At 40.3% G+C, this 105,065-nt stretch overlaps 9 protein-coding genes and 3 long non-coding RNA genes across 24 annotated transcripts in view; 5 read left to right on the top strand and 7 right to left on the bottom strand.

The window, feature by feature from the left end:
* The window catches only part of LOC111273652 (peroxisomal targeting signal 2 receptor), a 12,236-nt gene extending 5,147 nt beyond the window's left edge, over positions 1-7,089 (bottom strand). For 2 of the 4 annotated variants that reach the window (XM_022855427.2, XM_022855428.2), the window contains exons 1-2: positions 6,921-7,089; positions 601-726 (exon numbers count right to left, since the gene is read on the bottom strand). In XM_022855427.2, the coding sequence (XP_022711162.1) occupies positions 601-726; positions 6,921-7,083 (289 nt within the window). In that variant the 5' untranslated portion in view covers positions 7,084-7,089. Of the gene's footprint in view, positions 1-600; positions 727-954; positions 1,056-3,233; positions 3,331-6,920 lie in introns of those variants that run through there. The other 2 variants (XM_022855429.2, XM_022855431.2) reach the window with 2 other exon arrangements.
* LOC147753817 (U6 snRNA phosphodiesterase 1) lies at positions 3,743-17,004 on the top strand. Of its 4 annotated transcripts, XM_086973560.1 has the most exons (3): positions 3,743-6,228; positions 6,598-6,694; positions 12,078-17,004. In XM_086973560.1, exon 3 carries the CDS (start codon positions 12,078-12,080, stop codon positions 12,951-12,953), a length of 876 nt encoding a protein of 291 aa, XP_086829686.1. In that variant the 5' UTR covers positions 3,743-6,228; positions 6,598-6,694; the 3' UTR covers positions 12,954-17,004. The 4 variants fall into 4 exon arrangements, with proteins under 4 accessions (XP_086829686.1, XP_022711172.1, XP_022711173.1 ...); XM_022855437.2 differs by lacking the exon at positions 6,598-6,694; XM_022855438.2 differs by lacking the exons at positions 3,743-6,228; positions 6,598-6,694 and adding an exon at positions 7,350-7,442.
* Positions 17,005-18,899: 1,895 nt separating this feature from the next.
* Positions 18,900-24,808, bottom strand: Art1 (arginine methyltransferase 1). Its single transcript, XM_022855462.2, has 3 exons — positions 23,746-24,808; positions 22,155-22,358; positions 18,900-21,474 (listed from the first exon to the last, which is right to left on the bottom strand). The coding sequence occupies exons 1-3, from the start codon at positions 24,079-24,081 to the stop codon at positions 20,824-20,826; spliced, it is 1,191 nt and encodes a 396-aa protein (XP_022711197.2). The 5' UTR covers positions 24,082-24,808; the 3' UTR covers positions 18,900-20,823.
* Positions 24,809-25,104: 296 nt separating this feature from the next.
* On the top strand, positions 25,105-31,356 carry Vta1 (vesicle trafficking 1). Of its 3 annotated transcripts, none has more exons than XM_022855433.2 (7): positions 25,105-25,198; positions 27,385-27,528; positions 27,724-27,893; positions 28,306-28,449; positions 28,886-28,991; positions 29,545-29,743; positions 29,954-31,356. In XM_022855433.2, exons 2-7 carry the CDS (start codon positions 27,385-27,387, stop codon positions 30,157-30,159), a joined length of 969 nt encoding a protein of 322 aa, XP_022711168.1. In that variant the 5' UTR covers positions 25,105-25,198; the 3' UTR covers positions 30,160-31,356. The 3 variants fall into 3 exon arrangements, with proteins under 3 accessions (XP_022711168.1, XP_022711169.1, XP_022711167.1); XM_022855434.2 differs by lacking the exon at positions 25,105-25,198 and adding an exon at positions 26,100-26,228; XM_022855432.2 differs by lacking the exon at positions 25,105-25,198 and adding an exon at positions 26,313-26,572.
* A 787-nt stretch (positions 31,357-32,143) lies between these two features.
* LOC147753816 (ubiquitin carboxyl-terminal hydrolase 47-like) lies at positions 32,144-35,698 on the bottom strand. The gene has a single exon (XM_086973559.1). The coding sequence runs from the start codon at positions 35,399-35,401 to the stop codon at positions 32,642-32,644; it is 2,760 nt and encodes a 919-aa protein (XP_086829685.1). The 5' UTR covers positions 35,402-35,698; the 3' UTR covers positions 32,144-32,641.
* Positions 35,699-42,155: 6,457 nt separating this feature from the next.
* On the bottom strand, positions 42,156-43,849 carry LOC111273658 (dolichyl-diphosphooligosaccharide--protein glycosyltransferase subunit TMEM258). Its single transcript, XM_022855458.2, has 3 exons — positions 43,658-43,849; positions 42,734-42,868; positions 42,156-42,464 (listed from the first exon to the last, which is right to left on the bottom strand). The coding sequence occupies exons 1-3, from the start codon at positions 43,673-43,675 to the stop codon at positions 42,357-42,359; spliced, it is 261 nt and encodes an 86-aa protein (XP_022711193.1). The 5' UTR covers positions 43,676-43,849; the 3' UTR covers positions 42,156-42,356.
* Positions 43,850-47,189: 3,340 nt separating this feature from the next.
* On the top strand, positions 47,190-77,949 carry LanA (laminin subunit alpha). Its single transcript, XM_022855421.2, has 35 exons — positions 47,190-47,500; positions 47,690-47,851; positions 52,073-52,301; positions 52,854-53,031; positions 53,329-53,534; positions 54,102-54,249; positions 55,118-55,249; positions 55,611-55,706; positions 56,215-56,336; positions 56,610-56,750; positions 57,127-57,405; positions 57,715-57,927; positions 58,244-58,427; positions 58,736-58,934; positions 59,600-60,118; positions 60,279-60,393; positions 60,840-61,030; positions 61,352-61,632; positions 61,813-62,113; positions 62,267-62,731; positions 63,005-63,329; positions 63,555-64,857; positions 65,757-66,107; positions 66,273-66,488; positions 66,903-67,209; positions 67,394-67,501; positions 67,796-67,897; positions 68,893-69,084; positions 69,403-69,578; positions 70,945-71,296; positions 71,500-71,708; positions 72,459-75,048; positions 75,628-75,756; positions 76,381-76,562; positions 77,129-77,949. The coding sequence occupies exons 1-35, from the start codon at positions 47,279-47,281 to the stop codon at positions 77,316-77,318; spliced, it is 11,115 nt and encodes a 3,704-aa protein (XP_022711156.1). The 5' UTR covers positions 47,190-47,278; the 3' UTR covers positions 77,319-77,949.
* LOC147753815 (uncharacterized) lies at positions 54,553-55,256 on the bottom strand. Its single transcript, XR_015316026.1, has 2 exons — positions 55,170-55,256; positions 54,553-54,777 (listed from the first exon to the last, which is right to left on the bottom strand). It is a non-coding gene; the product is annotated as an uncharacterized LOC147753815 (long non-coding RNA).
* Positions 62,440-84,407, bottom strand: LOC111273650 (uncharacterized). The gene is made up of 3 exons (XR_015316025.1): positions 83,854-84,407; positions 83,566-83,651; positions 62,440-62,565 (listed from the first exon to the last, which is right to left on the bottom strand). It is a non-coding gene; the product is annotated as an uncharacterized LOC111273650 (long non-coding RNA).
* LOC111273651 (uncharacterized) lies at positions 78,699-83,559 on the bottom strand. The gene is made up of 2 exons (XR_002687973.2): positions 83,446-83,559; positions 78,699-79,483 (listed from the first exon to the last, which is right to left on the bottom strand). It is a non-coding gene; the product is annotated as an uncharacterized LOC111273651 (long non-coding RNA).
* On the top strand, positions 83,760-89,698 carry LOC111273649 (uncharacterized). Of its 4 annotated transcripts, XM_022855424.2 has the most exons (6): positions 83,760-83,844; positions 85,457-85,720; positions 86,938-87,123; positions 87,474-87,613; positions 88,079-88,208; positions 88,497-89,698. In XM_022855424.2, exons 3-6 carry the CDS (start codon positions 86,965-86,967, stop codon positions 88,602-88,604), a joined length of 537 nt encoding a protein of 178 aa, XP_022711159.1. In that variant the 5' UTR covers positions 83,760-83,844; positions 85,457-85,720; positions 86,938-86,964; the 3' UTR covers positions 88,605-89,698. The 4 variants fall into 4 exon arrangements, with proteins under 4 accessions (XP_022711159.1, XP_022711161.1, XP_022711160.1 ...); XM_022855426.2 differs by lacking the exon at positions 85,457-85,720 and having other exon boundaries at positions 83,766-83,844; XM_022855425.2 differs by lacking the exon at positions 83,760-83,844 and having other exon boundaries at positions 84,701-85,720.
* Positions 89,699-90,831: 1,133 nt separating this feature from the next.
* Positions 90,832-104,658, top strand: LOC111273659 (uncharacterized). 2 transcript variants are annotated; one of them, XM_086973557.1, is made up of 6 exons: positions 93,145-93,162; positions 97,038-97,144; positions 97,597-98,052; positions 99,355-99,741; positions 100,860-101,300; positions 101,443-104,658. In XM_086973557.1, exons 4-6 carry the CDS (start codon positions 99,355-99,357, stop codon positions 102,685-102,687), a joined length of 2,073 nt encoding a protein of 690 aa, XP_086829683.1. In that variant the 5' UTR covers positions 93,145-93,162; positions 97,038-97,144; positions 97,597-98,052; the 3' UTR covers positions 102,688-104,658. The 2 variants fall into 2 exon arrangements, with proteins under 2 accessions (XP_022711194.1, XP_086829683.1); XM_022855459.2 differs by lacking the exon at positions 97,597-98,052 and having other exon boundaries at positions 90,832-93,162.
* The last annotated feature ends 407 nt before the right edge of the window (positions 104,659-105,065 follow it).

Genomic DNA, 105,065 nt, shown 5'->3' with positions numbered 1-105,065 from the left:
TAGTACGAATTGGGTCCAGTTAGCGTTCAAAAGCTGAGATTTAGTAGCAGCAGATATGCTTGAATTAATCGAATGCCTTTAATCAAACATAAAATAGAGCGCGTTGAAGATGAGTTTTTCAAAAATTCGGTGTATTCATGGTGTTTTATTACATCATCTATTGCGCGGTTTGATTAAGATACGCATGCATGTGATGAAAAATAGATAACATACAACAAAAATGTGCCATTAAAAAAAACAATAATAAATTGTATTCCAAAATTTACTATGTGTTTGAAGGAAATTTTAATGCACTTACTGTATAGCATCGATTTTGCGTCATCAAATTTTTATCTATTTCGCTCTCTGCAGAACACCCTAATTCAGTTTTAACGGAGGTATACAAAAAACACTTGTTACGATTTTTCATCTAAGAACCACAGCAGTTTTACAACCCTTGGATTATAGTGTTATCTAAAAAGCCGCAAAAGATCAACTCAAAATAGCGCATACGCAGTTTAATAATATTATTTTAAAGTATAAAAAAATATCCGCTTTGAATATTTCGCGCACTCGATATATATATATAATGCCCGCAGAAGTGTGTCGATAAAATATTACCATAGTTTTGACTAGCGGCGCAAATCGCAAAATCCGGATCAAAAGGTGACCATTTGACAGAGTATCCGTGCCAACCGGGAGTTGGCAAGGCGGAGGCGTTCACCCCAGGAGCACTGCGCATTGGGCCTGTGAAAGAGCGGAAAACTAGTATTACTTGTTTTTATATTGCTATAAACATGAGGAAATACAAAATTTTCTAGAAACTCTGTATTTTCAGCAGATTCGAAAAAACTGTACAACCAAAAGTAACCATTTTTAGTACCATCATTATAATTCATCATCACATTATAACCATCCGACTCATTCACGCTGTCCACCCTATCAATGTGTCAATCACATCATTTATACTCTTACTTTTCGTTAGTTCCATCTCAGTTTTTCGTTCCCCATTTTTTCCAGCCATGTTTGATCTCACAGATTCCATGAATTGTACATCCTTGGCGGGGTTCGAATGGCTGTGAATATTCTCATTTCAATTTTTATTTTGTTTTATTTATTACTATTCAAAGCGTTACTAGAATGCTACGATGAAGAGCTCTTTAGATAGGTCCTTTTATAACTTGTACTTACACTTGTTCCGGAATTTGCTATTATCAATCAATAGGCTTCTAAGCTTGTAATAACCTACAACAAAATCTTCAAGATATAAGCTGAATCAATACTTGGTCTACACATAAACAGCTCTGGCCAACTTAGGACAAGGCGCGTACTTTGGACATTTTCGCTCCTTTTGCCTCATAGCAGCAGAAGTAAACATGACTTTAACTAAATGCCGTCGTTTGGTATTACATCAGACGGCTGGCTCCCAGAACGAAACGCTGCTTGTCTTTAACTCAGATTCGAACCTAGACGACGGCATGTCCCTAAAATTCGCACCCACATACGTTAGCCACTAAGCTATCACGAAAACTGGCGTTATAACAGACCCTCAACGACAATTTCTTCTATGATTTTCTCAACGATGTAAATTACTATTTTGAATTTCGCGGCTAACCTTATCTTCCTTCCATTACTATTCACTTGAGTGTTTACTATAGCACGGTTACGGTGACTGTACTATATCTTGCTGGCTAAATGAAAATTCGTTTTGTGCAGCCCTGGCAATTTTTGCATGAGCTGATCGTTGCAGAGCCGTAGAAGTATATAATTGGCTTGTCCTATATTGAACAGGGTGCACAAAAGAAAATGATATAATCAATATTGGAGTTAGTACAAGATACGCGAATTGAAAAGAAACCATGTTATGCAATCAGTTCGGTACCGAACTTACGAAAGCTAACTGTGCGTTGCCTAACTAACTGCATTTAACTGATACTAACACACAATTTAGAAAAACGAAACACGTAGCGTTTTGACAGTACGGGGCTATTTTAGAGACCTGTTTCAGTTACGCGTCGACAAAGCTCAGAATTTCGATTCATGTCTGACTGATCACGAATCACATTTCACTGGGACTTCGAAATTGATTTTGCTAAACTGCGCCTACTTGACAATATGTATTTGCGGACACTAAAATAGTTAAAAACACGAAAGATAATCTACGTCATATCGTCTTAGTGACGAATTGCTTACGAATATCAAACTGAAGCTTCAATACGTTGCTGTTTTGTTGTTTCACTATAAGACACGAATCGCATGTATGAAGCTCAACGCATACAGTTGAATGTATTTACTTCGTTCGAAAGAAATACGAGGTGATTTCAACGACAGAAAAATCTACAGCTCCTTTTTTCAACTAACAAAGTTACATTAATGCAGTCTATAATTTTCCTTATCGTACACCTTGCATTCGAAATTGATCGGTATAGAACTCTTAGGTTAGGTTTTTCGAACACGGATATAGGAAAGTCACTTTTACTTGGCCCTGATGCTGCGTAAGATATATGCTGGTTTAATCGTTCTTATGTTTGGCAGGTTATAAAAATATCACCTGCCAATCTATTTATTCGTTCTGTACTTTTTAGAAAAGGGAGTAGATATTTTGGATATATAGATTATCTAAACTCACTTGTTCACGTATGCTATTAACTTCGAAGAATAATGCGTACACTATATTCGTCTCAAAGCACGGATCATCTTAACGACAAAATATAGTTCTTTTTGATGAAGATTTACATAATTTAACTATGGAAGAAAATGATTAGACCTTCAATAGGCAGGCGACCATCCATAGTGCACAACTCTATGGACATAATAAATAAAAATAGTAGGTCATAGAAGTTAACCTTCCGTAAAGTTATTATCCTTTGATGATTTCACCAATAAGTTTTGAAAAAAGGCTCGTTTGCTAGTTTAGTTTGAATATCTCCACATTGGTAATGGCCCAAACGTTCAGCTCAATTAGCTATCATATAAAATGGCTGAACCTTTGAGACCACATGCAACTTCATAGAAGAAGAGTTTCGGTAGTCTGATTTAACTTCTCTGCTTGCACTAGTATAAGTTATTAAGTCACGTACTCCTTGAAACATCTTAACAATTTTGAAAATCAATTGAAGCATCATCTTTTTTTTGTAGTAGATACGTCCAAATCATCAAATCCCTAATTAAATCTCACTTGAACGCCACAAAAACCAATGCAGTTGCTGGTATACCGATAAATATAATTAGCTAAGCTCCGCTTCGAAGCGTACCTGTCATTCCAGAGCTGTCACTATTTCCCAAGATGAACAACTGTCAATTGCTTAATTACGATAGCCCCACTCTTGGCTGATCATATGGGCTCACACAATGACTTCACAGATCTTTTTCTTTTAATAGTCCCGAAACAAATGCACAATCTTACAGGTGCGTATCTTGAAGAACATTTTACAAATCTGTGCCTTTTACTGCCGAACAGCTGTTTAGAGGAATTATAATATGTCTCAAGCAGGCTCTCCCTGTTTCAGTAGTTCCGGCATATGTTCAGTGTTACTGGGTCGGTTGTTAAGACTGTTGTTTGGGCACAGCTGCTTCGTTCATGATGTTGTTGTCAATGCCGTGACGCTGAACTGCGGTGCAGACAGCAGGCTCTCCCCCGGCGCGCTTTCTTCGTTCGTCCCAAAGAGGGAACTGCGCGGGTATTACCATAATATTAAAGTAGCGTCTTCCGTCACGAACTATATCGTCTTTGTTTATGACTACGATTTTTATACTTGGACAGCTCTCTGTTTAAAAAAAGAAACATTCTAATATAAATGAAACTTCTTTACTACTCCACCATACAAAGACTTAAACTCCATCAAACTGTCATTCCTTCAGTTACTAACCAATAGCATAGACTAGCACTAATTATAACTTTCAACTTGATTCCAGGTACTCTGGACGTTGGATGCACTGGTATATCAAACAGAAATACAAGCTAAATCCACTCTATTTTACTGGACAGGCCAGTTTTTCACGTACGAGCTCCTGCTTTAAGTGCTTCGGCAAAGCAAAGGCTCCATAATACAAACGACAGTGCATCACGATGCCATCCATGTTAGTAGCAGACGACAATCTGGCGCCTTGCGTGGCCTGGGCTGATTGCGTCTACAACTGTCTGGAAACGCGCTATTTCTTTACCCGCTACTCGCCTTGCGTATGCGTATCTTTGTCTATATGCGTGTGTACTGTGTTTTGCGTAGTTATTCGCTGGTGTCGCTACTGTTGATGTTTTTATGTGGTGTTCTAATGGGTTTTTGAAGTGTCTTTTTTTGTTATTGCTGTTATCGTGACCGCCGGTGCTGCTGCTGCTACCGCTACCACTATCATCGTTCTCGCAGACACCACAGAGAACAGGAGTCATAGAGGGTGCTGTTGTTGCTTGTATTGGTGATGCTGGCGCCTGCGGTGGTGAGTTGGGTCGAGTCGGATCAGCAGTGTTAGTCAAATAGTAAGTTGACTGGCAGCGATCGCGGTGATTCGTCGCCGTGGTTCTTTTCGGTCACAACGTGTGGGGTACAAAGTGCGCTCGGTGTTTATGCTAATGTTGTGCCCGTTTGTAACGCGGGGGTGTTGACCATGCTGCTCCTGCTGTTGTTGTTGGTTAGCTTGTTTGCGCCGTAGCAACAGCCGTCGTTGCTGTATTAGCAGGACGAACACGCCAGCATTTCACCGCACCAATCAGCCTGCGACTGGCTTACACAAGAAGCAGAAGCAGCCAGCTGTACCTACAGGATTGTGGTGGCGCGGAGTTGTGCGGATATTTGCTGAGTTTTTTGCTCGCACTCATGAACGCCGGTAGCAGCCCTCATTTATCGAAGCCACTGGTTACAGATCCGGAAGAAGTTAAGCCGCCGCTGCTAAGACCGTCCGTTTCGAAACGATAATCGCCGAAAAAGAAAGGTCGAGTTGTGTGTGTTTGGAGTGTCGTCGTGTCTGAGCATGCGTGCGTATGTGTGTGCTTCTACGAGAGACCGGCATACTGCTCTTTCTGGTTGCGTACTCATTAGCCCATTCAACCAATAGTGCTCACTAGACCCTTCCGCTAGTTTGTGTTAACGTCCCCCTGTTGACATTCTAGTAATACTGGTGTAGCAAGGCAGATTCATTTGTCAATCTGAGTGACGAGAGAGGCGGTAGCAGAAAGGAACGATACCTGGTGAAGACTCACAACGGAGCAAACCGAGAGTCGTTGTGCGTAAAAGGCGCCTGCCACCGAGGTACACCATATGATACGGCTGGTTGTGGCAAGCTAGGCGGTTATCTCGCACCTTAGACCCTCTCCTATACTGAAGTCCGTTTTCTCTGGCAGTGGAACTGCAGCGACTGAGTGCACCAACTGCAGGTAGCTACCCTCGCCTTGAATACCACTGAGTATTGGTGTGGCGGTCGGTGCCGTTGATTGCGTAATATCTATCTGTCTATCGTCACTACGCTGCGATTGCTCTTCATTGTGCTGCCCCTTCTCTTACTAGTCCTGTGGGAAAAGGAGTAAAGAAGTGGGACAGCAGGACATCATAGCCCACTAACCTAATACCCTAACATATGTAGACGATGTTACAGACCGTCAATACACTCGCACAGTCACCGGTCAAGGTTTTTGCAACTTCGCAGTTCGGGTCGCCCATTCAGTTACTCAGCCACAACACGGCAGCGTGTTGCCTTGCTGTACTCTTACACATCCACCTGAAACGCGTGGGTGTCTGTGCTTGTGCTCAAATCGAAGCTGCCCTGTTGTTATTGGAGGACGCACGTTGCCTGACTCTGTCTCCTCTACGACTCACTGGAAATCGTTTCTGGGAGAGTCTGTAGGTTTCCTTTCAAACTTCCGCAGACCCCTGTGCCTCCATCATTATAATAGTAATAAGAATATGAAGAAGAACTAAACAAGAAGGCGTGTTCGCTTTACTGCTGCTGCATTATTTGTGCTAGACCAAGGCGTTTATCTTAGCAAGTGCCTGCAGTGTGTCCTAATATTGCTTAAGTTGTTTCGCAAGACCGCCGTTACTGCAACTTCTGCAAACGCCACCGGAGTTACACCGTCTGTCATCACAGCAGTGTCGTTACTAGGTTTTTGTCCTGCGTTTGACCTTTTACTGCGCATGCTTTTGTAGCCATCGTATGAATGTTTATTGTGTGAAGCTGTGCGGCGAGGTTCGTACACGTTGAATACGTGAACACTGCACCAGTTCAGCGAAATTCTAGATTGATCTTAGACAGTGCAAGGTAAGACAATATTCCTTTTGGACTGCATGTAATTTCGCCGAGTGTACGTTCTTATACGCGATGGATTAGTGTCAAGCTGATTCTTTACAACGCGTTTGTTTCGAAGGTCTTTGCTAAAATATACATATTTGTGCAAAAGTGTAACGTAGTTCTAACAATAGTCCACCAAAAACAGGCCTATATTTCCCTTATATGTTGTTTCCAATTGACGTCTGGGAAGACATATCTGATCAGCGTAAATGGCGGAGCATTTTCTCGAGAAGTGATACACACGCACATAGAGACACGTAAAAAAAATCCGGTAGTGGTAATAACGGTAGAAGGCGATAAGGCATCATAATTTATTCATTCGGTTTGTTCATTCAATAGTGTAGGTTCTCCTCCCCGTCCGCCACATTTGCTGCGTCGCACGGATCCTTCAGAAAATCATCAGCCACAGCCTACTACCTTCGTCATCATCATCAGAGTATGTGGTATTATATTTTCTTTCAACTTTTTCTCCTTTGAAATGCCCTACTGGTACAACAATAACGATAACAATACCTAGATTGCTACCGCTAACTTAAATGGTGTTTTTCTGTGGAGACAAGGTTGTTTCACTCGAAGTGCTAAAGCCATCAGCAGCAGCAGTAGTTCAATATGCGCACTCGCAACATGTACGCAAAGAAAAACAGACCGGCAAACGGACATACAGACAAGCAGGAGACACGATGGTACGGGATGACACGGTCGCGAGGCGACCGCCAGTTGGTATTGGTAGTTGTAACAGTAGCAATGCTGGTAGTCGTAACAGATGCGACGGTTGACGGCGGCGGCCCCGTCCCTGCTGCTACTCCGTCCCCGCATTAGGGGCATATTGGCAGACAAACGCACACAGCAGAGGGCTACGATGAATATGAACGGAGGGAACAACGCACTTTCTGCAGCGTTGATGCGGTGCGTTGCGATGGGATGCCATTTGTCGGTGTCATCGTGAGAGCATCGCTGTCGTTGTCGTGCCTACTGAGCGTAGCTGGGCCGGATAATCTTCCTCCGTGCTTCCAGTTCACTTTAGAGAAGTCACAATCAAGGTGGAGGCGCCAACTAAAGTTCGTAGTTGAGTAATTGGTACAGTACTACGATTATGTTACGCACTAGTCTCCAATGATGGTTGGGTCTTTTCCACTGAGCTGATCCAGACTAATGTGACGTGCTACGTTGAAGAGGACTGTAATGTAAGCAACTGGGTGTGAATTTGTCCGGGTGCTTTATAATGATAGGGTATTTATGAGACGAAAGCAACTTGTCTAATTGCTTCTTCTGTAATATGTATGTAGGTATCGAATACTGTATCTATGTATGCGCTTTTAGGGCTCTCTCTCTTTTATTAGAGCTCTTATGCCGAGAACATTTCATATGTCACGCGGTTATGAGAATGCTCTGCCGAAAAGACGTAACTGAACTTGGCCAACTCACATGTATCTTTTTTGCTTCGGCGCACAACACCAACCATATATCTGTTCAGGGTATCACTCTCAGCCTTAAAGGTTAACGCAACACATTGGGCACAACTGGGGAAGTGCTTTCAGTGATTTGAAGCCATGAAACATAAGTATTAGATTTGGATGGCGTGTGTTATATGTACACCGCTGGTCGAATGTTTGAGTGCACTAGCCGATATATACCGAGGTCAATATGCACAGAAGTCGCAGAACAGTAAATATTTCCAGCCAAATCGAAGCAAACTGAGTAAATGACCTGTTTGATAAAAACAGAAATTACAGTAGATAAACGTTATCAGTAACGTCGACATGGAGTCTATTCTGTCTAGTGTGTATTTCTTCAGAAACAACAGCAGTAACAAGGAAATAACAATTCAAGAATATGCTTACTATAACATTAACTTGGAAACATATCTAGTGTAATACCTGGTTTGTTTTTTCTCGTCTCTTCTACACCTGCCATTAGTACAGATGATTCTGAATTGTGCATCTGGTAGTATATTAAACATACACTGTTTTACGAACCTGTGCGTCAACTAATGACTCAGTAGTTGAGACAAGGTAGACAGCGGCGCGGAGAGTTCTATCATTCCGTCGCTTACATTAATGCGCGCACTTCGCGTACACATATTTCTATTGTACGTCTAGATTCGTTGTATCATGTTCCAATGTCGATTATTATAGCGGTGATTGTATCGTTGTCAGGTCCATGTTGGTAACGGCCATTGTGCCGGCAGTAGGCTCTGGCCGTGGCCGATGCTGGTGGCCGTGACGTTCACCCGGACGATACTGATAGTGGTGACCAGTTTCATCCAGCTGCGATCTCCCACGATCAAACAGATCTTAAGCATATCGCTACACAAAATGCGAACAGACGCTAGACGATACGCTATCTATTTGCACACGTTGGTCATATACGACCTGTATGCTGTGATAATATGCTGACTAGCTGTTTTATGTAAGCTGCTTCGTTGCTAGATACTTTCTTAACGTTGACAGCAGCAGAAATAGTAACGATCCAGACGCTGGCCTACGCTCGTTGGCTGGCTAGCTAGCTGGCTGCCTGCTTGCCTGGCTGGCCGCCCGCCCGCCCGGCCGCTTAAGCGGTCTGTGGATGCCTTTTACAGCATTGCGCGGTTTCCTTGTCGTGTGAGACTTGTTGCAGTCGTCCCAGCGTCACTCTCTTGCCACGTTCTGTTGTTGGCGACCAGCGTTAACGCCGGCCAAATGACAGCGCAACATGACGCAGTGGTGGCACTGGACAAAAAGGTCGAAGAAAGCAGTCATTTACACAGATGGTCTTAGGCACTGTCCGCCATACAGACGAACAGAGTGACACATACACACATAGAGATCGACTGCAGCACAATGAGTGTCGCACTGTTAAAGCCAAACGTACTGAAAAGCATCACTTTAAGAATATATTGGAATTAAATAGTATACATGTACATCAAAATAAGACGACAAATATGTACGACGCGCGTAGATTTACCAATTAGATAAAAGCAGACAAAATGGTGGGTGAGGAAAAAATGCTTAGCTGTAATGAGTACCGGAGATAAGAATCGACGAATTTACGACGGATGATGGAAGGAAAGTGGTTCCAAATGAATTAATTCAGTGGTAACAGAATAGGTAGACAGATAGAACAGAAGTTGTCAGTAGTATACCTTCAAATTGCTGTCGAACATTTTTGTTGTCGGAGTTGCTATTCTGATATTTCTCGAAACTCATGCCGTGCCAACTCTGTTTATTCACTGAGTCCGCGATTAATTAGTTAGCACGAGTCATTGCCTAGCTAAAACAAGTAGCGGAAACATTAGCTACAGTAAGCCCCATAAACAAAAGGGCAAAAAGAGAAATCGAGTTGAACAAATAGAACCCACAATCGTCACGAATCGCGACACAGGACGACCAATCGCTTGCGACAAAACTCATACTATTTCGACCACTTTTACTGATTAAAAAGGATATATACTTTTAACACTTCTACATATAAGTTATCGCCACATGCCAGCCACCCAAAAGGCGCCAATTTTGCGTTGGGCAGAGAATAAGTACGGAAAAACAAGGTCGACATCGGCACGTGCCATCGATGCATCATTATCATCATCGTGCAGCCTTTGTTCTTCGATGCGTGTGGCTGCCGTGACAACAACAGTAACTCCACCAACGATTTCGGTGGTCCCGTCCGTTTTCTTAGTAGTGATGTTGTTTAGTTATGGAGAAAAGCTACGTTGAATAGGGCATTGCTATAGCGGTGTTACTGGCATCAGCATATGGCAGAAGCTTTTCCACCAGGTTATACAGTAAACGTGCTGGTCAGCCCTATGAACCTGTTCAAACAGTGTGTTACCGGATAGACCTATATTTTGTTATCTGTTAGTCTTCTAATGATATTAAAAGGTAAATGCCTCGAGTTTTATGTCCTCCATGTTAGTGTGAAACATTGTTTCAGATAGCTGGTTTATTCCAGCACTTAACGAACTGCATCTACGCATGGTTTTGAACCCGAACTACCTCACGCGTCTCTACTTTTAATAAGGTGGCGTGGTCTGGGTAGGTAATGCGCGAGTGCGTTACCATGATTATCATAATTGACAAGCATGTTGTGACGGTGGTTTTTTCCTTAGCGTTGAAAAAAATTACGAGCAGTTATTATTATTAAGGAAAGCTTGAAATAACGGAAAAATAAGAATCTGGAGAAGACATTGAATAAGGTATAATTGTAAAAAGTACGAATTGCTTGTTTGGCTTGAAAAACCGTAGATAAATCCAACATGATTTACTGTGTTGATCTCTTAAAAGGTAAGTACCTGAGGGTATACTTAAGTATAGGTGACTACAAAGACTGCTTTACGTGTACAAATGAAGTGCTTAAAAAAAGTAAGCAAAGATGTTACCACCACAGCATTATATGGATCCTGCGACGACTATGCATTACCGGGAACAGCGGTCAGCGAATCTGTTACCGTTTATTACAGAAATAAGTAATAGAGTTTATTGAGGGAGATATGTTTATAATCTGATAAATATGTTACACAATGGAAAATACAAATTAAGTTCATACTGATTATTAAGGTCTGATGTCTTTGCCTCAGTATATTTCGGGGTTTCGTGCTTTGCATAAGGGGAGTTAATAATGTCTATTAGCAATTAAATGTAAGGTTTTGAAGTTATAGAGTTCTAATAGCTGCTGACCATGGAAAGCCACGATTTCTCAGTCTTGATCGGATTTGAGAAGCAGCAGCTTATGCTAATAAAAACATCTAATTCAATACAGTACGAATATGTCTATGTTCTACTGCCTTGTTTATTTAAATGGTAATAATATACAAAAATCGGGCACACAATTGATCTAGTGATACGCTTGGCGATTACTTTCATAAACTCTCGGCTTAAGTAATCCATATTGAATCGTACTCTTTTTATAGCCGCGATGCACCCAAGCATGTGTGTGACATCGAGGGTGTCGATGAAGCGTCTTACTCTGTAAAATCAATCATGTTGACTTGAATATTACGTGATGGTCTTTAGCCAAAAAGCGAAACTTGGAATGTGTAATTATGAATCAAATACTTAAAATGTGCTTCTGCAGCCCCCGTTTGGTTTCAATAAGCGTAGGTAATTCATTCTGGAGGTGATTTGACTAAGCCACAATTCTGGTGGTCGTGGTGATGTGTTTACAGGGTGCATATTATGCATTTATACAAGAACGTGATGGCAGCGATGCGTAGAATTTATAAGTAGCCTCCTCAATTAATCTTTTTTGCACTGAGCTGGGCTCAGAAATCAGAAAAGTGAACCTTATTTTCACAGCCGTTAATTTTTTCTGTCTCAGGTGTTAATAAATAATCTAGTGGCGGTTGCCTAAATGTGCAGAAGATATAAAGGGTTTTCAACCAGACAGTAAATTACCTTGACTTGTAAAGACACTTTCCAATTTGAATTATTATGTGTGATCTCGCAAGTATATTTTTTCAAATTACTTCTCCACGCACTAAGTGTTTGCGATGTAACTTCCTATAATAACTATTATTATCATCACATATGCATCAATTATTGCAATACCATCCGTTTTTTCATATACATAGTCAAACATTTTTCTTTCAGCGTGCTACGTGAGAGTGTATCAAATTGTTTAAAAACACAATACACGGTTTATTTTGATTTATTTCAATGCTATATATATAGTCGTATTGTATGTTAGGCAAGTTCGTAGATCTACTCAAGTCATAAGTTGAACCTTACCAGACGCGAACTTTTCGAAGACAGTGTGTGCCTCAGTATATTGTTTACACAATCACTAACTCATACTTAGCTCTGTTTCGCTTTGTCTTGTGTTACTCTATTCACTTTCTATGACAGATGAGTCTCAAACATTTAGCATCGGCATACGACAGCAGTGGCCACTCCTCATCGGAAGGTTCCAATTCGTCAAATTCAGCCCACGCCTCAATGGAGCTAGCGCCAGTCCGCTTACCTCCGTCGCCACCGGCGGCGAAACGCGCCAAACTTGAAGTTCCAGCTGAAATCGCCGACATGTTCGCCACGTCTGGCACCGGCTCGAAGTGGATGGACGACCCGGCGATGCATGGCGGTCGGCAACGTTCATTCGATCACGAACAGGGCATCTGGGCGTCGCTGTTCTACGTTTACGCATGCGACGAAGAGTGCATTAAAGATCTCCAGCAAATAGCCGAGGCCGGGGCACCGTTCCTCTTGCCTATCGGCAAGTCCCAACCACATATCTCATTGTCGCGAACTCTCAAATGCCGTTTCCAATGGATCAAGCCGTTGTACACTCACATACGACAGGGTGTGTACGCACATAAGCCCTTCCTCGTATCGTTTAATCGTTTCGCAATTTACGAAAACGATGAGCGGACAACGGTATTTCTGGCTGTCGATGTTGATCTTGGCCAAAATGAACTGGTTGAACTCACCAAACGGGTGAACCTTTCACTCGATCTGTTCCGCTTGCCGAATTACTACACAAATCCTAAGTTCCATATCAGTTTAGCGTGGGCGCCGATTAGCCGGAAGACAGATCTTCAAAATGTGCTACCAACTTTACAACGTGAACTCGATGAGTATTGTACATCCGTTGAGCTGGCAGGCGTTGTAGACAGGTTGTGTTTTCGTGCGGGACATAAACTGTTCGAAGTACCACTAGGCTTTGAAATACCGAATATGGTATACAATACCACTGGCGTCACCCCACCTGTGACCCTAGCTAAGTAATATATGGCAATGTGTATCCATTACCATTGCATAACATATGTATATTAGAACAAGATGTGCAGCATATACGATACTGCTATAGACATCTATAAGTTTAATAATACAGCCACATATTTGAAAGTCAAAATAAGAAAAAGCAGCAATTTAAGTACATAAAAATGTACATTCTATGTTGGCTTTGTAGTTGAGCTTAACCGAATTCGCATGCATGGATGCCATATGTTGGCGAACTAATATTATTATATTCCATATTATTATGAGCGAAGTCCGATAATATACGCCAACATCATATACACACACACACACATTTTGAATGATATCAGCACGAGCAGCCATAACTCAAGATCCTTGCAGGTAGTGACGACGGAGGCAGTCTTTAAAGGTAAAGAAAGCGAGATCAGTTGTCTGATCGATAATAGATCGAACGACTGCCTTCCAATTGAAGGATTGTAAAAATACAAACCAGCATAAAATACAGTAGATACGTTAATAATAACATTATTCCTGATAGGTGGAAATTAAATGAGACGTGCGTTGGTCACTCAGATCCATCGCGTCATCTAGGGCATGAGTTCAGATGGCCGAGTCCTACTAAGATCTGATCATCGAAACCAATGCTAGATGTCTCCGATTAACAGTAGATTCATGTCTAGCTTTTAGGGGCTTATCACTGTCACCCTTGCTACTTAACTTCATGTTACACTACAGCTAATAGTCCTCTATAAGAAAACTATGATAACAAAAAAATAACTATAGTGTGAATATATATATATATATATACACATAATTTTTTTGTGGTGCATGCTAAAATCATTGTACGAGCTGACTCTAAGGTGTGCGATAGGTGACGATTAGAGACTGATTCATGATGTTAGACATGTGTATTTACATTTTTATAGGTCCTCGTAACGCTGCCCTGAGATGAATACTTTATAACAGTAACAGGTGTGGTCTACTATATAACAGTAGCGATAAGAATATCGTACTAAATAATGCGAATGTTGTAGAGAGAAGTGTAACTTAAGAATCTGAACCGATGCCGACTACGACGGAAAAATGCTGTGGTCGATAGCAACGATCGACGATCAAGTCACATCGATAGTTCTGTGCGCGTATTTCCTTACATCATCATTTTCGTCTATCATCAAGATCATCATCTCGTATTTGTGCGTAACCTTATTGTAACGTTATTCGTCATAGATATGCGTTATTACGTTTCTCTAATAACTAATAACCTATGTCGAAAATAAACGTCCAATACATTGTGTAAAGGACGATAACTAGAGAGCTAATAAGGCGTAACAAGCAAGGAAAGAAAGGAACAGAGATAGAGGAAGAGAGAAGAAAAAGAATAAAGCCGTGGCATTTCACATGTGCTTGTATGCGTGGAGGGTGTTATATCACAAGCAAGTTTTGTCGATATTGCTTTCATTTTGAACACATCATCGTGCGCTGCTAGTTCGAGACCGTTCGTCCTGAGAATAATATAAACCAGTGGAAACAATGACGGCAGGGTCGTCTCGACTGCAGGATAATATCACTACTGATACGATACGTGCTCAAAGCTGGGCAACACTGTCCTACAGCTCGCAAAATTGACGCACAGAAAAAAGGTTCTCCATTTTCAAAAGTCGAAGGGTTGAAAGGGTTCCCCGTTGAGCGTCCGTTTCGATCGTCCGGTACAGTAGCGCGGCCAGTCGATATGGAGAAACTGTGATGACAGTAAAAGGACTAATGTAGCTGAATGTGACATAGGGAACTGGACTACATGAGCATAGGTTGGATTTACGGAAGATAATAGGGACGTAGATATCAGTATTGCTGTCCTTATCATCGGCACGGTACATATAGAGATATATACTATTTCAAGTATAATACGAAGGAATGAATCAAGCGGTGCATGTCCCGGGAAGTGCGTGATATGGATAATAATTGAGAATGCATACAGTGTTAACGAATTCAAGCTGATCAACGGGAGGTAGAAGATCCGAGACGGAAAGTGTATTGGTTCGCATGCAGATGTATTTTTCTGTCAACGTTAGAACGAACGATTCTGGCGAATTATAATATCTGTACATAGGTGCAACTCCTCGGTTGAGGCTATGGCTCCGTTTTTTTTATAGTATTTTGACGTCATTGGCGTAATTGACTGATTAGAAGGAATTGTTTATTAGCTAGTGACGTCGACAATAAGCTTCTGCGATTATGTCTGATGTATAACACTGTGAGACTACCGGATGATGAACAACCATAACGCATGTATCTTTGTAATGTTTCTACTAAAACTGAAGAGAGATTTGAAACGATTGAATTATGTCAGCTCTAGTTGATTAATTGGCTCATTGCTTAAATGGTAGTTTGTGTGCATGTGTATAAAATGAATAAATGGAAGACCACTACGTCTCAGAGCGGTTGTCAAAACACGAATAACGATTGTGGATAACAAATAAGCTGACCGATGATATATTGATTGTGTCTTTAAACTAAGTACATTTCGAAATGGTATACTTTGAGAGGGTATTAGCAAAGCCAACACGACGAGAAGCCAAACATTGAGGTGCTAAAATGAAAATAGAGGCAGTGAAACGGATACGTTATACGCATCGAAAAGAAACCCGACGCAGAAAGCCCTTATATTATAAAAAATAGACAAATTTGTGTTAGTTTCTTGGCTAAATATGGATCCTGATGGCTGCAGAGGTGATGTTCTATCCCCTGTTTCTGTTTAATAATAGGCATTACTTGAACAAAGAAAAACGTGGCATGTAATGTTTTATTATCAAAGTATTTGATTTGGAATGCTTGCCGCAAAGACTCTGCTTGATGTGGGTCACAAGAAGGTCCACCTTCCACCATAAAAAGAACCGTAATCAAGTTTTAACTCATTAGAGACACTGCCCTATCAACCCACAGCATATCTCAACCGAAAAAACTTGACATTTTTGTCCAGGTTATACCCTGGGCAACTAGACAGCAGAGCTTACCACTACTTCTTCACCTTGACAATTGTTATTGATCGTTCCGACAAAGAAGCGTCTATTTGCGGACACAGATATTGATGAAAGAATGTGCAAAAGTACGTGCAAATGTGGAGGCGTCATTTCGCTTGCATCGGGGCGAGGTGCTGTTTTGGCAGAGCCGAGCTTGGAATAGTGAGAGTTTGGGAAAATGCGGAAAGCCCACAACGGGGACTTGCCGGGGCTAAATGATGGCTAGGTTATCGCTAGAGTTGTGTGAATAGAAAAAGCTGTGTACGTTAAATATGATCTCAATAGAAGTCAATATGAAGGCGGTTGGGACGGCTTCGAAATAAACGAAAAAATAAATTTGTTTCAACGACTACTCATTAGGTCATTGAGTTGATGCTATGGCATCCAAGAAAGCTGTCATTGCCATTTTGCATTCTGAATAAAAGGGTTGAAGTTGTCTATGTAAGGTTTTTAACTTTATTGATTAGAATCTGCCACATTACAGTACACAGAATAAAAAATGTAATTAAAATTCAATTCGTATTTCCCAAACAGAACACGTCTAGCTTTACATCTCGTTAGATTACGAAACTTATTTTTAAATGCAGCATCTATACCAATATGTTGAGCCGGTGAAGATAGTTTTGTTTGCAACAAGTTAATCGGTATCACACTGGCAAATACATTCAAATACATTACTAGATGCAAATATATGTATAATGTGTATACATAGTATCCATGTAATTTTATTAGCAGCAAAAACGCAGTTACAAAGATCATAAATGATCTAAATGCGCTGAGCATCGTTGTATTAGCTAGTTTTTTGAAGCCGCTCCCAATCCACTAAACTGATATTACAACAACTACTAAGTACTAAAAGATGAACACAAAATATAAAGCTACAATTTAACAAGAAACAACGAAGTAATACTATAGTATTTACATATGAGGTTATTTTTTACTAAAATCAAATTGTACGTCATTGTTACTCCTCAGTGAATGGTAAAGGTGTCGGCTATTTATGTACAAAAGATAATTTAATAGCAACGAAATAAATAAATGCCATATTACCATGATCGTAATCAGGTAGTTAAATTATTTTAATTAGTCTCATAAACGCAGCCTCCGGGTGGAAATATCACATATATGACTGATTAGATTAAGAGACATAAATACATTTAAAGTTGAATAGAACGATTATGTATGTATATATTCTATATATGAGAAATCATACAAATTCAAATCTTCATTTGGATAAAAAAGCAACATCTGCATAAAAAGTAGCAACTTCATCAAAGAGACTTCACCGTGATGGTGGATGTTGAGAACGGATATTGATTAACTGAAACGGGAAGAAAAATGAAATCCATAAGGATAATAAAATCTAAAATAAAATTGAAAACATGAACAAAAACGATAAAAGAATAATGAGAAAAGGAGAAACCAAAAGTTAATATGAAAATAAAAAATGTTTGAGTTAATAAGATAAATAGTATCTTACTCAATATTTTAAATACTAGTAGGTTTAGTTACTTCTTTGTATAAGAAACAAACCGAGATATTTGGTTGTTTGAGCCGTTGCGACTTGGCTGATAGTGAAACATGTAGCAAATATAAATAATTAATTACGCATTGGACTTAATAATGGCCCATTATATGAAGATATTTTTAGGACGTTATCTGAAGAAAAAAAATTAGTAAGAATATAGGAACTATAAGACATCTGTACAACATATTTTTACCGAAAAGTGATATCTAGAATCTGCACGGATATTTTCTTCACAAATAAGCTTTATTTACAGTAATACTGCTTCTTTATTTATTAAGTTAGAGAGTAAACTTAAAGAAGCGACCCATAGCTCGGCTCTATCCATGAGCTGTATGCAGTCACGCTACAGTTTGCTACCGGGGCCGGATTCAAACAGAATTACTTCATTAACTAATACATAATATGATTCAAAATTATAATGATTTAATATCAATATATAGACAAATGCCGCTTGTAAACTAGCCTGGGCGCTTTTCGCTCTACCAGAAACTGGTAGTAACTGACGTTATTATATTGGCTCACTGGCCGAAACTCGTGTCGATCATCTACAACAGATTTATTTTAAAAGTATTAACTCACGAGTGTCTAACACATCTAGACGTGTAAAAAACCTCAAGAACGTTCTTGTTAACAATAATATGTATGCTACTGTTGAGTGTCGTACGATACGTTTCTGAGAGGCTATTGTATTAATTAGCGCGCAGTTCCTTGAATCTCGAGTAGTTTAACGGTTTAAGAAAGTATATCACTTTCACTAGAGCTATGTTTTCGCTCAACAACTGATATTTACTTTTGTTTAAATTGACTTTTTTGCAGAGAACAAATAATAAACTTTTTTTTTTATATATATTCTAGAATTAATAGTCGGCAAGAAAAGCAGTTTTAAGGTGAGTTCGGCTAATCTTGTGTTCGTTGTTTTGTGTGCCAACAGTATGTTTTGAACTAGACCTTCGCGTCTCTTTTCAATGGTAAATTCTACTTTTGCCTAGTAAGCTTTCGCAGTAGTTATATTATGAATTTTCTCGAGATATGGTCAGAATCTCAAAAGCATCAAAAGGACTTAGAAAGTGTATAAAACAGAAAATCGACAAACGATTTTTCATTTTCATGGGAATTCTTCGTATACATATAGGAGGACTATTGCCCACAAATTTGAGATCACGTAACAGATGTTTTTATGCTTAATGTAAGAACGAGTAAAAGTTAGGCACACTTCATACCTCCGTTGTGAAACTACATAATTTTTAGGTAACAACACGACTTACCTAAGCGTTCAGCACTGTCAGGTTTACCACAAGATTTTTTAGCTGCTATCCGTAATTAGAAAAAATTAAACCAAAACTGTTTTCGCTGTGACAAGAAACGCTGTCAGTTCGAGTTGTGGTGTATAGAAAATGCTTACTTAAAAAATTTGTGAATACATTCAAGTAAAGCAATTTATGGCAAATTAGTATGTTTCGCCTTCTTTTATTCCTACGCGTTCTCATAGGCCTATGTTTTCTTGTTATTGACTCTGATTTTGTGCAGTGCCTATGTATTGGCAAAAACGCGGTCTTTAGGCTTATAAATTGATTATAAATGAAAACTTCATATATTATTTTCATTTTTACTCTTTTACAGATATCTTTATAAGATGGGGTGGTATGTCTAACTTTGCGCACCCTAAGAAATTATCATTCCATAGTTCATTTAAAATTTTTTTCCGTGTAGCCTGTGTTAGGTGTTACAATTATTATTAACTATATTTCTGTGGTACAATATATCATGCGATTTACATCGGTTTTTCGGCTATCCCAGAGAGTATACATGGCTATTCTGATACATAAGCTAGCGATTTCTCAAGATCCTACAAAGCAGGCCATCTAGTATTGAAGAAAATTCCTATATCAGTTGTTGAGATACTTCAGTGTATCACCGGTCGCCACGTATACCTTATACACACTTGCTGCTGCTGTTGTCTAAATGCTTGTGTTCTATGTAGTACATAAATGACGTTTACTTTTATCATTGTCGCATCATTTTGATGCAAAGCAGAAACAAAGCATATAATTTTTCGAGGCATTGTCCAAGCGGATTTATACATTTATTTATACACACACTTAATTTTTTAATATTTCCATATAAAAGAACAATAAAGATTATGTTTTAATAAAAATAACAAATAGAATAGTATTACTAGGAAGACAAGTCATAACGTGTGATAAACAAAAATGTATACATTGTTTGCCAAACTTACAGACCACTATACCTAGAAGGAAATCTAGTAAGCATCATTTCCAATTTTAACATCTTTTGCTTTATCTATCATTGATGTTTTTTTACTTCTTTCTGTCCTATTTAAACTAATGGCTCAACCGGTAATTTACAAAATAAACTTGTCTCCAAATATACCCTCTTCTACTGTACGTAGCAAAAAAAGGCAAACAAAAAATGTGATATACTGAATCTTGATAATCCTTATTTTCTTTAGAATGTTTGTCTTGATTGTGATTTCACATTCGTCAAATCATGAGTTGCGAACAGGACTGTTGAACACTGTTGGTGCCGCAAGCTACATGACGCCGCGGAAGTTTTCCATCACCGCTATCACCACATAATCCGTACCCATCACCACTGCAGTAGATACGTAATTTTCACGTTGTTTATATGCATGCATTTGCACGTACCCAAATCGAGGCAAGTGCCTTGTTGATCCATTCATTAAATATTGAGGTGTCTCCCCTATGCATCATATGAAAATTTGTTAATTCTCCTACTGCGCTTAAAAGTGGTGCTATACTGAGATTACGACTAGTAGTGGCTCGATGCGGATGGATGGCGCTGGTGGCCATCTGATCACAATTTAATACGATAGTAGTTGCAAATGTAGGTGTAGCCTGAATTTCGGACGGCGCCCCCGGACACACCGATACCCTAATATTTGCGGCTTCCTGAGAGAGAAAAAACCGTAACACATCTTTGTTCCCTTATTTTATCCGCGCCTCATACGATTAGTTCTACATCATTATCATTATTATTGTTGCCATTTCATTATTATGATTATTTTTACCGTCACGTTACCCATTCTCAGTTTTTTCTCCTTTCGCTTTTCCCTTTCTCTCTACATATACGCCCATTGTTTGGAACATTCACAGCATTTGATACCAACCAACAGAACTTGCTTCATCTCGGCCGTTGGCAAGTGGTAGCAGTAATAGCAGCTCATTAGATAGTGCAAACGTTTGCAATCATTACAATCAATCAGACGCATTCACTCGAGTGACTACGGGAAGAACGCTTGCTGACTTGCGCAAGAGAAAAGGTAGGGGCACGCGATCAAATGACAATTGCATTTCATCTCCTAGCAGAGCTGCTAGCGCATACGATAGTCATAGGTTGCCTTCATTTTCGACAGTTCACCATTGAAATCCACCGAAATCTTCATGTCGAGGTCACGGTTGTTGCGAGCGTTTGGCTTCATGCTAAATGTTCCCTCGATCACGTCGCCATGCTTCACGACCATGTAGTCCTCAAGGTAGAACACTGTCTGCTTCCAGTGCGTGTACGTCGAATCGGGACTGGTCGAGAAGCCAATTCGAGTGTGACTCCGCGAGAATTCGACGTTGAAGAACGCCACCATCGCATGAATGTAGTCGTCTCGGAAAGCTCGCACGGTCCACGGCGACTCGAAGTCGAGATCAGCCTTTTGTACTGTATAGAGGTCAATCTCTTTAATGAGTGACGACGTTGTGCAGACCTGCTTTTTGTCAACGACATCGACGAGCGGTTCAGAGATAGCCACTTGTCGCATACAACTCATATCAAAGCCATAGACATCTTCCCACCAGTTGATTTTCTCATCTTTGTACTGGCGATCTTCGATGCCGCACAAAAACAGCTGTGCTTTGTCAGGGAAAAGCGCGCCGCCAGGTGCTAGCCAGCGGTCACGAGCATGGAGTACCGTATCAAGCATCGATTCGTAGAAAAGACAATAACCCATCCATTCGGAAATAATGATATCCACCTGGAAAACAGAAGAAAAATTGGAAGTGCTGGCGGCGGCTAATATTTATGGTCGATCAAGGACACCATGGTTCTACGGAGCGTCTATCGCAGATTACTGTTAGAGCCAATGACCTGTTCAAGTAAACAGCATTATCTACTCAATCCACTAAATGGCACGATATGGGCATTCTGAAAGCCGAAAATGTAGGGATGGGCTTTGCCAACGAAAGGCTTGTATCACTAACCATAAACAAGAAAAATAGCAGCAAATATTTGTAAAAGTTGCTCTGACATGCTAAAAAGCCTCATAAATCGACGAACAAAGGTGTTCATGCTCGCCTAATAACCGAGACTAATAAAAGTAGTCCAGGCTTACGGAAGACTAAAAGCAATCGAAGGCGATTTGATTAGACAAAACAAGTAATCAACAATCAAAATACTTCCGTTTGACTACTTGTTACTCGGTGGCAGCGCATGTGTTATGATATTGTTCCACTCATACAAAACCGTAAGGTTACGTCTACTACAAGCTATATCTATGAAGTGGTCATTATACCTAAAATAATATATTCATAATAACGGTCGTTAGCCTTAATGGTGCGAAATAAATAAAAAAAAATCAGTAGGACCCACAAAGGACTATATTCACATGTATGCTGACATCTAAAACGCGCGTATAACAACTCAACTGACACGAACCTTTTCAATTCCGTCGGGCAATTCGTCGATTTCTTCTACCTTGCCTTTTACCAGTGTTATAATACTATCCAATCGATTCAATTTGACGATTTCGCGTGCGTGCTGAATGATGCCGGAGCACTCTATTCCAATGACCTTTCGAGCACCGGCTTTAGCTGCAAACATGCACAGTATTCCCGTACCACATCCGATGTCAAGAACCACCTGACCAAATAGAAAACCTGTTTACATTCGGTTGTCGCACTAGAAGGCTAACTTTTCTTCATGATATACCTATGGTGATTTCGGTTAATAAAAACAAAGTCTGCACTGTTCATTATATTTGAAGTACACGCACAGTGCTCGGCTGCAAAACTATGTGTAATGTATTACAGCGGCGTAGGTTTTAAAAGGTCTGTTCACAAGTGTCTTTGGAAATTGCATGTTGTAAAGTGCCTAAAGCTACTTCTGATGAAAATAGCACAATTACGAGAAGCGCCCCCAGGGGAAGGGGAACTACTAGAAGGATAGTCTAAATAGAGTTGTTCTACGACTATCACTAGTCTATTCTTGTGGTATTTAAAGAAGAATAATCTAATTAGAAATGTACAGTGAGTAAATAATATTTTTAATTTGTGATGTATACGTACAATCGTCAAATCGGAAGTGTACTCTTGTTTTCAGAACTGCAGACGGGACTGTTCGATGTAATTTGAAAAACACCTATTCCACAAAAAAAAATTCGATTTCAGCCTGATTTGGGGCCTTCAAATTAGAATAGCGCACCTTACCTGTCAATAAATTTAATACTTTGAGAATGGCAAGGATTGCCACTACGATGTACAAATATCCAATATAGGTCCAATATAAACTCCAAGTTGGGAAAATTACAGTAGTCAATTAAAATACTTTACTAACTCACTAGTGGCTACCACATTTTAGCTTTCAGTAATAAGGCAGGGGATCTGGCAGTCACGTCAATCAAATCGGAACTCGAATTCGATGGCGAAATATCTGTCTGCATATGTCTCTGTAGGGCCAATGCCTAATATTAAAAAGGCGTAATATTAAAAAAAGTAGCTTCACTGGAGAATTCGTCAATCCTTGACTGTAAAAACTAGTTGAGTGGGTGAGACTCAAGCTCTCTTAGATAAAAACGCGTCCTTCGAGCTTGTGCTCACGTTGCTTTTAAACAGGTGAATAAAAATCGTTTGTGCTTGAGATGACGTCGCTAAATTTGCCCACCTGGTACAACCTACAACGATATTTGCAACGCGGTAATGACTTAAACTAGCAGATAACCTAAGAACAAAGCTGTTTGCTTTTTGGACAAGCATGTGCAGTACATAAACGCTCATCAGTCGCTTCGACACGAAATGCACGCGTTCATACAAATTTTGGCGCGGTGAAAACTGACTCACTACTTACTGTTGCTAACAAGCTATTCTAGGACGTACACAAAATAGTTGTAACAGTCCGAAATCGATATCAATAACAAACTTTCTTCTATTGCCCAATGGTATTTGTCGCAAGCTCATATAAATCCAAAAAAACTAAAATCCTCCTTTGTCATACCCAACTCCCACCTGAACAATAACTAATAGTAACCAACCTTGTTTTTGAAGAGATGCATATTCTGGTACATCGAGTCCCGGTAGGTGCACGTACGCACTTCGTCTTTGAGCATCTCCTCGTGGATGCCGAAGTGCGCGTATGAGTCGAAATAGTAATCGGCCGACGTCATTTCCTCAGGTTTATCTGGTAGCTTGCCATCTTTTAAACCGACGTGAGACGGGCTTTCGTCGTTATTGATTCCCGGTGTAACCACTGGCTCGGAACGGCATTTAGCGCACAGTTGTGGAGAAGATGTGTTAGTCGCCCCACCATTAAGACTTTTTGATGGCGAGGACATCTCTGAATCGATGCTCGCAGTGGCGGCTGTAGACATGTTTCGCCTATTTGGCTTCACGATTTTTACTTTTCCCTTTCCTTGCTTTTTCTGTTAGTAAATCCTTCGAGTACGTTGGCTGTTAACTCTGTCGCTGGGGTACGGTGTGCGTGTCAGTGCCTTTCGTGTTGACCGATACCCCTGCCGAGGTGTTACTGTGGTCTGCACCTTAGTAAATCGCAAATAGAGCGTCGTCGCGATGGTGTTAGGAGCTAATTGCTGTTATATCTCCTGGTCGAGTGGTTGCAATTGCTTTTTTTCTTTCATTAAAGAAAACCTGCGAGAGTACAAACGCAGCTAAGTTTCGGCCAAACAAGGACACGATGAGAAAGAGACATAAACAAACGAGACTGAGCTAAAGCCGGCGAAGGCGACACACAGCGTCCTCTGAACACTGGCCTCGGACAGCGGTATCACACGAAGTTGCAGTGAAACAGGCAGTCGTATATTTGCGTGTTTTTGCTATCTCACTCTTTAGCAGCGTTCGATAGCTGTTTTTCATGCGAGACAGCACGGCATACGAACCACGCACGCACTACTGCCACTGATACGTACACAGAGTCGGTCGGTCTGTCTGTCTGTTAGCTAATAGGCAATAGTAGTCCAATTGGTGGTCTCACTCGTTGCAGCGATCCGTCGTACGTCAACAACTAGGACGAACGAACTAACCACGCGCTAACGGCTCGCTATTTTGCTACCCTGCACGCTCTCGTCGTCAGTGAATCGGCTGCCGCAATAAAGCAGGCGGCCAAACAGCCAGCGCAAAGGAGAGAACGACGAAGACAGAGTTTGGCCCAGTACGAGAGAGAGAGAGCGTGGGTTTGAGTCGAACACAACAAAAGCAGACGACATATACTGATGATAATAAACCAAAAATTGCGTCGAGTTAAAAAATAGTTGGACTGTTGTTTTGAGAACAAGGAGCAGTGGAGAATAAGATGCCGAACCCCATTAATTTGCATAAGGATAAAGCAATATTGGGATGAAGTGAGTGAGGGAATGGGAAGACAGTCGGTGGCTAAAGACACAGACGACGATGGGTAAAACAACAATAACACAGTAAATAATCTGGCTAAACTTGCGACGGCTGAATGAATGAATTGCTCAAGGACAGTAGGTAAGTTATATTTCGAGGTATGGTGCATTCGTCTGCCGCTGGGAGCGTATGTTAAGTGGTGTAGATTCAAATCTCACGCCACTATATTTTCAGTCGCTCAAAGAAGCTCAATGTAACTTTTAATACGGTTGTGACTTTAAATTCGAGAACAGACTCAGCAGTGTTTGAATAAAATAGATAAGCAATAAATAAATGACGACCACAGCGAGAAATATTCTATTTACGTGTAATGCTCCAGACAGAGTGTGTTGATATATTTTACGAAATACATTATTCGCTTAGCCACAATACAGATGTTTACTTAGGATGTACTCAACTTTTTTAAGCGAATACCTACCATTTCTATCGCTAGTTATCACCATCCAATTGAACGACGAATTTGCTCTGCATAAGCTGACTCCACGGTAGATGCTAGATTTTAAATAAGATCCTGGACGTTTAAATTCAAAATAATAGAAGCAATGTGTGTATGCATTTATATATACTCCAACACAAAAATGATGAAACACGTGCTTGGTTTTATGAATTTACCATCAAGTATCTTATTTTGGGCATAAAGCTGTCGCCTGCAATCATCGGTTTTTGAATATAGGTCCGAAGTTTCACGCAGCTGAGGGAACTGTTTATTTGGCAGCGGGGCCTTTCTTCGCACATTGTGTATATTCGCGGTGCCAGCAATTACACGCTAACCCACTCCAATGAGTTGCTTAATCTGCGCTTGTCTTCGTTTAAATTCTCTGATCCTAGCGAATTTCTAGTTTCCATTTTTTAACAAAAACTTATGATTTTTTTTTCCTTTTTTTTCGATACTTTTCTTAACGATAGATATTGTTGAGAAAAATTCAGTGTTTATTAACTTCATTTAACTTTAAATACAGCGCAATGGATTCAGGAAGGATAAATTATAATGAACAATAACACTTATGATGAGTGAGCTCGTAAGTTTTTAGTTATGAAGTACCATGCTTCAGTTTACGTAATTCGACACAATACGAAAATACTCCGACATCACGGGTAGCTCCACTACGAGGTAAGATTTAAAAGTGGCGCCTTTTCGACCATTTGTAGTGTGTCCTTACTGTATGAACACAGTGTTAATGATAGATTTGTAGGTAAAATCAGTCAGTTGGTCGATTCAAATAAGTGTCAAAAGTTTTTGCCTTTTCCAACGAACTGTCAGTAACAAAAACTTATTACGGCTAATCGTAATAGTGACTTGTCAGTGCATATTTTGTTTACAGTTCGAAAATGAGAATGCTGTCGATTTTTCTCGAAATTATATCATAAAGACGCAACGTTGTAAAAATCTTATAAGTTAACGACGTGAATCACATTTTTTATTTAGATTCTTCGAAAATCCACATAGACTCAAATGTGAGTGATAGTGAAGTGTCGCCATGAAAGTGACAGCTATTATTATTGCAATTTTCAATAGCACAAAATTAGCTGCCGCACTCTGAAGTAGATTGTGGGGAATTCTGCCATCAGTGGCTTGCATTTGATTGAAGTGGTGCAATGAACGGCTAGACTTCATATTTCCTATTTTTTGCCAGTGCGTTTACGCAATCCGACTGAAACACAACGATTTTAGAGTGCAGAGTTAAAAACGACTTAGCAAAAGCATTCCCGTACTCAAAAATATTCCTGCTTAAATTGAATCGGTAATTTACTGTGTCCCCAACACAGAAATTATGCAAAATGTTTAACCACTATCCGTTTAATGGGCAATCAATAAGAAAAAAGAACATTTTGTTCAAAATTATATGCGTTTCGGCAGTACAATATAGTGAATCATTGGCGTATCCATTAATACAAGTGTACTTAACTGAATGGTGTATCTATAGATTATAAACTATGGGAGGTAATCGATGCCATTGGGAACTTTGTGGAAGCCTGAACAATTATGACAAGCAAACATTATTGATATACTATGTTCAATTGCAAACGATTGGTTTTTTGTAAATAAAAAAAATCTTGATTTTAAGATTTAGTGTACATAGTCTATCGTAGACACTGAGATCGGCTTACAGTTGCTCGTGTGTGCTATATATTAACACAAATTATTTCGCAGATTATTCACGAATATTTCGTGACAAGAATATCAAAAATATCATCTTATTTCGATAAATGCTGACTTCTCTATATATATATAAATATATTCTGACTTGTGATTGCTTGCTTGTTAGATGGCCTCCAGAGGAGCGGCCTTACAGGTGCCAGAGTCCCTCAAGCCTATTGCTCCCTACATTCGAATCGCTGCTGAGCATGATTCTAGAAATCCTGTCATCGCATACTGGTGTCGGTTCTACGCACTTGCCACTGGGTTAAAGGTACTCTATCTTATTCATTTCTTTTATGATAAGGTTTTATCCAAAAATATTCACTGCACCTGAATATCTACGCGTTAATCTTTTTGACAAATAGATATGTAAGAAGGGCTATACGTGTCCCTCGATCCATTTTGTAACACAAATATATACGGCACATCATAACTATTGTGACCATTATTACGATTATTATTTAAGATGAACAAATCTTTGGAAGCACGGGCCTACTTGGCTGACCTTATGAGTTTTCTCGAAGAAATGAAGGCGGCAAACCGACAGAATGAAGCATTCACCAACGATATTATTGCACAGAGTCATATCGAAGGGCATGCGTTAAAACTGTTCGCATGGGCTGATCAACAAGACAGGTAAAAGCTACCTTCGTTAATTCCACGTTTATTTTTTCTTACCATCCCGTAATACTCGTAGTAGTAATAAATGTGCTATTGTGTAAGTGTTTTCAGTAATAGATGGGTTTAATCTGTAGTTCAATCTATAAATGTTCGGTAGTCTATGTTTCTTTAATTCGATTAATTTTATCACTAAATTGGTAAAACGTATCTGTCTAGAAAAACCTTATTAAGTTTTTGTCTTGAAACGTGTGCTTGGATAATCTTAAACCGTTTTTCGTAAACATCTAATTTAGATTTTTAAAACGAATTTTAGAACATACTGAATTCTAGTATTTTATCGAGGAAAAAGTATCACCTTGATTTTTTTTATATTGCTTGGTCATTTTGTTGTCGTTATTGTTGTTGCAATCGAAATCTCGTTTTTCAGGAATTCAAATTTTGACAAGAGCGTAGTCCGGGCATTTCATGCGGCCGGCTATATATTCGAAGTGCTGAACAATTTTGGCGAGCTTGGAGAAGAAACCCTTCGTATGAGCAAGTATGCCAAGTGGAAGGCCGCCTACATACACAAGTGGGTGAATTGGGTCATTGTAAATCTATTAAATAATTTCACGGTGTCAAATGTTAATGATTAGCCTGTAGCGAATAGTACGAAAATCTGTAAACGTCTGATTAATATATTAATAGGAAAATATGATCCAATTGGAGGATAGATAAAAAGATTTATTAAATAAACTTTTAAATAAAAACAGGTCATTCTTCGTTAAATATGTCATAATTGATTTACAGTTACAAGCGGTGAGATCACGGAAATTAATAAAAATGTAGCATTTTACAATTCAGTCTATGTTTATACTAGCAGAAAGAAAGACGTGTTCATGAACAGCAGCGTTTCTTGGTTTATCGCCAAATGGTTTTTATTATGCATATAAAAGTTTATTCAACTCTAAAGTAGGCTGTAAGTCGTTTTTTAAACTGCTGGTTGTGAAATGCAACAATAATTACAGGTGCCTCAAGGAAGGTACGCAGCCAATACCAGGTCCATTGAGAGGCGATGATGAAGGATTTGAAGAAGATGGTACTGGACTTTCAAACTCGTTATTTCAGCAGCCGGTACGCACTTAGGGAACACTAGGGGTGACTGAGCCAATAATACTTTTTTATATAGTTTTAAAAGACTAGATAATTTACGTTAACTTGGCACGTACAGCATTAAGCTTCAGCTTCTTGCCTTCACATATAAATCTGATACTTTATAAGATATATAGGTATAATTGACATAAAATAATTCACCTATATCCGGTATCTATAGATCCTATGTTTTTATCTCTAAGAAATAGGGCAATGGTATCGTCCTTTACTAATAAATCACCAACTGTATTTTGTAAAATTATGAAAACACTCATTAGATTCACGAAGGTCCTAATGTTTTCGTCTTAAAATGCGTTCGCATCCATATTGGCGTGCGAGACATATGGCAATGAAAACCGTAAGCCAACAAAAAGTACACTTCATTATACTAAATTGGAGAAACATATAACAATGGATAACGGAAGTCCTCTTAGCAATAGAAGGCTACAGACACCCCTTTTTTAACTTTAACGAGATATGAAAGATATGCGCAGATTAGAGATTGTTCTGAAGCAATTTTCATTACGGTTCACAGGACTCGAATGCAGAGACTCTTAATGCAGGAGTAGCCCCGACGCCGATGCCTCGTGGACAGGCTGGAAATATAGGATCATCTGGGGCCTATAACGTTGATATGGGTCTTTCTAATACCCCGCAGAGTCCAAGGCCGATGACAGATGAAAGCACGGGTGCCTTTCCAAAGTTTCCACCTGCTCAACAACCGCCAGCTCTAGGTAAAACTATATTTGTGAATTTTGGGCGATTCTAGTTATTACATAAGGATTATTAACGATGAATTCAGAAAAATGCGCGAGGTGATACCGAATCATACCAACGTGAGCTTTAAAGCGTTGGTTGAAAGCAGTAAGTACACTTTCGTAGAAAAGTGACGAACAAAATCCTGCTACCACGTTGTTTTTGTATTTCAATATATCACATTGCAGCTCCTCCTGAAGCTACACCTACATTCTCATGTCCGGTGGTTTTGCCGTCTGGCCAACTTCCCACCCTTGATTTGAGTCAGAGAATAAAGGCGCAAAAATACTGCAAGTTCGCCACAAGTGCCCTCACCTACGAAGATATACCTACGGCGGTGTTGAATCTGCACAAAGCTCTCGCACTCCTCACAACCGGGGTCGATCCAGAGTAAACATAGCATCGTGCATATTTTTTTTGTCTTTTCTGTAATTATAATATAATGTAAGAAAAAATGGACGTTTATCTGAATCCACTATGCGAGTCTAAAAGGAAAAAATGGACAGTGTGACGTTTCTGTGAGTCGCTCGAAGTGTCACCTTACGCATACATATAGACAGTCACAAGCTTGAATCTGTGAGCACTCTAAGGAGCGTAGATAAGACACGTTAAAAAAGAACTATACGAAGCGACGGATATGAGTAATAAACCCGTTATATAAAATAACGTATATTATTAGCTCATGATATAGTACTTTTCAGGTCACCCCGGAATAACCTATTTTACTGTGCTCATAAATGGGTAAAGTAGCTATATAAAATATATATGTGGCTATAACAACTGCGAGGTACACTGTATTGCGGTCAGCTGATTGCTAAAAAAAATAGTGATGTCTTTAATCAATTAAATAACAGTTTAGTCAATTGGCTAAAAAAATGTGCATTATTGCAATTTTAAATTGCAATAATAAATTGACTATTACGAAATTGAACAAAAATTTGAAATTTTTTAATACACTGTAAAACGCGTATGCAAAACGCTGTAAAGGATTGTTTTTTCGACTATGCTTACCTGATGCCATCATAGTTAACCCTTTTTTTATCGACCGTATAAATAATTTGTTTCTCGATATGTTAAACCGCTACGACAATCGGTAGGATTGAACTTACTCTTCGGTATGCTATATATAAGTGCTCTGTTTGTTTTGTCTATTGTGTAATATAAAAATTTCAAATATTCGCTATTTGTTTTTTATACCTCTATTTTCGAAATTTAATATGGCCATATTTACGTTAAAAATAGCGAGTTTTTCATTAAAAAAAAAAGGTAAATCCGTAGTAGAAACAATAGTGAACTGAAAACATTCTTTCCCTCATGACACATCTGTCTTACAATTAATTTGTGCCGAAAACGTGTATGTCCGCGTAAGTGTACATAATTCGACAAGGTCATATTTATTTTATAGGTGAGTAGATTCTATTCTTCTATCATCCAAAATCAGAAGTTGGATGCGTGTGTTTATCGCTGCTTTTACTCGCGGGTGGATACGACAAGGTTTTTTTTTATCAGGTGTAACCTGTTTGAGGTGACTGTACTATTTTTATATAAATCAGCTTTAATAAAAAATGAAGCTAGACGAGCAATAAAAAAACCCCATTAAGTGCCTTAAAGAAAAATTCCTTAGGTACAATCAGTTAAATTACCTAGTAGTTATGGGGTCAAGACTGGGTGGTTCTGAACGACGACGCACGATAACGTATCGGTTTATAAGTCATCCGTTTTAGCTCTGAATTACACAGATAACTTTTCTCAATGAAGCAACAGATATGACTTCGCATTCACAGGCTTTGGGATGCAACGGATGGAACGATTTTAATGTCGTTGATACAGGCGACTGTGGAAACCTGCGCTACACGTTCGACGAGCGTGTGAAATCAACTCAAATCTTATATGGAATGAATCATAGCTCCGCTGCTCCATCACACGTCGTCACCACGATTGGTCATAACTGGTTTAACTTTTGCAGGATTCAAGAAATAATTGAGTTCTCTTAAGACGTTTAGGCTTATCGCAATGCTTAGATGATCTAGGCTTTTAAGAAAGACATTATTAGATCGTGCCATTTATAAATTTTGAAAATAAATACGTAGTCAGAGTTTCGATGGGTGCGCAATTACTATTACATAGTTCAAGGTAGGTTTCTTAGCTCTGTGGATAATAATCTATGTGGTATTATTAATGGGTGTACAATTGCAGACGAATCGCATAAAGCAATTGCTGTTCAAGTGAATACCCTAGTTATAATAGGGTTCATATTTCAACCCAGTTTTGATATTACTAAATATCGTATATCCGTCTAGACAAATATAGTATGCGACTAGCAAATCGATTTATTCGAAGGTAATATTACTATCTGGAACTAATAAACAAATGTTCGATAAGGGTTTTTAACATAAGCAAAACATTTATTTTGTCCGATAAATTTTATCATGATAAAAGCATATATAAACGACGAAACCTGGCATTAGCCTTTCATATTTTAATTAATGCCTTGTATATCTAAACACCCGTACGCTGGCTGCACGGGGCCTGATGCAATTTTAATACATTACTCTATCTTATAAAGATATTCGCTGAGTAAGTGCTAAGAAGCGGTACCATAATATGTGAATAACTTTAGGCTTACGTAATATATCAACAAAAGGTGTTTGACCTCCTCAGTTTTTTCCCAAATTGGCTTCAAAACGCTTAACGTGGGAATATTTTGTTAAAGGGAAGAGTTATGGGACTACTTATTCTGGCTAGTTTTACCTTTGACAAGAAAGTCTTCCAGGTCAAGTTACATACGTAAACTTGCCTTTAGCTAATACGTTGGTATCATACGCTACAATTTAGAGCATTATACTTTTAAGTAACTCTGCCTTGTTCCCCTCAGTCTAGCTGAGGACGTCAATCTTGAGCGCGCGTTCTTTCCTAGATGATATCCAGCGACGACTTCGGATAGAGTTTTCTTCTTCTTCGGTCATCTTTATGCCGGGACGCGGGGGTAAAAACATCTGCTTCGATTCCCATTTCGCCTTGTCTACATAATAAAGAAGTATCTCTTTCTCATTTAATTCCTGTATGCCTTCAGCCCACTTGAGTTCTTCATCGCCGTTTTCTACGCAGCTAAGGACTTCAATGGTGCCGGAAATCCTCTTAATCGCCTCTTTCACGTCAGCTGAGGTGCATGTGAGGCTAACAAGAATCTCAGCAGCTGTGTTCCATGTTCGAGTGAGTGTGCGGAACTCTTGGAGGTAAACAATTCGATTATGACCTCGACTGAAACGTTCTTTTTCCGAAAGGACCTCAACGTACACTTCTTTGGCATCAAATGGATCTCCGTCAAGAATGATCTCAGCCGATGGCATTTTATCGTTTACTTTTCGCATACGTATTTTCTCCGCTTCCGGTGCATCATTCGGATAGAGGAAAGCTAACTTCTTTGCAATTATTTCGCGGATATCGGCACCTTTAGCTATCTTCGGGTACATTAATTCGGCTACATAACCGACGAGCGAGCCAGCTTCAGCCTCTAGACTTAGTCGGTAGACCTTAAGACGGCGCTGATTTTTAGAGATATTTTGGGATGGGTCGGTGACAATTTCAAGACGTTGGTCATCGAGCAACATTGAGGGAGCTTCTAGTTCGACCATTGATGGGCTTTTAAGGAAAGTCTGAATCTCTATGCCGAGGAATGGTTGCAGATGAGTTTTGAACTGTTCCATGGATATGCGTTTATCAACGTAAATACGCAGACTTTGCTCACCCGTCTCGTAGTCTTTATATGGCCATACGCGAAGGAATCTTCGGCACCATCCTGTAATCTCCTCATTTTGATTGAATGTACAATCTTTTGGGATGTTGGAATTTACGCATACCGTATTCCTAAGAGTATCAATGATTCCGTACATATTACTCTGGCTAAAGTTTTCCAGCTTGGCATCATTGTTGTCTTCAATGTCGAAATATACGACAATGCTTCGGCCTATTTTTAGTTCAGCGAATTTCGTATGTTTGGTATGATCGATTAACCGGATTTCTCCACTACTTACTTCCTCGTAGGCGATTCGCAGTTTTTCTATATCTTCCCTAAAATCTTCGGGCTCTCTTCGAAGTCGTTTCTCAATGCGGTCAGCGAGGTCTCTGAATGTGTGCTGAGAGTGTAGATAAATCCGGAACGGTCTCTTAACCTCTTCGTAGTTCAGATTAACTTGACGACAATTAAACGTATGCCCACCAGGAGTGTACTCCTCAAATGTTTCATCTGGATTACGAATCTCCAACAAAATGTCGCTCCTGTAGTATGGTTGCGCGTTGCCGAAGATTTCCTTTATTGTTTTATCCATTGAGCCTTCAAGTGATTTTTCTATGGCTTCTGAAGCCTCGTCGTAGAGCACTAGGCGGCAACAGTCATTCTCTACGGTAACTCCAAGTAGCGCTTTGATTGTGTCCATACTGTCACCAAGATTGGCATCTTTATCTACAACAAACTGTCTTTCGACCCATCGCCGTTTTTCAAGATGGTCGTGAAAAAGCTTGATGGTAATCATTTTCGAATCCTTCGCAGCTTTTTCCCTCATGATCTCATCCTCTTCATTAAGGCTTTTCCGAAGCAGCTTGAGATGTTCTGCAAACTCAGCATCAGTAACTGCCTGTACTCCAGTCTCACTCTTTTGCCTATAAATAAGCATGTAGGCATTAGTGGAACTCGAAAATGGACTACGGGTTTCCGTGTACCCACCCCCGCCGTAAGTTCTCCATACATCTTCGGAGCCCACTTTATGCACCTGGTTGTCGTTGAAACAAAACCAGTCGTTTTTGTGTCGAATATAGGCATAATAATGACCGCCGTTGGCACTACCCGAGTGCACTAGAACGGCGAAAAGATTATACACGTACTCTGATTTAGGTGGCTTCGACTCAATAAACGCGTTCAAATCGAGCTCCTCTGGGAATTCGACGCGGTCGTTTAGCTTAATTCTTCGCATTGTTAAATAGTCAAAGTCAAATCTCTTTAGCTGAAGGGTAAGAATTTTCGGAAAAGTGAGGAATTTCAATCCTTTTAGGGCATCACACTTTTTGTTGCATTTTTCGCAAAAATACTGGTTATTGCCGTTCAAAGTTTCAGGCTCAACGAATGCGTTGAGAGCTTCGTTGAGACTCGTGTAAACTTTATCTGAACCAAATGGTCGAACGACCAAGGCAATATCCTGGTAGAAATCCTGACGAGCACTCTCGTTACTACATTCTTGACACTTCACGTAGTCTTTCAGCGTACCTTGATAAAGACGTTCGATAAGGTCAGCCTGTTGACCACTTTTTTTTAAAGCACCTTCGAGTGCATCGAACATAACACGGCAAAGCTCCTGCACATCATGCTGTTGCCAGGCCTCGTGACTGTCCCAACCAAAACTACGAGTAAGGCTAATCGTCTGAGCAGCCGTACCTGGATAGCATTGCAGACGGAGAAACAATCTTTGTAGTTGACAGGGAATACTTTTAGTTGGATTTTCCTCTGCACTAAAATCACATGCGTACAGCGCATTTCGGAACTCTGGCGTATAGAACAGCGTCTGCAAAACCGAATTCAGATAACACGTCATGGCCTGATTAACTAGGCCCGCCGGTAAAGCCTCCTCGTCGGAAACCGTCATCGTGACGTGCGAAACCCACTCTGTACACGTCTCTATAGGTTGGGTGATACTCCGTAAGCAGCGACAGATAGCTCCTTATTGGTGTAAGTCGTTTCTTCTGAGTTTCCTTTGGGATGTTTAGGTGCAGGCCGTAACGTCTGTGGCTATGGTGGCGATAGTGGGGACAGTGTCCGGCTTAGAAGGCGCACTGTTTGCGATCCTATCAGCCAAATCGACTTGTAGCTCATGCAAGAACGGCAAGCAGGGTCTGCAGGCTAGATGGCCTGCTGCTAGTCGGTCGGCCAGGCAAGGCGTCCTTCGCCGCTAATAATGTCGTCCGTTCTCCCATTTCCTTTATAGCCCAACCTTATAAGCCATATAAACGCAGTCAACTAAACCACCGGTTGGGGAGTTGCGCTTTCCAGAAGGCAGTAGCTAGCCCTCCCTTTGATGAATCTATAATGCTACTATGCGCCGTGCTTTACCAAGCTATTATCCAGCTATTACCCGAAAGCAAAAAGGAAAAGATGAAGCATCCGAAGCTAGCCCAGAGCTATACCATTGTGACCGAAACCGCTACCTAGTTTTCTCCACCCGCACTTGGCTTCCCGAGAAGACTCAAAATGACTAGATAGGCCTAAAGAAGAGAGACCGGGTAGCCCTCCGCTCGTTTCTGGATAAGAGCTACGAGTCTGATAGCTCGTAGGCCTGACACTATCTATACTCACACATTGTGAGCAATGGCGGGCAACTCTACATGCGATTGACAGTGACTGGGCACTACCAATGGGCTGGCCCAGTCGTCACACGACTCAAGGCGTAGGCCTTTTAACCACAGCACGTTACAACTATTTCGTGCTTACATCTATATATACTTTTTTTTTAGGTAAACACTAATCATAGTAACTATCTTAGGATAATTTTCATATAGAATAAATACCATGAAGTAGGGTAACTTAAATCATGCGGAGTTACTTTATACAGGACATGAATTTTTCGGAAAGCAATACTTGAAGTAGCTGTAACGCAGCCGGGAACAAGAACTACAATAATAGCTTTGCTATGTTTACGGATAACTCCTCTCAATGGCTCCCGGAAGCTAAAAAGTCTGGTATCTCGTGTTTGGCTTACGCATGCGTTAATATCATACGCACCAATCTTGTTGTCAATGTTTACTTTTCAGTGGGGTTATTATCTCCGAAATTATAGAGCTTATGAGTCGGTACTGCGCTACAACTAAGATTATGTATTATTATACATCGTACACTTACGCAGTGCAAAACACTTACAGAGCACGTCTTTTTGTGGTCGCAGCAGGGCACCTGTTCGGAATAGATAATCTATTTTAAAATAATCTAATTCCTATATAATCTATATACCATGCCGATATGTTACCTCCGATAATCGCAAATTCAGTTGTTTATATTGTAAACAGCTGCTGACTATTGTCCATTGATATAACGGTCTTATGTGCCAAGCGGAATATATCGCTTTGTGCGACTAATCGTGAAAAGTACACATTATAATATTTGTGGCACAATATAAACAGGCGCCATCTAAGGCGAAGGGTCAATGTCTTGCACTTCAACTGAACTCGGCTTCGCTTAGAAATGTCTTCGGCAAAAGATGGACAATTTTCTATTTGCATTTAGCGCTCAACTACGTATCCATGTCATGATCTATCAATGACGGTCGATTACTTAAATGTTTTTTCTCAAAGGCATTTATGGTTTTCGTCGAGCCTATTGCCGCATTGCGCCTGTGAAGAGTATGTTTCCTATAATTCCTATATGTACTATATGAAGTATAACATTACTTTTTATAATATTAGTGGCATAGGGGCCTATTAAACATGTGACGGCTCTATTAGAAATTTAAAGCCCCATAAATGGCTTCTTGTCAATTGTCTTCTACCTAATTCTAGCCAATCTTGCGGGACGAGCTGGAACACCTTATCCGAGAAAAGAAAAAATATCCGTTAGAGTCGCCTTGGCAAGCTAACGCTAAGATTTAAACAATTTCGCACCTTTATATCTAAAGGTGTCCAGCGGGCGTTTTGAACTCGATGACGACCGTGGAGTAATCACACGAAGTCGTCACGAAGGAAGTTCGTCCATATCTATTTGGCAGCATTCTAATCTGTACCTAGCAAGATAAGACAATGCCCCTTTTATAGAGCGAGAAAGAGGTGAATTGAACAAAAATCATCGATGAAAATGTGTGTACTTCCTATGTTGAAACGAAATGCTCATGTTTTTTTGAACGGGTTAATGCCGATCAGATCCAGAAAGTAGCAAAGTATATTTACTAGGCACAATTTATTGATAACCGTGGAGTGATAAAGCCAGTGATAAAGAACCTTAAAACTAAAAGGAAATCCATATAATAAGAAACAGTGAACTAATGATGACGGCACTTGGTGCGTTGCATAGACAAGAGGAAATCCAACATGAGGAGCAGAAATTTTTCAAGTTAGACAGAAATTTTCAAAGACTATTGAGAATATGTTAGGTGTATCGATATCATAGAACTTTTTTGAGAAAAATTGGGGCCCAAAATCATAGAAAATGTTTCTAATAACGTTGAGACAGATGCGATTAAGTTAACTCCAAGCGTATCAATATTTCTCTTAAGAAAGCTTCACAAATTAATAGTGGTGATTTCATTGATTCCGGGTGACGAAGAAATGCACGACAACTTTCAATTAATTTAATCATTTCCTGGCTACTTAATAATTTTCTGGCTGGTCTGTACAATTGCTGAAATCATATTTACTTGTCCATATTCAAGTTGCGTTATATTTTCCTAGCCAAACCGTTTGGTTTGGCTGTATGGCATATATATATATATATATTTGGCCAAATTCGGTAAAAAACATGAATAATCAAACAAGTGTCCCTTGGCAATGAAGAAACAAGTCCGTGTTATAAATTACTCAATACATATTTCAATAATGATCTTTGTCTTATTACTATAATGCTATACAAATACGTAGTTTTCAGCATTTTTGTTTGGTACTAAATTTGCTTTAAGAATGTACCAAATGTTACCTGGTAGTTTTCATTAGACTTATTGTGTTTTAACCTTTAAGAATTTCTCGTTGACAATGATATACAGTTGACTACATGGCTCGCGGCCACACAAACTAAAGCCAGTGCCATTAGGCTTTGACATCAGTCAGTAACGGAGTAGGCACTTCATTTTACGCGGTCAGGTACATCGACGCACACACGAAAATACTATTTGCTAGAATTGAGGAAAGAAACATTTCATAACATTGAATTGTTTGAATAAGCTAATTTTTATAAATGGAGTTTAATAGCAGTTGTCGTACATAGAGCTCTAAAGTAAGAAGCCGTAAAGTATGAACTGTTTAACTGAATTAATGTGGCCATCTTGTTCTATTGGACTTATTATCGTAATCCATCCATGATGAAAGACATTCCTTCGCAATGTAGTGAATGACGCTTTCTTCAGCTAATTGCTACACTGATGCTCTTACTACGTTAACTTCAACGGTACTCCGTCGGGAGAAGTACGCCTTAATGTTCTGCTGTGATATCTGACGACCGTTATAACTGATGGCCTTGTAGTACAACTAACACTGGTTGGTGACTTGCGAACCAAGTTGGTGATCACTTAGATTTTATGTACAGGTTTATTTTCATACACAAATACTGTCTTACTACATAGAATAACATAATACAAATGATTATATTTCTCTCCAAATGTTCTTGGTTCACAAAAGGGCTTGGCTCTTCCAGGGACCACCTTTCAAAAGTGTCGATACTCGCTCTTCAAACGAAGAAAAATTCCTGCACTGGACCGCTTTTGCAAATTCCGTAATGCTCAGTTAAAGATCGTCGCACTTTGAAAGCCCTCGTTCATAAGTAGCTCTAGGAACGACACTCTACTGCAATGCTAAGTAAACCAAGATGAAACTTCAAACTACAATGGTACCATGTCATTCATCCGTATGCAACGTTAATATCATTGTGCGTTTTAACCTGTGCGCAAGCTCGCTGGTCTGTGTTAAGGAATAATACTAAAGTTACAGATTTGTTAGACACTATTTGTAAAGAAGAACGTGTTATGCAAAAGTGAGTCAATATAATTTTCCTTTGGGTACTACTAAGATAAAAGGTCCTCGAGAAGAGCTTTTGAGCACGGAATTAAACTAACATTTGGAAATTATATCTTTTGCCAGGGAACTTGGGAGTTAGTACATATGAGATTCCGCGCTCTTTTAGCTCAACGTCAAAAACCTTCGGTAATTTCACTCGCTGCACTTTACGTAGGCAGTCGTTTCAACGAGTAGAACTTACGTTAGCACTGTTAATTGTGGCCATATGTTATGAGATTGCGTTTCTGTATGGCTACAAGTATGGAGGTTGTTGCTACTGATTGCTGAATGCAAACAATCAGGATACAGGTAGTAGTACATCGACATATCTCTCCTAGATGCCGTACGCTGGCAATGTAATCTTAAAGGTATCCTAAAACAGCTTCGCCGCCATTTTAACAATTGCGCCGAAAATTATACTGGCGGGTAGGTCAATCGATGATAGGGTTCAGTCAGAGAAAAATCAATAAATTTCGATCTGAATAAGCGATAAATTCAAGCAACGTTACTGGGAAAGAAAAGCTTAGCGAGATGCAGGAAATCGAACAAGACACAATAACCGAAGCCAGATATAATCTATGTCCAGTTCTGAATGTAATTCCGATCTCAATTCCGAAGACCATCAAGGTTCAATTTGCTCAGTTAGAGATCGTAAAAAGGCAGCTTCGCATCTTTGAAAATCATCTCTATCTGTAAAGGTCAGTAAACTCAAGGAGACCTGAAACGTATCAAGTGATGCACTTCCACAGCGACTTACTAATTTTGAAATAAATATAGCAAGGATTACTCGCGTCGTGATGCCAAAGCTTGTTATATCAAGGATAGAGTCAGGAGCATTGGGGGCCCTTGATTCTAGCTCGAAAAATGATGGCTAGCAATAGGCGTACATGCATATATACCTTCTGGTTCATGCACTCTGCCTTCCCACCGTGTACCATGTGCCACCGTCCAGGCAAGTGCAGGAGACAATAGGGCTATTGGTAACTGATCAATGTTAAAAACGAGCTTATGTGGCGCAGCCCTTACGATCGATAGGGGTTAACATATTTACGCTCTTGTTACCTCCTGCAAGTACCTACCTATACTTGGCTCATGTTGTAGACTGGATGAAATCGCTTTTAGAAGCATACAAACATATACACTCGTTTAGAATGAGAGGAATAGTTCTCGGCACTTCAACGTAAAGTGCAGGTCACAGTCGCTAATCCAACTTCATTCCGCCGAGAATTTTTCTTTTTCCGTGGTTTGCGTTTTTAAGTTTGTTCCTTTTTTCTACGAACATGTACACCGTTCAAGGTTTGCTAAAGCTGCAGCTTTACAGGCAAAATTGGCAACGGCACCTCTACATGTGGCATGTATGTAAACAAATAATTTTCCTTTAGAAACTCCCTAGGTCTTAATAATAGTAAGTGAAGCTTATCCTCGTATGCATATTGCTTCTGGCAAGACAAATTTTTCAAGGTACGTATTTTATACACATGGCGTTCTAAAATTCAGTTTCAGTTTAAATCTCATCGGACCCGTTTTTACATTAATCGAATATGGTGACGATACTGTACACTTCAGTGAGTTCCGAAAGTGGATCTAAATCAACAGAAACTTAAAACGTACCCAAAACATTACTTTACAATTGCTCTCAACGCAGAACATCTGACGCCTTTGGCACAGTCTGTACATACTGGGCAGCGTAAGTAACACGAAGCGTGGAAAACTGCAATAGCAATTTTTTAGGCTTGTAAACGATGGAATGCATACTGATGAGAACTTCCCATAGCTGACTATCAGTTACCTTTATTTTGGTGCCGATACAGCTGTGTAGCAACCATAAGGGTAGAGTATTAACATGACTAAAGAGGTCAAGCAAGAGGAGGTCCTGCTATATTATCGCACTCTTTGATTTTCACTACAGCATCGTAATATTACTATACGAGGATTCATACCTAATCCGTCTCACGCGGTCCTATTTTAGTTGCATATTTTAGTTGCATTTAGTTGCATGGGACATAATTCCGTGCTGACAGATAAGATACGAAAACGTAAAACCCGTTGATATAATTAGTTTTCACGAATACCGCGCTTCAGTTGAAATGTCTGCTTCAACCATTAAAAATACGAGCTACGTTGATGTCGCTAAAGCTTTTATGGAGAAGACTAAATAGGACAATGGCATTGATTTTTTCACCCAATCCCTAAAACATCGAATCATAGCTCTTGCGTTGGTAATCTCTGTTATAACTTTTACTGCTAGAAGCTTACTTATCGCCTAAGACAGATCACTTTCAGTAGTTCATTTGAGAAATTCTGCTAACGCTTCGTACACTTTTGTCACTAGCCTTAGCATAATTACACCATTACATCCGTCCAAATTAGTTGAAATCAGTTACTGCAAAATTGCCACGTTTTTCTGCGGCACTGGAATCTAAGGATACTTGCCTGCTGATAAAAAAAAACACGCCTTATACAGGTCAGGTGTGATTTGTTACTGTTCGTTAACTGAGCACAGCTGTAGCACTTATTGGCATATTAAGAGTTTGTTACGCAATGACCTATTTCTGGTCGAAGTGTATTTGACATCGGAGCATTTGTTGCGACTATATTTTCGCTGTCGATCCAGCCGAATTACTACCATGAAGACCAAGATAACAGTGGATATGAACTTCAGTGCTTTATTACTACGCAACATTAACCGAAACCGCAACGTATGAGTTGTTATAAGCACGCTATACAGTGAAAAACACAAGCGACTCTCAAGGAAGACGCTAACAAGTCACAGGTATAGGGCTATTGCAAATTTAAAATATATTTATTTTACGTGGATTCAACGCGACTACCCAGATGGTGACCCGTCGTTTACTAAACATAGATGCCAAGTGCGAGAAGACCAAAGATGCTTCCGGCACCGAGAAACAGTGAAGCTGATATCGACATCAGGATCTCCTTCACGAACTGTCGCAGCCCTGTCTTTAATCGAAAATTTATTTAGAAGAAAGAGAAACCATGTGTTACATAGGTAATCAACGAGATAAGTCACTTAAAGTCTGGCTCGAAACTTATAGGCTGAAAGAAGACGATTTTGTTATGTATGAAACAGCAATGTGTTCTTTACGGAGCTTTTCGCGCCTGCTAATTCCAATCGAGTACACATACTTAAAACAATATAAAGCATGCATTATGTGTATGTGCTTTGGATGTTTCTTTATACCGTTTTCTTTGTATCGTGTTCAACTTACTTTTGTGGATCCTGCCTGTACCGCGAAAAACCACAAAACAAAAAACAACCCCATCGGCGTTAGAGTAAGCGACAGCAATCCGTATGATTCTTGCGTAATTGGTGGAGTGTAAGGGACGAGAGGTTTGGCATAAAACTACAAGAAACGTTAGAATATTAAATATACTTGATAGTCACGTTATCGCGTTTCTCATCAAGCCGATGGCTTGGCCTTTGCTTTGAGGGAGGCTGCATAAATTCCAGGCAACAACACTTACTACACAGCCTATTTAAAGGAAGTTAGTTAATTATAACTAACTTCCTTTAAATAATAATTGTGTTTCTAAACTCGTGCAAAGTAGACTTTTAAAGCAGTAATTTAAAGATATCTGCGCCTGCAGCTATATTCTAATAAAAATAGGTAAGCACGTCTGATACGCATGTAGGTATACAACCTGTACATGATGGTCTCATCTTATGAGGCTACCCCTTCAACCTCAGTAATGAATCATTGCGATGGAAATAATTATTCTTCATTGTTAAAAAATCGATTCGAGTGAAGCCATGTTTTAAGCTGGATCCCAATAACTCCTATATTGCTTTACGTGTACTCGAATTTCCCATTCGTCGTTTTTTTTTTGTATATCTGTCTTTTATCATAGAAGAACCAGGGTTATCAAATAAATATTATATAGTACGTACACGCTTTAATTTAGAACAAAAAAAGTCTTACTTTACTGTCAACGATGTAGTCTCGATTTCAGCCAAAGAAAAAAGCGAAAACTCATTTTAATTCAATGTGAGAGTCCCACCCATGCGTATCTGGTACGTTTCTTTCCATTTCGCTTCTCATATAACTATCTCAGTGGCGAAAATATTGTGTTTAATGGCCTCGTTGGTCGGGGCACTGTGATAGATTCAACAGATAGAGATGAGTACAACTTACGAACTTGTCGGCACCCATTTTTGTTAGGTCAGTTCTGGTCGTTCAATGATACACTGAAAGAATACTAGGAGAGAGGCACAAACTGTCTCCGAGTAAAGGCTTTTAGACGCTTTCTGAGATTAATTCAGAAACTGAGGTAAAGTGATGATCCTCAGACACAGATAAACACCACCCAATAGCAGACGTTTCTATAATAACTTGTTAACACGGATCTCGTCCTAATTAAGGGCTACAAAATGTGCGTGAAATCCGATCGATCGAAATACATAAAATGCGAAATGGAAAATATTTTAAAATTATATGGTAAATTATAGCATTGGAATGTACTTGCTTAATAATTGTACATGATATATCAGCTAATTCAGATGGCTAAATAAAAGAATGGACGCATTAAAGGAACGGATTTTGGCAACTGTTCATTCAACCAGTGAAAATATTTTGAAGACGATGTTCATTGAAGCATAGCCCCTTTGAGGTGTTAAACTATTAAAGGCTTTTTTTCTCATACGCCCTTCCGCTCTTTCCCAAGCAAATAATCGCATATAGTTAAGTCAATCTAAATCAAACTTACAGGATTACGTAAACCTATGGAGGAGTTTTCACGTATTCATGCTAGCAAACGGTGTCTTTTTCAATTTGCAATAAAATCAGAATACTGAGAACACTTTGTGGGCATACTTGGAGGCAGAAGCGTGGCCTCTAAAGATGATTCTCTAGGACGTGTCTATAAATTAGCGCTGAATAGGTTGTTCTGAAAGCCTGTGGTATAAAAAGGATAAACGAAAGATCTGTATAAATTATTTGTTTCATAACTTACCTTTAACAGAGATTTTTTTCTAATGTCGGTTATAAACTCACTCATGGCCTGACAGATCATGGAGTGATTGATGTCAACATTTAATTTTACCGTAAATGCATGTTCAAATAACTCAAGTATATGAATATTCAAAAAAAAAATCAAAATAAACCTCTATTGTAAAAATAGTACGAAATTCAAAACGTTTAGATAACTGAGCGATAATGTAATAAGCGTCATTATTTTTTTTTATATAATAACCCGATGTTCTAGGACATCTTAGACGCTTATGTGTAGGTGTCAACCTGAAACTTCTTCTTTTTACGTACGTTACACTTAGTAAAGTTCATATAATTTCCGAACTAATTAACCAAGAGTCCTTTTACGCCTCCCCAAGTCATTTGTAACGTAACGTTACTGGGCATTCATTTGTTGCTGTTGCCGGTAGCTGAATACTGATTCTCTTAAGTTAAGCTAGTTGGTTAGAATTATGCGCGACTGTTTTTTTGGCATCTTAAAACGGACCTCAGTCTTTGGCCGGGATCAACAATCACGTAAGCGCCCATAGAGCGACAACGATTCCACAGAGTTCTCTTTGCAATAAGCTCCACTCGATGAATGCGGCTCATTGTATTGCCATAATGGTGCTGCACACACCATTAGAAGCAAATGGACGTTTGATGTACTCTGCTCCAAACTTCCTACAATAGTTTAGGTGCCTCCAGTGCCTTTCGTCTATAAGGGGAAACACACGCACGTTCTATGTTCAGCAAAACTTCAGAAAAGTCTTGCGGATCCGGCATCCAATGGCGCCACCTAACGAGCGATTGCGCATGATCTAGTTAGATCGTTATACAACAGTTAGAATTTGTCCAAATCGATGAGATGACAATATTTTTTTACACAGCTCTGTCGTCAAGCTTATAATGTCCAAGGCGCCAATGTGAACGACTGGAGTGTACAGCGCCCAAGGTAAACGCTGCAAAACCTTACTAAGAGAAAAAATCGTCTCTGTTGGAGCTATAAGGAGATGCCACGTCCTTTTATGTCTCGTCTCAGGCTCTGTTGGATTACTATTGAAATGGAGAGTCTGTAGCAACAATTTGAGCATACTAAATATTAACAGCTAGGTGTACGTTGGACAGGCAAATATATGTATATATATATATATATATATATATAAATATATTAAACACACTGTGAATTTGTTTTCATGATTACCCACAAAATTAGAAGTGCTTCCATTCTTTTTGCTGTGCAGGTGTGATGTGTAACGAAACAGACATGGGGGACAGAACAAGAAGACCAAAAAAATGAGGAAAGCAATAAACTAGACTAGCCGCGCACCGCCCTTTTTATTGAAATTAATCAGACAGATAATACCGAGCCGCACATTCTACGTGAGACATACTTAAACAAAGAATAAAAAATATTGCATACTTCTACGTTATAAAAACTGTCTCTTAAAGCGTGCTTGATGTAATAAAAGCTTTTGCGATGTAGCTTTGAAATTTGGCGGTGCCGTGTGATCAGTTTTTGTAGATAACATGATTTCGCTTTTGTATTGAAAACTGTGTAGGCGGATGGCGTAGACCTTCATTTAAAAGAGAAGCTATAGTGGCCTAGAAGTTAAGTTATGCTCCTCAGAAAGCTCTCGAAATGGCACATGACCGTGGAGGGACACAATTCCCGAACGGTATATCAGCATGACAGTAATAATCGTTTCTGTCTGAAGATTGCAGTGAATGAAGCTTGCACTCATGAAATGTTTTGCTTCTGCATGCTGGAAGCAAATATATGTGTATCGACTCATAACTGTCCCTGAGGACCATTCGAATGCGCTTCCATTTTAGATAGAATGCTGCCTAGAAGTTCCGCGTACGTGACGCCTTGTATTGACAGTGGTAGCTCAACTACTTTGTTCTGCTTTGTGTACCGTGGATCCAACGTGTGCGTATTATTAAGTACCCAGTATTAAGTACTAAGTTAGTAAGGTACTAAGTGTTAAAACCCAGTTGACAGCGATTTGCGCGTTTCCTCTAACCTGCTCAAATCATTATCCAAATAATTCAACTAGAAGATGCATTCTAGTTTCTTTTGTTTAAAAATATTGTTGATTATTTCAGCGTAAATAAGTTCTTTGAATCACCTCCTAAATATAGTATCAAAAACCTCCCCTACCAGAAGATCGAGTTGGAAGGGATCTTGGTGAATTTATCTATGTTTTTTCTCATTACGTTAGCCAAAGCCGACATCTGAACCGGCGGTGGCTGCATGTTCATAATTACCACGGCAACGTACTTAGAAAGATGTGCATTTAGCCATCCGGACTACGTCTTTATCCAACTTCGAATTAGGAACCTGCGAGTTGTATATATGTGAGTACTATGACTGCTTACGAATCTATAGTAGAGTTGGATGCTTCGTTGTATTAAAAAAAATCTTACCATTTTCCCAGTTGTAAATGAGCGAATAATCAGATAATACAGTACCGCATGTTTAATAGGTCTACGAGATTTCTCAAGGAATGTAGTGCTCGACTCTTACCAGCAAAAGCTCGTTTGCGAGCCCCGTTGCTGGTGCCCGTATCTCTGACAGTTTCATTTCCCTTTCCCGTTATGCAGGCACCGGTTGCTTCCAGCTCCGCAGCCCATCGCTCTCTCAAAAAAGATCTCGAGAGGCAGTGGCTGGACGAACGAAAGCGAACTACCCGATTTCTAGAGTAGCGACGACGATTATTTCGAGTCATTCTTCAGCGAACCGGCATAAGCTCCACTTCGCGGGGTCACCCGGCCCGACAATCGATGGTTGCTCCCCGCTAGAAAATGGAGCTGAACGCGCCACTGGTATTGTTTTGTGTACTATGTTCAGTGAACGTAGGTGGCGCTGAAGCACAATTAAATGGTAGTGCTTTATCACCGAACCTACTGAATTTAGCTGAAGGACGTAATATCTGGGCATCGGCCACCTGTGGTGATGGCAATGAGAAAGAGGAATACTGTATACTTGGAGAGACGAACGTCGGACAGGATTATATCGCTGGGCAGGTTCGTATAGCAACTGTAGGCTATGCTCGTGTGGGTGGAACTAAAGTAATCTGTTCGATAGAAAATGCCACAACACAGATTTCGGTCAACTTACTTGTAGATATCTTTCTGTTAAGAACACACATAAATGGTTCTCGACATAGTCGCTGTAATGGCTAGAAACATTCTAATTGACGTTTGCCGCTGCAGGTAGTACAGGGTCAGCTGTGTGATTACTGTGATATGCGTGATTCCCGCAAATCGCACATAGCTCGCTACGTGATCGAGAATAATAACAAATACTGGCAGAGTCCGCCGTTGTCTCGGAGTGGGAGGTACAATGAGGTCAACCTCACCATTGACCTCGGACAGGTATGAGCCGTATATCACCTTAGAAAAATTAGTAAGTTAACTGGCTTATTTTATTACTAAGGCGATTAGTTACGGAAGGCAAAACATGAGTACTAGTAACTTGTGGTGTTAGATTTTCTGGAAAAGTACAGCATCTTTTCGATTTTTTTTTGACACATAATTAAAAACAGCTGGGAACCAAATTTTCGACTTTGCATTCGCGATTTCGAATCGCATTTGCAGCTAATACCGCTTATTAACACACTGGTCAAAATTTGTCGATCGATTCAACTTGTAAAGTGGTCAACTTGAATTTAAATATAGTAGTATAGTATCAAAAAAAAAAACAATATCGGCTGAAGCTTTCATTGTCTTTCTTCTGCCGGTAAGATTAAATCTTCCAAACTTTTCCAAACATCTGTGCCGTACTTAGATTGTTGTTAGCTCTGAAGGGATTTTCAACGCTAACCTGAACATACCTAAACATATTAGACAGCAAGAAACGAACTATTCGAGTCTCGTTCTCGTAACCGGCCAAACAGGCTCCGTCTAAACGCAGCAACGGTCCTGGGCCGCTGCGCGGCGTACCACAGTTAATTCTCTATCGGTCGTTCGTTACTGAACGACTAAAACCGGCTTCGCACTCCCCCGGCCACGACCGATACCCTTCCGAAGCTCCCACATTCTACCAATAGTGGAATCTAATCTTTGGAGATGGAGGAACCAAGCGCGAGAAAGGGAAGCCCGTAATGCCTCATACATTATAGAAACAGAAAGGCTTCTTTTTGGTTATGACCGAGCGTCCACGAGCCATCGGGAGAACCACTAGCCGTATAATGCTTTATAAAACTACGTTCTGTATACTCCACTAATTCATATTAAACAAGGCCAACAGAGATACAACGTATTTAATCAATTCTGTTTGATTTGCTTATCGTGTAGTGCATGTGTGAGAGAAATCGACACGACATCGTTAGGCATTTACCTGTATAGTGATAGAGGTAGATCGTCATAAGAGAAATCTATAAGTGGAGTTTGCGTATAGCTAATTTCTTATATCAAGTTGAATTGAGGCGCAATATACGGACATTATCGTGTACAATGTATGCTTAGTAATTTACTGTGTTTTCCTTCTGTTGGACGCTTGGAGAAGTACTAAGATAAAGTTCAAGCTTGCTAAAATTAGCTGAACAATGTCCAAAAAAATGCACGAACCATTTTTAGAGTTTTTAGAGACCAAGAAGGCCAGGCGCTGTTCCACTTAAACTCTACGGATTTGTTAGAACAGACGCTTTTCAACTGCAATCAACCACGACAATATCTGTGGACGCTTTTATAAATGCTTAATATCTATGTAGCTGTATCCGTCACTTGCTATAGTTACCGACGGCAAAACGTAATTTTCCTGCATTGATCTTCAATACGTTGTAGACATCATGCTTAGCCAACAATTTTAAAGTGTTCAAAGTAGAAACCTTCAATAGTAGGATTTTTTCCCTATCGTGTGAAAAAGAAGCGACATGACGCGACAACTTCAGCCCATACTGCTGCCTTCCAAAAAGGGGCCCCTCGTCTGGAGGATCACCTACATAATAAGGTAGCGCAAGATCGTTGTAAGAGGATAGAGGTCTGCATGGGTACGCTTTCAGCATTATAATCAGAAGAAAACGTCGCTGGTGTTGTGCATTCCGAAAAAACTTGCTGTACCGGCGTAGTCGAAGTTTTGGACTGAATTAATTTTTTTTATTTCGATTAAACGATTACCATTATATATGTGTACTGAATTCCAAAACGTGCCTTGAATATGGCTCTTTTGTACTAAGTGAAGGAGCAGATATAGCCTCGCTTGTTTTGATATCAAACGAAAAAAGAAATGGTGATCAAACGCAAACCAACATTATTTGATTTTGAGGGACTGTTTGATTTAAAGAACTTGATAACTTAATGTTCAACCTATCTTCTTTTTTTTTTACATTTTTAGTTTAGTGGAGACACCTGTGTTCGCTCGTTTACTTCCTTAAGATCTGTTTATATTTTGCAAAGTGAGTTCATGTTAGGATATCGCCTGAAATCAACATGTAACTAGCGGTAAATTCGCAGTTTAAACATAATTACGTCTATACTATGTTCTGTTCAGACACAGAACGGTTTTATGATAGAAAACTGTGGTAGCTCGTTCGACAGTTTAATAACTCCATCATTTATTTAATGTGGGGAACCAAATGATTTAATCACTACTTAGTTCATTTACTCTGCGAAAGTTCCATCAGGGATGTAAGAAAAGAAAGGCAGTTCTGCTGTAAGGTTGGCCTTTGCAACGGAAGTAAAGGCATTAGTCACAAAAAGCATGGACTTACATAGTATACGTAAAACGCTTGGTCCGAGCGTGTATTGTCGATAGCGATCAAGATCGTTGTTACTTTTTTTTTCGTTCAATCCTTTTCTAGCTTAATGAGCTTAATCGTTCATGTTTGCCGCTGTTAGCCTTTGTACAGATTAGTCTCAGATAGAAGCCGTAGATTTGCAGGCAAAAGGAGCCCAAGTAAATTATCACTTGTTACTTATACTGCATGAGAGGCATGCAATTCGTTTCCATCCATCGGGCATCCATGAGTCCATATTTTTCTACAAATAAAGTGATTTATTTAAAGGTTTAGACATTTTGTAATTATACAGATGGTAACGCGACATCTGCTGTGTTTATAAAGAATTATCCATATCGCTGCACAGTCAGAAGGGATGAGACTTTTTAAATATGTCAACTACTGATAGTTCATGCGTTTAACTTTGCTATAATGCCCTGCTTTCGAAACGGGTTCTTGTCTGGTGTAGGCACATAGAGCGAACGATTCTTCCTTACTATCAGCTTTAAGCTTATACGCATCATTTCAGTAGTTAGAAATTGCAGCTGTTCATTCTTATTTGACCTCTACAACTATTATGTGTATTAACATAAATAACAGGAAGGAATAAATAAACATTGGTGTACATTTGAACGTTTCTTATTTGAAATTTGAAAAGTTTTCCTGTTCAGGCGTAGAAGTCGTCAGGCCAGCACACATATTCACTAATACTGCAAATAACTTGAACATTAGGGCACTATACTCGCATTTGAGGGCTAGAATTCGGGAAACCGAAATGTAATAAACGACTATAAAGATTTCTTAAATCTGTTGAGCCAAGGCAATCTCCAACAATATTTATCTTTTTTTTTTTGTGAAAATGAAGACGTAGTGACCTAACGCTGTGGAAAGACTGACAAGTACCCGAAAACAAAATGGATAAATTGAAGCTAAAAAATAATACTAGCATCTGGTGGATGCTATGAATTAATGGCGTAGTCTTTTTAATTGTGCATTAACAAACATGGACTAAACTCAACCTTAACGGCAATGAATGATGCTATATGACTAAGTAACATAGTAATTATTATCTATAGTAAAAAAAAAAGAGAGCTTGGTTACAGCTGACGCGTATACGAGGGGACAGGACCCCTCGTTTGTGCTTTGCTCTACATGTAATAGTTATACACTTATACTTTATATTTATTCTATTGTTCATATATAGACATAAATTAGGCTATCGGGTACATAAAGTCTTCGATAAAGCACGCATAGTAAATAGGATTAAAGATACACTTATGGGATGCAAAGCGTGCAATATTCGAAATGTAGTGGATTCCGCAACTCGACGGGATTTTGGCCCTCTTCGTTATATAACTTCACCACCTTTTTCTATAGTACTATGTTGGTTTCTAAATGTGTTCAATATGCCGCGTAACTCTATTGAGGTACCGAATTATAGTGACATATTGTTAAACAATTGATGCCAACGATTTTTATGCACGCATTAGTTTGCACAAGAGATAGTATAAATTTTAATAGTGTGATTTGGAGTTGAATAGCTAGATTTCATTAATATCAAATTAAAAATAAACTTGCGTATAATAAGGATTCAACCAATTTTTTAATATTTTAGGCCACGTATTACATCACACACTTTGAGTTGAAGGATCCACACTTGGCTAGCCAGACACGCAGCCATGGTTGTTATTCTGCCCAGCGTTACGTCTAAAGCTTAAACACTGTGGTCCCTAGAGTGACCTTTTGTTATATCACGCCCTCTATAGGACGTAGTTTTCCGCATGAAAAATACGTAACATTTTTTTGTTCATTTGCTCATGACTCAAGTTCAAAGCAGTATGTGTACTTCGTTTCTGCGCTTACTTGTCATTTATATTAGGATTTCCACGTCGCGTACGTCTTCATCGTCATGGGCATCTCACCCCGCCCTGGAGTTTGGGCCCTTGAACGATCCGTGGATCATGGAAAGACCTTCACGCCATGGCAATATTTCGCATCCGACGAGAATGAATGCAAGCATTTCTTCGGCCAGAACGTCTCATTTACAATAACCAGTGATGACTCGGTAATCTGTGAGACCAAATATTCATCAATTCTGCCTTTTCAACGTAAGTACGTCTTGAATTCGACAATATGACCGTTTGTGTCATGCGAGTTGACTCTCGAATTTCTATGATGTTTACGTTTAAATTAATCAGCATATGAAACAGCCTCACCGGTAGTTTCCTCGTGCTAGCAGCCAGTAGTCGGACGGAACTTCTGGTGGCAACTCAGGACGTGAAACTCGAAACCTAAAAGGTCGAGTCTGCCTTAATGACAGCCTGAAATGGCAATTTGCCTAAGATACCAGCCTACCTAACGCTAACCTAACCTGTCGCATCATAATATGAAAGGAGCCCTACGTAATGCCTTTCACTTCTCGTTCCTGAATATGGGAGAACTGAATATCTTAAGAAGCAGGTTTTTACTCGTTCGAGGTCAAGTTAAGGCTGAGTTTGATTCCCCGATGTAATGCCGTTGTGGCAGTGACGTTCCCGCAGAAGTTTGACCTAGGTAAGGTAAAAATGCATTTAAAAAAATGTTCGATTTTCAGAAATATTCTAATCGAAAACTTATTATGCTAACTTATACGTTACTCACATTCGGTTCATGGTTATTAGATGGCGAGATCCCCATTGAGATACTTACGGGTAGGCCCTCTTATAACAACTTCTCGTCGTCTGAGTCTCTTCAAGAGTGGTCACGCGCTACCAACATTAGACTTCGTTTGATGCGTACGAAAACACTGCTTGCCGACGTTTTGTCCGTCAACCAAAAGGACCCGACAGTCACACGAAGGTACACAGCTTGACACTGACTAACACATCGTGCATACAGGTGGAGCATTCATTAATAATACTAATAGCGTTTCGTCAAAAAATGAATAAACACGCAACTGAAAAAACGTGTTTATCATATAAACCGTCACGCCTGTGCAACGAGTAGCACCAGATGACTTTCTCAAGATAGCGTTTCGAGTTGCACCTTAATACCCCCCACATTTATCGATCCAGATTCATACGACGGAGTATACGACACGGAGTATTATTTTTATAATTACTAATTATATTGTTATGATCAATGTGTGATTTCTAGATATTTCTACTCGATTCGTCATATCGAGGTGGGCGGTCGCTGTGTTTGTAATGGCCACGCTTCGCATTGCAGTCCTACCTATGAGGGCAAACTTCGATGTCGCTGTCAGCATAATACGGATGGGGACCAGTGTGAAAAATGCGAAGGTCTTTATAATCAGAAGTTGTGGCAGCCAGCTTCCATCGATAATCGAAATGAATGCGAAAGTATGTCCATTTCGTTTGTAGATAGTGTAATCTGTTTAGGCTTTGGCCCATGTTGTCTGCGCACGCTGAATCTACATTTGACAGTTATCTTTCGTACGTTTTTGCCAGCGGTTACGGATGCTGAAGGGCATTGGCTTGTGGCTTTAATGACTTAGATTTACCTGTTCAGGTAAAGGTAGATCAATTACTTGAAAGAGACTCGGTAGATAGCTTTCGCATAGCATATGTTAAATGAATTATTAAAAAAACACCACAATTCGAAAAGGTCAGTTCTTAGGACAGCTGACAATTACTCATTATTCGAGTTAGTTATTCCATTTACTCCGCTAATTCCAATTACTCGAACCGGATTATATAGAACGTCCTGTCAAATACGGAAAATCGCCGAGGACGAATTGGTCAAATTGGATAACTTTAAACAAGTTCGGTGTCTGTTTGTGATTTGCATATATGGCTAAAAAGCATCTAGTAGATAGTCTCTCGGTCAATCAAAACCCCGGATGATTCTGTCAATATGTAAAACAATAATTCAGTTTAATAGAAACGGTTAAACACGTCACCTAACAGAGTGCAACTGTCATGAGCATGCCCATTCATGCGAATACAACGCCACGGTTGAAAAGTTGGGATTGTCGTTGGACATAGACGGACAGAAACGTGGAGGAGGCGTCTGCATAGATTGCCTGCACCATACGGCTGGAATTAATTGCGAAAAGTAAGTTAACCACACTTTAATTTTAATCGATCGACCTGCAAACAAAGCGCCAATACACAGTATGCGAACATTGTACACGTAAATATTGCTAAGAAAAAAAAGAGACGTTGATAGTCATGATCTAATAGAACTTCGAAGGCGTACAAATGGTTGGATATTTTATTTCGAACAATGAAGACGCTAAAATTTGGTCCAAGCTAAAGATACCCTAGCATAGGATAACCAACGAATTATATATATGGTATATATATATATATTAAATATATTAATATAACATAGAACACCCAAAAATTACTCAACTGATTACAATGCGCATTACAAATAATAGGCATTTTGTTTTATTTGAAGATAGTCAAAAATAAGACTGAAGAAACATATGTCATTCAAATGAGGCCATATAGACAAACACCATTAGACTGTGTCTCGAAAGTCGACGATACCTGTGACCTTCATCAAACATTAGTCAAGTGACTAGACAGTCGCCTCGTCTTGTTTGCTTCCTGGGTCATTCCAACTGCAACAAGAATTCTAGAAACGCAGATCCTTCTAGTTAGTCGTTTTAGCTATATTTTAATGATCACTTATTTCATTGTAAGATTAGCATTTAAAATGTAGATAGTTCATAGGATGACTCTATATAACTTAACGAATATATAAATATATTCTCGAAGCGTTCTAAATAATACTACAACAAAGAAGTACCCAGTAGAAAATTCCGTATTTGGTTTGCCACAGCTTAACTAAATTCTATGAGAATTTAAAGTATTCATCTATATTTTAAATACTCCACGTAACGAAGATTATCTTACTATTTACACATTGGGCTTAAAGAGGTGCGACAGCAACCTAATTTCCTTTTGACTTTCAGGTGCGAGCCTAAATACTATAGACAGATCCACAAAGAGCTAACCGATACAGACGTTTGCACGAGATGCCCATGTGACTTCACCGGAGACGACGCTAAACGCTACTCTGGAGAATGCGAAGATGAGACGGCTAGGTAAGAACCATACTGTGTAGGCGAAATCAGTCTACTGAAACAAGGAACCTTCTCCAGAAGCGGAAATGTGCTACCGATGTCAAGCCGGATGGACGCATTTGAAGGACGCGTGGCTACGTGGTCAAGCGCGCGTCCGCACCCCATGGCTTGTGGAGAGGTGCCATTATAAAAATCCCAAGAGCTGTGAGGAAGCTGTGACACTGTCCATAATCGAAAAGCTTTTATTCAATACAGAAACTTTAACTGACCTGTACATTTACCTACATACCATGATTTACTACCATGACACTCAATTCGGTATTGTCTACTGAACTATACTATGCTTGAATATTGTGTTTTGTACACGTTTCATGTGTGAAAGGTGTACATGCGATGAAAAGTACAGAGAACCAGACTGCGACGATTGCGCTGACGGCTATTACGGATTCCCTAACTGCATACCCTGCGACTGCTTCAGGTAACAGATATCAGAGTTATTCGGAAGGAATCTAATTCCTAGTGGCTGCTAGTCACGGGAACATACACACATAAATATAAAACGAATTCATGAGATAAATGTTTATTTAAACACACAGTCATTACTATTGAGTTATCGTCACAGCAATTGCTCCATTGAAATGGTCTATTAACTAAGATGACAGATTTCGTAATCTATGACCTTATCCCTGGTTATAATGCACAAAGACCTATTGTTAGAATATGGGTTGGATTTCAACAGAATTAATCGAACACCGCTAATTAAATCATATGTATACACATGAAAAGTCGTAGACTTACCTAAAAAACACTTCAATCACTTACAGTTCGAGTGCACTGTTACTGACTCGTCGATGCGACTTTTTGTTAAATCACTCTTCTTCAATGCTTCTAGTTGCCACTAGCATTTAAAACAGCTTACGGCAGCATTCAGAATATTCAGAAAAATAGTACAATTTAGAATAATAGCAATAATGACAACATTTTAGGAACGGTACTAAGGGCGGGCTGTGCCACAACAACGGCCGAGAATGCCCTTGTGAAGTGAATTTTGGGGGGGAGCACTGCAAAGAATGCTCCCGAGGATTTTTCAATCACCCCGAATGTCAAGGTAAATATTTCGTTAAATTTTTTTATTAATTTTTACAACAAATAAAATACAATGATGCAAGTGTACAAACGTGATTACTACTTTGTTGACAACAGAAGAGGTATGCGTTTTACAGTAGTATTCCTAAATCAACTTAGGAAATTTTCTTAATAGGATCGAAACAAGAAATTTGGTCATCATCGTCACTTATATTTTGTTATTTCCGGACTGCTAACTTACTTTTTTGACTATTGTGAATGGCTAATTATTTAATCTCGCCCAATTAATCGACAGCTTGTGAGTGTAACCCTCGACATTCGCTGACACCGGAAGTCTGTGATGCCGTTTCTGGCAAATGTCAGTGTAGCAACGGTTTTGGAGGGAGACAGTGCGACCGCTGTGAAGTGGGCCACTTCGCTTATCCCGAGTGTCAATGTGAGTTCGGTAAACATTTTGTAGCTCTTGCAAGATTCGATGATCTATACACAAACACAGCTAATAAAAATCTCCTTGATGTGTTTATTGGTTATTGGTTTACTTCTTATTGTTCACGGTCATTTGTGTAAGAGCAATTGGTTCTAAGGTCAGGTGTTTGTGCACAGATGGATGTATGTTTGTTCGTAAGAAAGTTTAGCCGAGCGAGACGAGTAATAAATAATTATTATAATAGGTTTTCGAGTACATAAAGCGCAATATACCTAATGTTAATTAATCAGCTTTTGCCAACCGGACGTATTGAATCTCGAGTACTTTCTGTAGTATTCCATATATGCTTCTGTTTCCAAATCGTATCTCTACTCCTGTATTGTAGCCTGCGACTGTCATCCAAGTGGAGTTACTGAGGGTGTCTGCGACCCAGTTAGTGGAAAGTGTTTCTGCAAACCTGGGTTCACTGGAGATCATTGCGATCGATGCGCGGACGGCTTCTTCGGACCCGACTGCCATCCGTGCAAATGTGACCCTGACGGAAGCGTGAGGGAAGTCTGTAGCGATAAAGGACGTTGCAAGTGTCGTTTGGGTCGGACTGGTGACAAATGCGATAAATGCGCCGCCGGCTATTTTACCAAATACGATAACAAAACATGTTTAGGTATGTGTTCTTCACATAATATTTAATAACGAAGAGAAACGAAAATAGCTTCCATTCTTTAATTACTTCTGTCTTTTATGCTATGCACGAGATATTTCTTCTTGTTATGCACGTATATATCAAGCACCTATGCTTGACCAGATAAGACGTAAGCACATCAAAAGCGTAGCTTTTTCTTACTAGTTTGCACAAGACAAATAAATCTTTCTTTATGTATATATATATATATTGCTTCTCAAAATAGTCATCTCAAAAGTAGTTAAGTAAAATGAGAGTTGAGGCCATTTCTTGAGATTCGATCTTTCATAGCCTGTGGTTGCGATCGTTACGGTGCGGACGGCGAGAGCTGTGATGCTGAAGGACGCTGTTTTTGCAAACCAAATTTTCGGAGTGGAGATAACTTCAAATGCAACGTATGCGCGCCAGGCCATTACAAATACCCATTCTGTGAAGCTTGCAATTGTAATCCCTTGGGAACGTCGTCTGATCATCAGGGATGTCAGACCGGTGGAGACACCTTATGTAAGGCCTATATTCTTATATATCTTCTTCCTTTATATATCATACGTCCTTGTTCTGGGGTGCCCTGTAATTTTAAAAAGTGTTTCGGGACATCTATGCTATTAAAAGTTTTATTGCCGGTATCTTTTATGTCCACTAAATACTTTAGAATTACAAATACCCATTATGTGCCTTTACTAACAAATATCAGAATCTCTTGTCGAGTTCGAGAAGAGAGCTCGAGGATTAAAAAAAAACGTTCGGTACCTGTGTGCTCCTGAACTGTAAAAAAACACTTGATTCTCGACGAAAAACACCCACCATACTTTTGCTACAGGTGTGTGTAAAGAACGTGTGGAAGGCCGTCGGTGCGATACGTGCAAACCGCTCTTCTATAACTTACGAGCCACTTCGGAAGCATGCGAGAATTGCTTCTGTGAAGAGTCCGGTACTCATAGCGCTATTCAAGCCTGTGAACCCCACAAAGGACAGTGCCCTTGCAAATCTAACAGAGACGGCAGGTGATTCTTAAACGATGATTCTTAAGACGATTCTTAAATGATTTTGTTCTTAGGCGTTAGACTTTGTGTCTAATCTAGATCCTTTCGTTGACTCCGGATGTTAGGTCTTTAGAGCAGAGCCGACAAAAGTATCAAATTGGATGGCCACCAAAGGGCATATTCAGAAAAAATAAAGTCCAAAAAAACAGCTACTCTCAATCGGTTCCTCTTTAAGAATTGGCAAAGTTCGGCTTACTCAGGATAATTGGTTGGATGGATTATCAGGCCGACAATTCGACGGTCCAGACATATACGCTTGCGTGTTACAGGGCATGCGCGCATTGTGTGGCGGGCACTTTTAAACGCAGCGCGGATAATATCTTCGGTTGCGAAGACTGCGAATGCAATCCGTCGGGTTCCATAAAAGATCAATGCGATGAAAGGACCGGTTGCCGCTGTAGAAACCTGATCGGCGGCGCTAAATGTGACAAGCCAACAAAGCTTAGTTATGTCCCGACCTTTCACCAGGTATCAATACAACAGCATATTGGAATTTCTATTATTCGCAATGATGTGATATGAAACAATGTATTATAAGAAAAAAATATAATAGAGTTTCCATTCACTTTAGTTATCTTACTACGATTATTATATATGCGCATTCTGTCTCTAAGGTAGTCTAGAAGCCGTCAAGGATAAAGATTTGAAGTCTGATGATACGGTGTTATTCTGGTTTAGAAAATAAGATTCTTTCGTTGACCCCGGATGTTAGGCCTTCAGAGAAGAGCCGGCAAAAATATCGAATCGGATAGCTATTATTAAAGGATACATGATTGAAGTTGCTAGGTACTAATCAAATATTCGACACAAGTATATGTCTATAAGTATATTTCTTATGAATTCATAACACATATAGAATGATTTAGCGCATAGAGTATAATATGTATCAGAGCAAACCGTTTATACGTGTCGACCCGTGTACTGACGAAGGCATCGTCTTAAATTTCGTCATCACTGTTATGATCAAAGCTGTTAGCTAACTTTCGAATTGAATCACCTTCAACGCACTGCCTACAATACGTGTTATTGTATTGATCCATACTGTCAGTATCACCTCGAACGTCGAAAAAGTGCGTATTACACAATGCTAATAGTGATCAAAATAAATCGATTTGTTTATCACACGCTCGCAGTTCATATATGAGGTGGAAGCATTCCGTACACCGAAACGTCCCGAAGTGCGTCAAGGCTCAAACGAAACCGAGTTTCCTGGTTTCTCAGGAATGGGTTATGCAATCTTTAACGAGCTTCAGACAGCTATAATAATCGATGTGGAGATAAAAAAGAACTCAATGCATCAGGTTGTACTTCGGTATACGAATCCAGCCGATGTCCCTCAGGAGATGCTGTTTACCCTGACGCCAGGTAGTGACGAGGTGCCTTCGAAACAGTATAAAGCCAAACTACCTCCTGCTAAGACTCCCACCTTTATCAAGCTTCCTGCCTTTAAGGACTTCGAGGGAGATATCCTTCCAGGTCCCTGGACTATCCAGATGGAGTCGATGAATGTCGCTGTGGACTATCTAGTCACTCTACCACAGGAGTACATTTCAGCAGCCGCTCTCAAAGAAGAAATCAAACGACCATGTAAGCTTGGCGAAGATCGGCCATGCAGGAAAATGGCGTATCCGCCCCTGCCACGTGCTGTAGAGGTACGTATTTTCAGTATGTATTGGTCTGGTTATTAGATGTGCATTGAGCTAATGTTACTTCCGTCAGCTAAGAAAACGTGTAAAATTTTTCACGCTTCTACTTTATCGGCGTATGTTTTTCATCATTAGGTATCCATCAAGCAGCGTCCTTTACTTTCAGACTTTCGTCGGAATTCAAGATTCGGCCGGTGTCACTCTACCAAAGGAGATTGATAATGTCGTTGAAAAAGCAGCTGTGCTCAGTCCAGTAAAACCACTTGACCTTCAACTGAACGGTACGCACTCAAGAGAAAATCCCATGCTGGTCGCATAAATAAGACCCCATCAAACGAGTGATCCAATAACGTATTTTTATGCTGTTCGATGTTAACCAGACCCCTTTCTGTTTGCTTGAGTAACAGTGTTATGCTAGTATTGAAGTACTAAAATGATACCCAAAGTTTTTACGACACTGAACTTACTAGTTTAACGCCTCCGCGTTTATGTGATGTGCTTCCTCAATTCGCATCAAGCTATAGCACTATAAAATCCCAAAGGAGACGTAGTGGAATATAAAATTAGAAACAAGCATAGGTTGAATCAAGCCATACTTTCAGCGTCCAATGTAGCGGTTCCAATTGTATAATCGAATGTTTGAGCACTATTGCCAAGAAGAATCTACGAAAATGATATGACGTTAGGATAAGTAAAAGGTCGAATTATCTCTATCTTCACCCGATAGGATTCGAACCGTCTTCGATGTTCTTCATTGAGTATTCTAGCAAAAAACGTCAAGTTGACGAATTCCGTCAAACGGAACCCAATGGAGTTCTGCCTGTCGCTCGAGCCGAGGTTATCTTCGAGTTAGCAAAAAACAGCTATAAAGCACAACTGGTGTTACCTTATTGCCGATATAGCTTCCTTTGCCGGCAGGTGAGTGCGTACCGTGAGCTTTAAAAACCAGTAAAATTGTTTCGCTGAACAGTGATATTCACTTATCAAACGACGTGATCAAACTGTGATCGGTAATATTGTATTTATTTCTAGCCCTAAATGCGTAACAGTTAGTTCCATCCTATAAAAGCTATAAGCAGACACAGGGATACGAAATGTTAACGCACAGCATTCACAACGTACTACGGAATAAGTTGAGTAATTAAAGGTTAATTATTTTCTAGGTAACTATTATTAGATTAGATGTTTTTTATCGAAAGTACAAAAAGATACACATTAGAACTTGTTATATGTCCGCAGGTGGTCATAGATCCCGAAGGCCGAGTATTTGAGTCTCCCGATTTGTGGGGTGAACGTTCCCAGTCCCGAGTAAGGCTGTCGCTCGAAAATGCTCCATTAGATGAGGAGGTTTACATCTATAAGATCGCCGCAGTCCCACGAAGCGTGTACGGACATCACCTACTTAACATTAGCACTGTTTGTATCCGAGACGAGGACTTTTGCCATGGGCTCAAGTATAACAACCTTGGGAAAAAGGTTTACTTTGCACAAACCGGCGACTATATGGCTATAGACCCACGGTAAGACCCAAATATGTTATTATTTGTAGCTAGGTGTACCGGAATAGAAAATAGCTTTAGGTACACGTTTGTTAACAAATCATTTAGGATCATTCACGAGTCTCAAATTTGTGTTAAATACATGAAACGTAACACGCTTACGCGAAGAGATGTTTAATTTTATTTTTCTTTTCATTTCAGCATTGAGGACAAAAGTCTACGTCTTGTGGAACTATCTCCAAGCCGGCAGTCTGTAATAATCGATGGCGAGGTTACCCCTGATGATGGCCGGGAGTCTAACAGCAATATCCTCATACATTATTATCAGCCGGATTTTGGAGACTTCGAAGCGGATGTAAACATTGAGAACGAAGGCGTATCCCGTAACGGGAAAGTACGCTTTGCGCACTGCCCATCAACGACCGGTTGCCGAACCCGAGTGTACGTGGACAAGCCTAACGAACCGTTAAGCATGCACCTGTCAGGAGTATACAGCATTGAGGTAGGAACATGACGCAAAAGCTGTCGTTGTTTTTCATCATAATAATGATTATAATCATAGTAATGATATTAGTAACACTAACGGTGATTATTAACGTATCGTAGTTGCTACCAGCTATGTATATAGTCACACAGTCTTCTATCTTCGGTATAGATAAAACTACCTGTTCGTCGCGAAGACGATGATATGCTATTGGCCAAGCATCTCAACAAGGACTACGACGAAGCATCGCTCGGACCATACGGTAAAACATGGCTTGACTACGTGGTGACATCAACGTCCTTATCCAGCAAAGATCTTCGTCCACTTCCTTACGATCAGTCCCGGAAGTTCCTCGACCGCTGCATTACCGATCCCTCGTACCATGTTGATCCTGAGAACATGTCTGATTATTGCAAGGATGGCCTTTTCCGTTTGACAACGTCATTTAACAACGGCGCACTTCGATGCCGCTGTAACACAGAGGGTTCGAATGGTTTTAGTTGCAAAGCGTACGGTGGGCAATGTTCGTGTAAGCCTAACGTAATTGGCCGCCAATGCACTGAATGTAAAGCCGGATATTATGGATTTCCTAACTGCAAAAAGTGCCAATGTCCACCAAACGCCGTTTGCAACAAGGTACGTAAACGGATCGCTATTTGCGAGTTATTTCACTTCTGGTGGCCTGCTAGCCTGACCATAGATGCACATTATTACGTTTACCATTTACATATTACCACACACGTTAACCGTGTCATATGTTTTAAGTGCCGAATGAAGCGTTTTATTGTATAATTCCGCTTCCTATATCGTCATCAATAAGAAGGATCGTGTTGTTACGCGTCCTTATCTAATGAAATAGGTTATAGGTCACCGTCTTTCCTATTAACGCTCATCAACTACTCTGACTAGGTGACAGGCGAATGCAGTTGCCCACCCCACGTTGTGGGTGATAACTGTGACCGATGCAAGCCGCTTTATTTCGATTATAGCCCACAGGGTTGTGCCTTTTGTGGATGTTCGGTCTCGGGAGTCAAGCGTGGCAACCTACAGTGTGATCTAGTCACGGGAGATTGTGATTGCCGTGCGAATATTAATGGACGTAAATGTGACCACTGCCAGGATGGCTACTATGGCTATCCCCATTGCAAATTCTGTAACTGTTACCAAGGCGGAGTTCGGAAAGGTGCTTGCGACAAGGATACCGCGGAATGTAAGTGCAAGGAGAAAGTCGGAGGTAAGTGAGCAGGTGAAAATCTGCGTGTAGATTCTTGATCGTATGCACTTATTCGTTCATGAATTTTACGAGCCTACACCCTATAGATATTTCTTGCCTTATTGTACTCGAAAAGCTTTGTCAATGCAAAATCAGCTAAGCACGATGCTCGTCGATGTCATGTGATATGTACGGATGTGGTAAATTAAACAAACGCATAAAATATGGTCCTAATTTATTTTCAAGGACGTTTTTGCGACACTTGTTTGTCGGGTTACTACTTTTTGGACGAAGCGAATCCCGTCGGTTGTACGAAATGCTTCTGCTCAAGTAAGACTAGCACATGTGACTCCGCACCGTTACGAAGAATAAATATTACGGATCACGACGGCTGGTACCGGGTAACCGTTCACATGGAAAGCTTGGAAGTGATTCCAGGAAGCGAAGAGGAACTGGAGGCCAGTACGGACCAAAGCGCCGTTGTAATTACTCAACTTTCTGACGACCCACCCCAAGAGGGAGAGGTTGTTTACATCCAAGCACCCGAATCATTCCTTTTCAACCGGTTGACATCGTATGGTGGCAAACTTACCGTCACGATCTCCACACAGCTTCAAGGTGACGAGGAAATCGCAGAACAACAACCCGATGTTCTTCTAGTGGGAGCTGATGAGACATTTATTCATGTGATTGATTCAGAGAACACACTGCTATCCAATCAAATACATTATAGTGTTGTTCTGAAGGAAAGTTCGTTTGTTACGGAGATGGGTAAGTTCCGTACGATTGACCGCGCTCAGTTTATGCAGCAGCTCACCTATGTAAAGGCGATACTTGTACGAGTAGCCTACTTCAAGGACATCGATAATGTCGCCATCTCGGTGACGATGGACGATGCCGAGAGTGCTGATGACATCGACGAAGTTGAAGACCGCGTTTACGCCGTCGAGGAATGCCAGTGTCCTTCGGGCTACGCTGGCCTATCGTGTGAGCAATGCGCAAGTGGCTATTTCCGCTCAGGTACCCAGTGTAAGCCATGTAACTGCCATGATCACACCCAAGAGTGTGATCCTGACACGGGTAGGTGTCTCAATTGTGAGCACAATACGGAGGGCGACCACTGCGAAAACTGTAAGGCCGGCTTTTATAGGGACCCAAGGCATCCTAAACCATACGACTGCCGTACCTGTCCCTGTCCTGTGGCAACTCCTGAAAACAATTTCGCGATATCCTGCGAGCTTTCTGGGGATCCAGGAACTATCCACTGTGTATGTCCCGATGGTTATTCAGGAAATCGTTGCGATCTTTGCGACACGGGATATTGGGGCGACCCCACCAAGCCGAACGAAAAATGTCGACGGTGTGAGTGCAATGGTAACGCAGATCTGTCGGTTGAGGAAAACTGCGACAAAGTCAATGGCACCTGTCTGAATTGTAAAAATAACGCGGCTGGAAAAAACTGCGAGATCTGCGAGGCATGGTATTGGGGCGATGCAGTTGATAGGAAAGACTGTGCAGACTGTGGATGTGACCGGCGCGGCGCCGAAAAGTTAGTGATCATTTAAATTTTCTATAGTATCTATCTCACAAGGGAAATAGATGCCAATCTATGCGCTTCAGCGTGGCTACCTGATAAGTAATTTAGTTTAATACGAAAATCGCATAATTTAATTAATGATATCTGTCTACGAATAAGAAATAAGTGATTTTTGGCGGTCCAGGTGTTGGCTGACCGTCGAAAATTAGCACCGTCTATTTTTCCATGATGCTCTTTCTTAATATTTTTTTTTTGTACTTTTCATGTACTAAGTAGTAATTTTCAGACTTCAAATGGATAGTCAGTCATTAGTGCCGCCATTAACACACATACCAAAAACAGGATCCAGAATACAACTTCGTTTTTCTTTTTTTTTTTTACAAAAATTTGCACGAGTTCGACGCATATGCACGAGTTTCAAATGAAAATATGACGTTCATTAAGAAAGAATTATATATATAGTTTTGAAAAACAGTTGAGAAAATGAGTTTTTGTCCGCATCTGAACAATTCATAGCTGAAAAACTTATGCCGCTGATTGCATTCTGTAGTTGATTCGTACCACCGACCAGAACAAAATCATAAACCGAGTAGGGGTGCTTAGGCCGACAATACTTTGTTTTCGATAAATCTAAACAATTGATGTTTATTTATATTCAAGTTTTTTCAAATACCCATTAACCTGTTTTGATTTTTGGGTCTATCTATGAGAGAAATATTACTTTTTTGTATGCGCAAAGCTAAATTGAAGAACTGGCCAGGAAGTACACTCCGAGAGATATATTTTTTCTCGTAATCGTACACAAACTTACGTAGTTAAAGGGTCATTCTTTTTCGGGAAAACTATCTGTACAATAGATTGTCTTTCGACCCATTTCAGTTTTGTGATGCTTCGCTCTTTCTTTCAAATAGATGTGACGCAAGTACGGGCAAATGCATTTGCAAGCAGAACGTTGTCGGTCCATATTGTGACCAATGCGCTCGCGACCATTGGGGCATTGCTGATGGCCAGGGCTGTTTGCCCTGTAATTGTGGACGTGGCGCCAATTCAACCAATTGCAACTTGGAAGACGGCAAGTGCAATTGTAAACCCGGTGTCAGTGGAAATCAATGCGATCAGTGCGCTAAGGGTTACTGGAATCTAACGGAGAATGGATGCCAGCCATGTAACTGCGATATCTCTCACGCTAAAGGAATGAGCTGTGACACCCACACCGGCGATTGTGTTTGTCTACCTGGGGTCACCGGCAAACGATGCGATAAGTATGTAACTTAAGTAAGTTGCATACTTACCTGACTGAATTTACTGCTCATCTATCAGTGTGACTACTACTGATGTGAACTTTTTTTGCATTATATATATATATATATATATATATATATACACACTATCGATTTAAAGTAAATCTTCTAAATGTCTACAATCAGGTGCCCGGACCGGCAAAAATTCGTCGAAAACGAAGGGTGTTTAGTATGCGACGTGTGCCATCATCAGCTTCTGGATAGCACGGAAGAATTGTTTTCACTGATGTATGTCCTTGAAGCTGAGACCGACGACATCAACTCGGCACTACTGAATAACCGAGCGTTCGTTCATTTCACTAACGAGCTATTAATGTCCCGAAACGAGATGAATCACATTAGGTTAGTATAGTACAAAGAGTTTGGCACACAGACTATCCGTCTATATCTAACATAATATATAACCGACTGCGAATCAGATTAGTTCAGTGCATCTCTATAGAACATTTTCAGAAACGCTCAAGTGATAGTTGGCTATCACTACTTGTTGGCTAGTCTATTTCTCCTTAATCAACATGTGGACTCTGATTAATTGTGTAAGTAAGCACACCATACCCAATGTCAACCAGAGAAGTCTAAACAAACCCTAAATGCAACATTTGTTCAGTTTTTCTTACGAAAATCATGCTTAAAGAGCATATAATCACGGCCTGACCACATGATCATGAACACTAAAGTCTGGCAGTGATTTAAGTCATTGATGAATAAAAAATACATTGAACCGACTCTATGCAACGTCCTTTATTTGAACTACAGAAACGTGACGGCTGGCTCACAGCTTTCAAAAACAGAGCAAGAGCTGGCTGAGCGCGAGGATAGCCTACGAGACATGTCCAACCGTCTTGATAGACTCTACAAGGACTGGCAAGATATATACAACGATCTACAGCCTGAAACTAGGACAGCAGATGAACTTCAAGCACTGCATGATCGCATAAAGGAAATGACTAGACGCATGAACGAGTACAAGCAACTTCTAGAAAATCGGATCGCCAATGACATTCCAATTAGGGAGAGCCAAGCTGCTATATACAAAAATGAAGCCGAGGATATTGCTAGACGGGTATGGTTGTCGAAACAATGAAGTCGTTTTTTCATTGTGTTCTATCGCACAAAGGCCATTGATGCATTTAAAGGTAAAAAGGCGCTAACAAACTGTCAAATAACACGCAAAATTTGGTCTTATTGATTGTATGCAGCAGATCGCATTAATGTATCCGTCTGCTAATTCTTCGCTTTGACTTCAGATGCAGACATTAAGACTAGACTCTAACACAGAGGCCACAGTTGCCAATACGCTTCCCCAGGAGCTGGAAGATTATGATCTACGGCCGTATATTGAACAAATCGATAAGGTATTCAATTCATTTAAAACGGACCATCAACTAGTTTCAATAAACATCCTATAACACCATTCATTCTTCATTATCCAATAGTCTATAGCTACAATAGAGATACAGGAACGATTTGCTCTAATGCATAGTGTGTTCGAGTAATATTCTATTACAATATATTTTACACGCTTGCCCTGTTCTTAATGATGTCTTCATAAAACGCTAGATCGCATCCATAAAACAGAGACAAGGATTTTCAACAACCGCAAAAGTATAGCTTGTGCAATTTATCAGTGACCTGCCAATCTCCTACAGGTTAAATCAATAAGTGCGTCAATGGCCGAAATGCGGGAAGTCCATTCGAAAATTCTCGATATTTCCAAACGCGCTGATCACGATGTTAGTGAAGTTAAAAAGGTAATTATGCTCTACATGCAACGTAGACATGCTGTAATACCTGTCGAAACTTTGTCGAGGTCTTCATAAGCGTTCTAGTGGGTTAATTAGTCATGTGTTTTGGGTAAGGGCGGGCTATCAGTATTAAAGGCGATGACAGACCGTGTACTGCTACTTCTTTCTCGAGGGAAAAGGTCAGACGGAAAATTCGATTCTTACCACAAAGGACTCCAGGAATGCTTGAATACGTTACCATTGGTGCTAGTATTACAGTGGCCATACACTATTGTCCCACCGGTTCAACTAACCAAACCCATAAAAGCCATGAAAACGGTATCGTCAACTTTAATTGACTACAATGTAATCTCTCGTCTGCGTGCCACAAACGTGAGAATTGCTACATCTTTATAACTCATCAAAATAAGAAGGCAAGCACCAGAAAAAAGTCAGGCCACGACGGCCAGTGCATCATATTTTGCTGCAAAACAAATTCGAGTGTTCTTTGCGTGCTTTGTGGTTGGTGAAGATGTCTGATGAGGTTGATTGTGCATGAGATTTGGATTGGGTCAAGTCAGTGAGTTACAGAAGTAAATTAGACGTTAGACGTCTTGCATCAACACTGGTGCAAGTAGCGGTTTACGTTCGATAATAGGAATAACGCTTACACGCACTTACATAATAATGATATAGTATACACGCGATCGATCACCATAAGAGCTTTCGATTAAGCATACTATTAATTGACATCAAGTTCCTTAGCCTGAGCTAAGCGGGGAACAACCAGAGTCTGATCGGCTGTTTCTATTAACAGGTGGAAACTTCTTCCAATCGGATTGTCTTTTCGTGACAAAGATTTAATAGTGTGGATTCGACGACACAAGGAGAAAAGAGTACATTTGAAATACATTTGTGTAGCGTATAACGTATCAGTGAGAAGCATATCTACATGGCTGCAGCTATAATAACGGTTATGTTTTTGCACGTACCTTTGTATATGTGCGTCCGATCGCGTTTAGATCATCAGTACTCTAAAGGAGGAGAACAAGATCAAAAGCTTAATTGAAGACACGCAAGTTAGGCGTAACACTACAGCAGACACGCTAAAAAAATTCGAGGACGCTACAAAGGAGGCCAATAAAGCCATCGAAGGAATTACCCAAACAATTCAACCAGATCTAATTGACCTGGCTAAACAACTTCCCGGTAAGGTAAGAAGTATATCACACGTATCCACGCATAATCTTATACTCATAGATCATGTAGTGTACAATGGTGTTAATCTAAGACGGCACTGGTTAGGTATTATATGATACACAGACATATCTGAATGTAGCAGGTAGACTATGCGGGGTAACTGTTTTCAACCCAGAAAAAGGTCTACGTATCATTGGTATAGTTTGTCTCAATCGCGAAACAACTCGACATCATAATCGATCGTGGCAAAACCACTTGGATAAGAATGTAGGCATTGATTACAAGGATGTAATATGCACTTTTGTCTCCTTTCATGACTTTTTCTTATGTAGCAAAACGAGCTTCGGGTTGCTCAGGAGAAACTGATGGTACTTAAGCCACCGCTCGCAATGCAGGTGGACGAAGCGATACGGCATGAACAAGAACTTCGGAAGGCGGTTGAGCAAGCACGTCACACGTTCCATACTGGGATGGATAACTCTGCTCGATATCTTGAAGCAGCTAACAGGTATAAGGCGTCATATCGTTGCTTCATTTTGGAGGAGAGGATGATGAGTAGAGGTACTGGTTTATTCTTTATTCTGGATTAGCGAACAATTTTATGCTTCACGAATTGCTTAATACGCTAAAAGGTAGCTAGTTCCTGTGAGCCTAAACCTGCATGTTCGATAGAGTCGACTTCTTGACAGTTTACCCGCCGTTTCCATCATGAATATTCTATAATGCAATACGTAAATTGAAGGTTAAGATGTATTTGACAGTTTTCGTCAGAACTGGGTTTAGCTGTTTGGCTGTGAATATTTTTTATTTGAATCGTAAATTACGCTTAAACGGCCGCAAGGAGCAGGTCGAAATGCGTTCCAAACCCCCGGAACCCCGGAGCCCCATCACCCCGGAAAATCTGTGCACTGATCAGCGTTAGTCGTGTAACTATCTCGAACTGCCTTTACGCATTAACAAAGATCTCAAAGGCAATGAAAAAAAAAGTCTCAAATACGCTTAGCGTTAGTGCCAATAGCTTGACATTTTGTGTATCATTTTTGCGCAGTAAAAAGTGTTTTCCGCAAAAGAGCAATACTGGGAACAATAAAACGATTTTTGTAGGGTAGCATTCAGCATAAGAAAGTATAGTTAAATCCTGAATAAATCTTGTCATGTAGAACTTATTTGTCATTTGGTGACTCTGAAGCGAACGCTTCAATGAAATAACGACCGCAAATATTTCACTCGACTCAGCCTGATTAACTTGACAAAAACGTGGTAACGTCAAGGTTCATGCTTGGAGATCTCGCTGTATAACAATATTTAGTCCCATGAAATTTTCGAGCTGCAGAAATATTTTGAACGCACTTTTTACGCCCGGTTTATTGTTTAGACCGTGTTCTATATCTGTGCAGCGCGGCCTGAACAATAAGCGATTTAGTACAGGAACCAGACGCTCACAGAAAAGGTTTATCGCTTTCAAAAATGCAGTTAGTAGGTCCATATCGACTACGACGGAGGAAGGCTCCACAGAGTGCCAAATGAATAATTTATTAGACGAGTTTAGCGTCACGTAAAACAGTCAGAGAACACGTAATTGCGTCCCGATTGAGGTAACACAGTGAGAATATTATGAGTGGTATACACTTATTTTAGAGCAACTCGTAGCTTTCTATACTGTACGTATGACGTGAAAAAGGGCTTGTTGGAACTCTTTCGACACAAACCGTTTACATATAGTCTGAACTAGGTAAACTGAAAAACTTAGTACGGATTATTCACTGATGTTGACATTGAAATTATTCTATCTTACGTATGAATCCTGCAATAAACCGACGTACGAAAGAATCTACGTAGATATATTATACCCGTTAGTTATATGTGGCTTACAGGTTCAAGGATATGTCTGAAACTGTTGTTAATAGCGAGAAAGCACTGCAAATGGGTGGTGAAGGTCTCGATAAGCTGCAAACTCAGGACATAGAGAAGAGCGCCACTGGAGCATTGAATGTTAGTAAGAACGTAAAAATGGATGCGGACAAAGGGATAAGCGACATCGAAGATCTAAGAAAAAGTTTGCGAAACGCCTTTGCTAAACTGACTGATGCCGAACTCATCCACCGAGAGCGGCAGGATATGCTCCGAACCTTTAACGGTACTCTCGATACTCCAGCTACGCCGGACTTCAAAGAACTTCCTGAAATCACTCGTAAGGCAACGCAAGCTTTCAACACAACACAAAAGGTGTGTTTCTTTTGTATGTTTCACGGCCACCTGTAGCTAATTACCGAGTGTACTATATGTACGCGCAGAATATTGACGTTTCCATGATCAGGCGACTGCCTTTGGATTTGTATATAAACACGTTCACTAATTTGAATGTCGAGCTACATCTTGGATTAGATACGGACTAAGTAATGCGTGCTTATTATCACATGTTTTGTTAGTTCAATGATCTTCTCAAGAATGGAACTGGCGAAGCAGGTTCACTCGTTAGCGCTCTGAAGGCGATCAAGGATGCTGACCGATACCTCGCCGAGACTGAGGGACTACTAAAGAACGACGATCTCGCTAGAAAGCTTAACAACATTGAGGCTCAAATCAATAGCTTCAATCGCACCCATTCGAAGATCTCGGCAAATCTTGTTAAACTCAGGTGAGTGCCAATGAAGATCACAGAGTTCCTATGTATCATCACACTTCATTCGTTTAGGCATTTCATACGATTTTTTCGAAAACATAACCCGCGTTTTAAGGTAAACACGAATTCATCAGGTTTTTTTTTACCTATATAAAAACCCAAAAACATGTAATCTATTTTCTGTTTTTTTTCTGTCTTTTTTTCAGTGCATTGTTGCCCACTTTTTACACTAAGAAACATCATCCATATCCTAAAAATGACATCTGTTCATATCTTGCACCATGTTTAAAAATATTTCCTAGAATAAGATGTACACATCTTTTTCTAGGAAATATTTTTTGCATACAAAAAAATTTGCAAATTTATGTTTACTAGCAGATATCAAGAGCTAATACATATACAAACAAGAAAATTGTGCTTCTACGCTGACAGTTAGAATAATGTTTAAGAAACCCTTATCGACTCCCCTTCACGTAGATTAGAGCTACATTGAGACCGCAAGCGAAATGCAACCGAAATGGGGAGTAGTGTCGTTCTCCCGTCCCCTAAAAGTGCCATTTCGAAATTCTCGAGAAAATAGGAAAAAGTCATTACAAAAGTTCCAAGTTATTCGTTGTCAAACTACATGTAAAATCGGATATACCTAGACCAAAACACAAACCTCTCTACAGGTCTTTCCTCACGCAAGGTCAGATTACGTTAGTTTCATACACAAGAGGAATAATGCTAAATCATTACAATTTTACAAAAACTTATTGGTTTCAGGGAAAAGATCTTAGTGACCCGCGGAATAGCCGATAGCATTCCCATTGGTGTAGAATTAAGCGGGAGACCTGACACTAGGATCAAGTATATTAAGCCGAGCGCACTTCATGATATCAAGGCATGGATGGATATTAGCATGTTCGTGAATACGTCGGCACCTGACGGCGCACTTCTATACATTGGTCCTGACGTCGGGAACGGAGTTCGACGTAAACGTCAAGCCGACGCGGCGACCAATCGAGTCAGCGAAAATAAAATTGGAGAGTACATTCTCGTCAAACTGGAGAACTACCAAGTTTGCGTTGACATAGCTCTAGATAATAGCAAAGTGCAAAAATTCAAAAATCAGCGACCCCTTATCCCCTACAAAGTTCACATGATAAAAATTGAACGAACCGGGACCAAGATTGAAATCAGCGTTCACGACGGCGCCGACGATGAGCAGTTCACAGAAACCAGTAAGATCACAGGGAGCAGTTTTGTTCTGGCTATCGAGCCTAGCGACCCTATTTACATAGGTCAAGCACCTGGAGAAGTCGGCACAGTAGGCTTTCGTGGCCAAATTAGCAACGTCGTCATAAATAATGTCCGCATAGGACAATGGGAGTATCGCAAGCGAACAGGCTATAAGCCGAACGGCTCCATACCTCAACCAACAAAAAATAGTTTCCGCTCTCTGCAGACCCCTGTGGATCAGGCGTTCAGACATTTTCATAACGGCTACCTGATGCTGAACAAGACCTATTTACACAGATTCACCAACGAAATGGACATTAAGATTGTGATTAAGACTCATACTCCTGAAGGTCTTCTATTTATGCATCACAACCAGGCGCTACAGCGGTATGTCGTCCTTCAAATTAGGAACGGCCGACCCGAGCTGGTATTTGAGCTTGGTGACTATACAAAAGGTAACTTCTCAGTCAACCAGATAGTCAACACTGGTAACGAAACGAAGATAAGCCTTATTGTGAATAGAGAAATTATCAGAATGCAAGTGGACGCTGCTGGAACTTCAGCTACTAACCACTACACCATCTCCCAGAAGGCCAACGAACGGAGGGAAATGAAGATTCTCGACAATATTAGTCGTATCTTCTATATTGGTGGAATGCCCCTTAGTGAACAGCCGATTTACGAGGGCGTAGTAACGACTTCGTACGAGGGTTGCATTACAGGACTTGAGATCTCCCATCAATCAGTCAGTCTCTCCGAATACATTAGCTCACTCGGCACAACGGAAGGATGCCGTCAAAAAGTTGTAAGGAAACTTTCTCTTGGCGCCGATACCGGAGACCAGCACAAATATCTGAGGTTGAATCGATTCGACGACGTGTTTAGTACGGCGACCATTTCGTTCCGTTTCAAAACCAAAGAAAAGAATGGTCTCATATTCTTTGGTAGACAAGGTGACCCAATTGACACATCTCTTACAATTGCTTTGTCCGACGGAAGTCTCGTCATTTTCACGAAGCCTGGAGGCGCATTCGTTTCTGGTTTAATGCTCAATCTGGCCGATGGACGTTGGCATTATGCCGTCATACAATTGAAGCCTAACAGAGTGAATGCGGTGATTGACGACCAGGCACCAAGTACGCAGGTTTGGTCTAGAGCCGAATGGAAGGTCAATGCTCCTTTCTTTTTTGGTGGACTCAGCGATGAGGTAGCGGCAAAAGTTCATCTAGGAAGTAAGTACGTGCAAGCGCAGTTTAGTGGCTGCATTGCTGATTTCACTATTGATGATCACGTCGTGAACTTCGACGATGGCCAACGTTTCGGGGTTACGCTATCGTCCTGTAATGCGGTGACTTTCGATGAACTTCGTGAGACTGGAGATGACGACAAGAAAGATCAGGATTTCCAATGTAAACTCAAATATGGACCAAGTCTACCCTACGATCATCTTTTTAATAACAGTGAGGCAGCGTATCGGTACGGAGCTCTGCCGCACACACGAGGCGAAAGTCCAGTCGATAGCAGGGGTAAGATTCGTAATGAAACGGTTGTCGATCTGGAGTTCCGCGTGGGCCAATACTTCTCAGATGGGACGCTGTTCCTTGCCTCGACCGCCACACCTCGTGGACACTTCGACTACGTTCTCATTTATCTGACCAACGGAACGATTAAGGCTGCTTTCGATTTGCGCACGGGAGCTGTGGTAGCGGAAATTCCCAACCGCTTGTATAACGATGGCAAATACCACAAGCTGAAACTGGAACGACGACGATGGAATGCCGCGCTAATTATCGACGACCAACGAAGCGCCGATGTGCAGGACAAGGAGAAATCGGAACATCTAGATGAGGTTAATACTCTGTTTGTGGGAGGTATGCGTGAAGAGCACGTGACACTATTTTCGAGGAAATTCCCTCTCGATCGCAATGCGTTTACATCATTTCCCGGATGTATCAAAAACGTGATCGTCAACGGTGAACGAGTCGTGTTCGCTGAATCCTTAAACCGAGTACTGCCGTGCTTACCAAGCCAGTACGTCGAAGATGGAGCTTACTTCGGCTATCGGAAGGGCAAGCGGTCCTGGCTATCGCTGAATGAACAAATCATATCAGGTTCATCACGAATTTCAATGACTGTAAGTAGTGTGTAGAAAAACACCGTTAGCATACTAGTCGATTGATCGAGTCTATGTTTGTTTGATCATATTAGTCATATTAACTATAACGGTCGTTGTGAATTAACATAGTAATCACTCTATGGAGGCATGTGGCACTATTTGTGGCAACATAAAGAGTTGAAAATTCTAAAGTAGCTATCGACTTCAATTTAGTGACCCTAAAATTTTGTTAATGTTTCTAAATTTAACAATTTGGATCTTTAGAAGAACCGAACGTTCCTGTAACGCATATTTTTGCTCACATATTTTCAACCTAAACCCACTTATATATTTTCAACGTACAAGTCTGTACGCACTGCACGCTCACAAAAATGTACAAAACGGTGCATGCACATGCTTGCACGCCCGCAAAGAAAAACGATAAACTGATATCGGCCAGTCTAATTTCGCCACTTATTTTTTGGTACCAAGTATATGAGGGTTTGCTTGGCTCCAACAGTGGGGAAATACTTGATTAGTGCTTTTATTGCCTACAGTCGCATATATTTTCGTTATCATTTTGGCTTCATGTCATAATCTCGTCTCATTCGTTTTCAGATTAAGTCGCGACGTCATTCCAGCATTTTATTTTTCTCGGCACATACGAAAGAAGACAATCATCTCGCGTTGTTTTTGGTGAATGGCACGGTTCTTCTTCAGACGAAGCACGAGGGAAAAATAAATAAGGTGATGCTAACTTTAGCTTAATATTAATTTCAGTGTACTAACTTTATTATTAATTGCTTCTGGTTTTGTTGTCCTTTTTTTATTGAAATTTAACATCGCTGTACAAAGGCACGTGCCCTTATAAAGAGTTGGGTTGTGCTAAGCTATTAATGGCCACCCTTGAAGATTTTCGACTACTCGAAATGGAGTGGCTTTAGAGCAAACTATAATTGCTGCAAACAATAACTGCAGCATATTTCTATGTAGACTTTTACCTCTATATGTGTTCTAAAATTCTAGTAACAGCAACGGGAATATCGCAAAATATCTAACGGCTAAATCGTAACTTATAAGTTCGAATCTAAGGAGGTGGAACGTTCAAGATAAAGGTTGTAACTTTGCTGCCTAGGAATGAACACAACCATTCATGGATGGCCATAACAAAATATGATATTTATTAACATATCTATTGAATAATAAGCTGAACCTATAAAATTAACTAGATAACTAAATCCAACGCGCAAAGACTGTGAAAACAAAATATCAATCTCTAAAAATTAGTCAGATCATTTAGGTCGTTTTTCCGGCGCATTAATTTGACATATGATAACCCCCAAAATAAACTCCTTGTATAAATCATTTCAGGTCAATTTTGTCGGGCAGAGCATTTGTGACGGTGACTGGCACCGGATCACCATATCGCTACAGGGTCTGGTCATCGGGGTAAGCGTCGACGACCAAGCCTATAATGCTCTTCCTATAAGTGATTGGTCAACTCTTCCGAACGTACTGACCAATGGACCAATTTACATAGGAGGTCTACCGAAGTACGTATGCGAAATTTCTGAGTCACTTTAATGACATTGCGGCAGTTCTCAATAATAACTAAAATAATTGTTTGTGATATAAAAAGCTTCATCATGCATGAACTATTTTTGATACTTTAGAACAAAGTATGGATGATCTTTATGTATAAGTAAACTATATTATACCATAGTAAACTATAAGTCAATTTAACAGATAACACTATAATCTGATTGCATAAAGCATATAATAGAAAATGACAGTGATACTTAGAACGACTTTGACTGAGGCAATCGTTTGGCCGTTTCGAACCCAGAATACGCGGCCGAAGCAAAGTTTAACGGGAGTACTGCAAATATAAAAACCAAAGTAATTTAAAATCAAACCATTCATTATGCACCAATAAGCAATTAAGCTTCGTCGGCATTTGAATTGTATAGCATCGAAGCTACACTATTTTGTGATGGCAAGTCTAAGTCATTGAAACAAAACAGGCTACATATATTGCATTTGCTGAAGACTGATTTCAATCATCTGAGAACGTCTCAACACCACGTAACAATTTCTAGCTTGCTTTGACTTTATTTAGGGGGGTGCGCGATATGTCCCTTGTTACAACATCTTCATACGGAGGCTGCATTAAGGATCTTCGCATCGATATGCCAGAAAATGACGACTCGGTAAATACAATCAGCGGCCTTCCGCCTAGAATGAATCTTGCACAGGCTGCTAAGGACATTAAAGGAGAAGTGTCACTCTCCACGTGTTACAGGACTTGAGCGCAATACTGACTTCCTTAAGATATGAAGCAAAAAATGGGCAGGATATATTCTAAATGCTCACAAAAAAATACAAAATTTTGATTGAGTTAATATGACTCACTGTATCACAAAGTGGTTTTGCTGTAAGAACCACTCGAAATTACCTCATGCCTGCAGTACTTAGATTTGTATATCTCGTACAAATTACTTAACTTTATATAAGCATCAAATAAAGATATAAATGTCAATTCAAATCGGATGTCTCTAAGCATGCGATCCGTTTCTGCTAGATCCTCTAAGTTAACGAAACCTCTCGATGCTAACAGCGATGAACTAGCGATCTCAAAGTTCAATCATAACTTCAAACTGGAGTTCATTTTCAAATGCGGTGCGTATATAGCTTCAAACAGAAAATGGTTGCTTAATTAAAAAAAAAAAGAAGCGAATTCGGTTATCGATGACCAAGATGAGAATAATGAGCAATATTTGCATGACTCGGCCTGTCCTAGATTAAAGCAAACTTATGTTCGATTACATGAGTCAATTTATTAAATTTTCAGAACCGAAAATAATATTTTTTTAACTCTATTTCGAACAATGTCTTCATTTTTCATCACGTAAGCTGAAATAAAAATGTTCCAAATACACATTTTTAAGGGTATTTTCATTTTTGCAAAACACGAATAAGAACAGGCTAACCTTAGAGGACTGATCTTCCTTCTATTATAAAATAACCAATGTTTCTCTTAAATTAAAAAAAAAAACCAAAAAATCTCTACACATTAACATATGTCCTGCTAGTGCAACCCTTTTAAGATATAAAGGATATTAAAGCCTTTCGACAACTGCAGAAAATGCTTCGACTCTGAACAGGAAAACTGTAGCCGGTCGAAAGTCTTCATTAGCTCATCATGACACATTGAGAAATGCCAAAGGTCCCATTCCGTGCTTCTACTAGCTTTAGTCCCGGGTTTTCGAATCCTTTTCGACCGCTCGTCGTATGAAAGCACCTGAGGCACCAACGTTAAGGAGTACTAAACCGTACTGTAAAGGCCGTATTTTTGTTGTATAGCCTTCAATTAGGGAACACCTGGAGCTTGGGCAATAAAAGTATCTATTGAATATGCTGATGTTAGCAACCCCCTGCTGGTGGGGCTATTGTTGCAAATAGAATTAGTTGTCAGACCAGCAACACTCTGTTTGTAAACAAGATTCTTACCTAAATAGGAGAAGTTTGACTTGTACATAGGCTAGTTAATTAACCACCCTTGCATTAAAGAGCGTGATGGTTTTAGTTTAACTCAAAATATTGAGCCGGATTTTGTTTTTACGATAATGCTGTTAGAATACATTCGAAAAACGATGATTTGGTACATAAATTGTTATAACCATGAACGATGAGAGACTTTTAGATTTTTATTTTTTATATAAGTTTGCATATTTATCATAAGAAAACCTGGTCACAATCGACTATGTAGAATTCCATAATACGTCCCTAAAATAGATGATATGGATGACGCATTTGTGGTGATAAGCCGTCCCGCCCTCATTATCTGTCTATCACTTCAGACAGTTATTTTTAACAGCGCTTGAAACGACGATAAACTAGCATAATACTCGACGGAATGGCAAGCCAGCAACCGCATATTAGCTCGGAGGACTTACATAAAAAATGCGTCATAGCTACAAAAAAAAAAGTTAAGGTAAAGTATGAAGTACGATCTATCACAACAAATATATATACAATTACGCCTGTTACTGAACTCAGAAGAAGTTTTTCGTATTCAACAAAGTATTAGGTCACTGTAAGCAAGTTCCAATTTTTTCTCTATTTTCTATATTTAAAGTTTTCTATATTTAAAGATTTTTAAAACGTTCTACACTCTGCCTTTCCACTATTCACTAACGCTACGACCGTGACTGTCAATGAGCTCCAGATCTGTATGTTTCTTTTGCCTTTAGAACAAACTCCTTTAATGAAATCAGACGGGCTCTGATGGGAAACTTGTTTAGCGGCATCCGGTCCTTGCAGCGAATCGTTTCATTCGTCAAAACGAGCACATTTGCGTTCCGAATCCTCATCGATCATGTCAATAACGTAGTCGATAAGCAGCCCGTTAAACCAGTGCTCCAGGATGGATAGGACCTTTCATCATCACATGTTCTGTTCACCGGAAACTCTTCTGAAAATAGGTTAAGGCTGTTATATTTATTGACACGGCCGTAGCGATGTGGACTAGGGCCACAAACGCATCCAACGCTGTTGTTGAACATTAGCTGTGCACTAGCATAGAGGGAAAGACCTCCCAATGGTGGTGAATACGAACTCAGCTAATGGAAAGATCTGCTCATGCGCGCTTTGTGGGCTTATGGAAAATTTGCTTACGATGGAACCGTGATCAGATACGAAAAATATCACGATTTGCTTAAATATGCTACTAGCTTTAGCTTGTTAGAGAACTGAATTAAATCATCGTCCAAAAAGAGTTCGTCCGATCAATCGTTCTGAGCAAGCCGATTCACGTTTACCTTTCACGAGAAAAGTGAACGATTCCGAGTTAGAAGCTTCATTGTCTTGTGCACGTAATCGAGAAGTATTCTCGTTGTTCACCTATTACGAACATACAGCTGTTTCAATAGGCATGCTCCATCATGTAAAGAACACACGTTAGAAAATAATCGATAGGATGACTCACAGAGCTTAGATAATCTAGGTATGCTTTGACTTGGCAGATTACGCAAGGAGCACGGTTCAATAGCCGTGGCCTCTGAAATCTTCATATATAAAATAAGTTCGATTGTCAAAGGGCATATCTGTGACATCATCAGGAGATAGTGGATTTCGAGTGAAAAGCGGGACCTGCATAATTCTTAAACTATACCCAGTCTTGCTATATCTAAGGAACTGAATCAGTCAATCGCCGAATAGAATTTCCAACTTGAGTGTTTAAATCATCGGCTCAAACGCTATGCGCTATAACGAGTCCGCCTCAAGCAGCGTCACACGAAAAACGACTGCTTTTTTTTTCGAGTCTGGGTAACATCAATGACTACCGATATTCCAACAGATTATTGCTATCTCTCTTACAGACGATCCATATTTCTTCCACATAAGGACAGTTCAAACTTTAGACTTCCGAGAACCTGTCGCCAGAAACAGTAATATTATTTTGCGAGATACCACAATACTTGCATCGCACTTGTTTCAACGTAAGCTTACGGTCTATGCAAAAAGTAAGTTTAGACAACTTCGATAGCAAATTGTGTTGGTTTCGAATAGTGGCCTCCTTTTTTGTACGGGTCTTCACATTGGAGCTACTATTTTCCAAAAAGTTTTGTGTATCATTCAAGCAGTAGAGGGCTTTTGAAGATAATATGACATTAATTCAAGTCAGCAATGTCTAACTGTTGTCAATCGAAGTAAATACAAGTTTGTTCAAGTCAATTTCATCTTCTCTACTGGATCTTTAACATCAAAACATCTCGAGTGGCGTTTAGGGCACCCCAAATAGGTACAATAATATTAAAGGCAAAAGTTTTTCCGGGTATTTTTCCATTTCATGCTAACTGAAAAATGTTTTATCTACGGAATCTTACAAGCATCGAATATTGGACACCATAAGTCTTCATGTTGTGCAAAAACACATTTGCCTCTGTGCATCTGCACTGACGCATCCTAAACATATTTGTGATGATGGGTAATTAATCTACTTTTTCAGGTCGATCGTCCTACCCGATCGAACTGTTCCCAGTACCTCAGAGTGGAACACAATCGTTAGACAAAACCCGCACAGACAGTTCAGTTATTCTCATCGGAAATACGTCAATCGAACTAAGCACTTGGTTCACCAACGAAAATAAATTCGGCCTGATGGACTCGACTTCATTTAGGATGGGTTCTATACAACGTTAAGTAGCATGTTACTCCATTATTTTTGCCTTTACTCAAACAAAGGCATAACGATAAGCAACAGCTACCGGCTAAATATCTCAAGCAGGCCTTCATCTGTAGCCTCTTGTCTTTTGTGACACAAAACGACTCGGAAAAAAGACTCGGCATAGCATGGTATAAGTGTGTAGCGTATTATCACAATGGCTGGCCAATATGATGATAGAACGCATCACGTACGAGATTGTTAATTAAAATATTACCAATTGGCAAAAAATGGGCCAATAACGATTATCTACGCTAACATTTTGCTGTGCGTAGGGTGATAAACAGTTCGGTAAGAATCGAACTCCTCGACGCTCGAGGTAAAAGAGAATTTTAGAATAGATCCTATACAAAGCATTGGTTATGTCTCATTTCATGTTTGTTACAAGTATAGAAGAGAGCTGCCGACAAATGCCGCGTTTGCTCATTTCGAACACAAGAAAAAAGTGATACTCGACGCACCATTGAGGTATCTAACGCAGTCCTCTCCAAAAAGTAATTTTTCGTGGAAATTACGTGAATTTGGAAGGTTTTCGAACATTAAACGAAGAGTCTATAAATTATGAGAATTGTAAATTACACTAAGCATAAATGTTGCGTTCTGTCAATAAAGTTTTCTTAGACATAGATCCATTGGTGGTCCACGTTCAAAACAGACTTCGTTTCGTGCTAGGAGCCGGCCGCCTAGAGGAACTATGCTTAATGGCGATACCGGACGTAAAACTTTAAATATAGAGACATAAATCCAGAAGGCTGGATTTATTCGTATTATAGCCCCCATAATATTTTCTCCTGACGGTGCTGTTCGATTTTAAGACAAATATTAGCATCATTCAAGATATCGTTTCAAATGATGTGGTAAAAGCGACGTCGCGTACTCTAAAAATTGGTACATCCTAGAGTTAAGCTGGAGACGATCTTCTGAGAAAAATAAGATACGGAGACAAATCACAGCGTATTTAACTCGGGAGAATAAACGGTCAGCAATACGTTTACATATTAATATTAGCAATATTGTTACCCAAGAGTAAAAAATATAGTAGGACTCTGCTTGAGAGCGAATCGGCTAACGATTTTTTCAGAATTTTCCACTCGACGAAGCAACGTCAGTACCCGTAATAAACGGTAACACAACTGTGTCGTTCACAGATCATTGCGGTTAAGCTATTTCAAATTAGTACTACGTTGAGCAGCAGATGCAGCTATAGTTGGTTACAGGAAGCGTTTATATTCTAGCTGCTAATGTATAACTCTGCCGATTAAGTATTCACACGAGACCGCGCACTTTTGTCAAATCCACAGCTTTTGCTTATATTTAAATGGCGTCTGGTCGATGGATTTTGAACGACGAGTTTTATATGATCACATCATCAACTAAAACGTTATGATTTAACTCACAGTCCTTAAGCATACGTCGTATGTATATTAATGGTAAGCTCATTTCAAGCAATTATTTTTTTTCAAGCAATCAACGAATGCTTGAAAAAAATAATTACAAGCTACGTTGTCCAAAATTCTGCCATCGATTTAGACAGCTTAACACAACTGAATATGATCTACACGATGAAAAGGCAGGAGTTTTTAAATCTGATTTGGTCAGGTAAACAGATTCTGAGTGAAAAATACAGCCTTCAAGACATTCTATTTTTGAAAAGTTATTTTTGTCTTTCAATGCACCGGCCGCTTGCACAAAGGAGGTATGCCATGAAATACCTCAGCTACAATAAGCAAGCCAGAAACAATGGAATTTGTGGCACTTCATATTAACATCGTGTTCAATTCTACACCTTAGGAGGTACTAGTAAAAAGACTTGAAGCAAAACACGTCAACCCCATTCTGCGTAGGGTCATTTCGAGTTACTTATATAAGAGGTTCACAGCACACAGCGACAGCGCGTAGCGTAGGTCTAGAAGAATGACCCGGGATTCAGTGTTAGGTTATCTTCTTTGAAATGTAGAGTATGACAACAGCCTACGGCAGGGCAATCTGGACTTGACCAAACTAGTCGCGTTTGCAAATAACGGCAGTAGCAGTAGGCCAAGAGAGTAGCGGACCTCAATTCGGCATTAATAGTACCTATAATATTGTCGACAATTGCGTCATTGACCATAAGCTCGACCTAGCGCCGGAAGCAATAGAGTTAGTAATGTTAAGCAGGCAAAACAAAATAGGTTATAGAAGCATTAAATTATATAGCCATGCAGTCTTACCAAGTACAATCATCAAACACCTGAGAACGATTCTGGATGATTTACTAAACGGCGAGGCATATATTGCCTGTGGTATTAACAAAGCCATTAATGCGACTAACAGATCAGCTAGGATCTTACCCAACGCGAAGAGTCCCAGTAATGGAGCCCGAAGATCCTTAGTATCAGTGGTACTTTACTGCCCTGTACCCATTTGAAGGAAGCTTCTATGCAAAAGGAAAAAAACTTCACTCATGGAGGTGATAGCAATACGGATAAGATATGTATTTACAACTGTTTCGCCAAATGCAGTAACGGTTATTGCTAGGCAAGTCTTGAGAAAGCGCGGACAATTCATGTTCGGCCTGACGTAAATGTTTAACAAGCACGGATTTTTTAAAGACTATCAGCTTCGTATGGGTAAGTCACCTGATACTGTTTGTAGATGTTGCAATGAGGGTGTTCATGATTCGATAGGACACACTTTATGGGACTGTGTAGCCCTGGAGAATCTCAGAGCGGAGCTGGAATAGAGAATGGGGACCTTCTCTATTATTGACCAATGAGTCCCACAATGCTAGATACAGGAAGAGATATGTCAGTTGGCAGACGACGTTTTTGAGAGAAAGGAAAACACAGATGCCTATTGCATTTATCGAACGTAGCGACAGAAATAAGTCTATTTTCTTTTCCGTCCACTTGGCTTCCTGCTTTTTTGCTTTTCATCTTTTTCGCCTCCTCCTCCTCCTCGTGCTCCCTCTCTCTCTCTCCCAAAACGGGAGTGGATGCTAATACATGGTCAGCTTTGGATTTTCCGGTCGTTTGCGTCTCCTGTCAGCAAACACTTCATAAATACGTATACTCCTTTGAAGGGGAGCGTTTTTTAATAGATAACTAACTCAGACCATCAAAGAAGCTATGCTTCAAACTGCGAACCTGGGATTCTACACTGCTTGGCTAGATAACGCAAGTTATGCGCAAAGCATTTCCGCCGCTAACGATTTTCGAAAAAAAAACGGGATTTTTAATGAGAGCGTACACCTGTAGGATCGGTATCGATTAAGAATAATATAAGACCCATTAACTCTATTAAATTAAATACGTGTTCGCCAGCAACGCATACAGAACTGTATAAGTGATAGAATAGAGAATTAAATTAAGTGAATAAAAACTGCTTCAATTTTAGGGCAAATTTGGTTAAAAAATAATACTATTACTACATAAGGAAATAAAAAATGACAATTCTGTTTAGAATTTAGAATGTTAGAACAACCAACTTTAGTAATAGAACCCCGACAGCTTATTGCCAGAATTTTCTTGATAATGTTACGGTTACAATATTAATAAGGTAAATTTATTACTACATGGGTGATAACATCATCTAACTTTCAATTAATCCACACAACAACGGCCAAAAGGAATTTGTAAAGAAGCCCAAACCGTTAACTTGATTTCACTGTGTACGAATGCGCTTGCAACAATCGCATTACGTGTACTAACAATAACTATCACACCTCTCGGTCCCAAAAGACGAGGTTTTACGTAGCCGCATGTGCGAATCGTTGTCGTTCCTCGACTAATCCGTGCATCCAGAAGCTCACTATCAAATAACAATGCCGCGTATGGCAACATCTTCAGTTTGTATCGTATCGGAACGTTGACACACAACTCCACCAATTGGGTGACGACTATAAACGGGTCCGTGCCATGTATTCCATAGGGCGCGGTCTTCGCCAGCGTGGTAGCACTTCGACAAACCAATTTCTTCTTCCAAGAGCAATGGGCTTCGAAGAAAACATAGACATATTCGGTAGAGCTAAAGAGTTGTCATTGCATTGTGATAATCGCATTGATTATGATGACGACGGAGACATCGTCAGCCACACGGCGCGGGCTATACGAAGATGACAACAATCACAATAGCAACTTCCCGAAGAATCCTATAAGTGTATCTATCGTTGTAGTAGAGCATTGTTTTGCTAACGTTAACGCAGCACCAATGAATTCTGTCACAATGCGTTTTTTTCTCTAGCTATGGGGCATTGACGCGCGTAGATCTCAGCGCATAGTCGCCTGCTCTTCTTATTGACACCTCACGTGTCTCACTGATGTTCATCGACACCCCAGGGCTCACGTGGTACCGCCCTCATCAACGATGGCCATCGACAACGAAAAAAGCCAACAGCAGTAGCAGCAATAACAACAGCAACAACAACAAAACTAACAGCAAACGACGACCACAGCCAGGACCATGAAAACAATGCGACCTATGCGTACGAATGGTGAAGTGCGATAGGTGAGTCATAAAGGACGCCTCCTCGCCGTCATCTATTTGAGCAGTAGTACAAAAGGCCAGGTGTATTTACCATTGTTTGTCATAGTCATTGGCTGGTGGTGGTAAATCAAACGGTGTTTAGTTTTCGTTGCTTCGTTGTGTCTCTTCATCGTTTCTCGTCGTCGCAGTCGTGTTTCTAGTCCGGCTGTTTGATAGTGTCTATGTCCATAGTGGTGTACACGTGTGCTCGCTTATGTCCATTGTTTGTGTGTGAGTGTTTCTCATTGGCAATTTGCATACCTACAAAAAGATATGAAGGTAAGATATGAGTGTCGATCTCAACAAAATACACCGATTCGATTGCGCTATTTGTGACGCCCCTAGAGGCGTCAATGATGAAGCGATAGTTAATGAGTATCGTATTTGCCTGCTGAGGTTCGAACCCGGACATAGACAGGCTTCGTTTCGTGCTGACAGCCAGCCGTCTAATGGAATGTTTAACGGTGATACTGGACGTAAAACTCAGAGCATAGAGGCGTCGATGATGTACCCCAACATTGGCAGGAAGCTTTGTTATAGTTGGCGGGACTAAAATCTTCACAAGTAGCGATGCGAGGAGAAACTGTAGAAAATTTTTCTGAGCTTCAGTTATTTCAGTTTGTTTTTGACAACGTGTACAAGGAGTCGCTTTAGCGCCTGACACCTAATATTCGAGTAGTTCAGTTACCTGGACTCTAAATGGCTTATTCTCAAAGATCTTTCGTGACCTCGAATTACCATCAGAGAATAATATTCATTATCTCAAATCTTGCAGGTTTTAACCAAAGACTTCATCTTTGTGGTTGCACAGGTAGCTCTGTGAACTCACCGTCAGACTTAGCCCGTCTGCCATCGTAGTTTAGCATCTTCAATCAATGATTTGGTTATGCTATTAAGGCATTATTAATCCGAGCAGAAATTACCGAGTACAGAGTTCATGTGTGCAGCGAGGCGACATTGTAAAGAAACACGCAAACTCGCGTAGAGAATAGGACAATGGTCAAGATAGATCTGTTTCTGTGGCTCCGATGAAAAGCCCAAACATATAAACATTAGACGTTCGTGGAAAGTATTTGGATACTCTAAAGGAGAGTTGCAAAGTCAATCTGGAATCGAACAAAAAGGTGCAAATTAAAAGAAGAAAGCCTATCACGCAGTTAGAAGTCACCTCAATAAATCTGTGTACTTAACTCACTCAGGCTATCCTGCGATTTTCTGCTGCCTCGATGGCTACTACGTGCGTCTTAATCATGGGGTCCGTATCAGCGCAGGAAAATAATGTCGAAGATGTGTTTCCACTCGGAGTTAAGGCGGAAAGACAGGACGAGAACCGTCTGTCCAGGCAATTTTATAATCCTTCCAGCACCCGAGCAAACCCGTCTAACGTAAGTGGAACCTAAGTCAAGCAATGCCTAGGTCGAATTCGAAATCCAAATCAAACAATATCTAAATATTCCATGCAGAAAAATGTTTATCTGGTATACCGAGGGGAATGTTCCTGCGCAGAGAACAATGTGCGTGCTTATCAACCCCACGGATCACACAGCCTTATCATTAACAATGTAAATTAGAATGACTTTCGTTGGTAAAACGAAAGAACAATTCGACGCGTGCCTTATTCATTTTTGGGCATGCCACAAATTAGTTATACTTAAGAAACGTATCGACCAAAGTAAAATGTTTGTAGGTAAAAACAAATTATTTAACGCTATTGATATATATATCATATCCGCAGGAACGACCCCAGCCTTATGATTTCGGCTACAATATCCAAGACGAATATGGCAACAATCAATTTAGGCAGGAGAGCGGAGATGCGAATGGGGCAGTCCAAGGAACCTACGGCTACACAGATGCCTTCGGCATCTTTCGCAGGTAAATACACTTTGCTTAAACGCATATGACTTTTCATGTGAACGTGAATGATTGCCTTTTGCATCCGTCTAATATTTATTTCTGGGCAGATAAGTCACGTACACTACTATCAACAGCTTCCTTTTGTAAACTGCTAAACTTACTGATACTCATGATGAAGCTCATATGAAATATTTACAACAAGTTTGCACTTACATTATGCTGTTGTCTTAAATATTTTTGTCCCCGTTCCTACCATGTTGTTATTTAAACCAGGTGTGGTTGACAACGCACGTGACCAAAAGTTTGTGTACCGAATCAGGTTTATGTACTAGATATGCGTCACTTCTACCCGGATGCTTTTAGTTACGTATGGCATATAGCAAGTGGCGCAATTGATAGCTAAATGAAACTTCTCATAAGTATCAAAGTATCACGTGATAATCTGGGGTACATAACATTTCACATGTTTACATTTGTATGAAGGGTGAAGTACGTTGCAGACCACGACGGCTATCGCTTGGAAATGAAATCAAACGAACCTGGTACCAAACAGGAAAGCCCAGCTTCTGCAGTCTTTCAAATCGAAGATCCCCCACAGGGAGCCTACCGCCAGGTAATTCCCAGGTTTGATCAATTATCAATAATATGTTATATATATAACATGTTACTGATAATTCTCGTATCCAAGTTCGCATTGGCAACCGCCGTTTTTCATAAATAACTACTTCATGTTTTCTATGCGTACAGAAAGAACAACGATATAAACTGGGAGGCTCCAAAGAAATCATTTTAAATATATGCTCAAACTCTCAGCTTCAAATCAGTGCATATTTTAGTTCTTCACTCCATTTTTGTTTTTTTTTTGTTTCGATTAAATAACAACGATGTCTGTTTCGCGCAGGTATCAACTGGTGGTCTATCAACTAGTGTATTACAGAGTGGTCGACGGCCCTCAGTTGGATCCTCACGAAGGTTTCCCGCAGGAAGCGCAGCGGCTTCCAGCTCCTAAGCACCATATTTACTTAGTATCAACCCTTGTTGTACTGAGCTATTATCCATAATGGACATAACCTGGGCACCTTTACCACACAAACGCTGCCTCAACGCTAAAAATTATTGTGAAGCACCGAAGGCGATCCAAAGCGAACAGCTAAAACATACCTGAAAACTATAGAAAGTAATCGAGGTGAATAATAATACTGTAGACATCATTTTGTTTTTAAGCAAATATTCGCCCACTAGCGCACAGTAAAAGCGTTTTCGATTGTCTTCGTGTCCTCCTCAAAGAGTACAGAGCAAATATTGATAGTAAACACTGCCAGAGCACAAGAATATGAATTGCTACTGATCTAATTACCGGTCTAAGCCAATTATGCACTTAGGGTACTCAAATATCCGTGCGTTACAACAAGAAGAAAAGTGAACTCGCTCGTACAAAATATAAAGAAGATCTGCCACATGAACTGCTTCGACTTAAATACACATTAAATTCGACTTCCTACATTGAGTAGGAGGTTGTCACCTTTTCCTTTGTTTCATCGCTGTATCTATTACATTTTTCAAGTACCCCAAGTAAACGCAATCCAGTGAATCAAAAATGACTGCAAGATTCCATGCCATACCTATCCTGGTTTTTTGGGTTGGCATCAAAAATGCACATCTGTGCTCATCAGTTGATGGAGCAAACGGGCAGCCCAGAGCCTGTAGCGTTTTAATGAGTTGGAGAAGGACGTTCGATTCATGCTGGTGCAATGCTAATCGCAACAAACAAATTAGCCAAGTTAATTCTGATTTGGAACAACTAACACTACTTGCGTGTATACCGTATGTAAATGTTTTCGATAAGCACGTGCGCTGAGCAGCCTTCTTTCTGAATAATGTCCGTTACTTTTCATAATATGGATAATAAATTTTGAGGTAAAACAAATTATTCGTTTGAGTTGGATTTGTTTGCAATATTGATCCTGAAAAATTAATTAGTGATTTCATACAAAAAGCAAAAATAGTGCTTCTGAAAACGGTTCTGACAGTGTTTCGAAATTTAATATATATAATATAATAATTAACAATAAAAAATAAAGTTTAATTCTTATACATATTATATTCTTCGTTATATTTAATTGGAAAGCAACAAATTGTGGCAATTAATTTCATAAATCCTACAGGTTATAGAAGATACTTGTTTCACGATAACGTTTCCTGTGCCAACTTCTGTATCCGATTGACCAAAGGGGCATTTAACCTAAAAGGAAGTTTAGAAAATAGTTTATACGAATCTCCGAACAATTTATTTCAGGTGGAGACGGCAATTATCGATGTTGAAGGCAGACGCAAACGCAGGTCGGGTGGTATATTTTCCAATTTTGAAGCAAAAACAGAATAAGCCATAGAATACTTCTCCGGACCACCTACAGGAGCTGAAGCAATGCTATCAATCAAATATAATATACGCCTTCCACTGGTGGCAAATCAGATTCTATAAGGTTTTAGTGGAACGGCATCAAACACGCATATAAAAAATTCATTAGTAGAACAAAAGCTAACAGTGGTTACTTCTCTGGGTACGCGTGCGTTTCATTGGCTTCATGGTAATATATATATATATATATATATATACATATATATATATATATACATATATATATATATATAATACTTCTTAACATACTTTCGGTCCAAAGTGCGTCACAACTTCCAGCTCTGGGATGCTATAAGGTTTCACTACTACGAGTGTCCAGACTCGAATACGAGACTTGAACAAGGCTGGCTTATGGTGCTATTTTCTTACCCGTTACATTTGGACAATATAACTCCTCAACAGTCGTGACCCGAATCATAGCAATTAACAGAAATTCTATTTCTGAAGAGCCTATAAAACATATATTACCATGGTGGTGATTATATAAGATCAAGTCCTTAGATCTTCCGTGGATAACAAAATCGAATATATTCGCGTCCCGGCTTCACACGAACTACGTATCTATTTTTTTTACACACGTGTGGTACTGTAAGACCAAATTTAGACTTTCACAGAGAGTGCAAAAGACTGAACTATTTATCAGACATAACCGTTTCTGATTTCGAGTCATGTTATAGACTAGAGGTACATTGCGTGTATAATAACAACAGCATCCTGAAATGTCTCGATCTCATTGGAAATATGTAGAAGGCGTGAAAAGACAAATTCGTGCAATTTTTGTATCATTCATAGTATATTTAGCAACTGAGATATAGAATCAGAAGACCATACGTTCGTACGCATACTAGTTCGTCTTCACATAACTTTCTCTTGTCAGTAATCGAGGATATTTATTAGTTTTAAGTATGAAATCAATTTTTTTAGCATATGAATCTCTCAGTGGAGAGTATTCCTGCTGAACCAAACTTACTTACCAACAAGTTCTTAATATCTGGTCCTTTTCGAGGTAATTCGAGGATATATACACGTCTAGGTAATGGTAACAAAAAATCAAGTTTGATTTTGCTCATTTCTTCATATAGATGCAATAACATAAGTACATAAGTATGTAAACGCTTTAACTCTAAACTCTAAACTTATACTACAAACCACGTCATGTGTCTTTGACTTTAGTGCACAATGACACAAGAACCTTCCCTAAGTATTTACCGCTAATACTAGTGTACGATCTTTCGTAAGTAATATTATTATTACTTAAAAAATATTGTTTATATTACTCATTTACTATTTAAATCGTAACACAAATTACCTACTACACTAGAGGTTTTAATTCAACCCACGATATACCCCACTTGTTTTCTTTCCTAATCTCACTTGCTTCTGTTTTTCTATTGCTATCTATCTACCTTTTATCTTCTATTGCTATTTTCTATTTTGTGTGTTATCCCCACAACAATAACAATCCGGCATTACCTAATGTGGTCTGTTCTAATGCAGTATATCATTGTAGCAAACGTTCCAACCGCCTAAATCGCTTGAAGGCCATCAAGCAAAAATCACTATGGTCATCGTTATCATCAGCAACAGCTCAGGCCTGTCACACTCATCAGTTTCTCCGATTGTTTTCAAGCAGCAGTCATCGTTTGTTTGCTTCTCCATTTACTCTTTCCTCTCCCTCAGACTTCTATGCCTTTGATCTATGATGTTGCCTCCATTGAACCATTACCATAAGCCCCATAATTGCCACTGGGATTTTTATTGTGTTGAGCGCTCAACATGCTGCGGCTGCCGCCGCCACTGTTTCCGCTATTTCCATTACTAATAATTGTATAAGTATTGTGAGTAGCTTGGCGTTTTCTCTCTCTCTCCCACTGATCATTTTCTCCTCCCCCTCTCCTTACTCTAAGCCTTCGCGTCTATATAGCGGACGTGTTTGATTCTGTTTTTTTTCAAGTTCCCTTTCTTCGCTGTTGCTGCTGCTACCGCTGGCGGCTCTGGCAGGGGTCGTCGTGTGTCTCTTGAATTGCTGGGTGGATGACTGTGAATCGGGTTGAGTACACCAGATTTGTGTGCGCCCATCTGTTGTACATAGGTAAACATTTTTTCAAGTTTTATGTACACTGGTGGTGGCGTAGTTAGCATTATTTCAAACGGCTTATAACCACCTCTAACATGAAATGAAATGTGTCTACGCCAAGTTTCGAACTTCTTTTAGGGGAATGAGAGCGAGTACATTATACAGACGGGACGTCACGGCTTAGCTATTCGTCTAGTACGGTAGGGCTTTCATCCACTAAATACTGGACCGCACGTTCTTAAGCCTTGGTTCGGAGCTTAGTTTAGTATTACTTTGAAGCAAGGTTTGCAGGGGCGTGTAGTGGTAGTAAATTAGTAACCCGGTTTCAAACCTGGACCACGTCACGTGTCCTCAAATTCAATAAGCAAACATGTTACCACTGCACTATCAAGAAGAGGATTTGGTCTTGTGTAACTCTTTCTGTTAGTAGGCAAAAGCCGCCGTCGCTACTCCGACTGCTGCTGCTGGCCCCTCCGCCGCCAACTTCGTGCGCACGACGACGAGCTCAGCTTTTCGGGTTGGCTGAAATCTATCCGACCTGCTTCGGGGCTGTTATTTCTGCGCTCTGGTTAAGCGTCGTGTGTCGCGTCACGCCGCGTATGATGCTGTTGCTGTCCGTCTTTGTGCGCCCACTGAGTGGCCCGTTACGCGCTCTGCTCGCTAACTACTCATCGGACCAAATCGTTGGGTGGTTATTTGGTCTGATCGTCTTGTCCGCGACAGTAGCAACGGTGGCAGAGGGAGCGGGTGCTGCCGCGCCAAACGCCAGCGCGGCGGACTTCCCGCCGTTACTTACAGGCAGAGACCATGTCATCATCGGCTGCACGCAAAACAAATACAGGGACGACGACCAAAACATAATGGCGACAGTGGTGTTCCGATGTTAAATGGCTCCAAATCGTTCGTGCTGGTGGACTAATTGCTGTGCACCGTGGTGGTTTGGTTATTGGTGAGATTGAATTGGTGGCTGTTAGAGTGCGTTTCACGACTTTCGTCCTGTGTATCGCCGTCCGGCATCATGTGCTGAGCGGCGCCGATATCGGATAACGCTAGAAGCGGCCATCGGCCAAGGTGAGCACTTCTTCCCTTCGGATAATAGGCGGTTAGCCAGGCTGATATGGCTGTGGCACACACTGCACCACTGCTGTCGTTCCTACTGGGTAGGCTATGCAGGGTTGGGTGTATCCCGAGGCGTAACACATACTTACACACAACGATTGCACACAGCCGTCAGCCAGGCCACCGACAAGTCTGCTGGCGGCAGCAATACGAAGACGAATCCGGCGGTGACGACGACGACTCAGACGAGCGATACCGCCACATACAAAGGGAGGCCTGGCGGCCACAGGCGGCCAGCTATCGAGAGACTAATGCGGCGGCAGCGGCGGCAATAGCAGTAGCAGTAGCAGCACTAGGCGTTACGACGATCGTAGAGTGATTCTCTCTGTCGTCAAACGCCGTCGACGGAGGGGCAGACTCTCTCGCTGTGGCGGAGATCGAGAGGCATAGCAGTACAGCAGCCCCCATCAATCTACTATCGATGATGGGTAAGAGAAGCTTGTGCTTGCTGCTTTGTTTCTCGAACGAAACCATTGTTGCTTAATTGGGATACTGCAGATGACCTGCCGCCAAACCGATTCTATTAATTGTAACATAGCGTGGCGTAACCTAACTAGCACAGTCCTGATGCGATAGGTGCTGAGTCCCGTAAGACCTGTCGGTTCTCGCAGGCTTTCGAATTTGTATCGTAAGCCACCGTTTGTTGAGTGTACTGTGATCTGGTGGTTGGCCTAGCCCGTCTAATCCTTCGAATCTTTATGTAAATCGCAGATAGGTGCGATTTAATGGATAATCTTCGCTTCCCCATATGTGTGTATATATATATAAAGATGAGCGCGTATACCTTCATGATGCAAACGGATAGTTCCTCATCGGCGAACAGCAGTGTAAAGTAAGGGGTGGGGGATAGCGCAAGTCAAATGGGCTACTGATGCTAAAGCGGTAAGAATACGGCTAAGTGTCATTATTGATGTCTGTAGATAGAAATGGGCTTATCCTTTCGTGTTTGTAATAGGCGACCATATGTATGTTCAAGGTAATTGCACATCCGTGGTTGTTCTCCACCATGTTCACACTTAGAAGCTCACAGTTTTGCAAGGCCTTTATCTATAAATAAAACTGGCCTAATACCATTATATGGCATTAACCGGTCCCTGTTGAAGCGCGTATGTCATCTTAGTGTGTTACAAGGAACAGCACAAGGCCGTAGATATTAGAAAAAAACGTGTCTAATTATATTATTCTTTGATGAAAAACCTGTAACATCATTTTAGAGAATTCGAATTATGTTGCATACAAATGTGTTGTATTATAGATTACACTAGTGACGAAGAATTACAGGTATTGTCGAATTTACAACGTTGTTAGGCTGTAGAAAAAGAATCGTTTCTTAAACGATAAAAATTGAATCGTTGATGTGAAAAGGTTTGTCTCTCAAAAAAGGCGTTTTTTGCATCCACTCGTAGAGGTGGTGAAAGTCACGCAATTCAGTACCTGCTGTTATAAGAAAAATAATAAGTAGTCCTGTGTCAATTGATGGCACATTATTAGATAGGACTTATAAGAATCAAAAGAGGAGATGTGGAGATATTGTGAAATCGGTAGGCTTTTAGTAATGTTTAGTTGACTCCAAAGGCAAGTTTTGTAATTACGTGGACTTCCTACTTGTTGTTAATTTATCTGCAGCTGCAGTAGTTAGTTAATTATTAAACTTTGCATACTGGTGTTGGTAGTTGTGATGCCTTCTTTTTTGGTTCCCAATACTGGTGCCATTTTACATTGATATTATGTGCATACTGCACTCCAGTCTCCGTATTTAACTAGTATGCATTATAATCGGGGTTGTGGTGGATTCGTCCTTCGTGCAGCAATGGTCTTGACGGAATGCCTAACGTTTCCTTGATCGGCTCCGGTATCATGATCTTGATAATTTCCCAAGTGCTGGCCAACTGACAGATCTGTGGCCCGATCATAAAGTCGAACTCTATTGATTACACAGTGGGTTTCTTGTGTGAACTCGTTTGGGTGTTGTGCTCCCCTTCGGTAGACCAAACGATTTTTGCTCCAGCATCTTTTCACAAAACAAAAAAATTTAATTGATATGATAACATTTTCCTACTTTTATGGTGTCAATCCAAACCAACTGACATATTCTTATCGTTATCATATGCACCTTTCTTTGTAATTAATAGGCTGCTATAAAGTGTGTCACCTACTGCATCAGCAAACGGCAGGAACCGTATTAATAATTCAAGGCAACTAGAGGAGCTACTGTTTATGGACACTGCCCCGACTAGATTGTATTATACAGATAAATTGTGTGAGTTCCTGTATTTTTTCCTTTGGCCAAACGCACCGACAGTTGGCAAGAACGAGAAATATTCGGCAATAATACCAAGCTAAAAGTAGTCTGGGATACTGTATAATAATAATAATAGTACTGAAAGAGAACGTTCCCTTAAAAAGTTTTTATCTGTTGTTTTTGCTCTTTGACAGGCATTTCTGATATGTTTTTCATCGTCTCTATTTCATTGTTCATCCCATAAGCGATCACCTTAGTTGAGTATGATTTACGTTGTACGAAAATAACTATTGTAGTTGATTAATTTTGTTCATTGAATTAATTTTTTCAATCCTGGTTTTAATGTAGGATTTCCTTCTCGACAATAAATATTTATCAAAAAAAGCAACAAGTAGAATTCCAATAGCTCGAGCAAAATCTGTTTCCTATTGAAAAGTCGGCTTGGCCTTATTCTCTTAGCTCTAAATGAGACCTGGAGACAGAATGCGAACCAAGCTGAATATAGCACACGGTGCATTTTCTTATTCCACTTTGCATTTTGGCCGAAGCTCCGATTATAATTTTTTTCGGCTCTTGTGGTAGTTTGATCGAGCAATATTTAGCCCAACTACAAGACAAATGGTACATCTAGATCGATCAGTAAAAAAAAATTATGTTTGATTCTTGGAGAACGCGAAGACACCATGAAATCTCCGAATACTCGAAAATACAGTACAGTATAGATATCTATGCTCTAAATTTCGGTTGTTACTTAAATCTTATTTTGATTCTTGTCGAAAGAAGCAGTCATTGTTCTACCTGTAAGCTAATTATTGCATAACTGTTTCTTTCTATTTGTCGACTATTTACAAATCCAGCAATATCCGTTAATTACCATAGTGAGAGCTAAAGTTTCCTTCACGCTCATAATTGCGCAGCAGAATACTCCAAGGTATGTCCATCTGGGTCCCCAACGTATCCGTAATTATTTAGTTGTGTCGCAATCTCTCTGTGTTTCCTTGAATTGAGGGTTTTTATAGTTGAATAATACCTAAATAGTAACATGCGAATATTAGGTATCCCAAACCTTCTCTATGTAACTACACATGTTGTGCAGTTGTTTCGTTTATATCTATACTAGATGCTCCTAATGGTAAACAAAAGATTACTACATATTAGCTTCAAATCAGAATCTATCTAGTCGTTGACGAGTATCCGATGTCATCATACATCATAGTAAGACACTTCTATTTAACCTACATCACTAAATTTTATTATTTCGAACACATTTTTGTACATCATGGCTGACTTATCAGTCCAATGAAACAAGTTGAATTAGATAATCTTCGAGTCTATAACTATTATTTTGAAGAGTGCCTGTACTGCATGTGATATCAAACTTTGAACGAGAACAGAGCAATTTTACGATGAGTGTCATAGAAAATGGGAACTTTGTATGAAGTATTCTTAAAAAAAATACATACAAATATATAACTTTCGATATCCTTAGTTTGTTTAGTTTTGTAACCGATATCGTTGGCGTTCTCTTTTTTAAAAAGCTTCGACTTATATATTCTTTATTTGATATTGTTTTATTGTTTATTAGGCTACAAAGCACAGGTAGCAGGACCGGTTGCCCGATGGTGCCAGTGCGTTGATGAGCCCGTATCCTAACCAAAAATGGTTCACCGAGGCAGTTCGTCACACATGCAGGTAATAAAATTTTATAGAACATATATTGGCTTTTAAATATGACGATGCTTTTCTTGTTGAGCTAAGTAATTTGTTAATAATAAGATTAAGGTGAAAAGAGCAATGCTGACGCTTAAGTAGACTAATTAATGCCTGTCCGGTAGGCACGCTCTATTAAGTTGCTATCTTTACACATTTCGAAGACCAACTAGGCATAGTACCTATCTATTGCTTTAGCTCTTTAACATTGTTTTGCACACATGCTTGGCCAGCAAACAGCGTCCGGATCAAGCAAGTTACTGAAGTATTACAGACTCATTACTAAGAACAATAGCGTTGGTTCACAGTTTGTTGACGGATTGAACGCTTTCCCCAATCGGTACTAATCATTTGTGTGTGTTTGAACCTTAATCACTGGCTAATGATCATGATTGAGATTAACAACGGCGAACTAATTATACGACAATATGTAGGCTCAACGATGCGGTATGCTCGCGACGAATGGCGTTATTAGCGAAATGCGTTAAGGGACGACACAAAGCGAGCTAGGTTGATCCAGAAGAGCTTGCTACAGACGTTGGACTCAAGAACATAAAAACCGCAACCGACCTACATTACGGCAGGCTGGCGTTGATGTAGCCTTAGAAGATGCCACCCTGTGAAGATGTATCCTTGCCATCTTGCCAACACCCGAGTGATTGGTCCTGTGCAGCCGTTGTCTTCGATGAAATCTCCACTACTTCTGCTTCTCCATGAAGAGAACGCTTCGACGCAATTGGCATCGGCTGTCTGCTAACTTGACCCTCCGTCGCCGGAAACATCTGCGGTTCGAAACGCATTGACCATCTTTGTCGAAGGACACACGACTTGAAGGACATACCAATGCTTATTGGCACCTCGATAATTCTTGCTACCTGAAAGAGATCCAGGTAAAGTTTGCTCTGCCCGATGTTGTTGTACCATTCTCCAATTTTGAGATACATTTCTCTTCTATCTGTTGTAGCTCGGTTATCGTAGCTGCACACATGGTATGATCTCGCATCAAATCATCATCGGTAGTAGATCCTATCTTGCTTATTTTTCCTGTCCATACTGTTGACAGTGTTGTCGGATCAAGTGTTGGCACAACCTGATCGTCGTGAATGCATTGGCTTGTGAACTATTTCGTAGTCGTGAGGCCACTGTATCGTTAAACGTTGTCTTTATATATGTCAACCCAATTCAACTTCTAGATACGACTCCCACCATTCCCTTAGCAGAGCAGCAACAACAAAGGCAAGGTGGGAATAAACTGAATCCCCGGGGAAAAAGCTCAAAAAATACTTTTGTAGTGATTAACACGGTTTAGGTTGTTCGTCTCGATTGCTCATACGAACAAACATAATACGTCCATTGTTGAGCAAAGTCATTTTGTCATTGGTCATCATAGTTGCATTCATTTAGTGGAATTGATTAAACAACGTATTGCCTTTGTCTGCTGGGCCTTCTATTCCGGAAGAGCCAAAAACTTCGTAGTAATAATAATAACGACTCGAGCAAACCCTGTGTGATAGTATAGCAACATCAGTAATGGAATATTTTAACATATCTAAGCTTCATGTAAATGAAACTCTCTCTAATCGTGGTTCTGTATGTTGTACTTCCTATTCGGTTCCTTTCATGAAGTAAACAAACTGCGTCACAAGATAGTATTTGATCGTTTTTCTTCACCCACTTAATTTTGTAAAGACTATAAAAGGCGAGAAAACTAGTAACACTGCCTTGCACAAACATTTGAAAATTAAATGCACGCTGTCTTATAGTCTGCACCGTATTGCAGTTGCAACTAACCAATAGCATTGTAACAACTGTACTTGTCTCCACATAGTCAACCATAACTTTTCACGCAAGGTGCATCCAAAGCTATCAGCCATAACTACCAATACCATCACGAGCAACTGCATCTGATCATGCTTGCCTAGCAATGCTAATAAGTATAAAACACATGTAACTTGGACTTACTAAATTATTATGTTGAATATCTATGATCTGTCACTGAATGTTGCGTTTTCTGAAGACGATGAAAGTGACTTGTACTTGTAACCTCTCAACTTACCTTGTATGCCACATTTTGGGGTAATTTTTCAATTCAGTTCAATATGTTTTTTAAATTCCTTTTTGACTAGACGATTTTTACCGTTATTGTTGAATTTCGCTTTCATTCGCTGATTTCGGGTTAATATCATTTTCAGATGGCTTTCGAGGCGAAGCCGCCATCGATCGTAACGATCAATCCTGGAGGTTTGGGAAGCACGGGCGTTGGCGTCGGTATGGGGGGCACCATCCAACTGGGAACGTGGACGAACGGCGAGACGGTGTTTCACATGGTGCCCGTGCTTATCAACAACCTCAATTCACAGGCAACTGGCCACGGCGGTCATGGACCCCATGGGCCGGCACCGTCTGCCCATCAAGCACATGTTGGAGGCCATCCGCACATCAACAACAGCCTCAACAACATCTCGAATATATCGTCAATGAGTAACATCTCATCTATGAACAGTCTCAGCAATCTACAAGGCATCAACGGACTTGGCAGTGTGACATCATCGGCAAACTCAATAGTCCCAGCAAACGATGTAAGCTAAAAATTATTTTTTTTACACCTATTATAAGGCAGACTGTAATATACAGTACTCGGGAAATATAAACATTCGGCATAAAGCATAGTCGTACCCAGAAACGTGGTACTCACCTAGGCATAGGCCATCGTGAATCTCATATAAGCCAAGTAATTAAGAGAAAGTGTTGAATAGAGAGGGCAGATGGGGTAATCAAATTCAGACTAAATTTCGCACGTAAAGGAAACAGTTATTTATAAAACAAAACAGCGCGTCGTTTCCAGAATTCCTAGATCAGCTATTATACAATGCTGTTACTCTACCGACAGATAAACGTCTTTCTTTGCTTGAAATCGATCATCTACGTTATTGCCAGATTTCATATGGCTTCAAACAGATTCAAGAAAAATTTATACGAAGCAGACAGTAAGATTCTTAATAGAGTTGAGATTAAAGAGCTCGAAAATTTGCCTGGATCTCTCTGCAAGAGATTAATCGCAATGTTTTTATAGGCAGAATGTCAGAATCGTTCAGATAAGCTGCATCCGTTAGTTTTTTTTACACTTTTTGCGGTTTTCTGCGCCTTTTGTGCTTATTGGCCGTTATAAGGCTCTGCATTTAAGAACTTTGACCTGCTATTAGCCCAAAACTAAATCAGTTGGAATTTTCTACACGCAACGAATTTGGGTGACGACCTTATTCCTACTAACATCGTTTGACGCACGCACGGTTATGTTTAAGTTATTTGTGAACTAAAGCAGGAATATTCTGGAAATACCTAATGAGCGGTTAGTTCCTGAATCTTAGATGTAATTGCGGTGAACAACGTTTATACTGAATAAACAGGACCCTCAGGATTGTCACTTCTGACACATGCAAAAGAATTTATTGAAGTACCTGAAGATACGGTAATAAAATTAAGTTCAAATTTAAATATTTAATTCTGTATATAATATCATCATTTGTATGATAATTAGAATTATTCGTTGCAGGCAACGAAACTGTTTCTATGATATGGATGAAACAATTTTATCACACTTGTCCTTACCTCCGATGCATACGAAGCAATAAAGATGAGAATCACTCCTGAAACTTTTCAGGTCGTATGCTAATTTCGACTTGCATTTTTCTTGCAGGTTACCGTCGGATCTAACGCAGGCCAAGTTGTTGTTAGCAGCAGTAGCAGCCATAGTGGAGGTGGCATCCACCATCACACAGCAAGTGGTCATCACGGAAATCATGCTGGCCACCATCCACATCCACTGGTTACTGCGGCGTCGTACGGCGGGTCTCATGTGACTACGCATGGACATACAACGACTTCGCACGCAGCAGCTGCCGCGCACGCAGCTCATGCTGCCCAGGCAACCTTGGCCGCGCTCGGCACAGTGGCCAGTGCAGGGGCCACCGCAGGGGCAGTGGTTGTGGTCAAAGAAAAAAAACATAAATGTGAGTTCTGCGGGAAGCGGTTCACTCATCGACACCACCTGAAGACTCATGAGAAGACGCATACCAATGAGTTAGAGCATGGATGCTCATTTTGCGATCGACGCTTTAATCGCAAGGATGTGTTACAGGTTAGTTTAGGAACTTCATCTGTGTGAATTTTGATGTATAAGCTATATAGGGATATGTTGTAAATTTCATACATACACTAATAATAACCAATCATATTTTTTGACTAATTGGTTTATTAATTGGTTGGCTCATTGCATCTAGGTGCACGAACGGTCACACACTGGTGAAAAGCCCTATAAGTGTCGCTTCTGCGACGAAGTGTTCTCGGACTGTCGGATGCGCACCCGACATGAGAGTCGGGCTCATCCCAACAAGCAATATGTATGCGAACAGTGTGGCGAGGTATTCGGGGTTGATCGGCGGCAGTTTTCATCACATATGAAAAAGACGCATCGTTCGGCTGTATACAAATGTGAATTCTGCTCGCTGACGTTTGTCAGTCTACGGTTGATGCACGAGCATATCCGTGCGCACCACCACCCGCATCCGCCCGCCCTTCCGTTGCCTGCTCCACCGCAGCCAACACGAAAGCAACAGCAGCAGCAACAGCAGCAGCAGCGCGTGCAGATCGTTCTTGAGCCCGAGGTCGAAGCGCCGGACGTACAAGCCGTTGTCAGCATCGAAAACGGGGGTAACAGCGTGCATGTACGGAACGTGGCCTCAAGTCACGGAACCACGACTGGCGGAGGCTCTTCAAAGGGTCGCCGAGGGAATCAGCAACATTCTGCGGGCGGCTCAACTGCTGGAAGCGGCGGGGGCTCCGGAGGTGGCGCGACGGCATCATTCAAGTGCACGTACTGCACGCGGACATTTAACCGCAAGGACTGTTGGAAAAAGCACGAGCGCTCGCATACCGGCGAGAAGCCATATAAGTGCCGATTCTGCGTCGAGCCGTTCGCATGCACGACAGCCCGTGCTCGACACGAACTTAAGTACCACCAGGGCGAGAAGTACCAGTGCGAAGAATGTCGACAAGAATTTCCCACCAAGCAGCTATACAACTCACATATGAAGGGTTCACATCCGGACGAGCCTGGCTCACTTCGATGCGGCCTCTGCGCGAAAACGTTCAAGGAGGCCAGCGAGCTGGAACGCCACATCACAGCAATACACTCGACACACGACGAACGCCTGATGAGGGCGTGCAGCTCACTGTTACCGTCGCATATTTCTGCGGCAATCATCAAAGATGAGGGATCCATGCTGAGTACCGGAAAAGACCATCCAAATCAGGGCCAACAACAACAACAACAGCAACAACAGACACCGCAACAACAGGCCGCACAGCAACAAGTAGCTCAACAGGCCGCACAGCAACAAGCAGCCCAACAACAAGCTGCTCAACAACAGGCCGCACAAGCTGCACAACAGCAGGCCCAGGCGCACTTTTTGGCTCCCGAAATACTCGAGGAGGACAACCCAGCTAATGAGCTATTCGAAACGTAACTGTTTTCCAATCAGCCTGCAGCTGCTGATTCGGGACATCAACTATTACTAGAGCTATAAAAAAGAAGCACGGGGTGTAAAAACAGAGAGCAGAAGAAATTAACAGGGAGAAGATTAAGAAAATCATAATAATGACCAAGTAAACGTGACCATGATAGGATGATGATACCCCCGATGAAAATAGAAATTATAATAGTGACAACGTTCATTCAGAGACAGTACTATCACCGTCGACAGCCAGTCACTCCTGAATGAATGACCTTACCAAGATGATAGACGATGATGACACATCGTAAATAACGTTTATGGGATGCTAAACGATATACCGTCGATGAATAATGTTTATTAAAGTTGGATTAACGACAACGTCGACAACAAGCTGGTTGGACCGAAATGAATATGTACGAAACGATGACCTGGTCGTAGTATAAACCAGTAGTGTATATTATCGTTCCAGTATATTCTTTTGATTCGTATCATTCAGAGCTCCTCTGCTCATTCGCTCGCTCTCATAACCAGAAACGCGGTGTTCCCATACAACGTTCTCGCCCGTGTTTGCTGCGGACTCGCTACTCTGATGATCATTCCTCCACAACATCCATCGATTCACACTCATTGATTCATTTATCTCAGCGGTCCTGACGTCAGATAAGTGGCAGCCAACCTCCTTCCGGGTAAAGTGCGCCAATAATCGCTTCTATCTTTTAAGCGATGGTAAATATGTTCAAACCGTGAACAGGAGGTGGATTAATGCCTGACTATATATATACATATACCGTGTATGTTGATGATGGTGATGCCGCTGATAATGGAATTTAATATTTTGTCTGGATCTTAAAAACAGTGACAAGATTCTATATTAATGGCAGAAGAAGCCGCAAAAGGTCAGGGAGAGACAGATCGCGCAACAGAGAAAGACAGTGCGCATGAATGACCAACACTAACGATGAGATACATGTAAGAATAACAATAATTATATAATAGTATATATCTATATCTGTGTGTGCGTGTGTGTACGACCATGTAAGATAACAACAGTTGATAAAACGGGCTCATTAATGGCAATGCGCCTTGTACATCAAGCGCAGCTCGGGGATCGCAGGTGAAAATGGCAGAAAGAATCTATTAAATGAAAGACAATACGGCACCAGCATTGATGCATGCGTGTGGCAGTTGTGATGGTTGCCGTTGTCAAAAGCCGCATACTGCGATGCCGTGACACACCCTGCCATGTGTTTGGGGGAATTGCGACGCGTGGGTGCTCGGTCCTTGATACCATAATAGTAGTAACAGTAATAGTTTATTCCCTCGCCCCCTAAGTCTGTCCTAAAGTAGTCTAGTCAGCGTAACAAAGCGGTAAGAGGCCACAAAGACATCATGAGGGGTATTTGACGGAATCGATATAGTACGGTTAACAAGAGTGCCTCCGCCTGCGCCCGCTGCACAGTCCGGCAACACACACAGAACGCTATTTCAGTGGCTACGCTGCACGCACGTCGGTTCCCCTAGCGCTTATTTTCATATGGGTGTGGTCAGTGAAAATGTGCGGCTTCGAGTAGTCCCCATGCATATGGCACTATATATCCATTACAAGTCCAGCTATTTGGAGCCGATCGATCAGTGTGGAAAACATCTTATTATTGTCGTTTCATTAATAGGACGGAGAAGAAATAAATATTGAGTGAAAAAACTGGTCGAGTAAGATCAGACAAACAGGGCGGATCGAAACAAAGGAAAAACTTGTTTTTTGCTGGAGAAAAACGTAATTTTGTTAGTTGTGCACTATAAGCGGAAAACAAAGTGTGCGCACATAAAGCGGATCACATTATAAACTGATTACAATTATGATGATGATTACTATTATTGTGGGTAATAATTATATAGTGCAACACAAAGGAGCAGAATTTATGAGCAAGCAATGCAAAAGAAACGAATGGATCGTTGAAGAACCTATAAAAAGAGAGAGAAAAATTGAACAGTGTAAAACATGAAAACTCTCCAGTTAGATCCTGCCCACGAAGGATAAGATATGATAAAATGTAAACGACATAACCGGCTGTAAACTGTAAACGGAATCGAGAATAAGAGAAATCTAGCCTCAATTATTAGCCTAATTCAGCATAGGCCTCTCCGAGTACTTGTAGCTTTATTATTCGTTTATTACAATATTCTCGATTATAGCTCTTATTACTGTTATCACGGCAATTACTATTATTCTGATTATTATATCATCATAACTGTACTTTATGTTGACTGTAGACAAAAAAAGATTAGGTGTCGCATATGTCCTCCTCATTTGATATGATTACATATATATACATACATACTGGTAAATGATAGCTACGGTAATGTCGATGTCTATATACATATTGTTATTA

Source organism: Varroa jacobsoni, unplaced genomic scaffold, assembly GCF_002532875.2.
Source record: "Varroa jacobsoni isolate VJ856 unplaced genomic scaffold, vjacob_1.0 scaffold_209, whole genome shotgun sequence".
Lineage (NCBI taxonomy): Eukaryota > Metazoa > Arthropoda > Arachnida > Mesostigmata > Varroidae > Varroa > Varroa jacobsoni.
The sequence above is the reverse complement of the archived record's forward strand: the minus strand, read 5'-3'. Positions and strand labels throughout refer to the sequence as shown.

Excerpts from the sequence above, each read along its gene's own strand:
- LOC111273658 (XM_022855458.2), bottom strand. Across the intron at positions 42,465-42,733 it reads TACAGGCAGGATCCACAAAA|ACAGGGCTGCGACAGTTCGT; the intron begins GTAAGTTGAACA and ends TTTCGATTAAAG.
- LOC111273659 (XM_022855459.2), top strand. The coding sequence starts at position 97,112 with ATGGTTCACCGAGGCAGTTCGTCACACATGCAG. Across the intron at positions 99,742-100,859 it reads CAATAGTCCCAGCAAACGAT|GTTACCGTCGGATCTAACGC; the intron begins GTAAGCTAAAAA and ends TTTTTCTTGCAG. Across the intron at positions 101,301-101,442 it reads ATCGCAAGGATGTGTTACAG|GTGCACGAACGGTCACACAC; the intron begins GTTAGTTTAGGA and ends CATTGCATCTAG.
- Art1 (XM_022855462.2), bottom strand. The coding sequence starts at position 24,081 with ATGTCTACAGCCGCCACTGCGAGCATCGATTCAGAGATGTCCTCGCCA. Across the intron at positions 22,359-23,745 it reads TGCATCTCTTCAAAAACAAG|GTGGTTCTTGACATCGGATG; the intron begins GTTGGTTACTAT and ends CTATTTGGTCAG. Across the intron at positions 21,475-22,154 it reads TGCCCGACGGAATTGAAAAG|GTGGATATCATTATTTCCGA; the intron begins GTTCGTGTCAGT and ends TCTGTTTTCCAG.
- LOC147753816 (XM_086973559.1), bottom strand. The coding sequence starts at position 35,401 with ATGACGGTTTCCGACGAGGAGGCTTTACCGGCGGGCCTAGTTAATCAG.
- LanA (XM_022855421.2), top strand. The coding sequence starts at position 47,279 with ATGGAGCTGAACGCGCCACTGGTATTGTTTTGTGTACTATGTTCAGTG. Across the intron at positions 47,501-47,689 it reads AGGATTATATCGCTGGGCAG|GTAGTACAGGGTCAGCTGTG; the intron begins GTTCGTATAGCA and ends TTGCCGCTGCAG. Across the intron at positions 61,031-61,351 it reads ATAGCTTCCTTTGCCGGCAG|GTGGTCATAGATCCCGAAGG; the intron begins GTGAGTGCGTAC and ends ATATGTCCGCAG.
- LOC147753817 (XM_022855437.2), top strand. The coding sequence starts at position 12,078 with ATGAGTCTCAAACATTTAGCATCGGCATACGACAGCAGTGGCCACTCC.
- LOC111273649 (XM_022855423.2), top strand. Across the intron at positions 87,124-87,473 it reads CCCGAGCAAACCCGTCTAAC|GAACGACCCCAGCCTTATGA; the intron begins GTAAGTGGAACC and ends TCATATCCGCAG. Across the intron at positions 88,209-88,496 it reads CACAGGGAGCCTACCGCCAG|GTATCAACTGGTGGTCTATC; the intron begins GTAATTCCCAGG and ends TGTTTCGCGCAG.
- Vta1 (XM_022855433.2), top strand. The coding sequence starts at position 27,385 with ATGGCCTCCAGAGGAGCGGCCTTACAGGTGCCAGAGTCCCTCAAGCCT. Across the intron at positions 27,894-28,305 it reads TGGGCTGATCAACAAGACAG|GAATTCAAATTTTGACAAGA; the intron begins GTAAAAGCTACC and ends CTCGTTTTTCAG. Across the intron at positions 28,450-28,885 it reads AAGGCCGCCTACATACACAA|GTGCCTCAAGGAAGGTACGC; the intron begins GTGGGTGAATTG and ends CAATAATTACAG.